Source organism: Pan troglodytes, chromosome 12 (assembly GCF_028858775.2).
Source record: "Pan troglodytes isolate AG18354 chromosome 12, NHGRI_mPanTro3-v2.0_pri, whole genome shotgun sequence".
NCBI lineage: Eukaryota > Metazoa > Chordata > Mammalia > Primates > Hominidae > Pan > Pan troglodytes.
In genome coordinates, this window is record NC_072410.2 from 27,478,490 (window position 1) to 27,622,668 (window position 144,179).

At 37.8% G+C, this 144,179-nt stretch overlaps 3 protein-coding genes and 4 pseudogenes across 3 annotated transcripts in view; 3 read left to right on the forward strand and 4 right to left on the reverse strand.

Annotated features, from left to right (window-relative positions):
* Positions 1-7,798, reverse strand: part of TRIM43 (tripartite motif containing 43) — a 7,800-nt gene extending 2 nt beyond the window's left edge. Inside the window, exons 1-7 of the mRNA XM_016948937.4 lie at positions 7,616-7,798; positions 5,330-5,744; positions 4,623-4,718; positions 3,335-3,565; positions 2,411-2,433; positions 1,785-1,882; positions 1-680 (exon numbers count right to left, since the gene is read on the reverse strand). The exon at positions 1-680 is cut by the window's left edge and continues 2 nt beyond it. Of these exons, the coding sequence (XP_016804426.2) occupies positions 199-680; positions 1,785-1,882; positions 2,411-2,433; positions 3,335-3,565; positions 4,623-4,718; positions 5,330-5,740 (1,341 nt within the window). The 5' untranslated portion in view covers positions 5,741-5,744; positions 7,616-7,798 and the 3' untranslated portion in view covers positions 1-198. The remainder of the gene's footprint in view (positions 681-1,784; positions 1,883-2,410; positions 2,434-3,334; positions 3,566-4,622; positions 4,719-5,329; positions 5,745-7,615) is intronic.
* Positions 7,799-18,951: 11,153 nt separating this feature from the next.
* LOC100612999 (tripartite motif-containing protein 51-like) lies at positions 18,952-24,879 on the reverse strand (annotated as a pseudogene).
* Positions 24,880-29,655: 4,776 nt separating this feature from the next.
* LOC134807778 (tripartite motif-containing protein 51-like) lies at positions 29,656-50,982 on the forward strand (annotated as a pseudogene).
* Positions 50,983-66,342: 15,360 nt separating this feature from the next.
* LOC104005075 (ankyrin repeat domain-containing protein 33B-like) lies at positions 66,343-68,482 on the reverse strand (annotated as a pseudogene).
* Positions 68,483-73,588: 5,106 nt separating this feature from the next.
* On the reverse strand, positions 73,589-78,929 carry LOC470435 (tripartite motif-containing protein 64C-like; annotated as a pseudogene).
* A 30,425-nt stretch (positions 78,930-109,354) lies between these two features.
* LOC739911 (tripartite motif-containing protein 43) lies at positions 109,355-117,180 on the forward strand. Its single transcript, XM_001141597.7, has 7 exons — positions 109,355-109,537; positions 111,419-111,833; positions 112,451-112,546; positions 113,606-113,836; positions 114,735-114,757; positions 115,286-115,383; positions 116,494-117,180. The coding sequence occupies exons 2-7, from the start codon at positions 111,423-111,425 to the stop codon at positions 116,973-116,975; spliced, it is 1,341 nt and encodes a 446-aa protein (XP_001141597.4). The 5' UTR covers positions 109,355-109,537; positions 111,419-111,422; the 3' UTR covers positions 116,976-117,180.
* Positions 117,181-141,401: 24,221 nt separating this feature from the next.
* Positions 141,402-142,832, forward strand: LOC129140704 (putative upstream-binding factor 1-like protein 6). The gene has a single exon (XM_054677467.1). The coding sequence runs from the start codon at positions 141,528-141,530 to the stop codon at positions 142,716-142,718; it is 1,191 nt and encodes a 396-aa protein (XP_054533442.1). The 5' UTR covers positions 141,402-141,527; the 3' UTR covers positions 142,719-142,832.
* Positions 142,833-144,179: the final 1,347 nt, after the last annotated feature.

A 144,179-nucleotide genomic window follows, 5' to 3' on the forward strand; every position in this document is an offset into this window, starting at 1 on the left:
TAATGGGCCATAAGAGATTATTTTAATTGTAAGAAAATGTACAAAAAGTTTTGCCTTTTACAAATTTTCTATTTAATAGCAATAAAATGAAGTGACACTAAAGTACCAAAAAGCCTGAACAGTATGATTTCTTTGTATCAACAGTGAAGAGCTCCCTTGTATATGGAGTTCCCAAACAGTAAGTTTTCTTAATCCTGATCATCTGTGGCCAGTGTAAAAGAAAGGCCTGACAGGAAAAGTTAAGGAGCCAGCTGGGTAACTCCATATGAGGGAACTCTTGGTGACATTCAAAAAACTCACACTTCCACTTTCAAAATCAAGAAACACACCAACCCGGCCCAGAGGTTTCTCTATATAGTGAGGAAACACTGGGGAGGTGGTCAAGAGATTGAAATGATTATCCACCTTCAGACACAAAAGAAGAAATATGTCCTCAGAGTTAACCACTGGGCTATTCTTCCTTATCTGGGAGTCATTACAGACTCCCAGAGCCCAGTCACAAGAGTTGTCCACATCCAGCTCCCAGTAGTGTTTCCCAAAGGAGAAGACCCTGGCTCCCCATGCAGCAAAATAGTCAGATCTGTCAGAATTCAAAGGTCCACGTCTAAACATCCAACTTCTCACATCCTCAAAGAGCCTGATATTGTGATTGGTTACTTCAAAATGGAAGGAAATGTCCACTGTAGAAAAAAGAGAATGTTCCAGTGAAAATCAGTTTATAAATTCTTATGTTCAGATAAGAAAGAGATTCTCACTAGAAAACACAGGTCAAGATTAGAAAGAAACTTCTGTCTGGAAAAATGTTGGAATCAAAGGGTGTTAGGAGATCTGCACAAGTAAATGGCTAAACTAGGATGATCACAATTTCCATAAACTCAAAAACTATAAAGGGGAGGAAGGTCATGTCTATGTCTCGTTAGCGACCTTTCATAACAACTGAGAAACTGGAAGCTCCTGCACTGCAGCCAAGTCCATAGCCATAAAATTAACCTTCATTGTCTCTTCTCCGTCAGGGCAGAGCAGGAGGCTTTGGACAGGAGATGAGGTGGGCAGCCATTCTTAGTCCCAAATAAAAAAGTTATCACTTTCCAGAAATATTATGATCTGCCACTTAAGCTAGCAAATTCATACTTAAAGAGAAAATCTGAATCTGCCTTCTGAAAAGTGCTGATTCCTTGCAAAAATTATCTGACTTTCATGCCAGATTCAGGCACAGACTTCTTTTATTCTGCTGGATTTGTCACGATCTATCCTGGAGTTCTATCTAAGACCTCATCAACCACCAAATCATGTTCCTATTGTTTACAGATTCTCGGTTTTTGCATTGTTATATGTTACTCATGTATGCTTTAGTTGATTAAAAACATGGTTAAAATTATAAATTCTATGAAACTTCACCTAAAATGTATTTTTAAAAATTGTCACTCAAATCAGTCGTTAACTGCACTGAATTTGAAATTGAAATGTCCTGAATTCAGTTCTGTATACTTCATGTAATAATTGTATACATGAAATTGTATCAGAGAATGGTTCCTAAAGTCCTAAAGAGCCCTTCTGCATGTTTTATTTTTCTAAGAAATTTGTTATATGGCTGATTCCTATTACATTTCACCAGCTTTTATTTCGTTTTGTCTGTTTGATGATAGTGAAACTATAAATATAAATACCTATTCACAGGCTATTCTCTTCTTCTAGATGAAAGATCATTACACTGGGAAAGCTGCCCATAGAAAACCATAATTGAAGGCATTGCATGTGGATCCCACCAACAGGGCCACACTCACCTCGGAAGCGGTTGAGCCTGTACACCAGTCCAGTGATGGGTCCTGCAGTGAGCTCTGGATTCACAGGCTGGGGCATGTGCAGCAGCACGGACTCACTCCTGCAAGGAAGTAGGTTGAGTTGGTTAACTTCCTGATGTCTGTGTTTAAGAAACAGATTCCAACAGAAAATGCTTCATTCAAACCCACTTCTGATACCGTAATGTACCTCCACAACGCTAGGATGGGTTTGTGGCTCTTAGGGAATCTTTCTAACTATTCACTCCATTTCTAACCTACTGCCACTGAAAGATAAATGCCTCTCTCCCTATCTGCCACCAAATAGTTTATCTCTAATTATGATTCTGAATCGCAAAAAGAGGCAACTGTATTCTAGCAACCTCTGCATTGCACTCTTCAAAACATAAACCCCTGAGTCACATGGGAAAGTAAGAAAAGATTAATGTCTGATAAAAGGCATAGATGACATTCATCATACCACATAAACACATGACTACACACACAAACACACACAATCACACTGACACATTATGGTGTTAGTAAATTATGTTTTCACTTTGTTGGAAACAGCTTGATGTTTTTCATAGCATGCCTTGTGCTCCAGTTTGCACTGATGGCCAAAAACATACCTTGCCACGATGTCTCCCAAATCCTGTAGAGAGAGAGAGAAAGAAAAAAAAATGACTTCTTTAGAAAGTTGTTATTCTTGTTGGGTGAGGTGGTTCACACCTGTAATCCCAGCACTTTGGGAGGCCAAGGTGGGTGGAACACCTGAGGTCAAGAGTTCCAGACTAGCCTGGACAACATGGCAAATCCCCATCTCTACTAAAAATACACACACACACACAAAAATAGTGGGGCGTGGTGGTTCATGCCTTTAGTCCCAGCTACTAGGGAGGCTGAGGCAGGAGAATTGCTTGAACCAAGGAGGCAGAAGTTGCAGTGAGCTGAGATTGGGCCTTTGGACTTCATTCTGGGTGACAGAAGAAGACTCTGTCTCAAAATAAACACACAAAAAAGTTGTTATTCTGCCTATCTGGTCTTTAGGTTTTCAAAACTTTAGAATTACCACATACTATCACTGCAACTCTTTTAAAATGTGTTCTTATCTCTAACAATTATACCAGTAAGACCTATTGACAACATGAATTTCTGATAAATTAAGGACCCTAAATTTGAGTGAGAGAGAAAGGTGTGAGTAGTGACTGCGCATTGCTGCAGGTGTCTACAATGTGGTCTTTTTCAGGGCTAGTCCCCAAAGTGTAATGTGGCTCAAATCAAGCATGAAATTTTTTCTTCCAGAGTTTTAATGAAATGTGCTGGAGGAGGAAGCTTGTGGTAGAAAATGTTGTATGGAAATCTAGTTGCACAATTCCATAAAGCTTTATTTCCATGATTAGGGTAGGAGTTATAGTTTATCTCTATAACCGGTGGGAATGACTCTCACCGTCAGTGCAGGAGATGAGGAAATAATGTCTTTGGTACCCAATGGAAGGCAAAGATGTAAAGGTCAGCTAACACAAAGTGTCTCAAGGGGCATCCTCCGTTCTTACCTGGAGCAGCTCCACATCTGGTTTATGACACATTTCCATTAGTTCCTGATACATTTCTTTCAAGTGTTTACTCTTTTGATCCATTTTGACCCAACTTCTCTGGAGTTGCTGAAAAATCTCTTGGTATTCCTTGTTCAGTCTCTCTAAATGTTGTTTTTCTTCCTTATGGAGAACCGGATGCAGCTTCCTATACTCATTCCTGATCATCTGTGCCCGTAAAACCACATCGCCCTGTAGGGATATGAATTTTGTAGGTTATATACCCAGGCCCACTTCCACCTCACAGAGCCCACAACTTCATCCTCCTCATTCCTTCTTTTATTTTCCATCCTTTACAAACAGGATGATGAGTTAAGCCAGACCTTCCTTCAAAATTTATGTAATTCATCAATTCCCAAACACCTGCAAAAAAGCCCTTTAGGTTTAAATGTTTAAATCAAATCGGAAATACAATTAGAAAACAACTAAAATTTATGGTTGATTGTTACATTGTCATGGATAATACACATAATCTTTGTTATTCAGTTAGGTTGTTGTTTCAAATCTCTGTACTTCACAGCCTGAACAATCACTCTTAGTAGAAATGTTTTTAGTATATTATAATCAGGATCAGAAGCCATCACACAAAAAGATCTTAGTAAAAAATTTAAACCCCATCTCTCAAACCGACTACCTCTTTTCTGTCTCCTGTCTTTCTTCTGTCAAATCCATAGACTCTGTATTGCACTGCCATTCTAAGAACATTAATCCCCATTCCATTGTGTTTCTCTTCTCAACAATGACATATTTATCCTCTCACTGCCCCAGTCATTTTTTATCCCTTCTCCTCAGCTTTTCCTCATGTGGCATTTTCTCCTACTCGGACTGGCATCGTGTGGGTCCTTTGCTAGCAGATTTCACCAGCACAGGCACATTTCTTAAATTACTGTTCCCACCCGATTTCTTCCCCCTGGACAATACTATATTCACCAATAAATGCCTTATTTCTCAATTATATACTATTTAATCAATATTTCATAATTCATTTTATACAGAAAACTGTCTGAAATACTTATTAATTTTAAGCACATACTTGCCCTTCAGAATTTATATTTATTTTTTACTTATCTGAAAAGCATTTACAGAAAACCTGAACAATCGTTATGTTGAACAGTCTGGTTGTTTTCCAGCCTATGAATAAACACATGACAAAATCTGGCATATGAGAATTTCAACTCAATTGCTAATATAAATGTTGTCGGCATGCCTGTCTCAAGCTGGTCAGGAGGACTCACGGTCTCATACTTACCCTCCAGAGGAAGGCTGTTCTTCTCTCCTCATATAGATTTCTCTGATTTTCTTGAATCTTTTTCCATAAAATCCTCATTTGCTTTAAGAGTTTCTCCTGCAAAAGAATTAAAGGTTGAACAGAAAGTCAAATACCAAAGATTCCACCATCTGAGTGGTATAAGCAGGCAAGGGATCTAATATATAAATACATTAGTGAGAGGAGAAAAAAACAAAATTTTTCATTGCTCATCCTTAATTGATATTTTTCAGTTTGAGGTTTCAGAATGTAGAACAGTTTAGGGAACTGACGAGTGAAGATTTCCTGTAACCCAGCTAAATTAGTTCAGGGAAACATCCTGCTTTAGAATCCACTATGCTAGCCCGATTTTGTAGTGTGCTATTACCATACTCATCTGTCCAGTAATATTAAATATATTTCCAAAATACCTTTCTTTGCACTGGTAGTTTTGGTAGCTTTTCAATGTCATTAGCATTGAACTGTAGAGTCAATAATAATGACATTTACTTAATCAGTCTCTTTTTGGTTGCAAGCTCCATGAAGGAAGGTAGAGTTGCACGTTTTATTCAAAATGTCATCATTGGTACCTAGAACAGCACCTGGCACTCAGTAAAGAATGGAGTAATCACCGTGATTCTCATCATCCTTCTAATCTCTTTAACTCTGCCACCCTCCAGCTTTCAGGTGATCACAGAGCTATCTCTTACCCGGTGTTCCTCAGCTGCCTCTTCGATGGGATAGTGTTTGTGAGCCCTGTGCTCCTGAGAGTTGGAGCACAGCAAGCAGAGGAGACCCTTGTCCATGTCACAGAACATCTTCTTTGTTTCCCTGTGGGTCCCACATATTTGTTTCTCAGAGCTCAGGAATTGCCAGAGACTGGCTTTTCTGGCAATGGTCACTAAATTCTTCAGAAGAATATTGGTTTTGAAGTCCATTTTCGGTGATGGTTCCCTGCATGCAGGGCAGTTTGCAGGACTTTGGGCTTCCTCCCAGGAAAGGCAGAGACAGGGCCTACAGAAGCTGTGCCCACAGCAGATGGTGACAGGGTCTACGAGGTAGTTCAAACAGATGACACAGGTGAGTTCCTTCTGGAAGGCATGTGAGAAGTCTGAGTCCATTTTCCTAAGGAAAGAAAACCACAGGAATTTAATCTTCTACCCTGGAGAGACAAAGTTTGAATCAGATCATGATCGAATAATATCCTTTCTTTCTAAAGAAGTATAGGTTTTAATTTGCAATGACAGAAATAGGAAAAATAGAAAACTAAGGCACAAAGAGACATCAATCTCTATAAAAAGTGACTGTTCTCCAATCAACACATGACCAGCTTTCCAAACTCTACTTTCTTGCATGGAAGAATGTCGGATTTTTTGAGGTGTTAGTATCCACCAAATTGCTTGGGCTTCAAGGGTTTCATCAACCTGTAAACTCAAGGTTTGAGTCTTGAACGGTCTAAAAATCAGTAACACTCTTCATTGCCAGTGATTGGTTTAGAGAAGGAAAGCTAACTAAGCTCTTCTACTCTCATTATTTTATTTAACTATAACAACCATCCATAATGACTTTTCCAGAAGGACATTGCTTGAAAATGTTAGAGCAGAACTCATACTTTGACCCAAATCAGAAAAAGCCAGCCTTTACTCTCCAAGGAAAAACAGTCAAATCAAGGTAAGTTACCTCTCCAAGGTAAAGCTAAGAATCATTGTTTTTCTAGGCTGCTATGTTAATTTAATCAACAAAAACTTTCTGGCATGTTTCCTGTTCCTGGACAGTCTGTTAATTTGGGGATATACTAGTTAATATTACAACATCCTTAAAAGACAGACAATTCAATTTACAAAAAGATAATGATAATTGAAGCATTATCATTACTCTTTCACACAGTCAGGAAAAGAGTAAGTATCATGCAATAACAGGCACTAGAGGCTGGGCACGGTGGCTCACCCCTGTAATCCGAGCACTTTGGGAGGCCGAGGTGGCTGAGGCTGGCAGATCACGATGTCACGAGATCAAGACCATCCTGGCGAACATGGTGAATCCCTAACTCTACTAAAAAATACAAAAAATTAGCCGGGAGTGGTGGAGGACGCCTGTAGTCCCAGCTACTCTGAAGGCGGGGCCTGGAGAATGGCGTGAACCCGGGGGGCGGAGCTTGCAGTGAGCCGAGATAGTGCCACAGCACTCCAGTCTGGGTAACAGCGCAGGACTCTGTCTCCCCCCCAAAACAAAAACAAAAACAAAAACGAGGCACTAGACAGTAAGTCAGCGTTTTAAATGTATGTTTTGCTAAAATACAAATAAAAATAAAAACCAAGCCAGGGAAGGTGACTCAAGCCTGTAATCCCAGCATTTTGGGAGGCCGAGTCAGGCAGGTTTTTTGAGCTCAGGAACTCTAGACTGGTGACACGGCAAAGTGTCTAGATCATCCTGTCTCTAAAAATGCTTATATAAATTTAAAAAAAAAAAAAAAAAAAAAAGGCCGGGCGCGGTGGCTCAGGCCTGTAATCCCAACACTTTCAGAGGCCGAGGTGAACGGATCACAAGATCAAGAGATGGAGACCATCCTGGCCAACATAATGAAACCCCGTCTCTGCTAAAAAAAATACAAAAATTAGCTGGGCGTGGTGGCAGGCGGCTATATTTCCAGCTACTCTGGAGGCCGAGGCTGAAGAATCGTTTGAACCTGGAAGGCGGAGGTTGCAGTGAGCCAAGAGCGCCGCTGCACTCCAGCCTGGCAATAGAGCGTGATTCCATCTCAAAATAAATAAATAAACAAATAAATAAATAGCTGAACATGGTGGCCCATGTTTAATCCATAAACCTATGGATTATGTTTAAAATAATTTTAAAAAAGAAATGGAGCCTTTTTAAAACTCGGAAAATGAGATCATTCCATCTAAAAATAATCTAAGTTTGCAGATAAATTAAAGTCCCCAAATTTTGTTTGGTTTGTAACCTAATAGTAGATCCTACTCTGGAAATTGTGTACTTACCTCAGAAATATATCTATGTTCTCACCAAAGCTTGCCGTCGAATCAGATGAATTCAGCTCAGGGATGAGAGTCTCACAGTGCAGTGCTGGTAGCTTTCGGAATTCCCCAAAGCCAGTTGCAAAGCTACTCTGTGGGCTCTGGAGAAGAATGAGCTTGGCTCCTGAAGTGTCGGTTTATAAATCTCTGAAGACCACACCCCTTTCTTCCAATTGGTTGCATTTCACAGGGCGTAGGTGGGTGTTAACATAGATGATTAAGTTTCTTCAAAACAGAAGTTTTACGTTTATTTATTTATTTATTTTTTTGAAAGGAGTCTGGCTCTGTCCCTGGCTAGGTTTTTTCTTGCATTTTTAGTAGAGAGGGGGTTTGATATAATTGATATAATAGGAATTGCAAATAGAGAAGCCCACACAAGCTAACCAAATTAATTCTAGTTTATTGGATAAATGGCATGATATGTATTCTAGTTCAAATTTGAAGGTTGGTATAAACCTTTTCAGACACTGGAGATGAGACATTTCACCAAGATTGGGTGTGAGGAAGAGGAAAGAAATAGAATAGTATATAAAATAGTATATAGAGTAAAAATATAGTAAAAGGAAAAATCAATCTGCCTAATATAGTGTATGGCTAAATGTGTTTTAACATTTAGGCGAATCAGACATGGAAAAATCCTAAAAGGGAGATTAATAGAGGAGATAATTGACTCAGTAAGAACTGTGAAGAAGCATCTCGGGAAGAGAAACTAGAAGTCTTTATATAGGTTTTGATTTAAAGAGGGAGAGAGAATAGGAACATTGAAAAAGATAGACAGAAAGAAATAACAAATATTCAAGACTCCTTGCAAGAGTGAGGCAGAAAGTTTATAGATTGCTTGATTACACCCAGCATATAATTATTTGAAGTTTTCTGTTGAGAGTGAGAGTATGTAATCCTTTTAACCAAATGTCTCCGCAGAACTATGTGTCATTAAGTAAGGTGATAATCAATATTCAATATCAAAAGATGCGTCTATTTCTCGATGAGGAGAAGCAACTGCATCTGCAGGCACTGGAAAGAGAAGCAAAAGGGCTTTTACAACAACTACAAGACAGTCAAGTGAGAATGACCCAACATTTAGAAAGGATGAAAGACATGTACAGAGAGCTGTGGGAGACGTGCCACATGCCTGACGTGGAGCTGCTCCAGGTGAGGAGGGAGGGTCCATCCCCAAAGAAAGGAAGCCTTTGCTGGACAATGCTGCCAGGACATGCAAATGTCACCTGCATATGTCACTGCTCTCAGCTTAGTGACACATGCTGTCTGACTCCCACATTACATTTGTCCAGTTTTTCAGAAAAAAGCTACAAAAGAAGCTTATTAGAGGGGAATATTCCCTGTGGTCAGTGTTTGATAAAGGGGAATATAAAATTACATCCACTCAAAGATTCCAAAAAAGCTTGCTTGTTCATGGTTAGGATAAAAATTACATTTCACCTATGTTATTACTATTTGGAAAAGTTCCTCCCTCTTAGAAGGAGGAGACACATATATGATATATATATTATATATATATATGGTACATATATATGTATACACACATATACATATATATATACCCCCCCACACACACATATCTATGGTGTTGAATATATAATATCACCTAAGCCAGTGGTGTGCAATCTTTTGGCTTCCCTGGGCCTCATTAGAAAAAGCATTGTCTTGGGCCACACATGAAATACACTAAGATTAACTATAGCTGATGAGCTTTGATAAAATGACAAACAAAAATCTCATCATGTTTCAAGAAAGGTTAGGAATTTGTGTTGGGCCACATTCAAAGCCGTCCTTGGCCATATGTGGCCCACGGACCGTGGGTTGGGCAAGCTTGTTCTAAGGTATGAACTTCAAATACTACAAAAATTTTTTAGGCATATTATTGGTTCTTTCCTGGAGCAGCTCCACATCTAGTTTATGGCACATTTTTATCAGCTCCTTATAGATTTTTCTTAGGTTATTTTTTTTTTCTGAACCATTTTGTCTTTTTGCTTTTCTTAAGTTGCTGTAAAATCTTTCTGTCATCATCTGTAAGTTTCTCTAAATGCTGTTTTACTTCTCATGGGGAACTGAATGCAGCTTCCTCTACTCAGCTCTAGTCATCTCTGCCCGTAGCTACACATGGCACTCCGGGGACCTGGATTTCCTAGATGACATGTTTACTCTGAATTCATCCTCCTCCACTTATACCTCTTCTGTTCACTTTGACTCGTTTTCTTTTCTTTATCTCTTTCATCCTTTCTTTATAATAAAGATCAGGGTCTCACTATGTTGATGGCCAGGCTGGTTGGAAACTCCTGGTCTCAAGTGGTCTTCCCAAATTATTGGGATTACAGACATGAACCACCGAGCCTAGCCTGACTCATGTATTCTACCAATAAGCTAAGTACATAAACTCGTGTCTTCCCACTTGACAGAACCATGAAATAAATCATTCCTGTCTTCCTTTCATTTATTTGTATTGTTTCTTAATAATACTGACAGCCAAATTCATTCTTTCCTCAAACCACTTTCATTCATTATATGACTTCCTAAAACACCTGAAGAAAGGTTATTATTGATCGTTTCTTCAATATATATCCATTGATATCTAAAAGCCTACATGAGAGCCATTGGAATTTATGGTTGATTCACAAATAATTTTTTGCAGTGTTATGATCTCTGTGTTTTTAAATTAGTTTTTAGTACCAGGTCTTCCTACTCCATAGCCTGACCACTCTCCCTGAGCAGTAATCAATGCTGCATTGTACCCTCAGGATTGGAAGCCATGAGAAAAATCTTCCTCAAATCCTACCAAGATGATTTCCATTCAAGTGATAAGTGGATACATTTCTAGCATGTCTGTCTGAGGCTAAATCTGAGGGAAAAGGCCTAATACTTGCAATCCACTGGTTGGTTTTCCTGCTTTCCTCATTTAAATTTCTTTGGTTTTCTTGAATTTTTGCCCACAAACATCTCATTTGCTTCATAATCTTCTCCTGTAAAAGAACTATGAATGTGAACATCAGAGAAGCAAATCATTTTAGGTTTCAGACCCCCAATGGTAAAGAAATCAAGGGATGAGATATGAAAGAGATTTGGGAAGATCTCGGACTGTAGAACCACAACGTGTAACGCAACAAGTTTAATAGGAAAATCATAGGCAGGGCTAATTTACAGATAATGTGGCACCTTGCATCAGAATTGGAATCTACTGACACCATGCCCTTCTAATTCTAACGTGTTTTATTCTATTATTTCCAGTGTTGGTAAATAGGTTTCTTATAGAAAAGACTTTTTAACTTGTAGTTTGGATAGCCAGAAACTCTTCTGATATTGAGCTCTTTACAGTGCCTTGAACACTGCATCAAGTAGTCAAATTATTACAATGATTATTAACTTCATCACTCCCTCAGTGAAATGTAAGCTCCAGGAAGGAAAGTACACTCAGATTATATGTAGTATTTTATCATTGATACCTAGGCACTACACGACATCCAGTACAGAACAGATTAATCGTCATGCTCTTCATCTTCCCCTAATCTCTTTACCTGTGCCATCCTCCAGCTTTCAAAGTGCTCTCAGAGCCATCGCTTACCCAGTGTTCCTTAGCTGCCCCTCACAGTGTGTGTGAGCCCCATGCTCCTGAGAGTTCCAGCACAGCAAATGAATCAGGCTCTTTTTCCACCTCTCCAAATATCTTCTTTGTCTCCCTGTGGATCCCACACATTTGTTCATTAGGGCTCAGGAATTGCCAGAGACTGGCTTTTCTGGCAATGGACACTAGATTCTTCAGAAGAATATTGGTTTTGAAGTCCTCCTGCTGTGACAGTTCCCAGCATGTGGGCAGCAGGTAGGAATTTTGGTTTCTTCCTAGGAAAGGCAGAGACAGGGCCTACAGAAGCTGGGGCTGCAGCCTGTGGCGATGGGGTCTACACATTAGTTCAGACAGAAGAGGCAGATGGGTTCTTTCTGGAAGGCTTGTGTGATGTCTGAGACCATTTTCCTGAAGGAAGGAAATTAGGAAAGGTATGATTCAAACTTCTTCATCTTATGCCCTGAGAAACAAAGACCAAAGCAAAATTTGACTCAGGTTGTGACTCAATGATACACTTCTGTCTAGAGTAGAATAGGCTTTATTTTGCATAAGACAAAAATAGAACCTGAGGCACAAAGAGAGCTCTCAGATCTGTAGGTAAAATTGTCAGATGCATGCATAACTCACAGGGCACTACATCCTACCCTTTTCTTTTGTATAGAAAAATGAACCTCAGAGAGGCCAGAAATGGTGGCTCACACCTATAATCCCAGCACTTTGGGATGCCAAGGCTGGTAGATCAGGTTGGAGACCAGCCCGACCAATATGGGGAAACCCCATCTCTACTAAAAATACAAAAACCAGCCAGGAGTAGTGGCACACGCCTGTAATCCCAGTCACTCAGGGGACTGGGCAGAAGAATCACTTGAACCCTGAGGTTGCAGTCAACTGAGATTGAGCCACTGCTCTTCAGCCTGGGCAATAAAACAATACCTGTCACAAAAGGAAAGAAAAAGAAGGAAGGACGGAAGGAAGGAGAAAAGAAAAGAAAAGAAAGAAAAGGAGAAAAGAAACCTCCATTTTGTTGAGTTTTGACTTTACTCCAAAAAGCTTGAGGTTTAAGAGTATGAAATTGGGACCAATTTACACCATAGATGATGGGTCCTGAATATTCTGAAAACCATTCTTAATGCTCATTGTGATTGGTTTAGGAAAGATCGATTTAGTACAAAAGAAAAAAGTGATTGGTTTAGGAAACTGTATTTCACTGAGATTTTACTCTCATTATTTCATTTTGATGTCGTAATTTTCTCCTTTAAAGTATTTCGAAAATTCTCAATTACAAGCCACCACTGCAAAATAATTTCTAAATAAATAAGCAATATTTATTTACTGAACATTTGGTGAAATTTCATCAGATCAGATTTCACCCAAAATTTGATCAGATTTCACCCAAAAATGCTAAAGAGGCATTTAGTATATTCTAAAACACAATACTACCCTCAAATTATTCAACGTATTACCTAAATTGTATATTATAGAATATTTTGTCTTGTGCATATATTTATGTGCCACCTTTAGAATTGAAGGTAATACATTTATGCACAACATATGGAATAAAATATTCTCAATAAAATTTAGGATATACAACAAGTATAAAATTGCAAGATATCTGAAAACTATTTTCTGAGTTCTTAGAATACATAGGAACAACTAATGAATACATAAATGATACAAGTAAAATTAATCTTCACTGTAGTTCACAAGTATGTAGGAAGACAGGATAACAAAATAAGAGTAAAAACATTTTTACTAATTAAGCAAATGACATCATTTCATAGAAACAATCTCAGTTTGTTGAAAAATTCAACGTAGGGCAGTCTGTTTTGGATTGGAAAAGTAGCAGGAACTCCTCCTCTGTTAGCTGTGTTCTCACCCTAGAAATATACTTATGGTCTCACTGATACTTGCTGTAGAAGTAATAATATAAAGTCTGATCAGGGATCAGGGCCTCACCATATAGCGGTAGTAGCTTTCAGACATCTTCACAGCCAGTTCCAAAGCCACTCTGTGTGTCCCAGAGAAGAATGAGCTTGGCTCCTTGTACCTCTTTATCTTGAATCTCTGAAAAATCACACTCATTTTGAAAAGGCTGTACATTTCTTGGAGTTTAGGATAGCCGTTAGGGTTCTTGATTAGATTTCACCAGAAGAGAGGAAATGATTGATTCGACACCTTGGCTAATCTCCATAAACACACTTTAAACTTCCTCTCATCAAGAACCACTGAGTTTACAACAAATGAACCCTCAAATACCAAATTTGTGGATAATTTTTGGAGTACTTGAATATTTTACTCATCAAAAGATGGGAAAGAGGATACCATCAATTTATGATTTTAATAAATGTCTTCAGAAGTCTGGAATATTTTTTCTCCTTTTCCTTTTTTTTTTCTTATGTTTTTGGAAATGTTTTGCCTGAAATTGGCTTTAATTCTAATAGTCACTGAAGTAGACTGGAAATGCACTTTGCTGTTGCTTTTAAGACTTGATCTCTGGTTTTAATGTATTAATGTATTACTGTCAATTCATATATTTATATTTTCTGGCTCTGTAGCCCAGGCTGGAGTGTGGTGGTGGAATCACAGCTCACTGCAGCCTTAAACTGCTGGGCTCAAGTGATCGTTTTGCCTCATTATCTCAAAGAGCTGAAATTACCGATGTGAGCCACTGCACCCGGCCTATTAATTTATGTTTTTAATAAAAGCATAAGAATTATCCTTATTATAAATTAAGAAATAGAATATCTTTAAGAAAATATTTTTAAGGAAATATAATATCTTTAAGGAAAAATGAAATCTCCAGTAGCTATAGACTCCTATGAAAACCACCGTTACCAATAGCAATTTTGTGTATGTCTATATAACACATACATATGTAAATATATATAACATATACATGAATTTTTTCACATTCGGCAGTCATTGAAGAATAAAAATTATAATTTATATTAATAAAAAGTGAAATAAGTAAAATTTGCTGTTTAGTGAACACTTTGCTTAGCAACTTAAATGAAGCTGCAGAAAATGTGAATTGGATAATAGATGTAAAGAGATGTCATGAGGGCTTCACAGATGGACAAATAGAGGTAAACTAGGAGAGTAATAGTGACATATGGAGGATGAGAGTATCACGTATGTCCTTCATAAACAGCATCATGTGTGATTGACTGTAGCACAAAGGGGAACTAAGTAGAGAAGATGAGGAGAGTACATATTCAAGGATATAATGTTTGATAATTTTTTCATAGTAAACAAATACATTATTGAATTCAGGAAGCCAAACAATCCCCATTTTGGATGTGTAAAACATAAATTTACTTTGTTTTGAATGTGCAAAACAATATATTTTGGCTGATTTTTAGTATTTCTCTGTCTTTGGTGGCTGATTCACTATGATATTTTAAGTTTGAAACCACCACCAAAGATGAAGAATCTCTTAAAAGCAGCCAAAATAAACTGTTTCATTGTGAGGGAACACTTAACAGAATGACAACAGACTGCTCCACAATCATAAATCATAAATGTAAGTATAAGACGGTGGACTAATATTTGTAAAGTGTCAAAAAATGTAACTGCCAATATGGAGATGAATGTGAATTGGAAATATCTTTTATATAGGAGGATAAAATGACTCTTGTCATATAAGTATAATAAAAAAGGGACTTTATATCCTACTAAGGGCTTCTAGAACAGTACGCATAAGATCTACTTGAAAGATAATTCCAACACCTCTGCCACATTGAATCTGGCTTTATTTATTGCTTAGTCTCTTAACAGTGTTTCCTTTATGTATCTTTTCTGTTTCTATACATGTCTGGTAAGTTTTACCCAAAAAGTGAACTATGTAGAGTAGACTAATGTAGAAAGCAAAACCCACATGTGTTCCCTTTTACTAGGCTGTATGTGTGTGTTTTGGGGGAGGTTGAATCAATCTAGTCAGGAGTTGATTTGGTTTTGGGACTTTTTCCTCTTAGAGTTATTTCCAGGGCACCATAAGTTTCACGCTCATCTAGCATTACTTTGTGTTTCAGGTTGGACTGGTTCAGCAGCATTTCTTAATATCTGCTGTATCCTCACATTTAAGTTTCCTTCCAAATTCTGTTCAGTCCCCCAGAAGACACTGCTTTGACCTGTTACTCAACAATCGTGAGCCTAGTTGGGGGTGGAGATGAGGATGGAGAAGCATTCTCTGTCATTCTGATGAAGCTCAGTCATAGGTTGACACTGTTTCTGGGTCTGCATGGTTGGAATCCTTTTTTTTTTTTTTTTTTTTTTTTTGACGGTGTCTCGCTCTGTTGCCCAGGCTGGGGTGCAGTGGCATGATCTCCGCTTACTGCAAACGCCATCTCCCGGATTCATGCCATTCTCCTGTCTCAGCCTCCCAAGTTAGCTAGAACTACAGGCACCAGCCACCATGACCAGTTAATTTTTTTTTTTTAATATTTTTAGTAGAGACTAAAGCCAAGATGGTCTCGATCTCCAGACCTGGTGATCCGCCCACCTCAGCCTCCCAAAGTGCTGGGATTATAGGCGTCAGCCACCATGCCTGGCTGGAACCTTCTTAGTGATCCTGTCCCACCTTCAGATGTAGGTCTAAATCCTCCACATATTTTTTTTTCCTCTTTTTTCTTTTCCCGTTTCCAAAGTTCAATTAGTTTTACCAATGTCCCAAGGGCAATGACATTCCTTATCTTTTCCTTTGTAATTTAAGATTGTGTTACACAGGAGAGATGAGGAGGTAATTACAGGTCTTTAAATGTAATATTCTGTGAATCTCTTCACAGACTGTAAAAAAATGTATGTGGCACATATACACCATGGAATAATATGCAGCCATAAAAAAGGATGAGTTCATATTTTTTTTGCAGGTACGTGGATAAAGCTGGAAGCCCTCATTCTCAGCAAACTAACACAAGAACAGAAAATCAAACACTGCATGTTCTCACTCACAAGTGGGAGTTGAAAAATGAGAACACATGGATACAGGGAGGGGAATATCACACACCGGGGCCTGTCGGGGGGTGGGGAGCCAGGGGAGGGACAGCATTAGGATAAATACCTAATGTAAATGACGGGTTGACGGGTACAGCAAACCTCCATGGCACATGTATACCTATGTAAAAACCCTGCACATTCTGCTCATGTACCCCAGAACCTAAAGTATAATAACAAAAAAGCATGGTTTATGTCTTAATGTTGATTGATATTAACTTATCATAAAAGAAATTATATATATACACATTTGAAAAATTAGGCATAAAATTGAATTTATCTATTTCAAACTTCTTTTCTTACATGTTACAATATTAAACAATACATATATCATTCTCTTCTTCAAGAAAAAACTCATAGTTCCTCTCCTTCATTGCAATGCTGCCTGGATCTTATCCTGGTTATTTTTACGTTTCCTAACCATTACCTTCCTAAAATATTATTCAACATTCTAACTTCTAATACTAATTAATGGAGTTTGCAATTTATATAAATAAAACACTGTAATATAACATTTGTGTGTTTCAATTCTTTTTCTTAAACTTCTTTCTTAAACTTGGGATTCATTAATTTGTTGCATTTTGGTGTTATTCTCTTTGTTTTATAGAATTATTTTGTATGATGAGATCACAATTTATTTAGCAATTCTACTGTTGATGAATATTTATTTTGTCTCCAATTTGGAGCTACTATGAAAATTGATGCAAAGATCAACATTATGTTTATCTCAAAATATACATAGGCAGTCAGTGGAATATATTTTAGAATTAGAGTATCTAGCCAATAAGGAATGCTCGTAGTCAGTTTGCCAAAAAATATTTCAGTTTATACCCCTCCAGTCATGAATAACTTTCATTGATTCTTTCTTTTTTTATGTACTTTTAGTTTTAGGGTACATGACAACGTGCAGTTTTGTTACATATGTATACATGTGCCATGTTGGTGTGCTGCACCCATTAACTAGTCATTTAACATTAGGTATATCTCCTAATGCCATCCCTCCCCACTTCCCCACCCCACAACAGGCCCCGGTGTGTGATGTTCCCCTTCCTGTGTCCTTGTGTTCTCATTTTTCAATTTCCACCTATGAGTGAGAACATGCAGTGTTTGGTTTTTTTCCCTTGTGATAGTTTGCTGAGAATGTTGGTTTCCAGCTTCATCCATGTCCCTACAAAGGACATGAACTCATCCTTTTTTATGGCTGCATAGTATTCCATGGTGTATATGTGCCACATTCTGTTAATCCAGTCTATCATTGTTGGACATTTGGGTTGGTTCCAAGTCTTCGCTAGTGCGAATAGTGCCACAATAAACATATGTGTGCATGTGTCTTTATAGCAGCATGATTTATAATCCTTTGGGTATATACCCAGTAATGGGATGGCTGAGTCAAATGATATTTCTAGTTCTAGATCCCTGAGGAATCGCCACACTGACTTCCACAATGGTTGAACTAGTTTACAGTCTCACCAACAGTGTAAAAAGTTTTCCTATTTCTCCACATCCTCTCCAGCACCTGTTGTTTCCTGACTTTTTAATGATCGCCATTCTAACTGGCATGAGATGGTATCTCCTTGTGCTTTTGATTTGCGTTTCTCTGATGGCCAGTGATGATGAGCATTTTTTCATGTGTCTTTTGGCTGCATAAATGTCTTCTTTTGAGAAGTGTCTGTTCATATCCTTTGCCCACATGTTGATGGGGTTATTACGTGTATTTAAATTTTGCTAATTTTTATGAAGGCCTGTAGTTCAACTTGTGGATTAATTTTTATAATTCTGAGTACTAATAAAAGTAATCCCTTTTTCATATTTGGCCAGTTATTTATGCCTCCAATTTTATGAAGTGCCTGTTCAAATATTTTACCCAATTTTATATCGGGTTCATTTTCTTTTATTTATGACATTCATTAATCACATGTATTGCATTTTGTTTCATATAAGTTGGGATAAATATTTTTCTCCACTCTTGGTTTCCATTTTAATTCTTGGATGGTATATTTTGAAACACAGAAGTCATTATTTTTGATATAAACTAACTAAATTTTCCTTCTTAATTGTTACTTTTTTGTCCAGGTTAAGAAATCTTTCTCTATGAGAATATTTTATTATGTTCCCTTCACCTTCACAACATGAATCCATGTGGAAATGAACTCTGTATGTTTTGAGATAGGGGTCAGTATTCAGTCATTTCCATTTGAATATTTAATTGATCCAGCATTGTCCTGATCACCTTGTAAATTTCACTTTAGAACAGCACTCTTAATAATGCATGAGCATTTGTGTATAAGATGAGATTTACAAAGATAAGCACAGCATAGGAGGTCAAATAAGATTACCTCAAGGTATGGATTCAGAAATAAAACACATGGATAAGTATAATATTGTTAGATGAAGAGAAAGAAAATATTTCCAGGTTACCATTGAGTCTTTTTACTCCAAGTTTTTTGAAGAAGCACAAGATTCCTACTTTCTTCCGTTGATTTTATCTTCATTTAGACACCTCTGTCATCTCTGATTTCACTTTGTGACATTCAGAAATAATGAAAAACCAGAGAATATATTCTATGCCATGCATCATGGGTAATGATTTTCCAAAAATGATTAAACAAAGAACCAATACACATGGTTTTAGTTTTTTCACCATATTTAATAGAAACCGTATTAATGAGTTGTGATGACATTAGAAGGCAACTAAACACATTAAATATAACTTATTTGTCCTCTTTGATGAGGCACAAAAAAGAGGACTTCCTGGGATAAAGGGGTTTACACAGCATGTGGACACATTACCAATTTGTCTCTGGTCAGAGGTGACTACAGTGAAAGATAGGCCCGAGAAGAGGTGAGAAGGAGCAATTATGGATGGTGTATATAAGGGAACTTTGATCAACATCAACAATGCTCATGGTTCTACCTTCACAATCCAGGAATAATCCTCCTCGGCTGCTAGGCCTTGGAACATATAGCACCACATGTGGGGTGTGGTAAAGAGCCTGCAGTGAACGTCCTCCTTAACACATCCAAGAAGAAAGAGTCCCTCCTCTCCATCTATCTTGTCATTCTGTCTCTTCTCTTTCCAATAATTGTTACAGACACCAAAAGCCCAATTCCAAGAGTCCCCCACATGAACCTCCCAATAATATTTGCCAGATGTGAAAGTCTGAGCGCTCGACTCAGGAAAACATTCAGATGTTGCCATGATGCGGGGACCATCTTGAGGGTCACATCCAACATTCATGCTTCTTAAGTCTCCACACAGGAAGATATATGACTATTGGCTCTTTCAGGATGCAGAGTAATATCAACTGCAAATTTTTTTTAAAAAAGTATGGACACATGTAAATAATAAAAGTTAAAATTCTTGAGGGAAAAATTGTTCTACCAAGTATCTACTTTACCAAGGAATTTGAAGTTACAAGAACAGGATAATTTTGATTATAACATTTAATAAAGGACAAGGAAGATTAATATTCTCTACAGGAAAAACAAAATCCTAAAAACAGACATTGAAAATTTGGAAACTCAAAAATTGAGAGTCAAATATAAGACCAGCCTGTTTTAATCCAATTTCCAATGTGAAAGTGAGATATTATATGCCCTGACTGCCCTTTAGCTATCAAGGTCATTATTATTAAAATATTTCTTGTTCTTAAATACTAGTGATATAACTTTGGCAAGAATGGGAAGAGTTTCACTTACTCAAGCACTACTCTAGATAACTGGATAAAAGTCCATATGTCCAAATTATAAGTGATAACTTAAGGCAGATTTCTGCAAAATCTTTTACCGGTCACTCTGTGGACTTCCCTGCTAGCTCTAGACAGAAACTGAATTTTAGATTTTACACATAACTCTGCATGTTGTAACTAAACTGATATTATCATTTCTATTTTTACATAGTATTAAGTAAAATTTTTACATTATATCAATAATATATATTTATTGTAAGAAAATACAAATACTCCAACAAATTGTGGTGAACTCTATTTCCCAGATAACTGTTTTTAACAATTCAAATAAAATACTGTAAAGAAATGTACAATTTTTATGTAACATTGGATTATTAAACTTCCATCTCACCATTAGTACACTTACTCAATTTTTTATTTCTTATGTCATTCCTTTTACCCAATATATAACTCAATACATGTGAGCCCAGAACATAATTGTTTTTCACTATGTTTTACCCTTCAAGTTATAAACTGGAGTATAAATAGAAACACAGATATAAAAGGGTTGCGTTGTCATATTGTTCACTTCCTTCTGAAATGAAAAAAGGATTTGATGAAGGGTAAAATATTATGCTCATGATTCTAACAAGAAGTAATTCATTGTAGAAATTCTGCCAATGGGCTGACACTCACCTCTGAATCCATTGAGACTGTCCAGCAGTCCAGTGATGGGCCCTGCACTGAGCTCTGGATTCACAGGCTTGGGCACTTGCAGCAGCAGGGACTCACCCCTGCAAGGAGAAAGATGCAGTTACTACATCTACAGAAAAAGAAAAAACACACACACACATAAAAATCACTACATTTATTCAAAAGACATTTCATGAGAATCCCTTTAACCCACACATTTGCTAATTCCAAAATTATCATTTTGTTTTTCAAATTCATTATTATTCACAGTTCCTGGTTTTCAGGCATGATGGAAAAGTCTATCTGAGTGAGAATTCAATCTGATCTTTCTTCTTATTGCTCCAAATTAGTAAGGATCATTAGTCTTAAGGCTAGGAGAATATTCAAAAATGAAATTCTGGTTCCAGAACTCACCAGGCTTCCCTGAAATCACTGTCTGGGAAAGTGGGGTTATTTGAAGGCTGCTGTATTCGTTGCTTCCTTTTCAAGGCCAGGGTGTTGAAACTTGATCCAGGCAGGGGGATCTGCCTTTTATAGCTCAGGTTCTCTGGAGGCCTACACAGTTCTAACATTCTGACAGTTTGTTTCATCTGTTTTTCAGAATTATATATTTAAATATAAACAAGAAATCATCAACACTTTTCACTGCTAAGATACTTTCAAACACTTTTCTCTCTGGCTTCCCCTGGTTGGCTTTGTAGCCATGTAGAAAATGTAACATTTTCTCCTTCAAATATGCAGGCTTTTGAGCAACAAAAAGGAAATTAGGAATAGAGATGTTCACTTTCTTTATTCTTTCATTTATTTATTTTTTGTTTTTATGGTTTTGCAGAACTTTCATTGAACTGCCTAATAAAATAACTAAGTATGGTAACAAAATAGATGACTACATGGGGTGGGGGATGGATAAAGTACAACCAGGATAAAGTAGTATCAATATCTGAATCAATTATGCCTTCAATATCAAAGTTCCTGCTTGATATTTGTGGAAACTGAACAAATATCTACTAAAATATTGGTACACTCTCACCTGTGTAATATGTCTCCAAAAGCCTATAAAAAGATAAAGGCTTAGTGTTTTCCACAAGATGCATCTTCCACTAAGTTCAGTGTGAGATTTGGAGGCAGTTTCTGAAGATATTATTTCCCTACCATTGTCCCTCCTGGAAAGCATTTTCTCTTTCTTTTCTTGTGAAAATCCCAGTCTATCATATTGTCATGAATTAATGTTCTGATAAAGTCTAAGTTTTGAAGACATTCTCTTTATAAGTGAAGGGAGAGGAGGCCCACAGAGTCTACGCTCTGCTGTAACCATAGAAATGCTACTCAGTCATCTTCCCTAAGCCCTGTTGCCAAAATGAGTGGACCCCAAAATAATACTAGTGTGATCCTAGATTTTCCAACTTCTCCATCGTGCCATGCATCCAAATTAATCTAAACGCCAACGAATCACTTCTCATTTTATGCGCTTTCAAAAATCCTAAATATGCCATTGACTTTTGATGGTAAATATTTTGGGGGGCTGTTACCTTGACCATCCCACAAAGTTTTGTTGCTGGTGGATAAAGTAGGAGGGACCTTAGGTCTGGCAGAATCACTAGGAGAGGCTATACCCTCCCATCAAAGCAGCATTAGTTATAGAAATGTGTTTTTGGAAACAAATCATGGAAGTAAAAGGGGAGATGGATTTCAGGAGAGAGGAAAAACACCCATGCATGTGAATGTTCAACATCCCGATACCCCATGGTCAGTCCGTACCTGGAGTAGCTCCACATCTGCTTTATGGCACATTTTCTTCAGCTCCTAATACATTCCTCTTAAAATCTCCCTCGCATGTTCCATTCTGGCTTTGCTGTCATTGAGTTGCTGAAAAATGTCCTTGCCCTGCTTTTGCAGCCTCTCCAAGTGATGTTGCTCTTCTTCATGGAGAAATGCAGGCATCTTCTGATATTCAGCTCTGATTACTTCTATCCTTAAACTCACATAATCCTGCAGTGACAATTGGTCAAAATAGAAATGTTGTATCCATCTTCTTTTGAATTTCACTGATTCCTCTTAGCATCCTGAATATCCAATAGTTTAGCCCTCAGTCTTGTCAGTTCTCAGATTCCACAAAATGTTATTCATCTCCTTTTTTCTGCGTTAATAACAACATAGTTGTTTCAGTTATGTTTACTTGATTAATGATAAAATGTTTTCTAAGATAGTTATATAAAAATGGATTTCTCTCTTCCAATCCACATTTATACAAAGAAAACACAGTTTTTGCTTAAGAATTAAACTATTGAGCTATATTGACTAGATAGAAAACCATTATTTCTATTTTGGAGGATTGGGACAAGTTATGTAAACCCATTATATGAGAAATGATGAAATGACCTCATACTAGCGTTGTCAGCTCAATGCATTTCACCCAGCATAACATAGTCTAATATGGTTTCATTTATTCTCTTCCAACCTCACCCTAATCTGCAGCATGGGCTGCTTTGTGGTTCCTCAACATCCCAAATAAATGCAAATGCAATATTACTGCACGTGCTGTTTTCTATACCTAGAATTCTTTTCATATATATATTTCTCATATATATACTCATATATATATTCTTCATATATATGTATATATGGATATATATGAGGAATATATATGTGTATCTGTGTGATATGTGTATGTGTGTATTTCACATATCTGCATGATGGCCATTTGCTTCTCTCATTTCCATTGCAAGATTTGTATGTTTTCTTCCTTCTTTACTACTTAATTTTCTAAGTTGATATTTGACATAGACTAGGTACTCATAAAATATTTTCAATGAATTCATATTAGAATGAATTAATGAATTAATATTAGATATCATACCCTCAAGAGAAATATCTACAAAGAGAAAACATTTCTAGAATTCTTCTCAAGTCCTTAGAGTGCTCCTTATATTAAATACTAGTTGCCATATTTCTTGCATATTTATGTCTTCATCAAGACAAGTCTACCTTTCTCACTTTTCCCATTATGCATTATGATTTATTCAATATTAATTAGTTCAGATACTTAATTTCATGCTTTCCCTAAATTTGCATTGTTGCTCCTTCTGTCTGAAATTTGATTCACATTTCAAATATACTTGCCCACCAGGATTCAAATTCATGCTGACTCAGCTTCAGAAGTTTCACCTAAAATTTCCATGACTGCCAAATAACTCTTGTGCCCAGGATTTATTCAGGCAGCCCATGGGGTGCAGTGTGAAATGGCCCAGTTTCTTGTGTTTGTTGGTGTATTGCTATAGGTTTGTATGGAAACAGATGAGCATGCTTGGGTAACATCTGTGGTTTGGTTAGAAATCCTATCAAAGAATCACAATACCTTACATAAAAAATAGGCTATTTTTTTCTCAACTGTTTTTTCCTTTTTTATTGAATTCCAGATACATTATGGGTTGAGATCAAGTTCCTATTTTGAGTCACCCATTTGCCCAGTGCAAGTTCCTAGAGAAGGTAGAGTATTACAAGGCTAACCTTCTAGCATCTGGTTCTGGTGGTTTTCATGTTCAGGTTTCTGTGATTTTCACAAGCTTTTCCCCATAAAGACTGCATTTTCTTTAGGAGCTTCTCCTGCAAAAGAGCCAGGAATTGGAGCACCAATGAAGACAATAAAGTATCATTCACACTCTGATATATGAAGGGGCCCAGAATGAGACACAAATCAGCCTATAGGAAATAGTGTTTCCTTTGTTTCTCTTCATGTTTGTCAAATCTGAGAGGTTTGAAGCCAAGGAAGCTCATAACAGAGATGTTTAAAGGGACACAGAGATGGCATCATCCAATCTCCAAGAAAATAGACCCACAGGAATTTCATGTGTCCTTTGGAGAAATAGATCTTCAGAGGCATCAGTTACCCAGTGTTCCTCAGCAGCCCACTCAATGGGACAGTGTCTGTGATCCCGGTGCTCCTGAGAGCTGGAGCAGAGCAAACAGAGCAGACTCTTGTCCACTTCACAGAACATCTTCTTTGTCTCCCTGTGAGTGCCACACATTTGCTCTTCAGAGCTCAGGAATAGCCAGAGACTGGCTTTTCTGGCAAGGGAAGCCATCTTCTTCAGTCAAATGTTAGTTTTGAGGTTTCTCTGCTGTGTTGTCTTTATGCATTCAAAGCACTGAGTAACAACTGGGATGTCTTGCCAGTTGAGGTAGAAACAGGGCCTGCAAAAGCTGTGCCCACAGTCTATGGTGACCGGGTCTATGAAGTAGTTCATGCAGATGGGGCAGCTGAGTTCCCTCTGGAAGACTTGCGAGATTCCAGAATTCATGTTTCTGAAGAAGGAAGAGCAACATGTCATTTTGGGGTCTGGGTTGGTGAAAATCTGTGTACATGTGGTGATATGTGATAGCTATATTTTCTTCTCGACAGTGCCGATTAAAGCAGAACAAACTATTTCCTCTGTAACAAAAATAAAAAAATTCATACACAAGGAGAGCCTTCAGGCTTTATAGCAGACATTACTGACTAGATGACTCACAACCCCTTCTATTCGTAGTTCCGGCCCATAACATAAAGCAAATCTGTTCAAGAACCTATTCCCTAGATGTCGATATGAAACTCAGGTTTTAGTCTTAAGTTGTCTAGAATAAATCAAGGTTGTCCCTATTTCTGTTTCAAGTAACTACTGAATGACTATGGAAGAGAAGTACAAAACCTACATTGGCTAAAAAAATATGAGAAGATGGACAGAGGGCACTATGATGTGTTTTTAGAGAGGGACCCAGAAGCCCATCTCTTTAAAATAAAAATCAACCCTGCAAGAAAACCAATTAACCAGATAAACAAAAAACAGCAATTAAACCAGTTTAGGTTCACTAGTAGAGAAAATACATAATGAAAGATATTGGGTTTATTTTTCTTACGGATTACATTAACTTCTTCCTTTGGCTACTCAAACTCTGAACTGACATATAGTCAATTTTTTAAAAACTGAAACATGTATAATTACATTACTATGGTATTATGGTTAATTTTAGGTGTCAACTTGACTGGATTAAGTAAAACATGGAGAGTTAGTGAAACATTATTTCTGGGTGAGTCTGTGAAGGTGTTTCCAGAGAGACATGTGAGTTGGTGAGCTGAGCGGGGAACAGCAGCCCTCAATGTGGGTGGACACCATCCAATCAGCTGGGAGCTCAGACCGAAGAAAAAGGGCAGAGAGAAGGCAATTTCTTCTCTCTCTCTCTCTGCTGAAGCTGATTCTAACTCAGTCACGATATTGGTATCTCCAGGACACTAGCTTAATGGCAGGCAATATTCAACTTCTCAGACTCCATAATCAAGGGAACCAATTCCCCTAGTAGACTTCCTCTCCTGTATAGTCATGTGTAGAGTGAGGACAGATAGATGATTGGAGAAATGCATTCAGCAGTTTTGTTATTGTTTGAACATCGTAGATTATACTTACAAAAACCTAGATGGTATAGCCTACTACACACCTATGGTATACAGTATAGCATATTGTTCCTAGGCTACAAACCTGTACAGCATGTCCTGTATGGTATACTGTAGGCAATTATAACACAATGGTAAGTATTCTCTCTCTCTCTCTTTGTGTGTGTGTGTGTGTATATATATATATACACATATATACATATATATGTGTATACATATATATATATGTGTGTATATATATATGTATACCCCCTATTGTTCTGTCTCTCTGGAGAACCCTGACCAATATAAACTGTAATCTTTGCTTTGGCAGTTTGAAGTCCTTTACCTTACTCTCTTTTACTAAACACTGCTGAATTTAAGTGCCAAAAGTGAAAATTTAAGAATTGCAAATATTTTTCAGAGGTCATCTGAGCCGTTTCCAGAAATTTTTCATAGTTTCTTCTGACATAAGCTTCAATTAAAATGACAACTAGTATCATGTATCAAATCATGCCTTATACATTTATCTGTTCAACAATTGTGTTTTGATTTCTAAGCTAGGGTATTTTGGAGAGCCTTCTCATTTCCTTTAGTATCACCATTTTATCTCATCATTGCCTTAGTAATTTAAAATCATGTCTAAAAGCTTAACGTTATGAAAGCACAACATTTGCAGTATTCAGTAATTGTCTCTTTTTACTTAATTCAGTGTACCAACATTAGTACATGCAGTGCACACACATATGTTTTAATGTGAATTCCATATATTCACGATGCATACAAATCTATTGCAGCAAATATTAGATATTTAAAATTTTTCAAAAATATATTGAACACTTATGGAATACACAAAATAACAACAATTAATAACCTCGTGTCATAAAATGAATAGTAATAATATGAGTTACAAATAATATAATTAAGTAGGTTTAAGACAGATATTTTTATCACTGTAATTTATTATTTGGTAAAGGAAGGGAGAAATAATTTTCTCCATATAAGTTGCACTCATCCCAGGATTCTATGAATGTTTCCTGCAGTTATTCTTCCAAAAAAAATTCTGTTAAGTACTCCTCAAGATCAGGAGCTCATCCACTGCAGAGTTGACTTTCAGAGGTCACCTGAATGCAGGTAACTCTAAGTGCTGTTTTTCTCCTCTGGAGAAAAATGAGCTTGTCTCTTCTACATCCTTTTATATGAATCTTTGAAGACCATACTCACCTCTTCAGGGATATTTAAGGTATTAAGAAAGGTGGAAACAGAGATGATTAGGTTTATGCAATATTTAGTACACACCTTTTCATCACTGATTAAATTAGCATCACACTTTGATTGTAAAAACCACTGCCTGAATGAAGCATATCTATCATCGATCTTTTCAAGGTAAACGTATGCTAGAAATTAACTAAGATTCAATTAATACTGTTTCTTGAGTTTCTTCCAAGGCACAGGCATTCCTCTAAGTGCACACGTATTTATTTATTTGTTAATTCTAGAGAAAATTTCTCCCTCTGGAGTGCAGTGGCACAATCTTAGCTCACTGCAGCCTTGAATTCCAGGGCTCAAGTAATCCTCCCACTTCAGCTTTCAAAGTAATGATTAGAGGCTTATGCCATCGCACCTAGTTAATTTTTTTATTTACTTTTTTCTTAAAGACAGGATATGGCTATATTGCCTAGTCTAGTCTCTAACTCCTGGCTTCAAATTATCATCTGACTTCAGCCTCCCAAAATGCTGGGAATACGGGGTGAGCCATAAATGCTCCTTTAATACAGCTACAGGGTATTCTCAGAGAAGGCAAACAGGAAGTAATATTTCCTTTTTTGTTTTTTATCACTCTAAGATAATTCACTAATTAACCAAATAACCCCAAATAATAATTTAGAATGTCTTATTGGGTCCCAGGAGATGACCGTGTGCCTCAGGATTTGAGATATACAATAAATGATGAGCTAAAACAGAACATGTTGAATTTAAGGGACTATGAAACATCCAGCTGATGATGATGTGAGATGATACATTACCTACATGATGAGATGAAATGAGCTGAATGATGTAGGCATTGGCATGTAGCTTTAGGCTAATATTGATCTCCTGCATTTCTGAATCTTTGTAACTGTACTTACTTGCAGTAAATGGCTTAGTGTTATTATTTTAGTTAATTCTTTGCTGAAATCTTCATGTAGGTTCAACACTTTCTGAAAAAAAATCATCACAAATTGGAACACATTTCTTGTTCATGTCTTCCAACCACAAATTTAATGCCTATTTTTCATTTTAATTAGGCAGTTTTGGTAGAGTTGAAAAATAAATTAGTTTTACAAAAATATTCTTTATTATTTTTCTGCTATTTTGCCTTTTTTTGTTGCAATGCAATTTAAAAACCATTTGCAAACTAAATATTAAAATGAAGAAAAAAGTAATAATCAAAGAAGCTGACATGGGAACAGTTAATAGCCTGGAAAAAGTTAGGTGTCAAAAAATGTTTTCAGTTATTGAACCCAGCTCATCCTTTTAACCATTAACCTTTCAGCAAGAATTGTTTTTTTTTAAAGATATGTTTTTACAGCACTAGAAAACTTTAATTTTAATTGAAAGGGAACTAAGGGATTTGGGAGAGTAAGAATAATAGAATGCCCTACTTTCCCACATATTAGGCAGCAGATGTGATTTTCATTAACCTCTTCACATAGGCAAATTTGTAGCCCCCAGCTTTGACACAAACCATTTTGAGGCAAGAAACTCAATACCAGAAGGCAGGACAACAACAGCTTAGCTTACTGGACAGGTTTCCATGAATTTCTAACTGAACATGCATATAGATGCACAACAATTGAGAGAAGTGGGAGACTTTATTTGGATAGAACATGGAGTAAACACATTCATGTCACATGTAAGTCCTATGATAGAATGGCATTCTGAATGTGACTCTCCAACAATGAGTTAAAATTCAGCCCAAGAAGAAGTGGCACTTACAGGTACACAATGTGATGAGAGATTGAAAATTTGAATTCCTCCCTAGAAGACCTGTCTCTTGGTCAAGAGATGCTTTTTTTTTCCACTTGTGAAAAAATTTTAATTTAATTTCTGGGATACATGTGCAAAACGTGCAGGTTTTTTACATAGGTATACATGTGCCATGGTGGTTTACTGCACCTATCAACCCATCATCTAAGTTTTTAGCCCCACATGCATTTGCTATTTGTCCTAATGCTCTCCCTCCCCTTGTCCCTCATGCTCTGACAGGACCCAGAGTGTGTTGTTCCCCTCCCTGTGTCCCTGTGTTCTCATTGTTCAACTCCCATTTATGAATGAGGACATGCAGTGTTTGGTTGGTTTTTTGTTCCTGTGTTAGTTTGCTGAGGTTGATGGCTTCCAGCCTCATCCATGTTCCTGCAAAAGACATGATCTCATTCTTTTTTATAGCGGCATAATATTCCATGGTGTATATGTACCACATTTTCTTTATCCAGTCTTTCATTGATGGCCATTTGGGTTGGATCCATTTCTTTGCTGTTGTAAACAGTGCTGCAATAAACATACACGTGCATGTGTCTTTATAGTAAATAGTTTATATTCCTTTGGGTATATACCCAGTAATGTGATTGCTGGGTCAAATGGTGTTTCTGGTTCTATATCCTTGAAGAATCACCACACTGTCTTCGACATGGTTGAACTAATTTACATTCCCACCAACAGTGTAAAAGTTTTTCTATTTCTCCACAGCCTCACCAGCGTCTAATGTTTTTCACAGACACCTTCTCATACTTATGAAGCCAGTGCAAGAAAATAAACTGAGACTCACCTACAAATATCTAAATGTTTAAAATGTGTAACTCTAGCTAACAAACTGTCAATAAATACCTTTTATCTTCCTTGTTTGATAAATATTATATACCTTCATTACGACGTTTAAGGCTGGGCTGGAATTTAGAATTGTCAGACTGATATAGGACCAACAGGTTGCACAGTAAAAGGCTGCTGTAAAGTAACATCAATCACACTGAGATAGCAGAGATGCAAGGGAGAACAAGTTTAATGATCACAGGGTGCTGAATGCGGAGATTGGAGGAGACCCTCAAATCCATCTCTTCAAAGAGTTCTGGGCTGGGATTTTTAAGGAGATTGTGAAATGTGAAAAGCTGGAAAATTAGGGTTGTTGATTATTTGGAGCAAGAGGGATGGACTCCTTAGGATGTGGAGACTGGATTATTTGGTGAGTCCATTGCTTATGGGCTCTTTCAGACAAGCAGAGTCTGTAGTTTCACCAGTCTGCAGAATAGGACAATTAAGAGGAACTATAATCTAGGGTCTACATGACTCTAGCACAATAGGCAATGACTATCAAAAAGCAGGTCAGAGAGCATGCTGACATAATGATTAATGCTGAAACTTTTGCAAGCTTGTTTTATTTACATTTCTCTCTATATATTCTTGCATGATTCATTTCATAAATTTTAAAAACATGGTTTCAAGACCTTAGCATGCATGGGGTAATGTATGTTTATCTGCTCTGGTAAAAAAATATATATATATATACAGAGAAAACTGGAAAGCTCCTGGTTCAGACATGGAATTTGGAATTTAGAATCTCAAGAGAAACTATAGGAGCAAGAAAACCTCACAGATGTCCCTTCCAGCAATGTTAGAGGGGTCTGGAGGAGTTATTGCATAATTCTCTACTGTGTTGGTCCCAGAGCAAGAGCCAGACTTTTTCCCTTTGCTCCTTATTTCTGAGGCTAAGAGTTTGCTCTGTCTAGTGAGCAGTAAGAGCTTCCCCTTGCAACTTCTCATCTCCAATTTCCTTCTTCCAGGTTTCCCTTGGCTTCTTCTCCCCCATTTGGATGACTGTATTCACTGGTGTTGGAGAGTCAGGAGATTTCTGGGACTTGCAGCTTTTAAAAGTTTATTCCTCTCTCTTCTTCCACTATGCACCTGCATCCAACTATCTGCTCAGCTGCATCTTTCCCATAGAGATTATTCCTCCTAAGTCTCAGCCTTCTGCCCCCAGAGTGAAACCTCCTGTCCTGTCTCTGAATGGCTCCATTCTGGAAAACTCCCAGATCTCAGAGAAACACAGCAACGTGATAGACACCTTGTGGTGGAATAGTCCAGCTTTACCTATGTACAAAGTGAGGCATCCTAGAAGGTGAGGCTCCCTCCTTTTCCTTCACTCTTCTTAGCATTTTGCACCTCCAGCTCTTCGGTGTTATTGTCTCATTCCACTGACCCACACTATTCTTTGTGAAACCAAGGCACTTTTCTAAAAACTTCTGTGCACAGATTTGAGCTGCTTCTTCAAAGTCCATAGATTGGGTCTCTCAGATTGTTTGAAAGATATCCAGTTCAATTGTAATCAGAAGGGGGTTTCTCAAAGTTTTAGGGTAGCATCCCTTCATACTCCATAAGTACTGGACTTAATGTGCTTGTGGTGGAAAGTTCTCCATCCTAATTATTTTCTCAAGTAGAAATAAATTTTGATTTACCTGAATACAACTTCCTACCTCTGGTCTGATACAGGGGTTCTCTGGACGGATGCTTCCTAGTGTTTCTCTCTTATATCCCTGAGAGGGGTTGGGGAATGCCATGCAGAGAATTATGTGAAGGGGTGGCCTGCCCCTCCACACCTGTGGGTGTTTCTAGTCGGGTGGGACGAGAGATTGAGAAAAGAAATAAGACAGAGAGACAAAGTATATAGAAACAACAGTGGGTCCAGGGGACCGGTGCTCAGCATACCAAGGACCTGCACCGGCACCAGTCTCTGAGTTCCCTCAGTTTTTATTGATTATTATCTTCATTATTTCAGCAAAAAGGAATGTAGCAGGAGGGCAGGGTGATAATAAGGACAAAAACATGTGAGCAATAGAATCTACATCATAATTAAGTTTAAGGGAAGGTACTATGACTGGATGTGCACATAGGCCAGATTTATGTTTCTCTCCACCCAAACATCTCAGCAGAGTAAAGAATAACAAGGCAGCATTGCTGCAAACATGTCTCGCCTCCCACCATAGGGCGGTTTTTCTCTTATCTCAGAATTAAACAAATGTACAATCAGGTTTTATACCGAGACATTCAGTTCCCAGGGGCAGGCAGGAGACAGTGGCCTTCCTCTATCTCAACTGCAAGAGGCTTTCCTCTTTTACTAATCCACGTCAGCACAGACCCTTTACGGGTGTTGGGCTGGGGGATGGTCAGGTCTTTCTCATCCCACGAGGCCATATTTCAGACTATCACATAGGGAGAAACCTTGGACAATACCCAGCTTTCAAGGGCAGAGGTCCCTGCGGCTTTCCGCTGTGCATTGTGCCCCTGGTTTATTGAGACTAGAGAATGGCGATGACTTTTACCAAGTATACTGCTTGTAAACATTTTGTTAACAAGGCACGTCCTGCACAGCCCTAGATCCCTTAAACCTTGATTTCATACAACACATGTTTTTGTGAGCTCCAGGTTGGGTCAAAGTGGCTGGGGCAAAGCTGCAAATTAACAACATCTCAGCAAAGCGATTATTTAAAGTACAGGTCTTTTTCCAAATGGAGTCTCTTATGTCTTTCCTTTCTACATAGACACAGTAACAGTCTGATCTCTCTTTCTTTTCCCTACATTTATGTATCCCACTGTTAAGAGAAAAATTTTAGGCTGCCTTATCTGGAGTGTGAGAGGTAAGGAAAATCTCCCTTCTGAAGTGGGCATCAAAGTTGTTCTTACATTGAATTTTTGCATTAAAATACAAAAATAAATCGATACAAGAAATAAAATGTTTTCTACAGTTACAATATGTATGTAAAGCCAACATCAGGCAAAATATTTCCAAAGATTCCAAGATATTGGCTAAAATTATTAACTGATAAAATATTTTTCTTTTTTAAAATTTAAAAAATTCTTTTATATAAAAAGTCATCATTTGGAAGTTTATTGTTGAAAAATTTATGATTCTTAATGAGATGATATTTGAGGAGTTTTTTTAAGATTTGCCAAGGTAAATCAATCTTTTGAAGAAACCTAATTATCCATCGTTACACCGATCTGAAGACTCCTGAAATGCCATAACTTGAAAGATATGGTTGTGGCCTTCAAAGTTTCAATAAAAAGACACTCAAGGAACCAGGCTTACTCTTCTCTATAATAGTCAGTCTTCACTTGGCTGCAGAGACTTGTGAGAGCTAACACTGCTACACTATGAGGTCCTGATCCCTAAACTGATGTCATGTTACTTCTACAGCAAGCATTGGTAAGACCATAGGTATGTTCCTCAGGTGAGTTCACAATTTACAGAAGCGAAGTTTCTACTATGTGAAGCTGAACAAACATAATTTAATTTACACATCAGCAAACTGAGATTGTTTTTACGAAATAATGTTCACTTAGTTGGTAAAAATGACTCAATTTCTATATCCTATTTATAAATTATTTTGTCATGTCATTTCACTATGTATTTTTGAATTAATATAATGATTTTTTGTCTATTGTTTTTTATATTTTTGGTTGTTCATATGTACGGTAAGGACTCAACAGCATTTGCCAGTTATCTTATAATTCTCTTTTGTACATCCTATAAATTATTTAGTAACATTTTATTCTATAAATAGGTCTCACATGTATTACATACTACTTTATAGGTGGTTTTGCTTCTGAGTCTGTTGGCTACAATCAAGTGTAGTAAAAGTGGTGCATTCATATATACATAAAAGAGAAACTATTCTCAATACACAAGTAAATAATGCATGAAATAATTAGGAAAATATTCTTTCTGATTGTGGTAATTTTTTCTCTTCAGAAGCTTCTGATGATGGACCAATTCTAAAAAAGTCAGGAAATCTTTAGGCCTGCAAAAAAGTGATGCTGGTAATTATCAGAAATCCTCAGGAATGACAGTGCCATTTGTGCTAACCTCCTGTAGAAATGAGGACCACAATATTTACTTTTGTAAAATAAATGTTTATTACATGATCATTACTTTTTATTTCACAATAGAAACTGGTTCTTACCAGTTTTAAAGGACTTGAAGCATATTGCTGTGTTCAATTATTTAATTATTGGTGTGTTTCAATGCAGGGATGTAGATGATAAAGATATGACAGATTCAACAGCTTATTATATTTATATATAAAGAGGCTGGTTGAAACATGATTCAATTTTACAAAGTTTACTATAATTCTTTTAAGAAAATGTTATTTCAGGCTTAGAGGTCCGTGGTAGCCTTGCTGTATAGGTAAAGTGTGTGTCATGGGGATTTGGTGTACAGATTATTTAGTCACCCAGGTAATAAATATAGTACACAATAATTTTGTTTGTTTGTTTGTTCATTTTTGTCTTCTTCCTTCCACACTCCAGCTTCAAGTAGGCCCTCATGTCTTCTACTCTTTTTGTGTCCATTTGTTCTCATTGTTTAGTTCCCACTTATAAGTGAGAACATATGGTATTTGGTCCTCTGTTCCTACATTAGTTTGCTTATGATGACGATCTCCAGCTTTATTCATGTTGCTGCAAAAGACATGATATCATTTTTTATGGCTTTATTGTATTTCATGTTGTATATGTACCACATTTTCTTTATCCAGTCTACTGTTTATGGGCATTTAGGTTGATTCCATGCCTTTGCTATTGAAAATAGTGCTGTAGTAAACAGAGGTGTGTGGGTGTCTTTATGTTAGAACAAATTGTATTCCTTTGGGTATATACCCAATAATAGAATTTCTGAGTCTAATGGCAATTATGTTTTAAGTATTTTGAAAAATGTACACTACTTTCCATAAAGGCTGAACTAATTTATACTTCCTTCAGCAGTATGTAAGTGTTTCCCTTTCTTCATGCTCTTGTCAGCATCTGTTATTTTTGACTTTTTAATAATGGCCATTCTCATTGGTGTGAGATGGCATCTCATTGTGGTTTTGATTTGCATTTCCCTAATGATTAGTGATGTTGAACATTTTTTTCATATGTTTGTTTGCTGCATTTTTTTTTTATAATGTACTTAGAAGCTGATTTTGGGTGGGGACCTGTTTAAAATGACAACAGATATCAAAGGAGAAATTTGATTTTGTTAATATGTCTTGTATATACAATGTACTCATGCATTTTTATCAATGGGTTGCAAGGAAGGCATTTTCTAGATCATGAGTGAGAGACAGAATAGAGATCATTGGCATTCTCCATATGGCTACGTTTTATCAATTTGTTTATTCTTATTGAAACTTTCACCTGGTTATAAGGATAATGTATTAAACATCATATTTTCAAGTTGATGGTGCCTAGAACAGTAAATATACCCAAATATAATTTTCGATTAAATTACCATAGTTGTTTAGAAAGCAATGGTTTCTTGGTTAGCTGATTTAAATTTTGATCAAAGGCTACACCAGTTTCTCATAGGGTAATGTTGGAGATGTACTCAAGAGGGGAGGGTTATGACAATTAGATGAAATAATAAGATTAAATCTCAGGGTGGCAGAGGTAAAGAGATTAAAAGGAAGATGAGGTTCATAATGATGAGCACTCCATTTTCTACTGAATGCCTAATTTGTACCATGCAGTATTCTAAGCATGGAAGATAAATCCGTGAATAAAATACATAAATGTACTTGCATTTATGAGTTTTGAATACCAATGGGAGAGTGATAAAGTCAATTGATTAAAGTTTTACTTATACATAACTTTGCTAACATCAAGATACAGTCTAAATTTTCAGAGAGCCACTGGCTAAGAAAACATTATGGAAAAAGAGGCTTTTACATTGGAAAAATTTAGTACCTTAAACAAATATATAGTATACTGGAATTAGCAAAAAAGAAGTGTTCATAGAAGATGCTTATGAAGATGCTATATAGAATCATTATTTGTCTGTTTTCTCCTGTAAATGATTATATTACACATGGTCTACAGTCTGAAATAATCTTAAATAGACTATTATAGAGAGTAAGCAGGCAAACATGATCCTTCTACTCTCCCTAAAGTACTTTCATTCAGTATTTCTGACCCCTGTCCATCAGTTAAGTTCTGAAATCCATAATGCTTGTTTTCTGATACTCACATTCATAGTTATTTTACCCCACAGAAGAAGCTATTAAATGATATGACATATTTATGGACAAAAAATCCAATGAAATAAAAAAACCTAAATGAGGAGTATAGAATAACCAAAGAGTGGATGATAAGTATGAGACTGTTATTTCCATCAGAACCTTTTCAACACAGACGTGCTATAATCTTGTCTATCTGTTTTGTTAATCTTTTCAAAATTTCTGCCCATTAAGAATGTGATCTGAAATTATCATGGTTTATGACATTCTGTAAATGAGTAGAACAATAGTAAAAATGTAAAGATAATAAAACTTTTTAATGTAGGGTCACATTCTTATTATTTCTAGACTCTAATGTATCAGAACTCTAAAAAATTTTCAAAAAAAGTTCAAAAAGTGGTAAGTCGAAGGCACATACAGGGATTTTGAGAAATTTGGTAACCCTTAAGGTGTTCAGGCAAAATTTCTCAATAGACTGAAAATAATGCTGATTTCAGAGAGACAAACAGATGTTAAATGTCCACAGGTATTTCAGGTAAAATTTTGTTTGTGAGATAAATTCTAGGAATTAAAGAGCATGTAATTGGGTATTGCAAGCATTTTACACTGAACAGTACAATGATCCCTTGGGGATACCAAAAGTTATGAACAGCAATTTCAAAAATGTGCCTGTGGTGATGAAAACTGATAGCACAGGAGCTAGACAATAGTATGGGCTTACGTAGGAGAAAACAGAACATGTTGCAAATCTGAAAAAAGGAGGAACACAAGCTTGAGGGAAAAATAAAATTACAGAAGAATATACAGATTATGACATTTCTATAGTTTCAAAATAAGCAAAACTGCAGAAATATACACTATATTATTGAGGGCCAGAAGCACAGGTAGGAAGTGATAAAGTAAGCAAGCATGTGGCTCTCAATAAACTGCCTAGCAGCTGTTGCTCTGGGAAGGAGCACAGTGGACAAAGAAAGAGGCACACATTGGGCCTGGGAGTGAAAGGCAGTATTTTATCTTTTAACATGTAGAGGACACAGGCCATTGCTAACTTGTTTTTCTTTATAATGTGAACATATTCCATTAGCACTTTTGAATTTGTTAAATAAAATAAAAATAATAAATGTCAACAACACTTTAGATAAACACAATAAATCACATAGACCAATAGTGCTCCCAGACAGTTGGAGCTCCCTCTCTTCTTCTGGGTTTTGCAGATGTTGGGAAACAGATGTTGTGTGGCTTCACAGAAATGGCGTTCTAGGGGGTAGGGTTTGGGAAAACAGGGTGAATGCTTTCTTCAACTTTTCACAGAGCAGGAGCATAAGACAAGAGTAGAGGGCCCTGGAACATCAGGGTCTGGAGACAGAGTGATGCTGTTAGTTCCAGTGGAAATTCTGCTATGAGCCACATGGTCACGGGTTCTTTCAAGAGAGCAGTAGTCAAGCAGGGCATGTGCACAGTGCTTCAAAGCTATTTTTGCTCTAGACAAAAATTCAGCAAACTACAATGGCTAGACTGAAGTAATTAGCTTCTATCCACCTCACTTTCCAATTACTTATTTAAAAAACTTTCCTCCTGTACTGGCTTCAGAGGCTTTGACTACAGTATTTTCTCTGGGATATCCACTGCACCACGGATTGGACCTTCCTGAAGTCCCAGTCACTCACCATAGCCCAGTGCTTGGCTATGCTCAGGGCCAAGGCCAAGGGTTCCTCTGTCCATCATACAGGATAAATGAGTGACTGGCAGTGACAGTAGAGAGGGAAGGTGGCTGGCACTATAGAAGTTTGAAGGCTATGGCTTTTTTTCTTCAAAGGCATAATACCTGGAGACAAAGGCTTTGGGTACTTGGGGTGCAGTGGGGATGAAGACCAGTGATTCGAGGTTTTTATGGCATTAGACAGCACTCAGGAAACACAGGGATGGACAGTGCCTAAAGGAATCAGGAAACCAGACCAGGTCTTGTGGCTTGTGCCTGTAATCCCAGCACTTTGAGAAGCTGAGATTTGAGACCAGCCTGGGCAACCTAGCGAAACTCCATCTCTATAAAAAATAAAAATATAATTTAGCTGGGCATGGTGACACATGCCTGTGGTCCCAGCAATTCAGGAATCTGAGTTGGAAAGATCACTTGAACCTGGGAGGCAGAGGTTGCAGTGAGCTGAAATTGCACCACTGTACTCCAGTGAGACCCTGTCTCAAAAAAAAAAAAAAGAAAAAAGAAAAAAAAGAAAACTTTTGTCCAATAGGACTGAGCAGTGTCTGGCAGTTTTGGTTGGAGACATTTGAAACACTGGACTAGCAATTAGGAGGAGGACCAAATTTCAGAAAGGTTGCCTGGCTCAGTTTTGCACTTAGCAGCAACCCACGAGGGCTTACCTTTCCACCTGGTACTGCCTCCCACAGGACAGTGATGAGGGGCATTCATCCCACACCTAACCTTTAGTGTGGTCCACACTCTTAACAGTGCTACAGGCCTCATCTCTAGAAACTCTTATGGGAACCCCCAAACCAATAGCTACTGGCTTACATAATTTATTCAGAAAAAAAATCTGGCAAAGGCCAATATTGATAACTTTAACAGCTGACACAAAATGGATCAATTCATTGAAAGATACATGCTACCAAAACAGATGGAAGATAAAAGTTGATAAAATGAATAGCTGGTCTATGTTTAGAAAAAAAATGAATCCGTAATTTAAAAATTCCCCACAGACTTGTTTTGTGCAAAGATGAAGTGACAGAACTAGGATTTACTCTGCTATCATATGTAAAACAAAAACCAAAGGGCAAAAATACAATACGAAAGAACAATTTTCAGACATTGGAGTCACAATAGGGGTCACAAGAGATTGAACCCTGAGAGAGAAAAAAACAGACAAAGGAAGCCTAATGATAGCCCCAGTGTACTAACTGAAGACTTCTGAATGTCAGCACTTAGTGCTGTAGAAGGAATGTACGTGGAGTCAATAGGTCTCTCTAAGTTGAAGAGACAGACTTGGACATTTGGAAAGATCAAGGTGACTGCAGTTTCCATGACTGAGTACTGGTTGAGGGTAGAGCTGCACGGAGAGACAGAACCAGAGATCTGTAGAGATGTCCATAGCTGGATTCAGCCACTGAGTGCAGATCAGTCAATGCCTGTGAGGAACATATTCAAGGAGACCAAGAAAAGAACCAGCCCAAAGGAGCAGAGAGAATACGGGCAGTTCACACAAGGCCAGTTGATGTTCTCCTCATCCAGAGGAGTGGGAAAAAGTTGATAGAAGAGGTTGATGTTCCCGTAATCCACAGTGGGAAATTCTCACACTGCAGGGGGTATCTGGTGGAGTACTTAAAAGGGTATTGCTTTACTGGTGAGAAAAATCTAGCACAAATTAGAGACATCTGAGACAGACACACAATAATAGTGGGAGACCTCAACACCTCCCTGACTGCATTAGACTGACCATCACTGTGGAAGACTAAAGAAAGGCTGGAATTTAATTCAACACCTGACCAATAGAACCTAATAGACATCTACAAAATACTTCACCCAACAACCACAGAATATATATTCTTTTCATATGCATGCAAACGTATTCTAAGATGAACCACATGCTTGATCATAAAGCAAGTCTCAATAAACTCAAGAAAATTGAAATCATACCAAGCACACTCTTGTAACACAGTGCAATAAAAATATATAGATCTCTAAAAACTATACAAATACATGGAAAATAATAAACTTGCTCCTAAATAATTCTTATGTGAACCATAAAATTAAGGCAGATATCAAAAGTTCTTTGAAATTAATAAAAATAGAGACACAACTTACCAAAATCTTTGAGATGCCACTAACACAGTGTTAAGAGGAAATTTTATAGCACTATATGTCTTCCTCAAGAAGTCAGAAGAATCTCAAATTAATAATTTAACAATGCACTCAGAGAAACTAAAAAAACAAAAAGCAAAAAAAAAAAAAAAGATATATATAGAGAAAACCCAAACCAACAGCAAAGCTAGTAGAAGAAAAGAAATAACTAGTATCAGAGAAGAACTGGATGAAATTGAGATGCAAAATTCAGACAAAAGATTAATGACACTAAAAGTTGGCTGTTTGAAGGAATAATCAAGATTGATAGACCACTAGAGAGATTAAAAAAAGAAGAAAAGATACAAATAAGCACAATAAGAAATGTCAATGATGACATTACAACCAATATCACAGAAATACAAAAGATTCTTACAGACTTCTATGAATACCTCTATTCACAAAAAACAGAAAATCTAGAAGAAATGGACAAATTCCTGGAAAGACACAACCTGTCATAAATGAACCAGGAAGAAAGTAAAAATATCAACACACCAAGAAGTAAAAAAATAAACAGACCAATAACAAGTTCCAAAAATAAATCAGTAATAAAAAAAACCTAGCAACCAAAAAAAAAAAAAAAAAAAAAGAAACTATCATAGACCAGATGGATCCACAGCCAAATTCTACCAGACATACAGAAGAACTGGTGCCAATACTACTGAAACTATTCCAAAAAATTGAGAACGAGGGACTTCTCAACTGAAAGCAATGTTATAATTATTATACAAAGATAACCTGAGAGGATTTAGTGTCAGAAGATATAATATCTACAAGAAATATACATAGAAGTTCTTTAGACAAAAGCATATGAGGCCAGAAAGAAAGACACTTGGATCTACGCAAAAAAAAAAAAAAAAAAAAGAAAACCAGAAAATCAATAAAGGAAGACTTAGCCTGAAAGGGAAAGGATGAATACATACCAGACAAAGGCTAACCTAAAGAATGCTGCAGTAGCTACATTAACTTTAGATAAGGTAGACTTAGGGAAAAGAAATATCATTAAGGACTGAGAAAATATTACATACTTATCACAGTTTAATTTTCTGAAAGTAGATACAAATCCTAAGTATATATGCATAAAGCAAGAGTTTCATAATGCACAAGGCAAAACATGTACAATGTCTATTGTTCATGAATTTTGATTCTGTTATCCTAGTTTTTCTCTGTTTTTACTTAGAGGCTTGGAAATAGTGCGAAATTATACTGCACCTCTATATCTTTTCTGAATTCCCAGGTGAAAATTTTAGAATTGTGTAAACAAAGGATGCCTCTAAACTGTATCTCAGTGGGTTTAGTGGTTTTCATGAGCTGTGTGAAACAGAAGACCAGATCAAAAATATTTTTACATTTTAAAAGTTTTACTGCACTTTCTATTAATTGCCTTTGCATTCAAGGATCTCCTATCATTATGTACAAATATATAGTGTTTGCATATATATATATGTATGTATGTATACACACACACAATCAAAAACACTATTTTTTTAAAAAACATTCTGGTACTTTGAGTCAAAGTTGAGACCAAATTCTAGCAAGGTTATAGGTTTTTATGTGCATTGCAGAGAAATGTCATTAATTGTATTTTTATTTATTTAATGTAATATATCTTGTTTTATAATATACGTTAAATGTTTTTGTTTGAATTAAATAAAGGAGAAATATGGATGATAAAAGAAAGGAGAAGATGAAGGTGAAAATTAACCTGACATTTTCTGTGAATCTACTGTGCAATAGGTACTTTATCAGCATTGTCTAACTTTTACGTATATCTAATCTCACTGTAATTTGATTCCCAGTTCATGAATGTATAGATGAGGAACAGAAAAGCAAAGAGATCATTATTTTAACCAATAATATTTTATTGTAATAGCAAACTCAGAAGTTTATTCTGTATTTGTCAGTATTTGTGCTTTTTAAACCAAATAATACCACCTTTAACTTGAGTGTCATGAAGTCAAGAACTGTACCATTCATCTCTGTATCCTACACAAGGAGGGCTAGTCTTAAAAAAGAGTAGGCCCGGCGCGGTGGCTCACGCCTGTAATCCCAGCACTTTGGGAAGCCGAGGCGGGCGGATCACGAGGTCAGGAGATGGAGACCATCCTGGCTAACACGGTGAAACCCTCTCTCTACTAAAAAAATACAAAAAATTAGCCGGCCTTGGTGGCGGTCGCCTGTAGTCCCAGCTACTCCAGAGGCTGAGGCAGGAGAATGGCGTGAACCCGGGAGACAGAGGTTGCAGTGAGCCGAGATCGCGCCACGGCACTTCTGCGCTTCAGCCTGGGCGACAGAGCGAGACTCCGTCTCAAAAAAAAAAAAAAAAAAAAAAAAGTAGGTGCTGAATACATTTTAAAACATTTTATTTAAAATCACTAGCAAAGCTCCAATTGAATTTGAACATCTCACAATCTAGCCTGGGCTATAGGCCTATCACTTAGTGGCAAATGTCACCTACAGTATCTTCTGATTTGGAAGTAAAAAAGAATCAGATCTTTAAAATTAATTTTGTAAACTTAATGTTAAGAAGAGAAACAGGGACATACTATGCAACAGCATTTTCCAAATAAATTCAACCCATCAGCCATGTAGAATTCATATAAGAATACTTAAATCCCCAGATTCTATAAGAAAATGAAAGCATATATTTACACCTATCATACTACTGAAACTGTCTACAAGATCCTAAGGCAATACAAGAATCACTAATTTTTTAATGTCCCATATGCCTTCTGCATTACTTTCCTTATTTTTATTAAGCAAAAACTCAAAATAAGCCTTAATAAAAATTTGTTTAAAAAAACGTGGAAACACATTTTAGAGTCTGCACTATATAGATATAAAATACATAATGGAAATATAAAATTACATATATAAGTAAAACTTTTGAAAATCTGTCTTAAATTAAAAATATTTTGATTTCTCTTAATTATCAAAATATTTATAAATCAATTTTTGAATAAAATTTATCTTTCACTAAACTGCCTTCTCTGCTTATTTTGTGATTAACAACCAGAAAAGCTGATGAAAATTTAACTATCAAGAAAATTTATTAAAATTCATTGAGCTTTGGAGGCTGTATGACACCCTTCACAGAGCTCGTATTTATGACATCATGTTGAGAGGCTGTGTCACATTCACTGTGCTAATGGAGTAGAGAGGCAGGGAACATCATTGAGATAATATTCGGACAATAGGGTGATTTGTAAATTGTTGCCAAGGGCAAGCATTCTCAAGGAAGGAGCAGGATTTACAAGTAGGATAAATTCTGAGTTTTTGACACTCCTAAATTTTTCCAGAAGAAAATGTGATGGAGATGTCAATGAGACAATTACTTTGTGATCTGAAGTTCTGTAGATATACATAGATTGGGGTATCAGTTTAAGACTCATTAACATAACAATGATAGATAAAAAATGTGACACATTATGAGTTCAAGCTGGAAAGGTGTGTAGACTAAGAAGAGAAGGTACAAAATGTGAGAAAGAGAAAGCAACAAAGGAGATTGAGAAGGCCAATTTGGGAAAAAAATGGTACTTAAAGAAAAAGAATGCCCGATGAATGTGAGCCAATTAATAAATGTGTGAAATACAAAAAAACAAATAACTCTACAATCTTATTTCACCATTTTAGCTTACTAGCTCCTTGAAAATTCAGCTCAAGCATCACTGTTAAAAAGGGACACCTGGCTTTTTTTGTCTTTCATAATAGCACATTCTAGCACGTGGATGACTGCTTGTATATTTAACACTAATTTTTCCCCCAATTTTCTGCAAAGTGATAGAGAGCAAATATTAATCCAGTCCATTCTCTGTGTCTGGGACAGTTCTGTGAGAGATTTTTCTCTTTGGTTCTTTTCCCTTATCTTCATTTCCTTTCAATACTTTAGGGAACAGAGTGAGATAAGTCTTTGGGCTTTAATTAAATATCTAATATCTTCTTCGGAGCCCCTCTCAGGTTTTATTACCCTGCGGGAAGAAACAATACAAATTTTGACCACAAAATATGAAAAATAAGAGGTATCACATTTAATGAGTACAATTGAAGCAATACATAATTATATACTGATATAAGAATGGTTGAAAGAATTGCATGAACTTTAGTCATATTTTCAATACAGCAAAGTCAATTGGTTTTATTTTTGAAATGTGACAAGGGCTTAATATTTGGTAACTCGTTAACTCAATTCCTCATAGTAGCATAATTAAGTGTGATGGTTAATTTTATGTATCAGCTTGAATTGATCTCTGTAAAGTAGGCTTCCCTTCCCAGTGTGGGATGTGCATTATCAAACCCATTTAGGGCCTGAATAGAACAAAGCACAGATGGCAGAGGACACGGACACTTGCAGTATGTGTGATTCTGTATTTCTGAGCAGAAAAAAGAAAAGTTGCTTTCCTTCAGATTAATGAGAGGAATTTCACCCTATTTGCCATGTCCCTTGTATAATTAATTTACGGTTAACAATATAAATGGAAAATTGCCTATTCTGTAATTGAAATTTATGTTTGCCTTTCATATGCTCCATTTTTAATATCAGTATCTCCACACCCCACCCAAGCCTGCATTGTGCCAGATTTCACATGAACCTATCTTAAATAGAGCTGAATAAGACAAAACACCAGGCCCTTCACTCAAGAAGCTTAATATAACAGAAAGGTCCTGGAGACAGAGAGTAAAAAGTTAAAGTGGAAGGAGAAATGGCTAAAAGGGAAAGAACATTCATTCTATAGTGACCTTAGTACGACCACTTTCTAAGTGCAGCCAGATGTTCATGGCTAAAGGTACAGTTGAGAAGTTGAAGATACAATAAAACAAGCCCAAGAGCTCCTCCAGACATACGTCCAGCTATTGTCTTTATATGGGGGATCTTGAACCTGTAATAAAAAACTAATTTTATAGATTCTTCAAGATCTGTGCATGAGAATGAATTCTTTCTAGTGAACCACTCTGCTTCTCCTTTTAAATAACAAGGATTTAATGAGAATTTTAAAACATTTTTCATTTTATTTGGTTAACTATTCCTCACATTTAAGCCTCAGTAAAAGTTTTTCTTCCTCCAGAAAGTCCCTGCAAAATGCCTGACATTTACTAGAACTTGAAAACATAGCAGATCTGGTGACTACTATTTGTTTTAACAATTATTTTTTGTTCAAAGTTATGCCTCTTGTACATGTTTCCTCAGATCACTCTCTAAATTCTCATAACTCTTTCACTAGTCTTTTTAGGATAATCTTCTATTCTAAGTATCACATAAGTAAAATTGCATTATGAATAAATATAATATTAAATAAAACCACATCTTTGCTGGGTGTGGTGGCTCACACCTGTAATCACGGCACTTTGGGAGGCCTAGACAGGTGGATCACTTGAGGTCAGAAGTTCGAGACCAGCCTGGCCAACACAGTGAAACTTCGTCTCTATTTAAAATACAAAAATTCACAGGGCACACTGGAGCACACCTGTAATCCCTATTACTCAGGAGGCTGAGACAGGAGAATCATTTGAACTCGGGAGGCAAGGATTGCAGTGAGCAGAGATCATGCCGCTGCACTCTAGCCTGTGCGACAACTGAGTGGGACTGTCTCAAAAATAAATAAATAAATAAATAAAACTACATCTTGAATGGAGAATAAATAAGGAGTGTAACATAGGGCCTTTGGGGGAAAATATGCATTAGAAGGGAAAGAGGACAGCCTTAAGATGACAGTGGAAGGTGAAGTCCTGTGAATGAGATTCTGAATATCTGAGAAGAATATTTTTGAGAACTATTTTTAATTTTCAGTAAAGAAAGGCGTAGCCTTTGAATGACATTAAAAATTTACTAGAAGAGTGACACATAATAGAGATAAAATCACATAAGTAACAAAAGTCTCCAAACATCAATTAAAGTGTTCTAAAGTATTGGAGCATAATCAAAGTCCATATTTGGAAAAGAGGAGAGAATGAATAATAGCTCATATATTAAACTTTATTATGTGAAAAATACTTTTATAAAATTCTTCCATAAGAAATATAGCTATGAATTAAAACTTACAAAAGAATAAAGCATTAAAATAAATTGTGAAAAAATTTAAGAGGATTAATTTGAAAATTATTTAATTTTAATGTCAAAAATCAAAGTTATTTCATCAGTGTCCTAAGAAAACTAAAATAAAAACAAACTTAATAATGTAAAACAAAGAATAACTAAGAAAAAAAGTAACATTCACATAGAAAAGTAAAAAAAGACAAAAAAAATGAAGAACTAAATAATTCCATACATTGTGTTCCAGATCAAAATTTACCCTCAAATTGTTCAGGAATGAAAAGTAGTCTTAAACTTCTGAATATTTTGTAAGTGATGATTATAAAAAATAAATATAAGATGTATTCTAACTCAGAAAAAGGGGAAATTACATAAAATTGACATTAGAAAAAAAGATGTGGAATATTCAGAATCCAGTCTAGGAAGGAAAAAATTCTGTCTTTCCAATTCTAAAAGTTAGGATGATGTGTATAAAGCAGTAGAAATGAAAATACAGTTGAGTTTTTGTTGTTATGTGGCCCTTTTATGAGCCAGAATTTTTTTCAAACTGTAGTCAGTTAAAGGGTGGCCCCTGAAAATATATTTCTAAGTCCTAACCTCTGATATCTGTGAATATGACCTTTTGAAAATAGGATCTTTGCAGATGTAATTAACTTGATGATTTCCCAATGTGATCAATCTGGATTTAGGATGGGACCTAATTCCAATGACTGGATAGAAGAAATTAAAGGAAGGTCTGAGACACATAGCCATGTGGCGACAGAGGCAGAGACAGAGTTCACTGGAGCTATGCTGCCACAAGCTGATGAAAGCCAAAGGTGGCCGTCAGCCAACAGAGCTAGCAGAGAGGCAGGAGGTGGATTTCCCCTCAGAATCCTCAGAGGGAACCAATTCTGTCAACATCTTGATTTTAAACTTCAGACTTTGAGAACAGTGAGAGAGTGAATTATTGTTTTATTTGTGATAGTTTATCACAGCAGCCCCAGGAAACTAATATGCAAATGGTTTTACACTATTTTAATTTTTTCTTCAAAACTCATTAGGTCGTTTTATGCTTGCTGTTCCATTACTTAGATGATGGAATCTGGGGCCAGGCATGCTTACTCCTGTAATCCCAGCACTTTGGGAAGCCAAGGCAAGAGAGTGGTTTGAGCTACAGAGTTCAAGACTAGCCTGGGCAACAAAGTGAGATCCCCAGCTCTACAAAAAAAAAAAAAAAAAAAAAAAAAGGAACTAGGAAAACTAAGAATTTATATAAGGCCAAGCACAGTGACTCATGCCTGCAATTCCAACATTTTTGGAGACTGAAGCTGGAAGATTGCTTGAGCTCAGGAGTTCAAGACCAGCCTGGGATGTTTAAGAGAGACTTCTCTATTAAAAAAAAAAAATTAGCCAGGCATAGTTGTACATGCCTGTAGTCCCAGCTCCTCTGGAAGCTGAGGTGAGAGGGTGACTTGAGCTCCGGAGGTCGAGACTGCAGTGAGCCTTGAGTGCACCGCTGCACTCCAGCCTTGGTGACAGAGCAAGACCCTGTCTCAAAAATAAATAAATAAATACATAAACAAATAAAAAGTTCACATAGTTTCACAAAGTAACACAAGTAATAACAAAATATCAAAAATAACAAGATGCTATAAAAAGAACATTCAAACAACAAAATAGATTGTGTCAATTCAAAATACCACTATAAAGTAATAACTTTAGTGGAATATTAGGAAAATAAAAAAGGCTATTGAGCACTTTGAAAACTTTGCAGATAACCAAGGCTGCAACCTGAAGTTCCAGACAACATAGCACTTCTCATATTCTACAAGAAAGATTTCCAATTAAATTTTAGATATCATGCTGTACATAAAACTGTATAATATCTAGGACTTTCCCTCCAGAAGTTCACAATTTGTATAAACAAAGAATGAAAAATAAAAGAAATGCTTACCTGCAGACTCTGTAAGTCTCCACCTCCTCTCTTGTCTGCTCTGGGTGGCCTAAGGATATGCTTGCCTTGGGAAGGTGCAAGCACTGTGAGCTCAAGAGTGGGGAGCCTCTTTCCCTGGTAAGGGGAGGGCACCATTGGGATCACTGGTGCCATCTCCTGCAATGGATCTTCTGATGTTGGGTCGAAGAGAACTTCAGGAGTTGATTTCCCTGGGCGCGTGGAGCGGGATCCTTCCTTAGCTATCTGTCCCTTTGCTCCTAGTATTGCTGCTGCCTGCCCTCTTAGCCACTCTGGGGGGTCTAGCACCAGCTGTCACCAAGTGTCTATGTATGGGAACTGGTCTAGGTATCCTTTACCAGTTACCTTGTGCCACACCTTAGAAACAAGGGACCTGTCCAGGCTTCCTTCTGATGGCCAACCCACTATTAAAGTGAGTGTACACCATGTTTGTACATCATGTGGTATTATTTGTAACAACTTAGAAAAATATTACAGCTAATATCAAAGTGGGTGTACACCCTGTGATGTTATTTGTTATATACTAGGTAGATATTACTCCTAATATCACAGTGAGTGTACACCATGTGTGTACACACTGTGAAATTATTGGTAATACCCTAGGAAGATATTACTCCTAATATCACAGTGGGTGTACACCCTGTGATATTATTTGTAATAAATTAGGGAGATATGACTCCTAATATTACAGTGGGTGTACACTCTGTGATATTATTTGTAATGTCCTAGGAAGTTATTACTCCTAATATCAGTGTGGGTGTAGACCATGTGTATACACTCTGTGATATAATTCGTAATATCCCAGATATTTCTCCTAATATCACAGTGGGTGTATACTCTGTGATATTTTTCATAATATCCTAGAGAGATATTTCTCCCAATATCATAGTTGGTGTACACCCTGTGATATTACTTGTTATATACTAGGTAGATATTACTCCTAATATCACAGTGGGTGTACATCCTGTGATATTATTTGTAATAACCTAGGGAGATATGACTCCTAATATTACAGTGGGTGTACACTCAGTGATATTATTCATAATGTCCTAGGAAGATATTACTCCTAATATCAAAGTGGGTGTACACCCTGTGTGTACACTCTGTGATATAATTTGTAATATCCCAGAGAGATATTTCTGCTAATGTCACACTGGGTTTACACTCTGTGATATTATTCGTAATATCCTAGAGAGATATTGCTCCCAATATCTCAGTGGATGTACATTCTGTGGTATTATTCGTAATATCCTAGAGTGATATTACCTCTAATATCTCACTGGCTATACACCCTGTGATATTATTCATAATATCCTAGGGAGATATTATTTCTAATGTTACAGTGCCTGTGCACCGCGTGTGAACACTCTGTGATGTTATTCGTAATATACTAGGGAGATATTACTCTAAATGTCCCAGTGGGTGTACACCATGTGTGTACACACTGAGATGTTACTTCTAATATCCTAGAGAGAAATTACGCCTAATGTTACAGTGGGCGTACACCATGTGTGTACATACTGAGATGTTACTTGTAATATCCTAGAGAGAAATTACGCCTAACATTACAGTGGGCGTACACCATGTGTTTGTATTCTGTGATGCTATTCGTAATATCTTAAAAAGTTATTATTCCTAGTGCCACAGTGGGTGTATACCATGTGTGTACACTCTGTGATGTTATTCGTAATATCCTAGGGAGTAGTTCTCATAACATCACAGTGGGTGTACATCACATATGTTCACACTGTGCTGTTATTGGTTATATCCTGGGTAGATATTACTCCTAATGTCACAGGGGTGCACACCATGGGTGTACATTCTGTGATGTTATTCATAATATCCTAGGGAGATATCCTCCTTATTTCATAGTGGGTGTACAGTCTGTGATATTATTTGTAATATCCTTGGAAGGTGTTACTCCTGTTATCACAGTGGGTGGACACCCTGTGATAGTATTTGTAATAACCTAGGGAGATATTGCTGCATACCCTGTGATATTACTTGTAACATTTTAAGGAGCTATTTCTCCTAAAGTCAGAGTGGGTGTACAGCCAGTAATATTCTTCCTAATATCACAGTGGGTGTACATCATGTGTGATATTTTTTCTAATATCCGGGGGGGGGTTAATATTGCTTCCAATATCACAGAAGATGTACACCCCCCTGTGATATTGTTCCTAATTTCCAGGGAAGGAGAGGATGACATTATTCCCGATATCACTGACGGTGTACCACCCCTGCCGTGATATTGTTCTTAATATCCAGGAGTGGAGAGAATGATATTATTCCCAATATCACAGGGGGTGTACACCACTCCTGTTTGATATTGTTGGTAATATTCCAGGAGTTAGAGCATGAAATTACCTCCAATATCACGGGGTGTGTAAACACCCCGTGATATTGTTCCTAATGGCCTGTGAAAGAGAAAATATTGCTCCCATTATCACAGGAAGTGTTCACCCCTGACAATATTGTTTTCTAATATCCAGGGAAGGAGAGTATGATACTACTCCCAAGGTTGAAGGGGGTGTACACATTTTTTGTGATATTGTGTCTAATATCCAACAACTTTTCCCTAAAGAATTCTAATTTCTCTTATTTACATGTGTCTATAAATTTTTATTTATTTTTTGTAGTTGATTTTTCCCTTCAGCCTGAAAGAGCCAAAGTCATATCTTCCTGTATGGAGATTTGAGAAGCCTGAATGTTGGATGTGACCCTCAAGATGATCCCCGTATCACTGCAAAATCGGAATGTTTTCTCATATGGGGCGCTCACACTTTCACATCTGGCAAATACTATTGGGAGGTTCATGTGGGGGAATCTTGGAATTGGGCTTTTGGTGTCTGTAACAATTATTGGAAAGAGAAGAGACAGAATGACAAGATAGATGGAGAGGAGGGACTCTTTCTTCTTGGATGTGTTAAGGAGGACGTTCACTGCAGTCTCTTTACCACACCCCACATGTGGTGCTATATGTTCCAAGACCTAGCAGCCGAGTAGGATTATTCCTGGATTGTGAAGGTAGAACCATGAGCATTGTTGATGTTGATCAAAGTTCCCTTATATACACCATCCATAATTGCGCCTTCTCACCTCTTCTCGGGCCTATCTTTTGCTGTAGTCACTTCTGACCAGAGACAAATCAGAAATGTGTCCACATGCTGTGGGAACCCCTTTATCCCAGGAAGCCCTCTTTTTTGTGCCTCGTCAAAGAGGACAAACAAGTTACATTTAACTTCTTTAGTTGCCTTCTAATGTCATCACAACTCATTAATAGGGTTTCTATTAAATATGGTGAAAACACTATAACCATGTGTATTGGTTCTTTGTTTAATCATTTTTGGAAAATCATTACCCATGATGCATGGCATAGAATATATTCTCTGGTTTTTCATTATTTCTGAATGTCACAAAGTGAAATCAGAGATGACAGAGGTGTCTAAATGAAGTTAAAATCAATGGAAGAAAATAGGGATCTTGTGCTTCATGAAAAAACTTGGAGTAAAAAGACTCAGTGGTAACTTGGAAATATTTTCTTTCTCTTCATCTAACAATATTATACTTATCCATGTGTTTTATTTATGAATCTATACTTTGAGTTAATCTTATTTGACCTCCTATGCTGTGCTTATCTTTGTAAATCTCATCTTATATACAAATGCTCATGCCTTATTAGAGTGCTGTTCTACAGTGAAATTTACAAGGTGATCAGGACAATGCTGGATCAATTAAATATTCAAATGGACATAAATGCTCACCCCTACCTCAAACCATACACAGTTCATTTCAACATGGATTCATGGTCTGAAGGTGATGAGAACACAATAAAATATTCTCAAAGAGAAAGATTTCCTAACCAGGACAAAAAAGTAACAATTAAGAAGGAAAATTTAGTTAGTTTATATCAAAAATGATTCTGTGTTTCAAAATATACCATCCAAGAATTAAAATGCAAACCGAGTGGAGAAAAATATTTATCCCGACATATATGCAATAAAATATAATACATGTGATTAATGATTGTAATAAATAAAAGAAAGTGAACCCAATATAAAATTGGGTAAAATATTTGAACAGGCACTTCATAAAATTGGAGCCATAAATAACTAATAACTGGCCAAATATGAAAAAGGGATTACTTTTATTAGTCCTCAGAATAGTAAAAATTAATCCGTAAATTGAACTGCAGGCCTCCATAAAAGTTAGTAAAATTTAAAGACACATACAATTGTGTGTTGTGAAAGATAAAGAATCAATGAAAGTTATTCATGGCTGGAGGGATATAAACTGAAAGAGCTTTTGGCAAACTGACTATGAGTATTCCTTATGCGCTAGATATTCTAATTCTAAAATATATTCCACAGATTACCTATGTGTATTTCAAGATAAACACAATGTTGATCATTGCATCAATTTTTATAGTAGCTCCAAATTGGAGACATAATAAATATTCATCAATAGTAGAATTGCTAAATAAATTGTGATCTCATCATACAAAAGAATTCTATAAAACAAAGATAATAACAATGAAATGTAACAAATTAATGAATCTCAAAGAGAAGTTTAAGAAGAAGAATTGAAATACACAAATGTTATATTACAGTGTTTTATTTAGATAAATTTCAAACTCCATTAATTAATATTAGAAGTTAGAATATTGAATATTTTGGAAGGCAATCGTTAGGAAACTTAAAAATTAACCAGGATAAGATACAGGAAGCATTGCATTCAAGGAGAGAAACTGTAATTATTTTTCATGAATAAGAGAATTAAATATTTTTAAAAAATATTTTAACATGTAAAATAAAGAGTTTGACATAGATGAATTTGATGTTATGCCTAATTTTTCAAATGCATATATATATAAATAATTTAATTTATGATAAGTTAACATCATCATGAAGACATAAAACTTTTTTTATTATTATAGTTTAAGTTCTGGGGTACACGTGCAGAATGTTCAGGTTTTTTACATAGGTATACACGTGCCATGGTGGTTTGCTGCACCCATCAACCCATCATCTACATTAGGTATTTAACCCAGTGCTATCCCTCCCCTGTCCCCCCACCCCGTGACAGGCCCTGGTGTGTGATGTTCCCCTCCCTGTGTCCATGTGATCTCATTGTTCAACTACCACTTATGAGTGAGAACATGAGGTGTTTTGTTTTCTGTTCTTGTGTTAGTTTGCTGAGAATGATGGTTTACAGCTTCATCCATGTCCCTGCAAAGGACATGAACTCATCCTTTCTTACGGCTGCGTAGTATTCCATGGTGTATATGTGCCACATACATTTGTTTTACAGTCTGTGAAGAGATTCAGTGAATATCACATTTGAAGACCTGTATTTACCTCCCCGTCTCTCCCGTGTAACAAAACCTAAAACTACAAAGGAAAAGATAAGGAATATCATTGCCCTTGGGACACTGGTAAAACTAATTGAACTTTGGAAAGGGGAAAACAAAAAGGAGGAAAAAAATATGTGGAGGATTTAGATGTACACCTGAAGTTTGGACAGGATCATTAAGAAGGTTCCAGCCATGAAGACCCAGAAACAGTGTCAACCTGTGACTGAGCTTCATCAGAATGACAGAGTATGCTTCTCCATCCTCATCCCCACTCCCAACTAGGCTAACAATTGTTGAGTAACAGGTCAAAGCAGTGTCTTCTGGGGGACTGAACGGAATTTGAAGGGAAACTTAAAGGTGAGGATACAGCAGATACTGAGAAAAGCTGCTGAACCAGTCCAATCCAAAACACAAAGTAATGCTAGATGAGCAGGAAACCTATGGTGCACTGAAATTAACTCTAAGAGGAACAAGACCCAAAACCAAATCAACTCCTGACTAGATTGATTCAACCTTCTCCCTCAAAACACACACATTCAGCCTAGTAAAAGGGAACACATGTTGGTTTTGCTTTCTATATTAGTCTACTCTACACAGTTCACTTTTTGAGTAAAACTTACCAGACATATATAGAAACAGAAAAGATACATAAAGGAAACACTGTTAAGAGACTAAGCAATAAATAAAGCCAGATTCAAACGTGGCAGAGGTGTTGGAATTACCTTTCATGTAGATCTCATAGGTACGGTTTTAGAAGCCCTTAGTAGGGTATAAAGCCTCCTTTTTTTTTTTTATTATACTTATGTGACAAGATCATCCTTTTATCCTCTTATATAAAAAAATTTCTAATCCACATTCATCTCCGTATTGGCAGTTACATTTTTTGACACTTTACAAATATTAGTCCACTGTCTTATTCTTACATTTATGATTGTGGAGCAGTCTGTTGTCATTCTATTATGTGTTCCCTCAAAATGAAACAGTTTATTTTGGCTTCTTTTAAGAGATTCTTCATCTTCAGTAGTGGTTTCAAACTTAAACACATCATCATGAATCAGCCACCAAAGAAGAAAATTACTAAAAATCAGCCAAAATATATTGTTTTGCACATTCAAAACAAAGTAAAGTTATATTTTACACATCCAAAATGGGGATTGGTTGGCTTCCTGAATTCATTTGTTTACTCTGAAAAAATTATCAAACATTATACCCTTGAATATGTTCTCTCCTCATCTTCTCTAGTTAGCTCTACTTTGTGCTACAGCCAATCACACATGATGCTGTTTATAAAGCACATACATGATACTCTCATCCTCCACGTGTCACTCACTCTCCTAGTTTACCTCTGTTTGTCCATCTGTGAAGCCCTCATGACATATCTTTATATCTATTAACCAATTCACACTTTCTGCAGCTTCATTTAAGTTGCTAAACAAAGTTTTCACTAAACAGCAAATTTTACTTATTTCACTTTTTATCAATATAAATTATAATTTTTATTCTTCAATGTCTGCCAAATGTGAAAAAAAATTCATGTATATATTATATATATTTATATATGTATGTGTTATATGGATATACACAAAATTGCTATTGGTAAAGGTGGTTTTCATAGGAGCCTATAATTACTAGAGATTTTATTTTTCCTTAAAGATATTATATTTCCTTAAAGATATTCTATTTCTTAATTTATAATACAGATAATTCTTATGCTTTTATTAAAAACATAAAATAACAGGCTGGGTGCAGTGGCTCACGTCCATAATTTCAGCTCTTTGAGAAAATGAGCCTAGCAGTTTAAGGCTGCAATGAACTGTGATTGTACCACTGCACTCCAGCCTGGGCTACAGAACCAGAATATGTACATATATACATAAATTGACAGTAATGCATTAAAACCTGAAATCAAGTTTTAAAAGCAACAGCAAAGTGCATTTCCAGTCTAGTTCAGTGACTATTAAAATTAAAGCCAACTTCAGGCAAAACATTTCCAAAAACATAAGACAAAAAACAAACACAAAGAAAAAGGAGAAAAAATATTCCAGACTTTTGAAGACATTTATTAAAATCATAAATTGATGGTATCCTCTTTCTCATCTTTTGATGAGTAAAATAAAGTACCCCAAAAATTATCTACAAATTTGGTATTTGAGGGTTCTTTTGTTGTAAACTCAGTGGTTCTTGATGAGAGGAAGTTTAAAGTTTATTTATGGAAATTAGCCAAGGTGTTGAATCAATCATTTTTTCTCCTCTGGTGAAACCTAATCAAGAACCCTAATGGCTATCCCAAACTCCAAGAAACATACAACCTTTTCAAAAGGGCTGTGATTTTTCAGAGATTCAATATAAAGAGGTACAAGGAGCCAAACTAATTCTTCTCTGGGACACACAGAGTGGCTTTGGAACTGGCTGTGAAGATGTCTGAAAGCTACTATCACTATATGGTGAGGCCCTGATCCCTGATCAGACTTTATATTATTACTTCTACTGCAAGTATCAGTGAGACCATAAGTATATTTCTAGGGTGAGAACACAGCTAACAGAGGAGGAGTTCCTGCTACTTTTCCAATCCAAAACAGACTGCGCTATGTTTAATTTTTCAATAAACTGAGCTTGTTTCTATAAGTGATGTCATTTGCTTACTTAGTAAAAATGTTTTTACACTTACTTTGTCATCCTGTCTTCCTACATACTTGTGAACTACAGTGAAGATTAATTTTAGTTGTATCATTTATGCATTCCTTAGTTGTTCCTATGTATTCTAAGAACACAGAAAATAGTTTTCAGATATTTTACAATTTTATACTTGCTGTATATACTAAATTTTATTGAGAATATTTTATTCTATATGTTGTGCATAAATGTAATACCCTCTGTTATAAAGGTGGCACACAAATATATGCGCAAGACAGAATATTCTATAATATACAACTTAGGTAATGCATTGACTAATTTGAGGATAATATTGTTTTAGAGTATACTACATGTCTCTTTAGCATTTCTGGGTGAAATGTGATCAAATTTCAGAATGTTCAGTAAATAAATAATGGTTATATAGAAATTATTTTGCAGTGGTGGATTGTGATTGAGATTCTTCAAAATACTTTAAAGGAGAAAATTATGATATCTAAATGAAACAATGAGAGAAAAATCTCAGTTAAATACCATTTCCTAAACTAATACTTTTTTATTCTTTTGTACAAAATCAATCTTTTCTAAACCAATCACAACGAGCATTAAGAATGGTTTTCAGAGTATTCAGAACCCATCATCTAATGGTATAAATTGGTCCTAATTTCATCCCCTTAAACCTCAAGCTTTTTGGAGTAAAGTCAAAATTCAACAAAACTGAGGATTCTTTTGTTTTCTTCTGTCTTTCTTTCTTTTTCTTTCTTTCTTTCTTTTTCTTTCTTTCTTTCTTTCCTTCTTTCCTCTCTCTCTTTCTCTCCTTCCTTCCCTCCTGCCCTCCTTCCTTCCTTCCATTCTTTCTTTTTCTTTCTTTTATAGGTCTTGCTTTATTGCTCAGGCTGAAGAGAATTGGCTCAATCTCAGCTAACGGCAACATCAGGGTTCAAGCGATTCTCCTGCCCAGTCTCCTGAGTGGCTGGGATTATAGGCATGTGCCACCACTCCTGACTGATTTTTGCATTTTTAGTAGAGACGGGGATTCCCCATATTGGCCAGGGTCATCTCCAACCTGATCTACCAGCCTTGGTATCCCAAAGTGCTGGGATTACAGGTGTGAGTCACCACACCTGGCCTCTCTGAGGTTCATTCTTCTATGCAAAAGAAAAGGGTAGTATGTAGTGCCCTGTGAGTTATGCATGAACCCAACAATTTTACCTACAGATCTGAGAACTCTGTTTGTACCTCAGGTTCTATTTTTGTCTTATACAAAATAAAGCTTATTCTACTCTAGACAGAAGTTTATCATTGAGTTACAACCTGAGTCAAATTTTGCTTTGGTCTTTGTTTCTCCAGGGCATAAGATGAAGAAGTTTGAATGATACCTTTCCTAATTTCCTTCCTTCAGGAAAATGGTCTCAGACATCACACAAGCCTTCCAGAAAGAGCCCATCTGTCTCTTCTGTCTGAACTAACTCGTAGATCCCATCACCACAGGCTGTGTCCCCAGCTTCTGTAGACCCTGTCTCTGCCTTTCCTGGGAAGAAGCCAAAATTCCTACCTGCTGCCCACATTCAGGGAACCATCACAGCAGGAGGACATCAAAACCAATATTCTTCTGAAGAATCTAGTGTGCATTACCAGGAAAGCCAGTCTCTGGCAATTCCTGAGCTCTAATGAACAAATGTGTGGAACCCACAGGGAGACAAAAAGATATTTGAAGAGGTGGACAAGAGCCTGCTTCATTTGCTGTTCTGGGACACTCAGGAGCACCAGGATCACAGACACTGTGAGGGGCAGCTAAGGAACACTGGGTAAGTGATGGCTCTGACAGCACTTTGAAAGCTGGAGGATGGCACAAGTAAAGAGATTAGGGGGAAGTTGAAGAGCATGATGATTAGTCTGTTCTGTACTGGATGTCATGTAGTGCCTAGGTATCAATGATAAAAATTTCAGTGGAATCTGTGAGAATACCTTCCTTCCTTGAACTTACATTTCACTGAAGGAGTGATGAAGTTAATAATCATTATAATAATTTGACTATTTAGTGTAATGTTCAAGGCACTGTAAAGAGCTCAATATCAGGAAGAGTTTCTGGCTATCCAAACTACAAGTTCAAAAGGCTTCTATATAAGAAACCTATGTACCAACACTGGAAATAATAGAATAAAATATGCTAGAATTAGCAAGGCATGGTGTCAGTAGATTCCAATTCTGCTGCAAGATGCCACATTATCTATAAATTAGCCCTGCTTATGATTTTCCTATAAACTTGTTGCATTACATGTTGTGGTTCTACAGTCTGAGATCTTCCCAAATCTTTCATATCTCATCCGTTGATTTCTTTATCACTGGGGGTCTGAAACCCAAAACGATTTACTTCTCTGATGTTCACATTCATAGTTCTTTTACAGGAGAAGATTATGAAGCAAATGAGATCTTTATGGGCAAAAATTCAAGAAAACCAAAGAAATTTAAGTGAGAAAAGCAGGAAACCCAGCCAGTGGATTGTAAGTATTAGGCCTTTTCCCTCAGATTCAACCTCAGACAGACATGCTAGAAATGTATCCACTTATCACTTGAATGGAAATCGTGTTGGTTAGGATTTGAGGAAGATTTTTTCTCATGGCTTCCAATCCTGAGGGTACAATGCAGCATTGATTACTGCTCAGAGAGAGTGGTCAGGCTATGCAGTAGGGAGACTTGGTACTAAAGACTAATTTAAAAACACAGAGATCATAATACTGCAAACAATTATCTGTGAATCAACCATTAATTCCAATGGCTCTCATGTAGGTTTTCCAATATCAAAGGGTATATATTGAAGAAATGATCAATAATAACCTTTCTTCAGGTGTTTCAGGAAGTCATATAATGAATAAAAGTGGTATGAGAAAAGAATGAATTTGGCTTCTAGTATTGTTAAGAAACAATAAAGATAAATGAAAGAAAGGGAGGAATGATTGATTTCATGGTTCTGAGAAGTAGGAAGACACAAATTTATGTACATAGCTTATTGGCAGAATACATGAGTCAGTCTAGGCTTGGTGGCTCAAGTCCATAATCCGTATAACTTGGGAGACCGAAGCAGGAGAATCACTTGAGACCAGGAGTTTCAAACCAGCCTGGCCATCAACATAGTGAGACCCCTAACTTTATTACAAAGAAAAGATGAAAGAGATAAAGAAAAGAGAACCTGAGTTAAAGTGAATAAAGGATGTGTAAGAGGAAGAGGATGAAGTCAGAATAAATATGTCATCTAGGAAATCCAGGTCCCTGCAGTGCTATGTGTAGCTATGGGCAGAGATGACCAGAGCTGAGTAGAGGAAGCTGCATTCAGTTCCCTATGAGAAGTAAAACAACATATAGAGAAACTTACAGAGGATGACAGAAAGATTTTACAACTTAAGAAAAGCAAAAATGCAAAATGGTTCAGAAAAAAAAAAACACCTAAGAAAAATCTATAAGGAGCTGATGAAAATGTGCCATGATCTAGATGTGGAGCTGCTCCAGGAAAGAACCAATAACATGCCTAAAAAATTTTTATATTATTTGAAGTTCATACCTTAGAACAAGCTTGTCCAACCCATGGTCTTTGGGCCACACATGGCCAAGGATGGCTTTGAACATGGCCCAACACAAATTCCTAAACTTTCTTGAAACATGATGAGATTTTTGTTTGTCATTTTATTAAAGCTCTTCAGCTATAGTTAATGTTAGTGTATTTCATGTGTGGCCCAAGACAATGCTTTTTTCTAATGAGGCCCAGGGAAGCCAAAAGATTGCACACCCCTGGCTTAGGTGATATTATTTATTCAACACCATAGATGTGTGTGTGTATATATATGTATATGTGTGTACGCATATATATATGTATATATATAAAATATTTAGCTCCTGCTGCTAAGATGGAGGATCTTTTCCAAATAGAAATAACATAGACAAAATGTAATTCTTTTCCTAACCATGAACAAGCAAGCTTGTGGAATTTTTAAGTGGATATAATTTTCCATTCCCATTTATCAAAATTGGCCACAGAGAATATTACCCTCTAGTAAACTTCTTTTGTAGCTTGCTTTTCAAAAACAGAAAAAAATTAACTTATTTGTGACTATCCCATTTTTGTCTCCAATTTAGCGAAATGGAGAATTTGGGGAAGAAAAACACTTATTTCTTCCTTCTGTTTGTTCTTAATTTATAACATATTATCCTTTAGAAACAAGCCCTGGGAAAGTCCACTTTGTAGACTGTTGATTGCAGCAATGCATGGCCACACATTTCCTTTCCTCTATTCACCACCAGGGCTTTGAATTCATCAAGAGTTTAAAGCCATCCTGTAAATATGTTGTACTGGGATCAACTTTGGAAATGAAAAGGAAAAGGAATTTACAAAGCATTTCAGGGATGGCACTATTCTGTACTTTACCAAACCTAAAGGTTGGGTTGGAAGAGTAGCCCATTTCTGAAGCTTTTCTTGTTTTCTTTGCAGGACTTGGGAGACATATTGACCAAGTAAGTTTGGTCTCAATGCAAACTGGGGTAGCATGAGAGCTATTAAGTGGATCAAGCCATTTCTAACAAAATGAAGACACAACTTATAGAAACTCAATTGTTGGCATATGCATACATATGGGTTCAACTGGCTATAATTTCCTGTTCTCCTTTATGAAAAATTAACCTTTTTCCTCCCTGTGGCTATTGAATAAGTGTGCTTCCAGACTCAATACAGCAGTTTTTGAAGCACAGCTGTTTATGATTGTGGATTTCAAGTCATAAAAATGTTTAGGTGCATGAACTAGTTTTTTCCCAGGTGGTAGGTGAGTGAAGTAAGAAAAGAATATAAGAAAGATTCCCTACAAATGGCTCAATCCTATCTCATGAATGTGGAGATACATTGCTATATCAGGAAAGGGTTTTAAAGGTGAATTTCCATTGAATGATTATTTGTTTTTAAATCCTGTGATGAAATATTTGGTATTAGAAAGCGCAATTGTATTTTCCTCTTTAAAGGAGTGAGTCAGAGCAGTGGCACATGCCCCAGTGTGTGAGCTCAGAGATCAGTGCTCAACCCATCCACTGGACTAATGGACAGATTCCACCACCTCCAGGTGAGTGTCAACCTGCTGAAGTGATAAGCACACAGTGCCCTTCAGGCATGGTCTTTCTTTCTTTGCTTTCTTTTTTTTCTTTCCTTTCTTTCCTTTCTCTTTCATTTTTATTTATTTATTATTTATTTTTTTGTTTTTATTTATTTATTTTTTATTTATTTATTTATTTATTTTTCTGTGGAGTCTTGCTCAGTCCCCCAGGATGGAGCGCAATGGTGCCATCTCGGCTCACTGCAACCTCCGCCTCCCAGGTTCAAGCAATTCTCCTCTCTCAGCCACCCAAGTAGCTGCAATAACATGCACCCACCATCATGCCAGCTAATTTTTTTTTTTTTTGTATTTTTGTAGAGCTGGGGTTTCTCCAAGTTGGCCAGGCTGGTCTTGAACTCCTGACCTTGGGTGATCTGCCTGTCTTGGTCTCCCAAAGTGCTGGGATTACAGGCATGAGCCACTGCTCCTGGCCTCAGGCATGGTTTTCTACAGGCAATTTTTTGTTCTTTATTAATCTTTCACCTTATAAAAGGGAACAGTCTGTAAATAGCATTTATAAGCATACTTAGTAATACAGTCCCTATGATCATAAGGAAACAAATAAATGAAAGCTGGTGTAATGGTAAATGTGATTCAGTCTCCCTTGGGTCTGGGCCTTTTGGGTCTGGGTCCCTCTGTGCGGCCAAGGCAGGTCAGTTGCAGAGAGATGGTCCAGACCTTGCCAAATGGTTTCTATATGAGGCTTCTGGGTCAACACTCCCTTTCAATAAAGACCTGGGCTATGACTCCAGCCGTGTTCTGCGCCACAGTGGGTGGAGTGCTCACAGTGGGTCCTCGGGCCATGGGAGACCCCATTAAATACACTGAACAACATGCCATCAAAGCACTTCCCATCTGACACTGCCCAGGGCCCATAGAAAGCCACGGCAGCATCACAACCTTTGCCAGCACAAAGCCCAGTGTCCTTTCGGTTTATCTGTGTGTATGAGTACCACACTTAGGCTCACCTGTGCACACACTCACACCATAGTGTACACTGTCCACAGTGGCACTGCCTGCTACTTAGGGCTGTGCCTCTTATCAAGTCTTATTTCAGGCTGGCTCAGCATGAGGAAATTATGTATGCAACACTGAGTTTCAACTGAGTCACTGGAAAATTACTCAAATCAATTCAGGTAGTGTGTGTTTTTCTTTTCCCTGTTTCTTTCAAAAACAACCTCCAGAGGAGTTTTTTTAACCACTTATTTAAAATGTTAATGAAGGAACCTGTGAGTGCAGAGGCACAGAAACAAGCAGCTGACTCAAGAGTTATTCCAATGCATAAGCAAGTTCCAAATGCACTGAGAGGCGTGGATGGGAAGATGCAAAGGGCGCCTTAGGAAGAACTGCTTTTCTTGTAAGCCCTTGGCAGCTCCCAGCATGCATGCTGTGATGACATTCACCCCACTGCACTCACCATCATCAATGTGACTGTTGTTTTAGAAGGATCTGTTGTGGTCAGGGTTCCACCTGTCCTTCCCCATACCATGGCGCTCCAGGCAGTTCCAGGCAGGTGCCGGCCAAAAGGGACTGGGGTAGAAACCAAGGACCAGGCCCGTAGAAACAGGGATCCTAGGGGCTTCCAAGGGGGAGCACCGACTGCCAGGTGCGGAATCCACAGAATGACCCACCGGGGAGGCAGAAGGACATGCGCAAATCCCTGGGGAGTGTGTGAGAATTTCCCCAAATACTGTAAAATGGAAAAGTGCTTGCACTTTATCACGTGAAAGACTAATGCTATGTAGGAGCTGACACAGCACGGGAGGACTCTGACCACCTAAGGAACAGTGAGCTGTGTCAGGACAGAAATGAGCAAGCTTGAGTCTCCGGGCACATCTCAGGAAACAGTAATGCAAGGCGCACGTCAGGGCTGTGACTCACTCCTCAGAGCAGGCTTGGGTCCCCAGTGTAAGGATGAACAGACAGCCCTCCCACATCATGTAGTGTGGATGGTGGGGCTGCAGGGCATGTCGTGCTCTTGCCGGTGGGCTGCCAGAGACATGTCAGACCCACTTCTTAGTGAGGGCCCATTCATTTCCTCTCTGGGTTGCATTTCATCATAATCACTCGGTACCCACGATTTTTCCTGACAGCCTGAAACAGCAGGCTTTGCATCCTTTTCAGGCCTGGGGTCTGGCCCTACCCCAGGGGCTTCTGTTTCACCCACAACAGATTCGCCTCCATGCCAGAGACACTGCTGACAGCAGGGAGACAAGCGAAAAGAGGGGTCCAGCACAGCCCTTCTGCATTCATAAATCCTATTTTCCATCCAACATCACGAACTCCTTGTCTCCTGCTCCCAGGAGGAACCTTGGGTCTCAGGAGTGGTCAATGCTGAGATGACAAAGCCATTGCAATTCTGATCTCTATAGTCTTGAGGCCTCTAGTGTTGCCAGGAGGCTGTCAGGAGGAGCTTGAGAAGAAAGAGGCCCACGATGTTTCACAATGTTTATCCCAAGTGGAGCCAAGGGACAGCCTCTGCACACCGAGGTAATTCCAGATGAATTGCTCCACGCTGTTCCCTCCTCCTTTCTGGTGTTTAGTGCTGGCTGACTGTAGAACACTTTATTCACAGAAGCAAGTAGAAAAAAATGTCACTCTTAGTTCACATGTTCCAACGTCAGACTGGGAGTGACCGGTTCTGGAGGGAAGAACCAGGACTGGCTCACTTGTGTTCTCATCAGCCACCTCCACGCACACGGAGGTGGATTTCACTGGTGTCAATACATGCATTCACATCCACGAGAGGCCACTCAGAGGGGCAGAAGCAACTTCACACCCACCATAAAGCCACTTCTGCTGCCAGAGTCCCCAGTCTCCAATCACCGAGAAATTCTCCACCAAGGGGCAAGCTCCAGCCATCTAACTTGTAATCAGTAGCATCAACATTGTCTGAGAAATGTTTATTCTGTCCAGTTTAAGCTTACTTTACACAAACACTAAAAACTAGTAAAATAGATTTTAGCTTTTCCTCTAACTATATTTATATATAAATCCCTGAGAAGGTAGCTGTCAACTTGAAATTCACTATCTACAGCTCCCCGGAAGATCAGACTTCCCAGTCCCACCAGAGCCCCCCATGCAGCTGTCATTTTCTCTCAAGTTGCATACACTGGCCAGGTAAAGGCAGCTTCTACTCAGCAGGCAAGTGGCCCTCTCACCTTCAGATTTGCCAAAGAAATCCGGGTCCTGCCCTACACTTGCTGGCTCGGCAGGCTTTTCAAAATGCAGGTATCTCTGGAGCCGTTTTGTGAACACCAGGAGCATCACTGGACAAGCCCTGTGCTGGCCCCAGGGTACTCTGTGCACCCGGGTAAGGCTGGAACACACTGGGGACAGGGACCCAACATACTCACACGCAAGAGCGTGGGACCTGGGGAAATCGCCAGTTGTTTGCTGTCCTGCCATTGCCGTTCTACACATCCCGGGAGACTATGAGCATGGGTTGTGGTGCCGTAGTGGCTGGGCAGTATCAGAAACATCCATTTTTCACCTGGAAGCAGCAGACACCCAAGGCTCAGGGTAGAAGTGGGGGCTCCATACCATTCCCAGTGCCAACTTCCCATGGCAGAAACAGGAAGGAATGTCTGGCAACCCACCAAGGGTCAGACGCCACATCAGCCTGAGCAGAAGCTGCCTGACACTGGCTGTTCCAATGACAATTAGACGTTCTTGGGAAGGTGGCGCCCTTTGTGGGAGCTCAGGATGGGTGTCCTGGAAGTGCCACTTAAATGGCACTGAGGCCTCTCAAAATCCCTGTGTTAGAGCTGCAGCTCTCCATGTGGGCTGCAGTGCAGTCACCTATGGAGCTTTAGGACAGGCCCAAGGCTCAGTTCCCTGGGCCAGTGCCTCAATAACTTTCGCAGTTGGGGTAGCCGGCTTGGAGAAGCGAGCCTGGGAGACCACGTGGCACTGCCTGGCTGGGTCCTGGGCTGACAGAGGTGAGCGTGGGGCTTGTGGTGACTTGGTAATGCTGTGAATTATGTACGTGTGGCAGGAAGGTGCCACAGTGCTAAGGCCCCGCATCTTGGAAATTCCATAGGGTCCACATGAGGATGAATTAAACACCAAATGCAGTCCTCAAAGGAATAATAAAACAAATACCCACATAAGGGAATCTCTGGAACTGAGTCTGGAAGAGGGGGCTGCCTGGTCCACTCCAGGAGAATTTGCCTAAAACAAGTTTGCTTCTCATTGCATTCTCTTTGCTTCTTCTAAACATCACCTCCTCTAGAGGTTACATTACACCCCATTCCTGTAATTTACATCATTCTGGGCTCCTTACCCTTGTTGCATCCTTTTTTACATTTTAAGGATGCCTAGATTCGATTTACTTAAGAGCATATATGGCTTAATTTTATATTTCTGGTAATCATTTATTACATTTCCCCCATTTTATCAAATGACACGTTTTTCTCATGTCTATTTTAATATGTTAAAGATTTTTGTATACAGTTTATCTAAAACTCCTTGCTTAAAATGAGTTTAATTCTAGCAATACAGACATGCCTATCTCTGCATTGTTTTATAATTTGACGATAAATGTTTTTCCTCAATATATGACTGTATTGGATAATACTTTTTAAAAAGATACAATAAAATCTGATCTCTCTGTCTCACTTGATCATGTGGCTGAACCAGCCAATCCCTCCATCAAATAGAAATATCCGGCATCACTTAATCTAATTAATAAAAACATCCAGCGTGCAGGTGCACCCATGATGAGAAGAAAAGACCAAAGCAAACAGCCCAAAAAGGAGAGAATCCCATGATTTCTGTGTAAACTCCTACAGATATCATAAATATTTATTGCTGGAAACAGTGTTTTAAATAAAAGGTCTTCAGGTAAGTGTATAAAAACTTCCTTGGATACAAGGGACCCTATCACTTGTAAAACTTGGCAAATTGGACAACAATTAAAAATACAAAATTACACAGAAAATATCCTTTAATAAATTGATTTTTTTTAAATTGAGACGGAGTTTGGCTCTTGTTGCCTAGGCTGAAGTGCAATGGCGCCATCTTGGCTCCCTGCCACCTCTGCCTCCAGGATTCAAGCGATTCTCCTGCCTCAGCCTCCCGAGTAGTTGGGATTACAGGCATGTGCCACCACGCCCGGCTAATTTTGTATTTTTAGTAGAGACGGGGTTTCTCCATGTTGGTCAGGCTAGTCTCAAACTCCTAACCTCAGGTGATCCGCCCGCCTCGGCCTCCCAAAGTGCTGGGATTACAGGCGTGAGCCACCGCGCCTGGCCTAATAAATTAATCTTTAAAAAAATCTTAATTGAGGTTCTCTAAAGGGAGCCTTTTAGGGAACATGCCCCCTAGGTGTACTGATTGCTAGGGTGGCTGGTGTGAAGCGAATCGATGTGGCTCCCCCAGCCCCTTTCTGGGAGCATCCTAGAGAGACAGCGTGGAAACGCACGCTGCCCGGTGGTCCCGAGAGCTGCCATGGTGCCCAGCCCCGCGGCCTCACCCAGCCCTCAAACCCCGTGCCAAGCACCCGCGGACTCTCACGTCCTCTTCTTCCAGGGCGGCGGGCGCTTCTCCTGCGCCTTGGCCTGGCGCCTCTTCTCGGCCTCCTCCGCCTCTCGTTTCTCCTCCTTGGCCACCTCGTAAGGCCACTTGGGTATCCGCAGGTGGCCGCTGCCTTTGTGCTGCCCTTCCGCGCCGGCCTTTTGGGCTGGAAGGTGGGCGCGGGCACCTTGCTGAGGCGGACCTGGGCACCACCACGCTGGGCCGCAAGCTGCTCTGCTGCAGGCGCTGCAGGGGCAGGAGGCTGGCCGTCCGCGGGGCGGGGGCGGCGGAGCCCCAGGACCCCGGCAGCCGGGCAGGTGGGAGGCCGGCTCTTGGGGAGGCCTTTGCGGAGCCAGCGGCCGCTAGGCCGAGCCGCTTCTGCTACTCTGCGCCCTCCTCTTCGCCCGCCTCCTGCGCCTGCCTCCCCCCAACCCCCCGCCGCGCCGCCGGAATTTCCTGCGCCGCCAGGATTTCCTGCACCGCCAGCCGCCTCTTCCCCAAGCACAAGGTGCTCTCGGGGCACATAGTCTGGCACGCGAGGGCCCCGGCGGGGCTGTTAGAGGCTCGTGGTCATCCTGACCATGTGGTCCAGGGCGCCCCGGTCCTCTGGGCCCCGCATGGGGCGCGGCGTCAGCGCGGACAGCTCGCAGTCCCTGAGCCTCTGCAGGCAGTTCTTGGAGCCCTCGGGCTTTTGCGCCCTCTCGGGGAGCGGCGGCAGCTCAAGCTGGTACTTTTCCCCCAACAGCTCCCGGCAGGGGCGCTCCAGGAGCCTCTCTGCATGAGGCGGACGTATAAGTGGCCACTCCTCTGGCGACATCCCACGGCGGGGGACCTCGCGTGGACACCCGCCCCTGCTAGCTCAGGGCTCCGATGCGATCCGTTCGACCCTGCATGGCGGCTTTCAACCCGAACGCGTCCCTCCTTCAAGATCAAGACCCTGAACGTAGTTCAACAAGTAGTTGGTGATGATAGCGTGCCCTGACTGGGCCAGGATAGCCTCTTTAGTAAAACAGCCAGGAAAGTCATGAAACAGATGCTCAGATCCTTTCTTCATTTTCACTTTAATTCAGTGATGCCTCTGTGTCTGTCTGACGACATCTCTCCTGGGGTCTGTGATTCTGCTGGTGGTCTTCAGTGCCTACTGAGAAGGGTTCCTGGACATCATCAGGTATGAAAACCTCAAAGCTCTCGGTCCTCAACGTGAGAACCCTGGGCCAGCGGCATCAGCCTCACCAGGAAACCTGTTCTTCTGCTCATTCTTGGGCCCCACCCCAGGCCTATTCAAAGAAAGACTCCAGGGGCAGGGCCTGGCAGCCTGTGTTTCCACCAGATCTGTGTTAAAGCTCAAATGAACCAGCCCACGTGATGCTGACCAGGAAGCACAAGGCTGAGAGCCAGAGTCCAAGGCAACGGTGCCCATGGGGCCAGAGGCAGCTCCTGCCTGTGCAGCTGTATTTAGGGCTGCGTTCCCCTCCCTGTCCTGCCAGTTGACGTCAGTGTGGGGTTACTCAGCTAAGGCCACCACGGTATATCCATAAAGCCGTGGTAGCAGGCGACATTAAGGCTGGTCCAGCCATTGTGGTCAGTCTCCTGCGCCTTCTCAACGCTCACCCCTCACCGCACCAGCGTCCGCAGCAGCCCCACGCCTCCCGGACGCCCTCCTCCGGGACGCTCTCCAAGCCCTCGACGCCGTGCTCCTCCTCGTCCTGGAAAGGGTACAGAGTCGTCCCAGGCTATGCTGCAGGTGTGGGGCCCTGGAACTCTTTGTAGTCAGCGCGGTCCTCCTAGACCTGTGCGCCTAGGAGTGGGGACGGCGGTGGCGGGGTCATGCAGCGCTCCCAGCCACCCTGCGGCCGGGTCCCAGCCAGCAGCACCATGCCAGCGGCCGGAGGCGTGGGCTGGGGGCCGGGGCACCGTCCCGGAAAACTGGGCGCGCGCCAAGGTCCCTGCTTCTCGCTTCCGCGTCCCCAGAGAAGCCGTAGCTCCCGCCCCCAGCCCGGCAGAAACCTCCCTTCTTTACATTATTAAGTTTGTTTTCATTTTAATTTTCTTAGGACATTGATAAAATCACTTTCGGATTTTTGAGATTAAAAATTAAATAATTTTCATCTTTACCCTTTTTAAATTTTTCACACTTTATTTTAATGCTTTTATTCTTTTGTAAATTTTAATTATTGTAATTTATATCTTCAATTATTATGGAAGAATTTTAGAAAAGTCTTTTCACATAATAAAGACCAATTAATGAACTATTATTTATTCTCTCCTCTATCTCAAATACGGACTTTAAACTTTTAGAACACTTTTTGTTTTGAGACTCTTGTTACTTATGTGACATTTTAACTATTCACTCTTCTAGTGAATTTTTAATGTCATTCAAAGGGTACATCTTTCTACACTGAGAATTAAACAAAGTTCTCAAAAATATTCTCAGATAATTTAGAATTTCACCTTCCACTGGCATGTTAAGTATATTCTCCTTCCCTTCTAATGCATATTTTCCCCACACGTCCTCATGTTATACTCCTTATTCACCCTCCATTCAAGAGGTGATTTTATTTATTTATTTATTTATTGAGACAGAGTCTCAGTCTGTCACCGAGGCTAGAGTGCAGTGGCATGATCTCGGTTCACTGCTATCTTTGCCTCCTTGGTTCAAGTGATTATCCTGCCTCAGCCTCCATAGTAGCTGGGATTGCAGGTGTGCACCACCATGCCCCGCTAATTTTTGTATTTTAGGTAAAGACAGAGTTTTACCATGTTGAACAGGCCAGTCTTGAACTCTTGACCTAAAGTGATCCACCTACCTTGGCCTCCAAAAATGCTGAGATTACAAAAACAGCAACTAAACGCTGGAATGATGACTGGGAACTTGTCTAGAATCTCCAGTGATTATCCTCCTTATAACAAGGCAGAAAGCCTTCCTCAGAATTATCTGGACTGACATCACTCATTGTCCAGACCTGTTAACAGACTCCTGCAACAAGTGCTGTGAGTCTCAAATGTGCTCCTTCAATAATGCAGTAGAAGGCCTGAGTTTCCACATAATAGTATCCTTGAATGCCTGGAGACTTAAGGCACAAGAATGTATTGATCCTATGAACTTTATGTTTTGTAAAATTTCAGATTATGTGAGGTGTTTGGACAAATTAAGTTTCAGGGTGATATCCACTATTGAGACAGAAAATTAGTTTAAAGAATTAAGACCTCAAAGTCCAGAATGAGAAAAATTTGTTTTTCTTAGAGCCTCCTTATAACTGTCTTATTTGTTTTATAGATGTAAGTACTAGAGGACAAGCTCTACCTGATATAACTGGCCTAGACATATGCAGATTTATTAATTGTAGAAGAAATAATTATACCTTTCAGGTAAAATGGCTATGCAAAATAATTAGTTGCTGTTTTTGAGACAAGTTCTCACTCTGTCACCCAGGCTGGAGTGCAATAGCACAATCAGAACTCACTGCAGTCTCAAACTCCTAGACTCAAGCAATCCTCCCAACTCAGCCTCCTGAGTAGCTGGGACAACAGGTGCACACCACCACTCAAGGCTAATTTTCTTTTTATTTTTGGTAGAGATAAGGTCTTACTATGTTGCCCAGGCTGATCTCAAACTCCTGGCCTCAAGTGATTTTTCTGCCTTGGCCTCCCAAAGCACTGGGATTATAAGTATGGCCACTGTTACCAGCCTTAGATCATTTTTTTTTAATACAGATAGCTTCCCAACTAAAAATATTTTATTAGAATTCTCTGAATTCAGCAAAGCAATGTTATTACTGACCCAGTCTTCACTTATTTTCAGCTGACATGGAAGAACAAAATTACCTTTATTTTAAAATTTATTTTATTTTATATTTTCAAGGTGCAAAGTATGTTGTTTTGAGACACATATACATAATGAAATGATTACCATAATGAAGAAAATTAACAAATCTATCATATCACTTAGCTGTGCTTCTTTTTTATGATAAGAACACCAAAAATCTAGTCCCTCAGAATATTTCCCAAAAACAATACATTATCAAATATGCCTACAGGTTGTACATCAGATTCACTTATTCTACTACGCCTTTACAACTTTTGCCCTTCATTTACCTATTTCCTTCCCGCCAATGTAACCACCTTTTTTAATGTATTGAACTTTTAAAAATAGATTTCAAATATGAGTGGAACCATGAAGGATTTTTCTCTGTGTGTCTGTCTTATTTCACTTAGGAAACGTGCCATTTACATGCCTCCTAAATTTAGTACAGAAATAGAGCGCTAGTCAAGAATGTGTCTCAGTTTTGTTAGATTTATTTTTTCCAAGTTATCCTCTTTATCAATTTTTACTTTTTGTACTATAGAAGAGTCAAAATTATTGTATTAAAAAATCTGTAACAAGGCTATTGATAAATAACTTCTTTTAGGGATAGAAAACTCAGGAAGTTCAAGATTTCTGGATTAATGATTGACAGTGTTCTTAGTGGTCCCTCTTTGATTTATTTCAATTGTAAGTAATTCTTGGTGATAGTCTAACATAAATTCTGACAGGTGAAGAGAATAAATAAATTAAGTATCTCTAGGAGAATCAATAGAATAAGATTATCTTGGTTAAATGGCTAAGAAAGTATGCTAAATAGACACAAAAACTTTTTCATCTTCCAAAATCAGAGTTAAATAGTAAATAATCGTAAAGTAGCTAATTCTGTCTTTCTGCAAAAGTGAATCTGAGCTAAATTAGAAGAATGTCAGGAATAAATTTTTCCTTGAAAACTAGGAAGAAATAATGTAATTAAATTATGAGGCACTGACTGTTGCATACAGTTTTATGTTGCATAGAGTTTTAGCATCAACAGAAAAGCTTACAAAACAGGTGAAAATCAAAAAGGAGTGCTGGGTTGGAGCCCTAAGGTGAATAATTTTATCATCTCAGATCACTTGGAAAAAGGCAGCGAGTCCAAAAGAAGCTGGTGATAAGCTTTCTCTCTGCTAACCCCTAATGTTCTGCATGAAATATGTGGAGGCAGAAGAGAGACAGTTTATTATAGAGTCTACGTGGTATAGAGCGAAGGAATAAGAACATTTCTGATAAGTATTTTCAAAATTTGAAGAATCATTCCTATATAAATCATTCATTTAAGAGACTAAAATATAAGTAAGATGTTTCTTGCCACATAACCCTCAGCTAGCCAGGCTCTAAAAAGGACAACACTGGACACCTTGACAGTGGTAAAAAGCAGGGTTTACTCACTCTTGAATACTAAGATCTGGTGCTAACCTTAGGCAGCAGCTTGTCTATTTGGTTGAGGTTCAGCTCAAATCTCTTGGGTTATTTTCAGTTGTGCCAGTCATTTAATTTGTTTTCTGAATCAAATAATAAGAATGGATATGGTTTTGAGTGTAAACAGCATTCCCAGATATATCTTACAACTTGGTGTGCCATCTGCCTAATTTTGAACCTATAGGACGGGAATAACTGCATTGTGAAAAATACCAGGTGATTTCCTTAAAGCCAAATACTCTTGTCCCTCCTACTTTTCTTTTGGCTTTCCTGCTGCATGGGACGTGGCAATAAATGGCAGTTTTCTGCACACGGAGATGAAATTCACTTGTTGAGGATGTCAATCTTCTTGACAACTCCTATATTGGTACAAACATGTGAGAGCAATGCACCTTCTGAATCATTTCAAATTTGTGGTCTTTGTTAGAGCAGGTAAGCCGGTGCCCTAGGAGACATAGCTATTACGTTCTATTATAGAATTTTCCATTCTGTATCATCTGGATTCTTATTTAAAATGTAGACTAATTTTGTTCTTTCTACTGCATAAGAAGGTTTATACCACTTTATGCTTAGCAAATAATTAAATTTATATGTCAGTTTAAATAAGGACAGTCTCCATTGTTTTAAGTCCTTTTCCTGTTCCCCATGATCTTATATAGGAAACTTCCTCTTTCCATGGTTTATATTAAAAAACCTAAGACAATTGAAATCAACCCTATAAAAATTATGCTACAATTATTTTAAACCCTAACATAATAGTATTATCTTTGATATGAATCTGAAAATCAATTTATTTCTTATCTTTTGATAGTTATTCATTAGTATGTTCTATCCTATTTTGTTACTTATATTTTGGAAAAGTTTCTTAACGTTAGAATAATATTTATACATATTAACTCCTCTACTTATCCATTTATTCATCTTATTTATTGTGTAATCTATTCTAAAAATTTCACTGGATAATGGTAATATCTTAGCAAAGAAGACAAATACTGCCATTGCTCCCTTGGAATTTTCAATCTGGTAGTAATAAGTATAAGAGTTTTCTGAATATTATAATCTGATATAATATACTCAGAGAAGATGTTATAGCAGAGCAACCCAGCACTGAAAAACTGTTGTATGAGCTGAAATGTGATTAATAACTAAGATGTTGAGAAATAATAAAGTCTGTGAGGTCAACTTAACTTGGTCAGACTTAAAAAGAAAATAAGCACTCTTCTTTATTCTTTATAAGATAAGGTATCCACTACTTCATTTTTCTACCCCAGCCTGGTTCAAATATACAAGTAAGACAAATGGTTTATAGTGTGTACACACAGAGAGTATGAAAACCTACTCTCTGAAAAAGAAATCAGATTAAACAAAACGTATATTGTATGATTTTGTTTATCTGAATGCAAAAACATAAAAAGTAGATTATGTGTTCTGAAGGAATGGGGGAGGGTGAATGGAGAATAAATGTTAATGGGTATTGGGATTCTTCTGGAAGTGATAAAAGTGCACAAGCAGTAGAGAGTTCTGATGGCTACACAAGTGTGATATGCTAACAATCTCTGAATTAAATACATTAGAACATGACTTTCACGGTAAGTGAATGAATCTCAACAAAACTTGTACAAAAAAAGCCATTATTGATGTTCTAGTAAAGATTCCACAATAATTTACTAATTAAAATAACTTAATTAACAAATGTACACATTCAAGTTGGTTATCCAATTTATAACCATAAAGTAATTACATTCCACGAAGTTACAATGAGCTCACAGGCTCTCACACATAGGGTCTTAGGACACCATTTGCCTCATATATGGGATGTCACAATAAATCATCATGAAACCAAATTTTCATGTACAACCAAAGCAAAAGAAAGGCCTCAGAGGGGAAGAGAAGGAGGAAGGAGGAAAACCATAGATAGGAGAACCTTTAGAAATATCAAAAAAACTCACAGATCCATTATCATAATCCAGAGACACCCCAACCCGACCCAGAGGCCTTTGTACATACTGAATTAAAGGTGGAGAGTTGGTGGAGAGACTATAGTGATTGCTCCTCTTTGAGGAAATTTAAAAAAGTGTTTCATCAGAATCAATAGCGATATTGGTATCTGCTGTCCTGGAATCTGAACAGACTCCCAGAATCCAGTTGGAGGAGTGGGTCACATCCACTTCCCAGTAATGCCTGCAGGAGGTGAATGCTTGCGCTCCCCACACAGCAAAGCTCTCCACTCCGTGGGGATCCATGGGTGCACTGCGACGGTCATCTACAAATATCACATGTCTCACATCCTCAGAAAGGCTCATATAGCAAGAAGTCATTTCCATGCTCAGAGCGTTATCCACTGACAAGGAAAAAATATTATATTAGTGAGTGTTATGAGGGACAGAGGCTCTGTGGCCCAATTATTCACTTCATTTGCTCTTCTTCCAACAAAATACAGAAAAAAGGAAGCCAAGAGAGTTCAGACCCATGCATCCATGAAGATAAAATGTTATTACAACTCTACAGCACAAACAATTATGTATTATTCCTTAAATAATAGAGAAAAAATGTGACCATATCACTGGGCGAAGTAATGATTTAATGTCTACATCTGCATAGTTTGTTTCAGGACATATCTAAAATGGTTTTTTTCTTCAATAGAAAACTCTTCTTGTGTTATTTGTCTTTAAGATCATCAACAGGTAGACATCAATTTGCTATGATATGAGTATTGGAATGTATGTTATGCCTGTTATGGACACAAACATCAAAAATTTGGTAGAAATTAACACACGTAAAGTTTTTAAGTTTCTGAAAAGAATACTCTGGCTTTACATTATCTGTTTAGTCCCTGATTCAATCTACTCTGGGTTCCTGCCCTCTGCTACCTAGACCTGCTCTCTAGAATGGGCCTAACATGGTTAAGCCATGTTCACAGATCCCTCACCTTTCAGTTGTTAAGATATGTATCTGATGGCATTAGAATTGTCCTGATTATGGATATTTTAGTCATTTTATTTGTTGATCAAAATGTTCTGATTTTGTAAATAATAAAGATTACTTGTAGAATGCATGTAAATGCACATAGTATAGAAACAATTAAAAACCATTATGCCAAATCTAAGCCTTCAAAATTGAATTAAATTGAATAAACACGAAATACTGATGCCACCAGGAGAACTAGTGTCTTCATAACTACATGATATGAATATTCTTTGTCTTCTTATTCTGCAGATAAACTATGTATCTTGCTTTACATTTTCATCAAGCTGTAAGTCAGGAAATTGAGTTTTGATCATTGTAATATTACTACGCAGGTAGAGAAGATGCACATGTTTTGGAAAAGTATGTGTTACCCACATGTCAAAAACAATAAAACTTAAATGGGAAAATCCTGAGCCAAGGGACCCAATAAGGAAATAATTGGAGGCTGGACTGCCAAGCAGCTGGCTCTTACCTCTGAAGTTGTTGAGCATGTCTAGGACTCCAGTTATGCACCATGAAATGAGCTCTGGGTTCACTGGCTGGGGCTTTTGCATCTGTGCCAAATCACTCCTGCAAAAAATGGCCTCAGTTATATTTCCAGGCCCAGAGCTAGTCACACAGTCATACAAAGATATCATATTTTCATAGAAGATGTTTCCTCAGAATTCTGCCAGTTTTGGTTAACTGGGTGTACATTTTATTCCACACTCTAGGGGCCATAAGGATGTTACTTTTTCTAAATTTTACTGGCGTAAAAATCAGTGTGTCCAGATATGTTATTCTCAGACATTATACAACTTCTGAAGTCATTAAAAGTCATGGGCTGCCTCTGCCCATCACACTCCCTGAGGGTATGCAGAAATTCTGGAAATATTTCAAAGAGCAGAAAACTCAGACAAAAACCTTTGGGACCTCAGCCGGCCGTTGCCACTAATGCTAGTCAGTGTCTAACAGAGAATGTTCACTGAGACAAAAGGCTTTAATCTTTTGTGCAAAACAAAGGAGTCTAATTCCAGCCTGAGCACCCTGCTGCTGAGGGTCCTGAGGCAACCATTTTCCTGAGGTCTTTCCTAGTACTGGGTGTATGGTGATGGAGCAGGCCCGGGTCATTGATGCTTTTAGGAACAAAACCTCCCTCCTCAGCCTATCCTTAGGGAATCTCTGTCCTCCCCTCTGTCTTTTTTTTTTTTTTTTTTAACCTCCCACCCCTCTAGAGTAGAAGACACCTCTATGATTCCTCAGAGTAATTTTGTATTAAGATCTGTGGGGTAGGGCTGGACAGGATGGATGGATTGGGAGAACAAACTTCAGAATGGCAAATGTCTTTATGTATATTTGAATTCATACAAATTTTAAGATGAAAACTTTCCAGACCAGAGAAAAGAAGACCTCAGGCCCTCTTTTGAAACAAAATCAGAAATAGCCACTGAGAATGATGTTAGTACCTCAACATGTGTACATCCCCTTCATTCGCAAGAGAACAAACTTTTCAGAAATAGCATTTTTTAATGTAAACTCACCTTGCCGATACATTTCCCACATCCTGCAAAAAAAAAAGATACTCTTAATTATGTGACTTTTCCTTCTGCATCTTTTCTCATACTCTTGTTTCTTTCTGTTTTAGTGTTTTAATAATGTATATCTTTTTATTCCCGTCTAAGGAATCATTCATGTCTATGTTAATAACAGAACCTCAACTAAACAATGAAAAGCTTCATCATTTTCATAAGAAGAAAGGAGCTCAGCAAGAGACGGTGGAGTAAAGCAAAGATATCTAGGTTTCCAGTGTCATTAATTTCCTAATCTTATTTCCAAAGAAAGTTCTGACCACTCATGACAACTATTAAAACAAAGCAGAGAACCATATGAGAAACAGAGTACATGGACATTGATGAGCAGCTTTTACAAACCTTGCCCAGGCCAGGGAAAACTCTCAATGTCTTCAGCAAATCACTGTTGTATGGGACATCAGAGAGTGAGGAGGAACTAGGACATATACATGGAGTATTACTAACCTTCCTCTTGCCTAGAGTTCTAATGATTTTAGATGATCTCTCTGTGTGGATAGTACTCCAAATTATATTGAAGAGAACTTTGTTATATGTTATCTACTAAAATGGCAAAAATTTCCCAGAGACTACCAAGGTATGCAGTAATAAGTGACTGGACAAATGCAATGGTGGAAGTCAGACAGCATGTGTCACTTAGCTTAGAGCAGTGACATATGAAGGTGACATTTGCATGTCCTGGCAGCATTGTCCAGTAAAGGCTTCCTTTCTTTGGGGATGGACCCTCCCTCCTCACCTGAAGCAGCTCCACGTCAGGCATGTGGCATGTCTCCCACAGCTCTCTGCACATGTCTTTCATCCTTTCTAAATGTTGGGTCATTCTCACTTGACTGTCTTGTAGTTGTTGGAAAAGCTCTTTTGCTTCTCTTTCCAGTTCCTGCAGATGCAGTTGCTCCTACTTATCGAAAAATAGACGCATCTTTTGATATTGAATATTGATTATCACCTTCCTTAATGACACATAGTCCTGCAGAGACATTTGGTTAAAAGGATTACATGTTCTCACTCTCAACAGAAAACTTCAAATAATTATATGCTGGGTGTAATCAAGCAATTTATAAACTTTGTGCCTCACTCTTTCAAAGAGTCTTGAATATTTGCTATATTTTTCTGTCTATTTTTTCCTATTTTTTCAATGTTCCTATTCTCTCTCCCTTTTTAAATCAAAACCTGTATAAAGACTTCTAGTTTCTCTCACTGTGATGCTTCTTCACAGTTCTTGAGTCAATTATTTCCTCTATTAATCTCTGTTTTAGGATTTTTCATGTCTGATTTGCCTAAATGTTAAAAAACATTTAGCCATACACCATATTGTGCAGTTGTTTTTTACTTTTACTATATTTTTACTCTATATACTATTCTATTTCTTTCATCTTCCTCACACTCAATCTTAGTGAAATATTGTCTCACCTGCAGTGTCTGATAAGGTTTATACCAACCTTCAAATTTGAACTAGAATACATATCATGCCGTTTATCCAATATACTAGAATTAATTTGGCTAGCTTGTGTGGGCTTCTCTGTTTGCAATTCCTATTATATCAATTGAAATCACTACATTTTCTTGGGATGAAATCACTATCTTTTAACTGGTAGTTTGAATTTAGCCAAAAAGTGTAAGCCAACATTGTGTTTATTGGCATAAAAACAAAGGAAACATTTTCATTCTTACCACTAATGAATGAAATTTGCTAGTTTCCTGATTTAGATTGTTTTGTGTCTCTTGATTGATTTTCCATAAATAGTCCATTTCCTTTATAAGTTTCTCCTGCAAAAGAGGCAAGAAGCTTAGCAATAATGAAGACAGTATAGTAGATTTCATCCCCTTATCAATAAAAAAGGCTGTTATTGAAAGAAACATAAATTTAAGTTAGAGTGGAGTGGTCAGATTTTTCCATGTTAAACAAATTTGGTTCTAATAATTTGGATGTGAAAAGTGATAGAAACATAGAGAGTTTTAAGGGACCCTTCAGATAATATCATCAATTTTCTGAGAAACTGGCTTTTATATAACCTGACTTTGAAAAGTGTTCTTGGTGCAAACCTCCTTTAGTGAAGTCTCAACACAGCTATGATTAGAATGTCAAATTAGTCAGCAACATTGAAAGGACACATTTATGTGTTATGATTGACATGGAATAATCACCACTTCCACCATCCGCATTCTCATCACCATCATTATCACAGGCCCTCATCATTCTTATTTGGGATTCTACACAATTCAAACTGCCTTAGAGGCATCTTGTACCCTGCATTCCTGAACAGCCCATCCTATTGGGCTGTGGCTGTGAGCCATGTGCTCTGGTGACTTAGAGCAGGGCCCACAGAGCAATCTCTTATCAGCCTCACAGAAGAGCTCCTTAGTCTCCTCATGGAGCACACAGATATTGTCTGAGCTGTTGATATTCTGAGGTCTGGTCTGTCTGGCTAGGAAAGCCAGCTTTTTGAGTGCCACATTGGTGTTGAAGTCGGGCTTCTCTGAGATTTCTCTGCACTCAGGGCAGCGCATTGGTGCTCTGCCTTCTTCCCAGCAGAGGCGGAGGCAGGGCCAGCAAAAGCTGTGTCCAGTCAATGGTGATTGGGTCTATGAAGTAGTTCATGCAAATAGAGCACATGAGCTCATTCTGGAAGGCTTGCGGGGTGTCTGAATCCATGTTTCAGAAAATTAAAAAAAAAAAGTGAGAATTTCTTTCTCTTATTTTTATTTGCCCCAATGAAAAGGAAAAAAAAGCCAGTGGACAATTTTCCTTGTCTACTTGAGCTATGTCCAATATGTCTAATAAGTTAGCTCCAGTACAAACTGAGACATAGTAAATGCAAACATGCTGGATTTATAAAGTTTTCCCTCAATAGCCATTGAAGACTGGGTCCAAGACTCCCTTAGATACTGAGCTTCTAAGATGTTCAAGTCTCTTATTAGTAAATGGTATGGGATTTGCATGTAATCTAAAACTATCCTCCTGAATACTTTATGTCTTGATTACTTTGAATGCCTAATACAATGTAAATGCTGTATAAATACTTGTAATGCCATACTGTTTAGGAACAGCAAGAAGCTTGTTAAAAATATGTACATGATTGGCAGGGCGCGGTCACTCACGCCTGTAATCCCAGCACTTTGGGAGGCCAAGGCGGGCGGATCACAAGGTCAGGAGATCGAGACCATCCTGAATAACACGGTGAAACCCTGTTTCTACTAAAAATTAAAAAAAAATTAGCCAGGCATGGTGGCACATGCCTGTAGTCCCAGCTATCTGGGAGACTGAAGCAGGAGAATCACTTGAACCCAGGAGGCAGAGGTTGCAGTGAGCCGAGATCACGCCACTGCACTCCAGCATGGGTAATAGAGTGAGACTCTGTCAAAAGTACATGTTCAGTACAGCTGCTTTTTTCTTCCTGTAAATATTTTTTATCTGAGATTAGTTGAATCCATGGGTATGAAATTTATGGATATGAACAACCAACTGTGATTCAAATAAGAAAATGAGATGAGAATAAAATACCTCATGGTATTTTATTAAACATTTTGTTAAACAAGTCATGCTCTCAATCATTCCCAGTTACTTAGACAAGCTTAAAGCCTAGGCAGAGGGTAAAAGCTGGGATGATTTCTGAGTCACTTACATAAGCTGATTAACGAAGAAGCACATTCTGAATCTCGTCCGGTCTCTGTCATTCTATCTCTTTTGATGATTCCATGATGATAATATATGAAAGACACTTAGTATCTATGCTATTATTCTATACTCCCTGCCTCCAAACTCACCTATAAAGTTTGCTCAGACAATTATAAATGAAGTAGGTTTTATCTAAGATTGATTAATCAGAGTGGACTGTCAACTCCTAAAATTATCAATCATTAAATTTGTCCCTTTAACTTTAATATCAAACTCTTCTGTTCAATACATTAAACGTAAATAAGATCTATTATTTTTAATTTTTTTTTCTGTTGTTGAGACGCGGTCTCGCTCTGTCACCCAAGCTGGAGTGCAGTGGCGTGATCTCAACTTACTGCAACCTCAGCCTCCCAGGTTCAAGCAATTCTCCTGCCGCAACCTCCCGAATAGTTGGTATTACAGGCGCCTGCCACCACGCCAGGATAATTTTTTTTGTATTTTTAGTAGAGACGGGGTTTCACCATGTTGGCCAGGCTGGTTTCTAACTCTAGACCTCAAGCGATCTGCCTGCCTCGGCCTCTCAAAGTGCTAGGCTGCAAACATGAGCCATTGTGCCCAGCCGATTAAATCTATTTTCAACAGCTTTCAAATCTAGTCTACAAACTGCAAATTTTGAAGAGATAGCAAATAGACGTTTGCAACAATAATTTTCAAAGTAATTCAACATTTTTAACATTTACTTTGGCGTACATTATAACCATTACTACAGGCCCACATTCTAGTGTACATTTTAGGTATTTTATGGGTTCTATCATTTCATGAAACTATGGAAATATATCTTTTCACACCTAAAAAATCTAATAATACAGAATATAGTCACATAAAAACAATCAAATAGCAAGGGAACACAAACCCTATGTTACAAATTGAACATACTTTATATTGATTTTCTGTAAAATCACTAAGACAGTTACTTGTTTGCTTAGAAAAGACCCAAGCATGCTGCCAGGTAAATTTAAAGTGTTTTGAAGAGAAAAGGTGAGCACGATGGGTTTACTGCAAATTTTATACTCACAAGGCTATTGTGAATGGTCTCAGTCTAGAAGCTCTGTAGATATCCAGATTAGAAGTAACTCCTGGTGCTCCAAAGCCTAGCAGCCACAATTCCAGTGGGTCCTCACAGAAGGAGACAGAAATCTCTGGACAAGCATCCTTTTAAAGGGTATGGGCCCACGAAAGACCACACTCACTTCCTGAGATTGATTAGATTGCATGGAAAGGGATAAATTGGCTGATTAGGTTTATAAAGTATTGAAAACCACACCTGAGGGCTCAAAGCTCAACAGACAAGTTTGGAATGAGATGCAAGAAAGTTGACTTAACACAGGTTATTCAAAGAAATATTTTAATTAGCCGGGCGTGGTGGCTCAAGCCTGTAATCCCAGTGCTGTGGGAGGCCCAGGTGGGTGGATCACGAGGTCAGGAGTTCAAGACCAGCCTGGCCAAGATAGTGTAACTCGGTCTGTACTAAAAATACAAAAAAATTAGCCGAGCTCGGTGGCAGGCACTTGTAGTCCCAGCTACTTCGGAGGCTGAGGCATGAGAATCACTTGAACCTGGAAGGCAGAGGTTACAGTGAGCTGAGATAGCGCCACTGCACTCCAGCCTGGGAGACAGAGCGAGACTCTGTCTCAAAAAAAAAAAAAAAAAAAAAGAAATATTTTAAGTATAACAATTATTTCATTAAATATTATCACTTGCTAACTTTTTTGTATTTCTTTTGAGACGGTATCTCCCTCTGTTGCCCAGGCTGTAGTGCAATGGCTCAGTCTCAGCTCACTGCAACCTCTGCCTCTCAAGTTCAAGCGATTCTCCTGCCTCAGCCTCCCAAGTAGTTGGGATTACAGGTGCCCGCCACTAAGCCCAGCTAAGTTTTGTATTTTTAGTAGAGATGGGGTTTCACCATGTTGCTCAGGCTGGTCTCGAACTTCTGACTTCAGTTGATCTGCCCACCTCGGCCTCCCTAAGTGCTGGGATTACAAGTGTGAGCCACTGCACCCCGGGCCACATGCTAACTTTAAAATTTTGTTTCTCACTCTGTTTTAAAATTATAATTGCTTAAGTGCCTAGCCGTTATTTATCTGAATATGTTCAAAGATAACACATTAACTGGGATTACCAACACATCTGTGCTGTGTAACTCTCTTGTTTAAAAAAGTATAACAAGGAACTCAATTGTGTTTCACATAATTGTATATATAATGGTTGATAGAATTAGTTGTATCAGCCTGTTTTTCTTATTTTTACTATTTTATGACTATTTCCTAATGATTGTTTTATATGAAAATAAAATCTGTTTTTATTCATCCACCTTTTTGAATAATTTTAAAACTGATACTTTACATATATGTACATAACTGTCTATAACAATGTTATATATTCATATTTTTAAAATTATATAATAATTATTTACACAATAATAATTAGTATTATTACTTATTTTTGCGATGCACTCTCGCTCTGTCACCCAGGTTGGAGTGCAATGGCATGATCTTGGCTCACTGCAACCTCTGCCTCCCAGGTTCAAGTGATTCTCCTGCCTCAGCCTCCCGAGCAGCTGGGATTACAGGTGTCTGCCACTGTGACCGGCTAATTTTGGTATTTTTAGTAGAGATAAGGTTTCACCAAGTTGGCCAGGCTGGTCTCGAACTCCTGACCTCAGGTGATCTGCCTATCTCGGCCTTCCAAAGTACTGGGATTGCAGGCATGAGCCATGGCACCTGGCTGCTATTTACACAATAACTATGTGCATAATTATCTTTAATAGTGCATGAAAGTTATTTTTAACACAGTTGCCATACTAACAGATTTTGTTGTCATTTACCATGATTTAATAAATCACCAATGTTTACACATAGTTGTATTCATAAATTATCTAATGTTTGGCGATTTAGGTCATTTCTATAAACTTAAAATTAACAAACCTTGCTAGAAGTTGAAAAAGTAAAGATCTATATAAAAGTCACCATTTACATATTAATAGACATTTAAAAAATTATAAAAGACAGCACATCCCAGAAAAAGATGAAGTGGCTGCCTTTTTAATCAGTCCATGGCATTGCAAATTAGTATGTTTTCTGAAGTGTCATTTGATCAGCATTATGCTTCAAAAAATATATCCAATAAAGTTAAGAAAAGATAATCATAGATACATATATGCAGACTTTTCCAGAAATGTTCTTTGAAAACTGCTTCAAACACTTCTTAAAATGTTGCATATTTTCTACCTAAGTGTAGAGAAGAAAGGCTTTCTAGTATTGTCACTTATCAGTCAAAATTCAATTCTACATTTTGTAGACTGCCCTGTATTAGACAGAAATAAACAATAAGCAACTTACGAGATGCATATAAAAGAATAAAAAATAGTTGCAAATTTTAGTGCTAGAAGCTGAAAAAGTTATTATCTATTTTACTACAACTGTGTTATCATTCAGGATAGGTAAGAGAGAAAAAGCAGTATTTCCTTACCTAACCAAAAAATACTCTGTCATTTTGACAATGAGAACACTTGGACACAGGAATGGGGAACATCACACACCGGGGCCTGTTGTGGGGTGGGAGGAGTAGGGAGGGATAGCATTAGGAGATATACCTAATGTAAATGACGAGTTAATGGGTGCAGCACACCAACATGGCACATGTATACATATGTAACAAGCCTGCACATTGTGCACATGTACCCTAGAACCTAAAGTGTAATAAAAAATATATATATAAAAATACTCTGTCATTCAAATGAAAAATCAGACATTTATTGATTACCAATTCTATGCTAAAAACTGTTCTAAGTGCTTCACATGTTCCAGCTTACTTAATTCTTACAACGACCCCATGAGATAAATAATATTTTATACTCATTTGAAGATCAAGAAACGTAAGAATAGGAAACTTTAATAAGTTGCCCATAGGCATACTCTAATTAAGTAGGAGAACTAGGGTTTGGAACCAGGCCATCTGTCTCTGAAAACTGCTTTCCTTTCAGTTACATTAAATATGTTGCCAAAGTATGTTCCTAAGGCACCAAATTACATACAATATTTTGGGGGGATGCTTCTCACATGCTGGCAGAATAGATCAGAAAGTTGAAAAAGCTTTCAAGTATTGTGCAGGTTTTGGTCCTTTTTTTTTTGAATAATAATATGCACACTGTCCTACATCTACCATACTGTCCAACTCTCTATCAATGACATGACAAAAAGCCTGTGAGCATGCTCAGCCACACCCCATAACTAAGGCATTGTGGAAATCCTAGTGTGAAGTGCAGCTCTTCTTTTCAAAACACAGAATGTCTCAGAAGGTCTCATATGTGCGCTACTCTGATTACTCACAAAATGAGTGTCTACTATGGACTCTCCTTACTGGTAGAGATTGGAGCCAAAATTGTAACAAACCTGCAGGTTCTGCACATGTATCCCGAAAATTTAAGTAAAATTTTAAAAAAGTGTAAAAAAAAAAAAAACAAGACTAAGTCCATAAAGAGCTCATGGTCTAGTAGTTCATACAAACGAAAGGACAGTCATCCTAAAAGTCTTCATAAAAGAAATGACACCTAAGCTGAAATCCAAAGGATGAAGGTAGTCTTTTCTTTTCTGATAGTAAAGTCTATGTGACAGCAGTTGTCATGAGAAAAGATTTTGGGACCTGGTATGGTGGCTCATGCCTGTAATCCCAGCACTTTGGGAGGCCTAGGTGGCTTGACTGGTCAGGCGGAGAAGTTCAAGACCAGCCTAGGCAACATGGTGAAACTCCATCTCCACAAAAATATAAAAATTAGACAGGCACAATGGTGCACGCCGGTAATCTCAGCTACTTGGGAGTCTTAGGCTGGACAATTGCCTGAGCCCAGGAGGCAGAGGTTGCATTGAGCCGGGATTGTGCCACTGACTCTGGCCTGGATGACAGAGCGAGACCCTGTCTCACACACAAAAAAAACTGTTAGTTCTGTTCTTTTGCTGGGTTGATGTCCTTGTATTCTATCTAGGCCAGAATGTTTCTGAAATGCAAATGTGCCTACGTTCCTAGCTGCTTAACCTTATTATGGGATTTTGATAAGCTACAAGTAGTTACACTCATCTCGATGTCTTCCAAAATGTACTTCATGTATTTGGTGCTCAATGTATGAATCGTTCTTCCCACAAATGCCTTGGATTCTAGTAAGGGTGAGTTCTTTGTATTTCTTTAACTTGCCACAATCATCCATATTTCTATTATTTTGTATAACATGATTACCTTGTCAGTGGAAATATAAATACGTAAAATTACTTTGAAACACTGTGGCATTGCCAGTAGAATTGACGATCAACAAATTTTATAACCCAGACATTCCAGCTATCAGAAGATACTGTCAGGAAAGAGAATCTATTGAACATTTGCATTAGGAGACGTGTTCACAAAATCAAAATACAAAAATCATTCCAAATGTACAACAGCAGAAAATGAATAAATATATATTTTATTATGCAACGTTTATCCAACTTTGGGTTATCCACTACAAACTCACTCTTGATTGTTTACATAAATAGATCTGGACCCTTTAAATATTTTTTCTTTGCCACGTGTTAAGATGGCAATTTTTGTGAGTAGAAAGCACTGGAGAGAAATTCCAAAAAAGCGCTTCCAATTTGCTTTGGAAATGACACCTCCAGTGTCTGGCCCCGAGGGCATACAGGGATACACCGATGACCAGATTCTGTAGTTCAGGCTGCTGCTGTAGCACGCACTTCCTGAAGTTCATGGTGGCCAGGAGAACTCAGCAGCCGTGAGCTCCTCCTGATACTGTCCTTTGCCATATTTGCAGTGGAGCCCGTCTAGCATGACATTTCTTCATAAACAGCTTTACAAGTGGCCCAGAAGGCAAGTTTCTGGGGAGCTCTGAAGTGTGGATTTAAAGCAAGTTTTTCAAGCGCAACAGCACAGCGACTTCTTTTTTTCTTTTTTTTTTTAAAGAATTCTATTGATGGTATCTAAACAGCTAATGAATGTAGATAGCTAACACGAATAAGAAATATCTGTGCCAGAACATTCTGAATCTTAGTGTGGAAAAAAAAAATACATGTCTTTGTATCACAATTCCCATTTTCAAATGTGAGGAAAGTGCCACAACATAAAATGTTACCAAACAGATGGGCGTTTTTCAAGATGCAAGAGCTCTAAAAGTAATTATATGTATATAATTATATACACCACATACAGGTACACACAAACCCACCAGCAATACCACCACCATTGTCAACTTTCCACATTATTAAAAACAGCAAGGATGTTGAGTATTTTATTATGAAAGCTGAGTCCTTCTTGGTCCTATTTGTTGGCTCTATTTTTTTTCCAGCTTTCTGGTACCTGGGACTTTTCAGAGTCTGGAACAGACAGTGAGCCATTATAGAAAAGTTTAATTAAATTAATATTCATTTTTCATGCTTCTAGTTTTCCTTCACCTTACGTGGAATAGGACTATAGGGTTTTTCATATTAATTTATGAGATGTAGTTAAAAGGAAATATTGGTAATGCATTGGTGTGTCAAACTGTAAACAGTGGTCCATTAGACGTGTTATAGGTTTGTCTTATGTAATATTACATCATATAGAAAGGGCAGCAGTCCTGAGTTTACCACTGTCCTCTCTGTATAATGTTATACATTTTTAAATTTTAGGGATTATCAAGTTTACCTCCCATTTTGCAAGAAAGCAGTTGACATTTAAAGAGGTTAAGTAAATTGTCCAGAGGTCAAGGAGCAAATTATCCACGTTTTCAAATTCTTCCATTCCTGTGTAAGCTTTCCATTTATTCTCAGCTCAGGGAGTGGACCTCATGTTTAAAAAAAGTGATAAAAGTAAGCAAACAAATGGCAACCATCAACAAAAATGACACAATTCCCTCCTTTGGAGTGTCGTGAGGGAGTTATATGTTATAAAATTCATTATTGAAATTTGAGGCATGAAAGTTCATGGTCCAAGTAAACTGGGGGCAGAGACTGGGTTAATGGAAAGGCTATGTAGCCATTAATGGCTCATCCCAAGCATAGCTGACCATGACCTCCACTGTGTGCAGTGGAATCCTGGGAAATTTAAGAGCTACTCTCTAGTACGCCGAGACTTTGTAGGCCCATTCAGAGAACTTAATAAAACAACATGGTTTCAGGTAATGGCAACAAGTTTTGTAGCTCAAATCACCCAAGACATTTAGATATGTATTCCAGGCTGTTAGTTTAATGTTTGCTGTATGTACCATGTAGTCGTTTCTGTTAATTATGTTTCTTAACTAATTTTTAGAAAGAGTACTCTATTTGAATGTTCACAACTGATAGGGAAAAAGGTGGGAATGGGAATGGGAAACTGTACAAATATTTAATGACTCTAAATATTTGGGAGAACTGAGGAAATGTCACATGGATTATGGTGCTAAAAAGGACTGTTATCTAATTGAGTTGTTTGTCCTGATCCATTTCCTGATCCTTATCTTATTGTACTATTCCATCTTCTGCCACTTAAATTCACAGAAACAAAATGCAAGCAAACGTCTTTCTTCTTCCTGCCTTCCCAGACTGATTTAATAAAAATGGCTAGATTTCTAGGAAGCACAGCGACTTCTTAACATTCAGTGAGGCCAAGGGGTGAGGGGACTCTTCATTGGAACTTCCTTATATGTGCTCATCACGTATTATTTAGACTTCTTAGATTCTACTAGACAATATTTCATTGCTCAAATGCTGTTATAAATAATCATTCTTTATATTAACTTTCCCTATTCACATTATTATATGTTTTCTCTGTCTTGATGGACCCTGAATCTTACTTTCATTTGAATAAATGCTCTCTATCTGTCTATCTACTTATCTATCTATCTAAACCCTTAAAGACCGGTGGAAAAAAAATCAAGTACCATAAAAATATACATGGTATGATTTTACTTATAAAAAGTTCAAAACTACCTAAAGCCAAAACGTAAGACATGTTAATAATATAGCCATGTGTGATAAAATTATAAAGAATAACAGAGCAAATAAAGATAAACACAAAATTCAAGAAAGTGAATGAGCACAACTGTCATTAGTGCATGGAGAACCAAAAGATATTGGAAATGTTATTTTCTTAATAAGGTTAGTAGGTTCACAGATATTCATTTCATGACAATTTTTCTCTATACTCGTGTGTTACATTATAGTCTTTTATATAAATAAGATATTTTTGATAAAAAATAATGATTTCTTATGCTATAGAGTGATCACATTTACTAAAAGTGTAATTTAATCGGTGTCCCAACTATTGTGCTGAGATAGTGATCCTCTCAGCCTTGGGAGGCCAGGCAGGGCGTGAGACCTCTGGCTTGGAGCAGTTGTGCATATTCCGCAGTGTGCTCTATGACAAACTGATGTTTTCCCATGTGTGAAGCGTCATGAACACATTAGACTTGATTCTCTGATAATGCCAGATGAGAGTTTCACAATATTTGTCTATTCCCCTTGGATTTAATACTGAGTTTGATTCTTCCACTTCAGAATAACCTTGTATAATTATAAATTTTAATGTTTTATTTTTAATCCATGACAAGAAAATAAAACATATACACAAACATATATATGAACACTCACATAACTTTATATAATATGTAGCTTCATTTCTAATATACTAATTTAAAAATTCATCAATATACCCATCATGATTCTTTCTGAGTGATATATCACACAATTCAATATAGGTTCTCTAAAGAATCCTCATAGGCTACTTGGTTCAAAGCCTCTGAAGCTGCCTGCACTGTGAAGGCAGCAACAGAAATCTTTCTCTTCACTTCTCACCTAGCCTTGCAAGGGTCCACCTTGCTTTTAATTTCAAACAGAGCATTAGAAATTCCTGGAAATGACTCCCCTGAATACTTGCTGTGGCTGCTCGAAGCATAGATGACATGCCTGTTGATAAAACAGTAGGCTGTTTACTAGTTGCCCAAATGATATAGAGGAGAAACATAAGAGCACTCAACAATTCTAACATTGAATATTTCTAATTTAACAATTAGAACAAGCCACTTGTCAACTGAACCTCCACATTCAATCATCTCTAAAGACTCCTCTGGCCGGGTGCGTTGGCTCAAGCCTGTAAGCCCAGCAGTTTGGGAGGTTGAGGTGGGTGGATCATGAGGTCAAGAGTTCAGGACTAGCCTGGACAGCATGGTGAAACCCAGCCTCTACTAAAAATACAAAAAATTAGCCGGGCACGGTGGCATGTTCCTGGAATCCCAGCTACTCAGGAGGCTAAAGCAGGAGAATTGCTTGAACCTGGCAGGCGGAGGTTGCAGTGAGCCGAGATCATGCCACTGCACTTCAGCCTGGGCTCCAGAGCAAGAAGACTCTGTCTCAAAAACAAAACAAAAGAAAACAAAACAAACAAACAAAAACAACCAAACACCAAACAAACAAAAAAACTTAAAGTGGTAAGTGGTTCAGTGCTACAATAGTAACAACGGTATAGTAACCACAGCAATCATGCTCAGTATTAAAGTATTTACTTACAATTTTTCTAATTCTTTAAAATAAACGACGCACAGTTGATATTAGTATTTCACAGAGGAGGAAACTGAGGTCTGAGAAATCAAGTGGCTAAATGATTTGTCTCAAGGCACATTACAAGTAAGTGTTGATTTTTTAATACATTACAATAAATTATAGCACAACTGTGATCATCAAAGTCTTGTTTGTGATTAGCCAACCTTCTATTGTAATTTTTTGTCCTTTTTAAAAAAGTCACACTACCATGTTAGAATATGTAACATAAAACATGAAGAATCATCAAAAACAATTTTGTAATGTTTCACATGACCACAGCAGAAGAATGTTTTATAGAACAGGCTAAGACAGATTATGCAATAGACCTAGGAAAGAAGGACAAACACGGAAGTAAAGAGATAAATAAGGCCAGGAGTGGTGGCTCATGCCTGTAATCCCATAAATTTGGGAAGCTGAGGTAGGAGGATTGCTTGAGGCCTGGAGTTGTAGACCATCCTGGGCAACATAGGGACACTCTGTCTCTACAAATCAAAGTACAAATATTAGTTGGGCATTGTGGCATGTGACTGTAGTCCCAGTGATTTTGGAGGCTGAGGTGGAAAGATTGATCAAGCCCAGGAGTTTGAGGCTGCAGTGAGCTAAGATTGCACCACTGAACTCCAGCGTGGGAGACAGTGTGAGAAGCTGTCTATTAAGAACAACAACATAAGCGAGGGCGATGGGTAAGTTAAAAATATGCTGCCATTGGTCAACCAATCAAACTGTTTAAAACATGCTCTTACTCCCAAACCTGACGCTTTGATATTCCCTGGACAGAAAGATAGAGCCATTTCTGGCTGTCCAATTACCTAACTCCGTCTGCAGTACATATAAGATCAACCTGGGGATAGTCCATGTTTGGCAGAAAAAAATTGCAATAGTCAAGATTTAGGAGAGAAAAAAATCTCTACATATAAAACATGAGAAAAAGAATAAATAAATATATGTTTATTATATAAATTATATAGAGAGAGATTTACTTGGTTTTGTGTATACATAAACAAAAATATATTTAAAATAGGAAAGGGACTAGAATTATACACCTAAGACTATAACCATGATTTTATATTTTTCTGATGGAATTAGGGAGATATTTATTTTCAGTTGTTGCTTTCTTGATCTTAACATTTTCTAAAATAAACATATATTCTTTTAAAATAAGAAACAAAAAGATACTGAAAATAAAGCTATGCAAAAACTATATTATACTGTATGAGAAAATATTATATTTATCATTTACTACATATATTTCGAAATTTTCTATTGGCTTGCAAGAAATCAACTATGATATTTTTCCACCATACAAAAAGAAGAAAAAGTGATATTATAAGTGGGAGTCATTTTTTATTTTCCTATCTATAAAAATGTCTATCTGGTAACCCTAAGTACCAATAAATGCTCATTACAGAAACATCAGTTGATCATTCATAATTCTTAATAATATTGGAATGATAAATGAACATAGTTATAACTTCATGAAAATGTTATTTCTACACACAAAATAAAAATTTCAGAACAAAACTGAACTTAATCAGTCTTCTCTGGGAATTGGTTCCAGGACCCTGATAGATATCAAAATTGGTGCATACTTAAGTCCTGCAGAAAAGACACGTATATATGAAAAGTAGGCCCTCCTCTTCTGTGGAATTAACAAGCTGAAAGTGAGCAAACCACTAAACAAATCAAATTGACCTATCAGAATAATAATCTAGATTTTAGTATAAATTATTTAATATTTCATCTTTTCAAGTGATTTTTCCAAATAATGTAAGTACAGCATTCTCAGAGTCTGATAAGACTTTCCGGATTAACTTGCTCTGCCTCAGTGAGGAAAGGTAGCTGTGTATGTGGAATCTGAAGCCACATCTGACCTCCCTTGGGTTAACTGCCCGTAATATAACTCCCACCATATGCTTAATGCCCTTTGATGTCCTGGTCTTCATCTTGTTAAGACAGTGAAGTAGGCAATAATATAAAACAGAAAATATTTCTGAAAAACATGGCTAAGAGTCCAAATGGAATGTAACAGTTTTGTTTTATTTTGTTTTGTTTTTTAGAAAAACATTCATAATTCTCTTACTTTACATTATTCATTGGTTCTTTATTAGCTACATCTGAGTTTCTCAGATTCAAGCTCATGTAATGAGTATCATTCTTTGGTAAGTTCTAACGTATCAAAGGTAAAGGAAAAATAATTGTTGAGATTTGTTCCATAGAAATAAATTTACTCACTTAAAAGCCTTTTTTCTGGGTTTATGTCCTTCCTACTTTGTAATATTTTTAACAAAATCATTTTCTGTATGCAATACTAATATTTGAAAATATAAGTTTGAAAACAAAAAAAAATTTTGGCAAAATAAAGCTTACCATCATTAAAAATAAAAAGTTGGCCCCCCATATGTGTGGATTTCTGTCCTTCAATACAGTATTTTATTTTATTTTCTTAAGAGATAGAGTCTTGCTCTTTCACCAGGCTGGAGTGCAGTGGCGTGATCATACCTCACTAAAGCCTCAGACTCCTGGGCTCAAGCAATCCTCCTTTCTCACCTTCCTAAGTACCTGGGATTACAGTGAATAATACTGTATTTTCTATCCAACTTTGCTTGCTGATGTGAAATCTACAGATAGAAAGGGCTGACTATATGTATTTTTTTAAAAACTGTGGACCGGGCGCGGTGGCTCACTCCTGTAATCCCAGCATTTTGGGAGGCCGAGGCGGGCGGATCACCTGAGGTCGAGAGTTTGACCAGCCTGACCAACATGGAGAAACCCCATCGCTATTAAAAATACAAAAAATTAGCCGGGCATGGTGGTGCATGCCTCTAATCCCAGCTACTCGGGAGGCTGAGGCAGGAGAATCGCTTGAACCCGGGAGGCAGAGGTTGCAGTGAGCCGAGATTGCGCCATTGCACTCCAGCCTGGGCAACAAGAGTGAAACTCCATCTCAAAAATTAAAAAAAAAAAAAAATTGTTCTTAAGTAGACCCGTGCAATTCAAATCAGTGTTCTTCAAGCATGAAATGCATATTTTAAATTTCTATAATATGCAAATTAAAAACAATAACATACATAGCTACCATATTTTTAAATCTTATAAAATACTATTCTGCTGAGGCTTATGAAAGCACAGAAACAGCTGCATGTGCCAATGGGAAAAATGGTAGTGATTTTTATTTACATTGGAATAATAATTAACTGATAAACCCAGATATACAAATATAGGCAAGACTTTCTTCAACTTAGGTATCCTAGTAATCTACTCACAGAAGTAACATCAACATTAAAATAAGATAATCTACTAATGTTTAGTAAGATGCCTGGCAAATTATAAATATTTGCCAAGTGATAACTAACAATATTCTTACTTTTAAAGCTAAACCTATTAGGAAACCAAAACATGGTGTTTATTTCAGTCTTTCTACAATATCTGGATGCCCACTACGCATCAAACACTTCCTGCTTTCACAGAACTTACATTCCAAATGGAGTGATGGGATTGCTATTGCAATAAGAATGATTCCGTCTAATTGAAATTGTATCAACAAACTCTGAGCAGACGAACAATGAGTCACCGAATTCAATATACCAATTCTGTCACAATGTAGTTAATTAATGAGAAACAATTGTTACATTAAGAAAGTATTAATTATTACATTCATTACTTTATCTCTTACTTTTTTTAAAATTTAGTTTTACTAGCAGTTAGCATTTAGAACTGGCTGATCGCTTCCCATGTGCCAATTACTCTTTCAAATGTTTATACAATACGTGATTTTTAATCTTCAGAGCAATTCTGCAAGTTGGGCAGCGTAGTAGCCCCATTTCACAGATAAGATAACAAAGGGTCAGGAGTTAAATAACTTGCCTATATTCACACTGAAATGGGAGGTCCATATTGTTCTTTCAACTGCACCCTGTTGACAAAATGAAAACAGGAATAACCTATAATAGGAAAACCTCTATAATCTGGATTTCAGCTGTATTCAATATTTATGAATTTAACATCAAGAACTCAGATTTTGTAATAGTGTATGATAAATGAAACCCAGAATGTCTGTTATCCCATAAACAGTTAAGACAATCATATGAAACATAATTTCAATAAAATGCTATGGGTTTCTGAATCAAATTCACAAGGCATTCCTACAAATACAAAAATGGATGTGGCTACACATAGGTAAATGCACACACACACACACACAAACACACACTTCTCTTTCTCTGTATCCTGTGTTAACACCCTGTATTCTTTGATACAGGGGAAAGAAGTCACACAAGAAAAGCAGGATGAAGACATGTCTCTTCCTTAGATTTCAAAGTTTTGGTTGAGAAATTCAACATTCAGCTTAATTGACTTAGTGAGAAATTACTATTATTATGTGCAACGCACTGCTCACATGTTTCAGGAATTGTAAACATCATATAGAGACACAGACTAAATCTTTACTATCATTTGGAGAAAATGAACCAAATATAGAAATACTCAAGGAAGAAAAAGCTGTGTGTCCTTAACAAACCATAATTCAAATGATGAGGCATTTTGTCAGGGAAAGAAAACATCATTTTTCTTTTAAAGATAGAAAATCAGCTTCATGGAATACGCCATGTTTGAAATCTGCTTAAATTTTCATATTCACTGTTGACTTTTTACCCACATAAAAAATTGGAAAGAATTGTAAACAATAAGGAAACAATTCTCCCAATATTTCCCTGAAGATAACACAATTATTATACTAATTAATTAACTCCCTTTAAGTTTTCCTATATTTGTTAAATAAAATTAATGAAGTTATATTTGCAATTTTACATCCTTTCTGCTTGCTTCTTATTTTGTTATAAATATCTTCTTATATTGTATTTCTAATAATCAATTTTTTTTTTGAGATGGAATCTCGCTATGTTGCTCAGGCTAGAGTGCAGTGGCAGGATCTTAGCTCCTGTCAACCTCCACCTCCAGGTCTCAAACCATTCTCCTACCTCAGACTCCCGAGTAGCTGGGATTACAGGTGTCTGCCACTGTGCCTGGCTAGTTTTTTATTTTTGTTTATTTATTTATTTATTTATTTTTTGTATTTTTAGTAGAGACGGGGTTTCGCCATGTTTGCCGGGCCAGTTTCAAACTCCTGACCACAGGTGATCTGCCCGCCTCGCCCTCCCAAAGTGCTGGGATTATAGGCGTGAGTCACTGTGCAAGGCGTCTAATGATCAATTCTAATTATTATAAAATGTTCAAATTGGTGAATATCAACTTATTTAGTAATTTCTCTTAGGAATAGGTTATTTTGAAATACTTGCCATTGTCATTTTAGAACTCAAGTCTTTTTCAAAGCAGTCTTTCTTTTCCAAAATTGAGACTTTTTCTTAAGAAATAATTCAAGAAATGAAAATACTTTGATAAAGTATAGAACTTTGTGACAGCTCTTTGACACTTTAGCAGTACATAACTATCACTTTCAAAAAAGGTTAATATAATTCACAATATTATCAGAAAAGCATGGGGAGCATATGCTTCAGTGTACCAACTAGAGCAATGGGCACTACCAAGGTATAAATTGTTATGCTACTGTGAGCAGCAGAACCATAGTGAAAGGGTTCCATCTAATCATTTCAACATGGAAGCAAACTTTTTATTAGGATTTCTTCCTAATATCAACATATTCAGCTAAAATATTTTTCATTTCCTGGGGAATGATATAAAATATTAATAGCTATGAGAAAACATACTATCACTATGGAATGCAATAATTATTGCATGAGATAAACACAGGGTTTCACAGAAAGATAAAGCCTTTGAGTGTTCACAAAGAAATTCTCAGATTATTTGAATGATATAAAAAAATTTAATAAACTTAGAGTTGACCCTTGAACAAAATGGTGGTTGGGGTGCCGAGATCCCACGAAGTCAGAAATCAGCATGTAATGTTTGACTTCCTCAAAACTTAGCTATCAATAGCCTACTGTTGACTAGAAGCCTTACTGATAATGTTAGCAGTTGATTAATGCATATTTTATATGTTATACTGTATTTTTACAATAAAGATAGCTAAAGGAAAGAAAATGTTATCAAGAAAATCAAAAGAAAATAAATTTACTATTCATTAATGTAATAGTAAATATAATTAGTGGAAGTGGATCATTATAAGGTTTTCACCTTCATCATCTTCATGATGAGTAAGCTGAGAAGGAGGAGAAAGAGGAGGGGTTGTTGTTTCAGGGGAGGCAGAAGCAGAAGAAACTCCAATTATAAGTGACTCACATAGTTCTAACCAGGGTTATTCAAGGATCAACAGTATATGTAAGTCAAAAGTTTTAAAATTATATTATCTTTCATTTTCTAAATAAAATTAAACTACACTACAAAAAAAAATTAATGAGAAATTCCTGAGAATTTCAGGCAGATAAACTGGGGAGGGGGTGTTGGAAACTATATACAAGATCCATCATACTACTGGAATTCTATATAGTTCACATATGTGATTTACACATATATCATGAGAGAGGCAGTGCTTAGAGATGTAGCAGAAAAAGTAGCATAGCGTAGTTGAAGATGGGGCCTAAATTCATGGCTGAATAATCTGTATTGATTATTTATTGATTCAAACATAAAATGAATACTGCTAAGAGAAGTGACGAAATGAAAGTACATATATATTCTGAAAGGAGTACAGATTTCCTGACGGAAAAGTAAAAACAAACAATATATTTTTTTTTGAGACGGAGTCTCACTCTGTCACCCAGGCTGGAGTGTGGTGGCGCGATATGGGCTCACTGCAAGCTCCGCCTCCCGGGTTCACGCCATTCTGCTGCCTCAGCCTCCTGAGTAGCTGGGAGTACAGGCGCCCACCACCGCGCCCAGCTAATTTTTTTGTTTTTTTTTTAGTAGAGACGGGGTTTCACCACCTTAGCCAGAATGGTCTCGATCTCCTGACCTCGTGATCCGCCTGCCTGGGCCTCCCAAAGTGCTGGGATTACAGGTGTGAGCCACCGCTCCCAGCCAAAAACGAACGATATTAAACACACCTCTAAGCACTAAGAAAGAAATCAAATGGCTGTTTGTGAAAGACAGAGAGAGATATCATCAGCTTAATTATTCATATTATAAGTCATCCTGTTTCTTTAAAGGTGATATCTTTAAGGATATTACTTACAATACGTTTTTCTGCAAATTATCAAGTGCCTACTGTGTCTTAATAAGCATTCTAAGCCAATGCAGAAATGAACAAAAGAGATCGATTTTCTGGCACCTAAAGAGCTACTGAGGTTTTGCAGAAATCTGCCTTAAGTTATCACTTATAATTTGGACATATGGACTTTTATCCAGTTATCTAGAGTAGTGCTTGAGTAAGTGAAACTCTTCCCATTCTTGCCAAAGTTATATCACTAGTATTTAAGAACAAGAAATATTTTAATAATAATGACCTTGATAGCTAAAGGGCAGTCAGGGCATATAATATCTCACTTTTACATTGGAAATTGGATTAAAACAGGCTGGTCTTATATTTGACTCTCAATTTTTGAGTTTCCAAATTTTCAATGTCTGTTTTTAGGGTTTTGTTTTTCCTGTAGAGAATATTAATCTTCCTTGTCCTTTATTAAATGTTATAATCAAAATTATCCTGTTCTTGTAACTTCAAATTCCTTGGTAAAGTAGATACTTGGTAGAACAATTTTTCCCTCAAGAATTTTAACTTTTATTATTTACATGTGTCCATACTTTTTAAAAAAAAATTTTGCAGTTGATATTACTCTGCATCCTGAAAGAGCCAATAGTCATATCTTCTTGTATGGAGACTTAAGAAGCATGAATGTTGGATGTGACCCTCAAGATGGTCCCCGCATCATGGCAACATCTGAATGTTTTCCTGAGTCGAGCGCTCAGACTTTCACATCTGGCAAATATTATTGGGAGGTTCATGTGGGGGACTCTTGGAATTGGGCTTTTGGTGTCTGTAACAATTATTGGAAAGAGAAGAGTCAGAATGACAAGATAAATGGAGAGGAGGGACTCTTTCTTCTTGGATGTGTTAAGGAGGACGTTCACTGCAGGCTCTTTACCACACCCCACATGTGGTGCTATTATGTTCCAAGGCCTACCAGCCGAGGAGGATTATTCCTGGATTGTGAAGGTAGAACCATGAGCATTGTTGATGCTGATCAAATTTCCCTTATATACACCATCCATAATTGCGCCTTCTCACCTCTTCTCAGGCCTATCTTTCGCTGTAGTCACCTCTGACCAGAGACAAATTGGTAATGTGTCCACATGCTGTGTAAACCCCTTTATCCCAGGAAGTCCTCTTTTTTGTGCCTCATCAAAGAGGACAAATAAGTTATATTTAATGTGTTTAGTTGCCTTCTAATGTCATCGCAACTCATTAATACGGTTTCTATTAAGTATGGTGAAAAAACTAAAACCATGTGTATTGGTTCTTTGTTTAATCATTTTTGGAAAATCATTACCCATGATGCATGGCATAGAATATATTCTCTGGTTTTTCATTATTTCTGAATGTCACAAAGTGAAATCAGAGATGACAGAGGTGTCTAAATGAAGTTAAAAATCAATGGAAGAAAATAGAGATCTTGTGCTTCATGAAAAAACTTGGAGTAAAAAGAGTCAGTGGTAACTTGGAAATATTTTCTTTCTCTTCATCTAACAATACTATACTTATCCATGTGTTTTATTTCTGAATCCATACCTTGAGGTAATCTTATTTGACCTCCTATGCTGTGCTTATCTTTGTAAATCTCATCTTATACACAAATGCTCATGCATTATTAAGAGTGCTGTTCTACAGTGAAATTTACAAGGTGATCAGGACAATGCTGGATCAATTAAATATTCAAATGGAAATGACTGAATACTGACCCCTATCTCAAACCATACAGAGTTCATTTCCACATGGATTCATGTTGTGAAGGTGAAGGGAACATAATAAAATATTCTCATAGAGAAAGATTTCTTAACCTGGACAAAAAAGTAACAATTAAGAAGGAAAATTTAGTTAGTTTATATCAAAAATAATGACTTCTGTGTTTCAAAATATACCATCCAAGAATTAAAATGGAAACCAAGAGTGGAGAAAAATATTTATCCCAACTTATATGAAACAAAATGCAATACATGTGATTAATGAATGTCATAAATAAAAGAAAATGAACCCGATATAAAATTGGGTAAAATATTTGAAAAGGCACTTCATAAAATTGGAGGCATAAATAACTGGCCAAATATGAAAAAGGGATTACTTTTATTAGTCCTCAGAATTATAAAAATTAATCCACAATTTGAACTACAGGCCTTCATAAAAATTAGCAAAATTTAAATACACATAATAAACAACCCCGTCAACATGTGGGCAAAGGATATGAACAGACGCTTCTCAAAAGAAGACTTTTATGCAGCCAAAAGACACATGAAAAAATGCTGATCATCACTGGCCATCAGAGAAACGCAAATCAAAAGCACAAGGAGATACCATCTCACACCAGTTAGAATGGCGATCATTAAAAAGTCAGGAAACAACAGATGCTGGAGAGAATGTGGAGAAATAGGAACACTTTTACACTGTTGCTGGGACTGTAAACTAGTTCAACCATTGTGGAAGTCAGTGTGGCAATTCCTCAGGGATCTAGAACTAGAAATATCACTTGACCCAGCCATCCCATTACTGAGTATATACCCAAAGGATTATAAATCATGCTGTTATAAAGACACACACACACGTATGTTTATTGCAGCACTATTCACAATAGCAAAGACTTGGAACCCACCCAAATGTCCAACAATGATAGACTGGATTAACAGAATGTGGCACATATACACCATGGAATACTATGCAGCCATAAAAAATGATGAGTTCATGTCCTTTGTAGGGACATGGATGAAGCTGGAAACCATCATTCTCAACAAACTATCACAAGGAAAAAAAACCAAACACTGCATGTTCTCACTCATAGGTGGAAATTGAAAAATGAGAACACAAGGACACAGGAAGGGGAACATCACACACCGGGGCCTGTTGTGGGGTGGGGAAGTGGGGAGGGATACCATTAGGAGATATACCTAATGTTAAATGACTAGTTAATGGGTGCAGCACACCAACATGGCATGTAACAAACCTGCACGTTGTCATGTACCCTAATACTTAAAGTATAAAAAAAAAAAATCAATGTAAGTTATTCATGGCTGGAGGGGTGTAAACTGAAATACTTTTTGGCAAACTGACTATGAGCATTCCTTATTGGCTAGATGCTCTAATTCTAAAATATATTCCACTGATTGCCTATGTACGTTTTGAGATAAACATAATGTTGATCTTTGCATCAATTTTCATAGTAGCTCCAAATTGGAGACAAAATAAATATTCATCAACAGTAGAATTGCTAAATAAATTGTGATCTCATCATACAAAATAATTCTATAAAACAAAGAGAATAACACCAAAATGCAACAAATTAATGAATCTCAAGTTTAAGAAAGAAGTTTAAGAAAAAGAATTGAAACACACAAATGTTATATTACAGTGTTTTATTTATATGAATTGCAAACTCCATTAATTAGTATTAGAAGTTAGAATGTTGAGTAATATTTTAGGAAGGTAATGGTTAGGAAATGTAAAAATAACCAGGATAAGATCCAGGCAGCATTGCAATGAAGGAGAGAAACTATGAGTTTCTTTCATGAAGAAGAGAATTATATATGTATTTTTTAATATTTTAACATGTAAGAAAAGAAGTTTGAAATAGATAAATTCAATTTTATGCCTAATTTTTCAAATGTGTATATATATAATTTCTTTTATGATAAGTTAATATCAATCAACATTAAGACATAAACCATGCTTTTTTGTTATTATACTTTAAGTTCTGGGGTACATGTGCAGAATGTGCAGGTTTTTTACATAGGTATGCGTGTGCCATGGTGGTTTGCTGCACCTGTCAACCCGTCATCTAAATTAGGTATTTATCCTAATGCTATCCCTCCCCTGGCTCCCCACCCCCCGACAGGCCCCGGTGTGTGATACTCCCCTTCCTGTATCCATGTGTTCTCATTTTTCAACTCCCACTTGTGAGTGAGAACATGCAGTGTTTGATTTTCTGTTCTTGTGTTAGTTTGCTGAGAATGAGGGCTTCCAGCTTTATCCACGTCCCTGCAAAAAAACATGAACTCATCCTTTTTTATGACTCCATGGTATTCCATGGTGTATATGTGCCACATACATTTTTTTTACAGTCTGTGAAGAGATTCACAGAATATTACATTTAAAGACCTGTATTTACCTCCTCATCTCTCCTGTGTAACACAATCTTAAATTACAAAGGAAAAGATAAGGAATGTCATTGCCCTTGGGACATTGGTAAAACTAATTGAACTTTGGAAACGGGAAAAGAAAAAAGAGGAAAAGAAATATGTGGAGGATTTAGACCTACATCTGAAGGTGGGACAGGATCATTAAGAAGGTTCTAGCCAGGCGCGGTGGCTGACGCCTATAATCCCAGCACTTTGGGAGGCTGAGGTGGGCGAATCACCAGGTCTGGAGATTGAGACCATCTTGGCTTTAGTCTCTGCTAAAAATATTTTTTAAAAAAATTAACTGGTCATGGTGGCTGGTGCCTGTAGTTCCAGCTAACTTGGGAGGCTGAGGCAGGAGAATGGCGTGAATCCAGGAGGTGGAGTTTGCAGTAAGCCAAGATCATGCCACTGCACTCCAGCCTGGGCAACAGAGTGAGACTCCGTCAAAAAAAAAAACAAAAAAACAAAAAGGATTCCAACCATGCAGACCCAGAAACAGTGTCAACCTATGACTGAGCTTCATCAGAATGACAGAGAATGCTTCTCCATCCTCATCCCCACCCCCATCTAGGCTCACAATTGTTGAGTAACAGGTCAAAGCAGTGTCTTCTGGGGGACTGAACAGAATTTGAAAGGAAACTTAAATGTGAGGATACAGCAGATATTGAGAAAAGCTGCTGAACCAGTCCAACCTGAAACACAAAGTAATGCTAGATAAGCGTGAAACTTATGGTGCCCTGGAAATAACTCCAAGAGGAAAAAGTCCCAAAACCAAATCAACTCCTGACTAGATTGAGTCAACCTCCTCCCCCAAAACACACACATACAGCCTAGTAAAAGGGAACACATGTGGATTTTGCTTTCTACATTAGTCTACTCTACATAGTTCACTTTTTGGGTAAAACTTACCAGACATGTATAGAAACACAAAAGATACATAAAGGAAACACTGTTAAGAGACTAAGCAATAAATAAAGCCAGATTCAATGTGGCAGAGGTGTTGGAATTATCTTTCAAGTAGATCTTATGCGTACTGTTCTAGAAGCCCTTAGTAGGATATAAAGTCCCTTTTTTGTTATACTTATATGACAAGAGTCATTTTATCCTCTTATATAAAAGATATTTCCAATTCACATTCATCTCCATATTGGCAGTTACATTTTTTGACACTTTACAAATATTAGTCCACCGTCTTATACTTACATTTATGATTTATGATTGTGGAGCAGTCTGTTGTCATTCTATTAAGTGTTCCCTCACAATGAAACAGTTTATTTTGGCTGCTTTAAAGAGATTCTTCATCTTTGGTGGTGGTTTCAAACTTAAAATATCATAATGAATCAGCCACCAAAGACAGAGAAATACTAAAAATCAGCCAAAATATGTTGTTTTGCACATTCAAAACAAAGTAAATTTATGTTTTACACATCCAAAATGGGGATTGTTTGGCTTCTTGAATTCAATAATGTATTTGTTTACTCTGAAAAAACTATCAAACATTATATCCTTGAATATGTACTCTCCTCATCTTCTCTACTTAGTTCCCCTTTGTGCTACAGTCAATCACACATGATGCTGTTTATGAAGGACATACGTGATACTCTCATCCTCCATATGTCACTATTACTCTCCTAGTTTACCTCTATTTGTCCATCTGTGAAGCCCTCATGACATTTTTTTACATCTATTATCCAAGTCACATTTTCTGCAGCTTCATTTAAGTTGCTAAGCAAAGCTTTCACTAAACAGCAAATTTTACTTATTTCACTTTTTATTAATATACATTATAATATTTATTCTTCAATGACTGGAAAATGTGGAAAAATTCATGTATATATTATATATATTTACATATGTATGTGTTATATAGACATACACAAAATTGCTATTGGTAACGGTGGTTTTCATAGGAGTCTATAGCTACTGGAGATTTCATTTTTCCTTAAAGATATTATATTTCCTTAAAAATATTTTCTTAAAGATATTCTATTTCTTAATTTATAATAAGGATAATTCTTATGCTTTTATTAAAAACATAAATTAATAGGCCGGGTGCAGTGGCTCACATCGGTAATTTCAGCTCTTTGAGATAATGAGGCAAAATGATCACTTGAGCCCAGCAGTTTAAGGCTGCAGTGAGCTGTGATTCCACCACCACACTCCAGCCTGGGCTACAGAGCCAGAAAATATATATATAATATATGAATTCACAGTAATACATTAATACATTAAAACCAGAGATCAAGTCTTAAAAGCAACAGCAAAGTGCATTTCCAGTCTACTTCAGTGACTATTAGAATTAAAGCCAATTTCAGGCAAAACATTTCCAAAAACATAAGAAAAAAAAAAGAAAAAGGAGAAAAAATATTCCACACTTCTGAAGACATTTATTAAAATAATAAATTGATGGTATCCTCTTTCCCATCTTTTGATGAGTAAAATATTCAAGTACTCCAAAAATTATCCACAAATTTGGTATTTGAGGGTTCATTTGTTGTAAACTCAGTGGTTCTTGATGAGAGGAAGTTTAAAGTGTGTTTATGGAGATTAGCCAAGGTGTCGAATCAATCATTTCCTCTCTTCTGGTGAAATCTAATCAAGAACCCTAACGGCTATCCTAAACTCCAAGAAATGTACAGCCTTTTCAAAATGAGTGTGATTTTTCAGAGATTCAATATAAAGAGGTACAAGGAGCCAAGCTCATTCTTCTCTGGGACACACAGAGTGGCTTTGGAACTGGCTGTGAAGATGTCTGAAAGCTACTACCGCTATATGGTGAGGCCCTGATCCCTGATCAGACTTTATATTATTACTTCTACAGCAAGTATCAGTGAGACCATAAGTATATTTCTAGGGTGAGAACACAGCTAACAGAGGAGGAGTTCCTGCTACTTTTCCAATCCAAAACAGACTGCCCTACGTTGAATTTTTCAACAAACTGAGCTTGTTTCTATGAAATGATGTCATTTGCTTAATTAGTAAAAATGTTTTTACTCTTATCTTGTTATCCTGTCTTCCTACATACTTGTGAACTGCAGTGAAGATTAATTTTACTTGTATCATTTATGTATTCATTAGTTGTTCCTATGTATTCTAAGAACTCAGAAAATAGTTTTCAGATATCTTGCAATTTTATACTTGTATATCCTAAATTTTATTGAGAATATTTTATTCCATATGTTGTGCATAAATGTATTACCTTCAATTCTAAAGGTGGCACATAAATATATGCACAAGACAAAATATTCTATAATATACAACTTAGGTAATACGTTGAATAATTTGAGGGTAGTATTGTGTTTTAGAATATACTAAATGCCTCTTTAGCATTTTTGGGTGAAATCTGATCAAATTTTGGGTGAAATCTGATCTGATGAAATTTCACCAAATGTTCAGTAAATAAATATTGCTTATTTATTTAGAAATTATTTTGCAGTGGTGGCTTGTAATTGAGAATTTTTGAAATACTTTAAAGGAGAAAATTACGACATCAAAATGAAATAATGAGAGTAAAATCTCAGTGAAATACAGTTTCCTAAACCAATCACTTTTTTCTTTTGTACTAAATCGATCTTTCCTAAACCAATCACAATGAGCATTAAGAATGGTTTTCAGAATATTCAGGACCCATCATCTATGGTGTAAATTGGTCCCAATTTCATACTCTTAAACCTCAAGCTTTTTGGAGTAAAGTCAAAACTCAACAAAATGGAGGTTTCTTTTCTCCTTTTCTTTCTTTTCTTTTCTCCTTCCTTCCTTCCTTCCTTCCTTCTTTTTCTTTCTTTTTGTGACAGGTATTGTTTTATTGCTCAGGCTGAAGAGCAGTGGCTCAATCTCAGTTGACTGCAACCTCAGGGTTCAAGTGATTCTTCTGCCCAGTCCCCTGAGTGACTGGGATTACAGGCGTGTGCCACTACTCCTGGCTGGTTTTTGTATTTTTAGTAGAGATGGGGTTTCCCCATATTGGCTGGGCTGGTCTCCAGCCTGATCTACCAGCCTTGGCATCCCAAAGTGCTGGGATTATAGGTGTGAGCCACCATTTCTGGCCTCTCTGAGGTTCATTTTTCTATACAAAAGAAAAGGGTAGGATGTAGTGCCCTGTGAGTTATGCATGCATCTGACAATTTTACCTACAGATCTGAGAGCTCTCTTTGTGCCTCAGGTTCTATTTTTGTCTTATGCAAAATAAAGCCTATTCTACTCTAGACAGAAGTGTATCATTGAGTCACAACCTGAGTCAAATTTTGCTTTGGTCTTTGTTTCTCAGGGCATAAGATGAAGTTTGAATCATACCTTTCCTAATTTCCTTCCTTCAGGAAAATGGTCTCAGACATCACACAAGCCTTCCAGAAAGAACCCATCTGCCTCTTCTGTCTGAACTAATGTGTAGACCCCATCGCCACAGGCTGCAGCCCCAGCTTCTGTAGGCCCTGTCTCTGCCTTTCCTAGGAAGAAACCAAAATTCCTACCTGCTGCCCACATGCTGGGAACTGTCACAGCAGGAGGACTTCAAAACCAATATTCTTCTGAAGAATCTAGTGTCCATTGCCAGAAAAGCCAGTCTCTGGCAATTCCTGAGCCCTAATGAACAAATGTGTGGGATCCACAGGGAGACAAAGAAGATATTTGGAGAGGTGGAAAAAGAGCCTGATTCATTTGCTGTGCTGGAACTCTCAGGAGCATGGGGCTCACACACACTGTGAGGGGCAGCTAAGGAACACTGGGTAAGCGATGGCTCTGAGAGCACTTTGAAAGCTGGAGGATGGCACAGGTAAAGAGATTAGGGGAAGATGAAGAGCATGACGATTAATCTGTTCTGTACTGGATGTCGTGTAGTGCCTAGGTATCAATGATAAAATACTACATATAATCTGAGTGTACTTTCCTTCCTGGGGCTTACATGTCACTGAGGGAGTGATGAAGTTAATAATCATTGTAATAATTTGACTACTTGATGCAGTGTTCAAGGCACTGTAAAGAGCTCAATATCAGAAGAGTTTCTGGCTATCCAAACTACAAGTTAAAAAGTCTTTTCTATAAGAAACCTATTTACCAACACTGGAAATAATAGAATAAAACACGTTAGAATTAGAAGGGCACTGTGTCAGTAGATTCCAATTCTGATGCAAGGTGCCACATTATCTGTAAATTAGCCCTGCCTATGATTTTCCTATTAAACTTGTTGCGTTACACGTTGTGGTTCTACAGTCCGAGATCTTCCCAAATCTCTTTCATATCTCATCCCTTGATTTCTTTACCATTGGGGGTCTGAAACCTAAAATGATTTGCTTCTCTGATGTTCACATTCATAGTTCTTTTACAGGAGAAGATTATGAAGCAAATGAGATGTTTGTGGGCAAAAATTCAAGAAAACCAAAGAAATTTAAATGAGGAAAGCAGGAAAACCAACCAGTGGATTGCAAGTATTAGGCCTTTTCCCTCAGATTTAGCCTCAGACAGACATGCTAGAAATGTATCCACTTATCACTTGAATGGAAATCATCTTGGTAGGATTTGAGGAAGATTTTTCTCATGGCTTCCAATCCTGAGGGTACAATGCAGCATTGATTACTGCTCAGGGAGAGTGGTCAGGCTATGGAGTAGGAAGACCTGGTACTAAAAACTAATTTAAAAACACAGAGATCATAATACTGCAAAAAATTATTTGTGAATCAACCATAAATTCCAATGGCTCTCATGTAGGCTTTTAGATATCAATGGATATATATTGAAGAAACGATCAATAATAACCTTTCTTCAGGTGTTTTAGGAAGTCATATAATGAATGAAAGTGGTTTGAGGAAAGAATGAATTTGGCTGTCAGTATTATTAAGAAACAATACAAATAAATGAAAGGAAGACAGGAATGATTTATTTCATGGTTCTGTCAAGTGGGAAGACACGAGTTTATGTACTTAGCTTATTGGTAGAATACATGAGTCAGGCTAGGCTCGGTGGTTCATGTCTGTAATCCCAATAATTTGGGAAGACCACTTGAGACCAGGAGTTTCCAACCAGCCTGGCCATCAACATAGTGAGACCCTGATCTTTATTATAAAGAAAGGATGAAAGAGATAAAGAAAAGAAAACGAGTCAAAGTGAATAGAAGAGGTATAAGTGGAGGAGGATGAATTCAGAGTAAACATGTCATCTAGGAAATCCAGGTCCCCGGAGTGCCATGTGTAGCTACGGGCAGAGATGACTAGAGCTGAGTAGAGGAAGCTGCATTCAGTTCCCCATGAGAAGTAAAACAGCATTTAGAGAAACTTACAGATGATGACAGAAAGATTTTACAGCAACTTAAGAAAAGCAAAAAGACAAAATGGTTCAGAAAAAAAAAATAACCTAAGAAAAATCTATAAGGAGCTGATAAAAATGTGCCATAAACTAGATGTGGAGCTGCTCCAGGAAAGAACCAATAATATGCCTAAAAAATTTTTGTAGTATTTAAATGTCCAACAATGATAGACTGGATTAAGAAAATGTGGCACATATACACCATGGAATACTATGCAGCCATAAAAAATGATGAGTTCATATCCTTTGTAGGGACATGGATGAAATTGGAAACCATCATTCTCAGTAAACTATAGCAAGAACAAAAAACCAAACACCGCATATTCTCACTCATAGGTGGGAATTGAACAATGAGATCACATGGACACAGGAAGGGGAATATCATACTCTGGGGACTGTGGTGGGGACGGGGGAGGGGGGAGGGATAGCATTGGGAGATATACCTAATGCTAGATGACGAGTTAGTGGGTGCAGTGCACCAGCATGGCACATGTATACATATGTAACTAACCTGCACAATGTGCACATGTACCCTAAAACTTAAAGTATAATAAAAAAAATAAAAATAAAAATGAAGTTCATACCTTAGAACAAGCTTGCCCAACCCACGGTCCGTGGGCCACATATGGCCAAGGACGGCTTTGAATGTGGCCCAACACAAATTCCTAACCTTTCTTGAAACATGATGAGATTTTTGTTTGTCATTTTATCAAAGCTCATCAGCTATAGTTAATCTTAGTGTATTTCATGTGTGGCCCAAGACAATGCTTTTTCTAATGAGGCCCAGGGAAGCCAAAAGATTGCACACCACTGGCTTAGGTGATATTATTTATTCAACACCATAGATATGTGTGTGTGGGGGGGTATATATATGTATATGTGTATATACATATATATGTACCATATATATATAATATATATATCATATATGTGTCTCCTCCTTCTAAGAGGGAGGAACTTTTCCAAATAGTAATAACATAGGTGAAATGTAATTTTTATCCTAACCATGAACAAGCAAGCTTTTTTGGAATCTTTGAGTGGATGTAATTTTATATTCCCCTTTATCAAACACTGACCACAGGGAATATTCCCCTCTAATAAGCTTCTTTTGTAGCTTTTTTCTGAAAAACTGGACAAATGTAATGTGGGAGTCAGACAGCATGTGTCACTAAGCTGAGAGCAGTGACATATGAAGGTGACATTTGCATGTCCTGACAGCATTGTCCAGCAAAGGCTTCCTTTCTTTGGGGATGGACCCTCCCTCCTCACCTGGAGCAGCTCCACGTCAGGCATGTGGCACGTCTCCCACAGCTCTCTGTACATGTCTTTCATCCTTTCTAAATGTTGGGTCATTCTCACTTGACTCTCTTGTAGTTGTTGTAAAAGCCCTTTTGCTTCTCTTTCCAGTGCCTGCAGATGCAGTTGCTTCTCCTCATCGAGAAATAGACGCATCTTTTGATATTGAATATTGATTATCACCTTACTTAATGACACATAGTTCTGCGGAGACATTTGGTTAAAAGGATTACATACTCTCACTCTCAACAGAAAACTTCAAATAATTATATGCTGGGTGTAATCAAGCAATCTATAAACTTTCTGCCTCACTCTTGCAAGGAGTCTTGAATATTTGTTATTTCTTTCTGTCCATCTTTTTCAATGTTCCTATTCTCTCTCCCTCTTTAAATCAAAACCTATATAAAGACTTCTAGTTTCTCTTCCCGAGATGCTTCTTCACAGTTCTTACTGAGTCAATTGTCTACTCTATTAATCTCCCTTTTAGGATTTTTCCATGTCTGATTCGCCTAAATGTTAAAACACATTTAGCCATACACTATATTAGGCAGATTGATTTTTCCTTTTACTGTATTTTTACTCTATATACTATTTTATATACTATTCTATTTCTTTCCTCTTCCTCACACCCAATCTTGGTGAAATGTCTCATCTCCAGTGTCTGAAAAGGTTTATACCAACCTTCAAATTTGAACTAGAATACATATCATGCCATTTATCCAATAAACTAGAATTAATTTGGTTAGCTTGTGTGGGCTTCTCTATTTGCAATTCCTATTATATCAATTATATCAAATCCCCTCTCTACTAAAAATGCAAGAAAAAACCTAGCCAGGGACAGAGCCAGACTCCTTTCAAAAAAATAAATAAATAAATAAACGTAAAACTTCTGTTTTGAAGAAACTTAATCATCTATGTTAACACCCACCTACGCCCTGTGAAATGCAACCAATTGGAAGAAAGGGGTGTGGTCTTCAGAGATTTATAAACCGACACTTCAGGAGCCGAGCTCATTCTTCTCCAGAGCCCACAGAGTAGCTTTGCAACTGGCTTTGGGGACTTCCGAAAGCTACCAGCACTGCACTGTGAGACTCTCATCCCTGAGCTGAATTCATCTGATTCGACGGCAAGCTTTGGTGAGAACATAGATATATTTCTGAGGTAAGTACACAATTTCCAGAGTAGGAGCTACTATTAGGAGCTACAAACCAAAACAAAATTTGGGGACTTATTTATCTGCAAACTTTGATTATTTTTAGATGAAATGATCTCATTTTCTGAGTTTTAAAAACGGCTCCATTTCTTTTTTAAAATTATTTTAAACATAATCCATAGGTTTATGGATTAAACATGGGCCACCATGTTCAGCTATTTATTTATTTGTTTATTTATTTATTTTGAGATGGAATCATGCTCTATTGCCAGGCTGGAGTGCAGCGGCGCTCTTGGCTCACTGCAACCTCCGCCTTCCAGGTTCAAACGATTCTTCAGCCTCGGCCTCCAGAGTAGCTGGAAATATCGCCGCCTGCCACCACGCCCAGCTAATTTTTGTATTTTTTTTTAGTAGAGACGGGATTTCACTATGTTGGCCAGGATGGTCTCCATCTCTTGGTCTTGTGATCTGTTCACCTCGGCCTCTGAAAGTGTTGGGATTACAGGCCTGAGCCACCGCGCCCGGCCTTTTTTTTTTTTTTTTTTTTTAATTTATATAAGCATTTTTAGAGACAGGATGATCTAGACACTTTGCCGTGTCACCAGTCTAGAGTTCCTGAGCTCAAAATACCTGCCTGACCGCCTCCCAAAATGCTGGGATTACAGGCTTGAGTCACCTTCCCTGGCTTGGTTTTTATTTTTATTTGTATTTTAGCAAAACATACATTTAAAACGCTGACTTACTGTCTAGTGCCTCGTTTTTGTTTTTGTTTTTGTTTTGGGGGGGAGACAGAGTCCTGCGCTGTTACCCAGACTGGAGTGCTGTGGCACTATCTCGGCTCACTGCAAGCTCCGCCTGCCGGGTTCACGCCATTCTCCAGCCTCCGCCTCCAGAGTAGCTGGAACTACAGGCGTCCGCCACCACTGTCGGCTAATTTTTTGTATTTTTTAGTAGAGATAGGGATTCACCATGTTAGCCAGGATGGTCTTGAGCTCGTGACATCGTGATCTGCCTGCCTCAGCCGCCTGGGCCTCCCAAAGTGCTCGGATTACAGGCGTGAGCTACCGTGCCGGCCTCTAGTGCCTATTATTGCATGATACTTACTCTTTTCCTGACTGTGTGAAAGAGTAATGATAATGCTTCAATTATCATTATCTTTTTGTAAACTGAATTGTCTGTCTTTTAAGGATGTTGTAATATTAACTAGTATATCCCCAAATTAACAGACTGTCCAGGAACAGGAAACATGCCAGAAAGTTTTTGTTGATTAAATTAACATAGTAGCCTAGAAAAACAATGATTCTTAGCTTTACCTTGGAGAAGTGCCTTACCTTGATTTGACTGTTTTTCCTTGGAGAGTAAAGGCTAGCTTTTTCTGATTTGGGTCAAAGTATGAGTTCTGCTCTAACATTTTCAAGCAATGTCCTTCTGGAAAAGTCTTTATGGATGGTTGTTATAGTTAAATAAAATAATGAGAGTAGAAGAGCTTAGTTAGCTTCCCTTCTTTAAACCAATCACTGGCAATTTAGAGTGTTACTGATTTTCAGACCATTCAAGACTCAAACCTTGAGTTTAGAGGTTGATGAAACCCTTGAAGCCCAAGCAATTTGGTGGATACTAACACCTCAAAAAATCCAACATTCTTCCATGCAAGAAAGTAGAGTTTGGAAAGCTGGTCATGTGTTGATTGGAGAACAGTCACTTTTTCTAGAGATTGATGTCTCTTTGTGCCTTAGTTTTCTGTTTTTCCTATTTCTGTCATTGCAGATTAAAGCCTATACTTCTTTAGAAAGAAAGGATATTATTCGATCACGATCTGATTCAAACTTTGCTTGGATCTTTGTCTCTCCAGGGTAGAAGATTAAATTCCTGTGGTTTTCTTTCCTTAGGAAAATGGACTCAGACTTCTCACATGCCTTCCAGAAGGAACTCACCTGTGTCATCTGTTTGAACTACCTGGTAGACCCTGTCACCATCTGCTGTGGGCACAGCTTCTGTAGGCCCTGTCTCTGCCTTTCCTGGGAGGAAGCCCGAAGTCCTGCAAACTGCCCTGCATGCAGGGAACCATCACCGAAAATGGACTTCAAAACCAATATTCTTCTGAAGAATTTAGTGACCATTGCCAGAAAAGCCAGTCTCTGGCAATTCCTGAGCTCTGAGAAACAAATATGTGGGACCCATAGGGAAACAAAGAAGATGTTCTGTGACATGGACAAGGGTCTCCTCTGCTTGCTGTGCTCCAACTCTCAGGAGCACGGGGCTCACAAACACTATCCCATCGAAGAGGCAGCTGAGGAACACCGGGTAAGAGATAGCTCTGTGATCACCTGAAAGCTGGAGGGTGGCAGAGTTAAAGAGATTAGAAGGATGTTGAGAATCACGGTGATTACTCCATTCTTTACTGAGTGCCAGGTGCTGTTCTAGGTACCAATGATGACATTTTGAATAAAATGTGCAACTCTACCTTCCTTCATGGAGCTTGCACCCAAAAAGAGACTGATTAAGTAAATGTCATTATAATTGACTCTACAGTTCAATGCTAATGACATTGAAAAGCTACCAAAACTACCAGTGCAAAGAAAGGTATTTTGGAAATATATTTAATATTACTGGACAAATGAGTATGGGAGTAGCACACTACAAAATCAGGGGCTAGCATAGTGGGTTCTGAAGCAGGATGTTTCCCTGAACTAATTTAGCTGGGTTACAGGAAATCTTCACTCTTCAGTTCCCTAAACTGTTCTACATTCTGAAACCTCAAACTGAAAAATATCAATTAAGGATGAGCAATGAAAAATTTTGTTTTTTTCTCCTCTCACTAATGTATTTATATATTAGATCCCTTGCCTGCGTATACCACTCAGATTGTGGAATCTTTGGCATTTGACTTTCTGTTGTTCAACCTTGTAATTCTTTTGCAGGAGAAACTCTTAAAGCAAATGAGGATTTTATGGAAAAAGATTCAAGAAAATCAGAGAAATCTATATGAGGAGGGAAGAACAGCCTTCCTCTGGAGGGTAAGTATGAGACCGTGAGTCCTCCTGACCAGCTTGAGACAGGCATGCTGACATTTATATTAGCAACTTGAGTTGAAATTCTCATATGCCAGATTTTGTCATGTGTTTATTCATAGGCTGGAAAACAACCAGACTGTTCAATATAACGATTGTTCAGGTTTTCTGTAAATGCTTTTCAGATAAGTAAAAAATAAATATAAATTCTGAAGGGCAAGTATGTGCTTAAAATTAATAAGTATTTCAGACAGAGTTTTCTGTATAAAATTAATTATGAAATGTTGATTAAATAGTATATTATTGAGAAATAAAGGCATTTATTGGTGAATATGATATTGTCCAGGGGGAAGAAATCGGGTGGGAACAGTAATTTAAGAAATGTGCCTGTGCTGGTGAAATCTGGTAGCAAAGGACCCACACGATGCCAGTCCAAGTAGGAGAAAATACAACATGAGGAAAAGCTGAGGAGAAGGGATAAAAAATGACTGGGGCAGTGAGAGGATAAATATGTCATTATTGAGAAGAGAAACACAATGGAATGGGGATTAATGTTCTTAGAATGGCAGTGCAATACAGAGTCTATGGATTTGACAGAAGAAAGATAGGAGACAGAAAAGAGGTAGTCGGTTTGAGAGATGGGGGTTACATTTTTTACTAAGATCCTTTTTGTGTGATGGCTTCTGATCCTGATTATAATATACTAAAAAAATTTCTACTAAGAGTGATTGTTCAGGCTGTGAAGTACAGAGATTTGAAACAACAACCTAACTGAATAACAAAGATTATGTGTATTATCCATGACAATGTAACAATCAATCATAAATTTTAGTTGTTTTCTAATTGTATTTCCGATTTGATTTAAACATTTAAACCTAAAGGGCTTTTTTGCAGGTGTTTGGGAATTGATGAATTACATAAATTTTGAAGGAAGGTCTTGCTTAACTCATCATCCTGTTTGTAAAGGATGGAAAATAAAAGAAGGAATGAGGAGGATGAAGTTGTGGGCTCTGTGAGGTGGAAGTAAGCCTGGGTATATAACCTACAAAATTCATATCCCTACAGGGCGATGTGGTTTTACGGGCACAGATGATCAGGAATGAGTATAGGAAGCTGCATCCGGTTCTCCATAAGGAAGAAAAACAACATTTAGAGAGACTGAACAAGGAATACCAAGAGATTTTTCAGCAACTCCAGAGAAGTTGGGTCAAAATGGATCAAAAGAGTAAACACTTGAAAGAAATGTATCAGGAACTAATGGAAATGTGTCATAAACCAGATGTGGAGCTGCTCCAGGTAAGAATGGAGGATGCCCCTTGAGACACTTTGTGTTAGCTGACCTTTACATCTTTGCCTTCCATTGGGTACCGAAGACATTATTTCCTCATCTCCTGCACTGACGGTGAGAGTCATTCCCACCGGTTATAGAGATAAACTATAACTCCTACCCTAATCATGGAAATAAAGCTTTATGGAATTGTGCAACTAGATTTCCATACAACATTTTCTACCACAAGCTTCCTCCTCCAGCACATTTCATTAAAACTCTGGAAGAAAAAATTTCATGCTTGATTTGAGCCACATTACACTTTGGGGACTAGCCCTGAAAAAGACCACATTGTAGACAGCTGCAGCAATGCGCAGTCACTACTCACACCTTTCTCTCTCACTCAAATTTAGGGTCCTTAATTTATCAGAAATCCATATTGTCAATAGGTCTTACAGGTATAATTGTTAGAGATGAGAATACATTTTAAAAGAGTGGCAGTAATAGTATACGGTAATTCTAAAGTTTTGAAAACCTAAAGACCAGATAGGCAGAATAGCAACTTTTTTGTGTGTTTATTTTGAGACAGAGTCTTCTTCTGTCACCCAGACTGAAGTCCAATGGCCCAATCTCAGCTCACTGCAACTTCTGCCTCCTTGGTTCAAGCAATTCTCCTGCCTCAGCCTCCCTAGTAGCTGGGACTAAAGGCATGAACCACCACACCCCACTATTTTTGTGTGTGTGTGTATTTTTAGTAGAGACGGGGATTTGCCATGTTGTCCAGGCTAGTCTGGAACTCCTGACCTCAGGTGTTCCACCCACCTTGGCCTCCCAAAGTGCTGGGATTACAGGTGTGAACCACCTCACCCAACAAGAATGACAACTTTCTAAAGAAGTCATTTTTTTTCTCTCTCTCTCTCTCTACAGGATTTGGGAGACATCGTGGCAAGGTATGTTTTTGGCCATCAGTGCAAACTGGAGCACAAGGCATGCTATGAAAAACATCAAGCTGTTTCCAACAAAGTGAAAACATAATTTACTAACACCATAATGTGTCAGTGTGATTGTGTGTGTATGTGTGTGTAGTCATGTGTTTATGTGGTATGATGAATGTCACCTATGCCTTTTATCAGACATTAATCTTTTCTTACTTTCCCATGTGACTCAGGGGTTTATGTTTTGAAGAGTGCAATGCAGAGGTTGCTAGAATACAGTTGCCTCTTTTTGCGATTCAGAATCATAATTAGAGATAAACTATTTGGTGGCAGATAGGGAGAGAGGCATTTATCTTTCAGTGGCAGTAGGTTAGAAATGGAGTGAATAGTTAGAAAGATTCCCTAAGAGCCACAAACCCATCCTAGCGTTGTGGAGGTACATTACGGTATCAGAAGTGGGTTTGAATGAAGCATTTTCTGTTGGAATCCGTTTCTTAAACACAGACATCAGAAAGTTAACCAACTCAACCTACTTCCTTGCAGGAGTGAGTCCGTGCTGCTGCGCATGCCCCAGCCTGTGAATCCAGAGCTCACTGCAGGACCCATCACTGGACTGGTGTACAGGCTCAACCGCTTCCGAGGTGAGTGTGGCCCTGTTGGTGGGATCCACATGCAATGCCTTCAATTATGGTTTTCTATGGGCAGCTTTCCCAGTGTAATGATCTTTCATCTAGAAGAAGAGAATAGCCTGTGAATAGGTATTTATATTTATAGTTTCACTATCATCAAACAGACAAAACGAAATAAAAGCTGGTGAAATGTAATAGGAATCAGCCATATAACAAATTTCTTAGAAAAATAAAACATGCAGAAGGGCTCTTTAGGACTTTAGGAACCATTCTCTGATACAATTTCATGTATATAATTATTACATGAAGTATACAGAACTGAATTCAGGACATTTCAATTTCAAATTCAGTGCAGTTAACGACTGATTTGAGTGACAGCGTTTTTTTTAAAAAAATAGATTTTTAGGTGAAGTTTCATAGCATTTATAATTTTAATCATGTTTTTAATCAATTAAAGCATACATGAGTAACTTATATAACAATGCAAAAACTGAGAATCTGTCAACAATAGGAACATGATTTGGTGGTTGATGAGGTCTTAGATAGAACTCCAGGATAGATCATGACAAATCCAGCAGAATAAAAGAAGTCTGTGCCTGAATCTGGCATGAAAGTCAGATAATTTTTGCAAGGAATCAGCACTTTTCAGAAGGCAGATTCAGATTTTCTCTTTAAGTATGAATTTGCTAGCTTAAGTGGCAGATCATAATATTTCTGGAAAGTGATAACTTTTTTATTTGGGACTAAGAATGGCTGCCCACCTCATCTCCTGTCCAAAGCCTCCTGCTCTGCCCTGACGGAGAAGAGACAATGAAGGTTAATTTTATGGCTATGGACTTGGCTGCAGTGCAGGAGCTTCCAGTTTCTCAGTTGTTATGAAAGGTCGCTAACGAGACATAGACATGACCTTCCTCCCCTTTATAGTTTTTGAGTTTATGGAAATTGTGATCATCCTAGTTTAGCCATTTATTGTGCAGATCTCCTAACACCCTTTGATTCCATTTTTCCAGACAGAAGTTTCTTTCTAATCTTGACCTGTGTTTTCTAGTGAGAATCTCTTTCTTATCTGAACATAAGAATTTATAAACTGATTTTCACTGGAACATTCTCTTTTTTCTACAGTGGACATTTCCTTCCATTTTGAAGTAACCAATCACAATATCAGGCTCTTTGAGGATGTGAGAAGTTGGATGTTTAGACGTGGACCTTTGAATTCTGACAGATCTGACTATTTTGCTGCATGGGGAGCCAGGGTCTTCTCCTTTGGGAAACACTACTGGGAGCTGGATGTGGACAACTCTTGTGACTGGGCTCTGGGAGTCTGTAATGACTCCCAGATAAGGAAGAATAGCCCAGTGGTTAACTCTGAGGACATATTTCTTCTTTTGTGTCTGAAGGTGGATAATCATTTCAATCTCTTGACCACCTCCCCAGTGTTTCCTCACTATATAGAGAAACCTCTGGGCCGGGTTGGTGTGTTTCTTGATTTTGAAAGTGGAAGTGTGAGTTTTTTGAATGTCACCAAGAGTTCCCTCATATGGAGTTACCCAGCTGGCTCCTTAAATTTTCCTGTCAGGCCTTTCTTTTATACTGGCCACAGATGATCAGGATTAAGAAAACTTACTGTTTGGGAACTCCATATACAAGGGAGCTCTTCACTGTTGATACAAAGAAATCATACTGTTCAGGCTTTTTGGTACTTTAGTGTCACTTCATTTTATTGCTATTAAATAGAAAATTTGTAAAAGGCAAAACTTTTTGTACATTTTCTTACAATTAAAATAATCTCTTATGGCCCATTACCTAAAATACGTATTGTGATTTTCAAGTGTTTGTGAATTTATTGGATGGAATTCTGGAAATATGTGGGTGTGTGATTCCAAGTTGATCTCATTCAGGAACAACTTTTGTACATCATGGACAGACGGGGTTTTGTACAATGCACTTGTAAGTGTGAGAGTTCCCTCCTATTAATACAGTAAATTCTACACCTCATCACTTAGGGGGGATAAATTTATTTTACACAGAAGTTTTCACTGAATCTTTGGGCTAGAACAGGAATTTAACAGTCATGCATCCTATGGCAACAAAATACATTCTGAGAAATGCATTGTTAGGCGATTTCATCATTGTGTGAATATCAGAACACACTACAAAAACCTAGATAGTATATTCATCTACAGACATAGGCTAATGGTACAGCCTATTGCTTTTCTGAGAATTTGCTAGCGATGTCTGAGCAAGAACCAAAAGGGTTTAACCCACATTGAATTCTGCAGCTGTTTAATAAAGCAAACAGCATCACCCAGGGAATAATAGACAGATGTGCAGACTGTCTGCTTTAAAATGTGTTTATATTTCCAATTCACACAGACTGTGAATTCTCACTGATAAACTAGAGACCAGACATAACCATCACCTCATGTTACATTGGAAACATATTAGTATCAGGTAAAAAAAGAAAATAAACAAACCAACTAACTAAATTAAACCACAACAAAAAACAAAACAAACAAAACCTAGTTCTGATGAAAACCCAGTTTATAGTGAGTCCATTGAGTCTGTCTAGCCACCAGATGGTCATTTTCATGATCACTGATTAAATAATGGAAACATTCTACTTCCAGTCCAGCAGATGATCCTGGCTGATGTCTGAGGTTCCTTGCTTGGGGCTGTTACCTAGAATATATTCAAACGGCCTTTCCAGGTAGCTCCCTGGGCTTGCTCACAGCATGGTAGATAATTTTCCACACTGAAGAGTCCCGTAGAGTCAGGAGAATTGTATACTACCATTATTCTACAGAGTAAAACATCAGCTGTAGCCACAACCCTACACAAAGTAAAGGGACTAGAACACACACACAGCAGTAGCAGTCTTGAAGTTACATCATAGAAAAACAATGTGGGATGGAATATATATTTTAGCACTCTTTTAGAGAGAGTGGGGGAGGAATATAACCTACTACACCTACTCTTCCTAAGAAGTGGACACTGAGGATCTATATCCAGAGACTGGGGGTCCTGTAAAACATGAGATCCAACGAGCCCCTTATAGAAACACCATTCAAGTTCCAGATTCCTGGAAAAGGGCAATTGACAATTGACCAGGTAAATATTCTTTTGGAAATTTTCTTCAAGATTTGGTACCAACTGGACAATCATTATGAACACAGCACAGCAAAATCACTGAGGAAGATGCGCATGACACTGGAGTTGAGGTGGGGAAGGGGTGGTCCATCTCCTTCAAGATGACCAGGGACAGACACAGTAATTCTACATCAGTGAGATGAAAAAGGTCAGGGCATCCTTGTCAGGAACCGCCTTCTGATGTCTATACGCGGCTGCAAACTATTCATGTAGGCCTTCTGAATGCCTTGTACTTCCCAAGATTTCTTGATGTTAAGAGCCACTGACTGGGGTTCATAGTACGTAGAATACCTTCAGCATAGAGGGTGACAAAGCCTTTCCCTCAAAAGCCAGAAATTCAGAAACCTGTAGCCAAGTCATCCACTGGACCTTACCAGTAAGTGTGGGCTGAAGAGACAGACACTGGCTTTAACCTCAGATAAAAGCTGTTCCATTCTCATTGCCTCGTAGCCTCTCATACTCAGAAGGAAAGGTGAGGCTCAGTCCTGTGACTGTTCATTCTTCCAGACTGTGAAAGTTTTTGATGCTGACTCAGAGAAATGTCCTCTGTTTACTAAAATATAATATCTATTAACATTCTGCTGCAAAGGAGATAGGCCCTGTCTTGTCGCAGTCCTCTCAACCTGTGCCCATATGTTCCACTCCTCTGGCCCTTACTGAACCATGATGCCTGCCAGAATCACTCTGAAATTCTTCTGTCCCTCTGTCAGTCTTCTGGCCCAGTTCTCAGAACGCAGGTCCCTGTCTGTCCGCTTTGCAATGATCTGTCCATGCCCTTCAAATTCACAACATAAGAAGAGTTGATCATTAAAATATCCCAGAATGGGAAATAGGGGTTCCCTGTTCTGTCTGAGACCAGCAATGCAGATGCAGGATTCTAAGGGAGGAGGAGAAAGCAAAAGTTGGTGCCCTTGAAACTGCTCAGTCACATCCTTGTGACATCTAAAAGGGTAAAAGGTATTCAGGGTTAAATAATTGGAACAGAAGGAGGACAGTCAAGTTCAGGCATATATGGAGAAAGAGAGCTTCTGTCAGTGCCTGACACCAAGTAAAACTCTTTCTTTAATGGAATGCACCCATAAATGTGTCAGAAAAATAACCCTTGGTGAGGAAAACCAAAGTTGTAGAGAACAAGGGATAAAGAAGACAGCAAGCAACATTTCCTGCAGATTTCAAAATAATTCTTGAGTGCTTACATTTCCTGGAATTGCCATGAGGCTACTGAGTATTATTACCCACTGTGAAAAAGTCAGCTGAGAGTAATATGGTATCATGGTTAAGAGCAATGTCTTGAAGCTAAATTGCCTGGGTTTGATTCCCAAACTCACTGCTCATAAGCCTCCTTCCCAGAACGAAGTGCCCTTCTCAAAGCCTTGTGTGTGGGTGTGGGGTGTATGGGTGTCTTAGGCATATTTTTATGTAATATAGTAGTTGTATATTCACAGTAATTGTGTGTGTGTGTGTGTGTGTGTGTGTATATATATATATATATGTGCTGGGATTATAGGTGTCAGCCAATGCGTCTGGCTTACTCTCACTTTTAACTATTGTCTTAGAAGCATGCATGATTCAATTTGTTTTTCAATTCACGAATATATCTAATGGTTTAGAGAGTTATTTTTTAACTGAACTGTCATGTTTTGCTGATAATGCATTTATGATATCTTTATTTCTATTCAACCCTCACATAATTTACTTCTTTTTCTTGTCTAGTTGCATTGAAAAGGAGATCAAGCAAGGTGTTGAACACAAGTGATGATAACAGGATTTATATCTCATTCCCATTCCTGGGTAGAAGCTTTCAAATTCTCCATTAAATATGGTACTGGCTCTAAGTTATTACATTCTTATTAGAGAAAGTTCATGGCTATTTGTTTTTGATAGTGCTTTCAAAATCATAAATGACCATTTCATTGTATCAAATATTTTCTTCCTCTTTTTACAGGAACAATGATATGTATTTCATCCTGTTCATGTCGTGATTACTTATTTCATTTTCTGATGTTACATTAGTCAACCTTTCTAGAATAAGCTCCACTTGGAGATGATATGAGTTTATCTCTCACAAGATTCGATTAGCTAGCTAACTTTTTTGAATTGTTGCACCTATATTTATTTTAGAGTCTGTACTGCAATTTGCATTTCTTGTAAGACACTTATCAGGATCGAATATCAAAATTGTATGTTGGAGCTTGGCACAGCAGCTAGAGCCTGTCATCACAGCCCTTTGGGAGGCCAAGACAGGAGGATCACTCGAGCCTAGAAGTTCTGGGCTTCAGTGAGCTATGATCTTGCCATCGCACTTCAGCTTGGGCAACAGAGAGAGAAGCTGTTTACAAAAAGTAAAAGAAAAACACAACAGAAAAGCAAAGTTACAAGTTGGGAAGTATTACTGCTTTCTTCTGTTTTCTAGAAGGGTTTGTCTAAAAGTGTGTGATTTTTTTTCTTAAATGTGAATATTTCACTGAAAAAGATCACCAGGTTTTTCGCTGGGAGAAGTTTTGTTTTTTAAATAATAGGGTAAATTTTTAGCATCTAAATCATATCTTAGATTTGTCTATGGTTTCTTCTGTTGGTTTTTGTCAGATATGTTTTTCAGGGAAATTTCTCATTTCATCTAAATCATCAAGTGTATGAGCATAAAAGTCATCTTAAAATCTTCTTATTAACATATTAATTTGTGGATGACCTAAGTGTTGGCCTATTTATTTTTGATTTGAACTCCTCTTCTCCATTTTTAATTGAATCTCACTAAGAATTTATCAATTTAATTGATCTATTTAAAGAGCCTACTTTTGGTGGGTGTGGTGGCTCACACCTGTAATCCCAGCACTTTGGGAGGCCGAGGTGGGTGGATTATTTGAGGTTAGGAGTTTGAGGCCAGCCCAGCCAACATGGTGAAACCCCAGCTCTACTAAAAATACAAAAATTAGTCAAGCGTGATGGCATGTGCTTGTAATCCCAGCTACTCGGGTGGCTAAGGAAGGAGAATCACTTGAACCTGGGTGGCCGAGGTTGCAAGGAGCCGAGATCGCACCACTGCACTCCAGCCTGGGTGACAGAGCGAGACTCTGTCTCAAACAAACAAACAAAAAGCCTACTTCATTGATTTTATCTACTGTATGCTTTTTAATCAATATTCTACAATTTTTTTTTTTTAGATTTTGGCATGAATTTACTTTTGTTTATCTGGCTCTTTGGGATAGACCTTTATTTCTAAATAACAGATGAATATAATGCTATACATTTTCTTCTTAACATTGTTTTAATTAAATCTCAGAAGTTTTGTTTCTATATATCTTGAATATTATCCCATGAAAAATATATTCATTGCTTTTCTTTAATTCACGCATTTACAGAGACACTGTAAAAGAAAGAGAAGAAAATACTTTTTTAAACCTTTATTTTAAGTATTGCAATACATGCGCAGGTTTGTTACATGGGTAATCTTATGTCATCAGGGTTTGTTGTATAGATTATTTTATCAACCAGGTCTCAAGCCTAGCACCCATTAGTTATTTTTCCTGATCCTCTCCCTCTTCTAACCCCCCACCCTCCTATAGGTCCCAGCGTGTGTTGTTCCCCTCTATGTGTCCACATGTTCTCATCATTTAGCTCCCACTTATAAGTGAGAACATGCACTATTTGGTTTTCTGTTCCTGTGTTAGTTTGCTAAAGATAATAGCCTCCAGCTCCTTCCCTGTCCCTGCAAAAGACATGATCTAATAATTTTTTATGGCTGCATAGTGGGAATACATTTTCTAGTTACATTATAAAACAATAAGAAACAACTGAAATTAATTTTAATAAAAATTGTTAACCAAATATATCCAATATGTTTCGACACGATTAACATTACAAACGTTAGTAAGATATTTTGTATTGTTACTTTTTTGTTTGTCTGTTTTGAGACAGCATCTTCCTCTGTCACCCAGGCTGGCATCAGAGATGGGCATTCCAGCTAACTGCAGCCTCAACACCCTGTGCTCCAGCAATCCTCCCACCTCAGCCTCCCCAGTAGCTGGGACTACAAGTGCTTGCCACAACACCCGGGTAAATTTTTTTTTCTGTAATGATGAGGTTTCACAGTGTTGACCAGGCTGGTCTCAAACTTCTTGAATCATGAAACGTCCCACTGCAGCCTCCCAATGGCTGGTATTACAGGCAGGATCAACTGCACTCTGCTTTCTTACCTTTCGTGCTAAATTTTTGAAATTATGCACTAGAAGATCTGAAGTAAGAGAAGTGTTAAAAAAGATGAAGCCCCCAAATTGCAAGAACCACAGAGAGTAATAAACTGTGGTCCAAGGGTAATCAGACAGATTTAAACTCATATACAGAAAAACCAATCTAAAAAGAAAAGAAACATTGATTATAAAGCAAGATTCTTGACTTTGTGATTGCAGACTTTGTGATTAGCAGTTTTCTATGATGGTAAAATCCAGGTCAGGCCATGAAAGTGGAGGCGGAGATACAATAAAGGAGAAGTTCTTTCAACCAGACCTCACAATCTAGTAGAAGTAACAGACACACTAGTAAAGCAATAATCCCAGTACAACATGGAAACTGACACAAATCTCTATCTATTGGACATATAGAATCAAAGATCAAATCGTTTGCATGAGTCTTGAAGAATGAATGGAAATTTTCCGGGTGAATAAACAGTAACAGTTGTCCAGGTTCAGAAAAATGCCTGCATAAGGGAGAATTTGCTGTCTAAGGTGGTTTTCAATACCTGTGATTCTCGGCAGATGAGCAATGCTTTGATGGTCCAGAAAAATCGAGGGGTTAAAAGTGTATTTGTGGAATGCAACTTTTTATAAATCCAAAAAGTAACTTTAAAAGGAGACTGTGGATGGATTTCTGAATCACAAGTAAGGGAAACTCTGTCAGAGAGGACTTCCAACTGGACAATTTCAAATGAAGAATCCTTAGCTCATTTGAAATACCAAGGTCTTAGAAAAAGAGAACAGACGCCATGGACTGGAGGCGAGAGTTTGAGTTTTAAACAGGGTGGTCAGAAAATGCCTCAATGAAAAATTCATATTGAGACGACGTCTTGAAGAGGAAGGCAAACACAAGTGGGTGTGTGTGTGTTTTGTGTGTGTGTGTGTGCTTAGAGAGAGAAAGAGAGGCAGAGAGAATTCTAGGTGAAGAAAACAACATGTGCAGTAATATTGAGTTTGTGTTTATTTTGAGGGCTGAGGAACCACAAAGAAGTCTATGTTTTATGTTAAAGTCAGTATGAAAAACAATGGAAAGAAATGAGATTAGAGAGACAAAGAAGGCCAGATCATAAATGAAGCCTTATTAGCATAGGTTTTGCTTGGTGAAATGCATTGAGTTGAGCATGCTAGTCTGAGGCTATTTCACACATAATGAATTGAATTAACTTGCCCCAAATTTCAGAAATGAAAATAATTATTCCCTTTCTAGTCAATATAGCTCTAGAGTCTAACTATTAAGCCTGAACTGTCTTACTTTTCTATAAATATGAGTTGGAAATGAGGAATCCAATTTGTTTTTCTTCTCTATGACTATCTTAGAAAAAACACTTTATCACGAATAAAGTGAATATATTTGGTTAGATGCATCTATGTTGGTTGATCTTCATGCAGAAAAGAAAAAAGAGTAAAATTTCGTATAGTCTGAGAATTGGCAAGACTAACAGTGAAAATATGGGATGTTCAAGAGACAAAGAGGAATCAGTGAGATTCAATAGGAGATGAGTACGTCGGTTTTGTTTTTGACTAACCCATTGTTACTGCAGGATTATGTGAATTTAAAGATAGAGGCAATCAGAGCTGAATATCAGAAGATGCCTGCATTTCTCCATGAAGAACAGCAACATCACTTGGAGATGCTTCAAAAGGAGGACGAAGACAATTTTTAGCAACTCCATAAAAGCGATGCCAGAATGGCCCATGAGAGGGAGATTTTAAAAGGAATGTATGAGGAGCTGAAGGAAAAGTCCCATAAACCAGATGTGGAGCTAATCCAGGTACTGACTGACCATGGGGTATCAGGATGTGGAACATTCATGTGCACAGGTGTTTTTCCTCTTTCCTGAAATGCCTTCTTCCCTGTATTTCCACGACTTCTTTCCAGAAACACATTTCCATAACTCATGCTACTTCGTGGGTAGAGTGTAGCCCCTCCCAGGGATTTTACCAGAAAAAAGGTCCCTCTTACTTTATCCACCAGCAACAAAACTGTGTGGAATGGTCAAGGTAACAGCCCTAATAAATATTCCCCATCTACGGTCAATAATATATTTGGCTTTTTGAACATGTATAAAATAGTGAGCAATTCATTTACATTAGGTCAGTTTGGAGACGTGGCAAGACTGGGAGTTTGAGGAATCTAAATATTATTTTTCATCCACTCACTTTGATAATAGGGCCTAGGGAAGATGACTGGATAGGTTCTTCATGGTTACTGCAGAAGATAGACTCTGGGCCTTTTCTCCCTTCACTTGTATAAAGAATGTCTTCAAGACTCTGACTTCACTAGGACATTAATTCATAACAATATGATAGACTAGGTTTTTCATTAGAGAAGAAATATAAAATGCTTTCCAGAAGGGAAAATGGCAGGAAAATAATATTTTCAGAAACTGCCTCCAGATCTCACACTGAACTTAGTGGAAGATTCATCTTGTAGAAAGCACAAACCCTTTCTATTTTTTTTAACAGGTCTTTGGAGACATATTACACAGGTGCATGTGTACCTGGATTTTAGCAGGTGTTCTTTCAGTTTCCACAAATATCAAACAGGATCTACTAAAGGAAAGGCATACATGATCAAGATATTAATATTACTTTTTCCTGGTTCTACTTTCGCTCCCCCACCTTATGTAGTCATCTATTATGTCACCATACTCAGTGATTTTACTGGACAGATGCAAAGAAAGTATTGGGAAAAAAAAAAAGGAGAAAAAGCAAACACCAATACATAAATAAATAAACAAAAGAAGAATGAAAGAAAACAAGCATCTCAATTTCTGATTTTTTTATACCTCCAAATCCTGGATAGGTGAAAGATCAAGTGTTGTTTCCTAGATGGTGGGAAAATCACCAGGGGAAGCAGCAGGAGAGAGAAGGGGAAACTATTTTAGAAGTGAGAAAGTGTTGATGATTTGTTGTTTACATTATATATATATATATATATACACACACACACATATATACACACACATACACATATATATAATCAGTTGATGCTCTGAAAAATAGATTAAACAAACTGTAAAGTGTTAGAAGCCTGTAAGCCTCTAGAGAAGTCTGGCACTAAAGAAGAAGAGCACACTGACAGGCACCAGCAGATGCTGGCAGCCATTAATGGTAGAATGACACGGAAATCAGCTGAGAGCTCTTGGAGGCGAGCCCTGCTGCTGAGACGTTTTACTGCAGGGGAACACCACCTTCCCACTCCATCCCCCTTCTGGCACACCATTTATCTGCTGAAAGCTGCTTTCACCAACCAATAAATCTTGCACTCATTCTCCAAGCCCACATATGATCCGAGTTCTCTGGTACACTCAGGCAACAACCCCAGGATACAGAAAGCCCTCTGTCCTTGCAAAAAGGCAGAGGGTCTAATTGAGCTGGTTAACACCAGCCAGCTGTGGAAAGGTAAGCTAAAAGAGCACAATGAAACACAAGCCCACTGGTGCTTTTCTTTTCTAATAGTATAAAATCTAAAACTTAAAGAAATGTCACTTTTATTTACGACTATACTCCAGGAAATAATAACAATCAGTTAACATAATGTCTAGGACATAATGGAAATGTAACAAATATTTGAATCATTAAATTTAAAAATGCATAAGAGAGATTTGAAAACTTTGATGTTAAAGATAGGAGCATTAATTTAATGGTTTGCGTTTTTTAGGATTTTAGGTTGATGTGAAAACCAATTAAATTCTAGAAGCTTATTTTAAACCTCATCCATTTTTCATTTTTTTAGAAAGATTCCTATGTTTGTTGGGATGCAGGGAGTATAGAGAGTATTAGCACAGAAGCCTAATGTGTGGGTGTGAGATAAAGTCATGGCAGTGATTCATTATTCATTTTATTTATATATATTTGGATAGAGAGATAGACTGAATTTTTAAAATGGAGATAGGGTCTCACTATGTTCCCCAGGCTGAACTCATCCTCCTGGGCTCAAGGGATGCTCCTCCCTCAGCCTATGGAGTAGTCAGGAATATAGGAGCTGGCCACCATGCCTGGCAGTTTGTTTCATTTTAATTTAATTTGAGGTCATCCCCCAGGCCATAAGAGAAGAGATGGGAGAATAGAAGAACAAAATGTAGACATATACTCCCTTCTTTCTATTCTCATTTCACCATCATACAATATCCCCTTGGTTTTTGTTTTAATAATTGTTCTGCCACAGTTAATTACACATTCACTAGTGTGTTTCCACTATCAAATGTACTTCTTCAGTATACTGTGGAAATTAACAAATGCTTGTTAACAGAAAAAAAACAAAATCTGAAGCTTGGTCAACATCACTGTCTTCCATACCTGGGAAGACAGCAGCAAGATTTATTTTAAATAACAAAAAGAACAATGCTTCCACAGTGTGGTAAGGGACCCTAGTAGGTTGCGCCTGCTGGCGCAGGTGGCCTGCTTTTATTCCTTCTCTGGCCACACCCACATCCTGCTGATTGGTCCATTTTGCAGAGAGCTGATTGGTCCATTTTACAGAGTTGATTGGTCTATTTTGACAGAGTGCTGATTGGTGCTTTTACACTCCCTTAGTTAGACAGAAAAGTTCTCAGTGTCCCCACCTGATTAGCTAGACACAGAGCCCTGATTGGTGTGTTTACAAACCTTTAGCTAGACACAGAGTGCTGATTGGTGCGTCTACAATCCTTTAGCTAGACAGAAAAGTTCTCCAAGTCCCCACCCATCCCAGAAGCCCAACTGGCTTCACCTCTCACTGGCACTTGCCGCTGGACTTTGTGGCACCTAGCCCGGGCACTCTGGCATCCCAGAGGGATCTCGTCCCAGACAATCTAGAGGAAAAGAGGGGAAGCGAGAAAGAGACAGAGACCTACTAACGTGGCTAACGATCTCGCGAAAAGGGAACAGGGGTCCCACGCACGGGATTGAGCCTCCTATCAAGCCCAGCAGGCTCCGACGGGCTGCGCTGAGTGCGGGACTTGCCGAACACTCGCTAGCCCGTGAGAGATGCGTGCTGCCCAGGCTCCTGCTGGCGCGTCTCTCTTCACACTTCCCCTTCAGCAGAGGTAGCCAGCTCTGGCCTAGGCCAGCACCAGAGGGGTCCCTCATAGCGCAGCGGCGGGCTGAAGGGCTCCTGGAGCGCGGCCAGAGTAGACACCGAGGCTGAGGAGGCACCCAGAGTGAGCGAGGGCTGCTAGCATGTTGTCATTTCTCAGTGCCACTAAAGAGTTTATTATAATACCTAACACAGAATAAAAAATAAATATCTGCTGTAATATTAAAATATTAATAAAAGTAATATTTACCACTTAATTTACCACTTTCACTCCATCTCATCACTGAATAATCTATAACTTTACTGCAACAACAAGCCCAATCCACCTTCTCTTTCTTTCTCAGGAGATGACTTTGCATCTCATCTTGTCAATAAAATGGGGTTTACGTAATCTTTTACATTTAGGCTCAAAGCCATTTTTTTCATAACCTTAATAGCACCCTTCATCACCGCATTTCAACTGTTTACACAAAAACACAATTTAAAGTTTTTTATGGCTTGGCATGGCAGCTCATGCCTGTGATCCCAGCACTTTGGAAGGTCGTGGCAGGAAGATTGCTTGAGGTTTGAGACCAGCCTAGGCAATACAGCAACACCCCATCGCTACAAAATATATATGTATATATAAGCCATACGTGGTGGCTCACACCTGTAATCTTAGCTACTCACAAGGCTGAGATGGGAGGACCCCTTCAGTCTGGGAGTCTAAGGCTAAAATAAGCTAAGATTGCACCACAGTACTCCAGCCTGGCTGACAGAATGAGAACTCGTCTCAAAAAAAAAAAAAAAAAAAAGTTGTATGTGAATATATGTTTACAAAAATGCCTGCTTTGTTCTAGACATGGATTGTTGTGCTCTGGATATATGAAGTTCTTAATATTCTCCTTACATAAGAATAAAAGAATTAATATAAACAAATATTTTTCTGTAATAAAATTAGGAAATTTTCCCAAAATACGGGTAGCATAATATGATAGAAAATATTAAAGGATAATGTCAAAAAACGTAAGAAGATTAGTGTCAAGATTCACATGTTAATGAAGTGTCAAGATTCACATGCTAATGAACTTTCATTATTTATATATTTGAAACAATTGTATCCTATTTTTATTCTGTAAGGTTGATTGTGAAATTTTCTGAGGATGGCCAACATGTACCAGGAAAATACGAAGATTCTTAGTGATAAGAAAATATAAAAAAGGACTTACAATGATGGAGACTGTCAGGAATTAAACTGACATACATATTAAGCTACTCACTAAGAATAAAATGATTTCCATCTCATTTACTGTAGAAATATACAAAACACACTTACATCATAAAGAGGAATACAGATGATAGACAGTGCATATTTTTATAATAAATTGAGAAACCTATGTTAAAACAAAAAAAGGAAAGAAAATATCTTGGATTATAAACAAGGGATCAATTATGACTAATATGTAAAGAATTTGTATCATCTGTAATTTATTCAGTCTCATAAACCTGAGGGTACATTTCTCACAGATACCCAGTATCAGCAAAAACCTCTCATGGGATCAGTTAGGGCACAGGCTAATTTACTCTGATAAAGATCCCAATTTTAAGTAAATGGGGGCTATTTTTTACATCTACTTATCTAAATAGAGGAGGTAATCAAAAAAACGACTGTTACTTTCAACAACTGGATTTCATCTCTATTTGCAAGAAAGTGAAATTTGTTGCCATCTCCTGTTCAGCGAGAAAACTGAAAAAGCATCCTGAGCAAGAGGACCTGAATGTCAGGAAATGACGTGGTGCTTTCTACAATACTTCTGTTCCCATCCTCTTCCTTCAAGCTTAGGCACGCAGCACACTGAGCTGCCAGATGTATCTGGAAATGCTGAATACACATTAAATGTTTATTTGTATTTCCTTTATTTTATTTATTTTTATTTTATTTTATTTATTTTTTATTTTTATTTTTATTTGCCAGAGACAAGGTCTTGCTATGTTGCCCATGGTGGTCTCGAAGTTGTGAGCTCTAATAACCCTCCTACCTCAATCACCCAAAGCATTGGGATTAGAGGCATGTGCCACCGTGTCTGGCCTTTTCTTTATCTTTTTTTTTTCTTTGATTTAGAAGAAAAAAAAATTCAATGACAGACAGAGCAGAAGAAATACCCAGAGCTTGTGTTCAATGAAAATCAGGTGATCCTTTACTAAAGAGTTGCTTTTAGTTCGAACCGGGAATGAGTATTCAGGAATAAGTAAACTCTGCTTTTCACCACTGTCGAGGTGTCCAGTGTTTCCCCATTCAGCAACTGGCTAACTAAGGATCATATGGCAAGAAGGATCTTATGTGTCTTTTAATCTCTTAAATTGATGGCTAAATCAAGGTGATTATCCAAATTATGAAAATACTTATCAGCAATGCTTCCTTATTCTTTCTGTCTGTACTACCTAGACTGCTTAGTTAACTTTCTCTCTTCTCCTCCTACACATTTTTTGTAGCACTTTACTAGGCAACAGGAAAATTCTATCAACTTCTGAAATTTGTGTCTCTCCAAGTGATCTCACATTGTGGAATTTTACCTTCTGGGCTTTCAACCCAATTTTCCTTTCTGTTTCCACCCAAAGTTCCTGAGCATTCTCTATTGACACTAAAATTTCCATAAGCAGCAGCCATTACACTCTCAATTACCTTGTTACCAATTTTGTTTGTCATTTATTCAAAGAAAATTTTGTAGCTAATCTTATTTAGCTTAGATTTACTTGTACATACAGGTGGTATTAGCCACTAAGGACATTTAAGATATAGGTTGGTAAATTTTCTCAGCCATTAAACCAAAAATTTATTACATTCTTCTGTTTTGATAACTTCTATTATAATTATTCTCACCTGGGACATTCCTACAATTCAGAAATAAAATTAAGGTAAGACACTGGGAACCTTGCCAGTTATATCAGAAACCTAAGATTCCTTCTCACCTCGTGAAGAGGTTATTGATCCACTTGCCTTGTCACATTTTGGGGGGCAGAAGTAAAATTCTTCATAGAAATAAAATTAAAAACTGATGTGGAAACATAGTATGTGTGTAGTTCAAACCAGAGAAGTGATATGAAATTTAAGGAAGAGTATACAAAATGAGAAGAGATCACAGTCTATGATGAAATTCTGGGAAAGCCGTAGCATAAAGATCACATCAAGGAATATGAGCCCAGGAAGGAACTAAGATGTGTTAACCATATACTTAAAAAAAGAAAATTACATGTTGGGAGGCTGAGGCGGGCAGATAACTTGAGGTCAGGAGTTCGAGACAAGCCTGGCCAACATAGTGAAACCCTGTCTCTACCAAAATTACGAAAATTAGCCAGACATGGTGGTGGGCATCTGTAATCCCAGCTACTTCAGACACGGGGCTGGAGACTTGCTTGAACTCAGAAGGTGCAGGCTGCAGTGAGCTGAGATTATGCCACTGCACTTCACCCTGGGTGCCAGAGTACGACTCTGTCTCAAAAGAAAAGAAAAGAAAGGAAAATTGTTTGTGGCAAAATAAAGCAAATGCATAATAGTAGCATACATGGAGTTCTTGTCTTGTGTTCTCAATGTAGCCGGCATAATTTAATTTATCATTTCAACTAACTATAGCTGATGATGCTGCAGACTCAGAGAGGAATGTCTACCCGGGTGTCCTCCCGTGAGCTTTCCTTTGACTCATTGCTAGTAACCAAAAATTCAAGATTATGTAAAATAAAGTTACTGTTATTAGACAATAAAAATTCTACTGCCTTCAAATCAGAAAATGTTATTTCTGTTCTCAGTTCAACTCCTGATGTGTGTGTGTGTGTGTGTGTGTGTGTGTGTGTGTGTGTGTGTGTGTGTGATTTTGGCCAGATTTTCTCATATCTCTTCGGGTTTTCTCATTGTATATTTGAAGATATGAAAAGACAAAATTTTTGCAAATTTAGCTAAATGATCAAATTGGCTTCTATCTGTGATTCAAAAATAAGAAAATATCTCATCCAAAAATAGAGAGTTTCTGTGCTGGGTATGGGACAAGAGCCAGTTTCTGTAAGGTTTCTTGAACAGGAACAAAGAAACAAAATAATACAACAAACGAAATGGTTAACATCAGGTTACTCTTCTTCCATAGATGAAAGAATAGAGGACTTCCTTATCACGCTGGCTAAAGCTGGCCTGTTTTGGCATTTGGCTATTATGCATCCGTCCTGATTTTTTACTAAGTCAGGTAAACAATGTAATTAAAAACTCAGGGATGCAGAACTTTAGCATGAATAGCTGCATTTTGATTTGGTCTGTTGGGGCACAGTCCAAATAAATGGCATTTTTAAAAATTTGAATTAACAGAATGTTTTTACATTTATCTCACATTTCTATAGTATTTTAGGATTTAATTTTCTATCCTTGATATTCATCTGAGGTTTCCTTAAAATGTCTGAGGACAGTCACCTAATACATACTGGAATTTTATACTTCTAACCTTTCTAACTTTTAGGAACACACATGACCTTATTTTATAGGGGGAGCTTAAATTCATTACTTTATTACTTGAAAATTTCAGAAAGAAAATATCTTTCTTTCTGAATTTTCTGGGAAGTAGGCAGAATAATCTGGGAGATAGGCAGAAAATCTAGAGACAACTGAGAGAAGAGGGCAATATAATCACAATGTCGAAAAGAGATCAGTGGCAATTTTTTCTTTTAATCCAATCTTGGAAACAGATCATTTATTCACTCACCCATTCTTTAATCCCAGCCACTTGGAATTCCCTTGTGAGTCTCTTCCCTCACCTGTAGTTTATTTCCAAACATATTAGGGAGACATGAACAGAGAACACTACATTACCTTAATCCTATTAATAAAACAATCACTTTAATAGGAAGGAAGAAGCCTGTAAGAATCAAAAAGGATGATCAAGACAAATTTCTGTGATTTTTTTTTGTAGCATCGTGCATGGAGGATCCACATGGTTTCCACAGAGCTGGAGTCATTCAGGAAAGCTTCTTATATCGAGAGTGGTCCAGAAGAATTCTACCAAAGATTTAAGAAGTGTTTTTCTGCAACTCACATCTTCATAATATGAAGGGTAAAGATTCTCAGAATACAGTTCTTGGATATCTGATTCTTAACAGGTAAGACAGATACTGTCCAAGAGCATTTCCAACAGGATAATATTGAGTAGTGTATCCTTCCATGCACCTGGAAAGCCAGGAATTAGAGAAAAGTATGAAGATGAGAAAGCAGTGTCATCTGCTATTGTTGCAGTGATGGTACAAGCTCCAGCTTACCAAACTATCAGTGGGCAGCACACTGCCATTACTCAGTGAGGAGCTTTAGAACTAACTAGTAATGATACTCTTGGTGCACAGGGACTGCAGAAAAGATAACGGACTAGAGGAGCCACTCTATTGCTGCTGACGTACACAGTGCACTATCTAGAGACCACTGATGGGCAGAGAATGCTAGCAGCCAGTAACCAGGTTGTGGTACCAGCTGTCACAGAAAATGTGCCATCATCCCAGATTGGCATCCTCTATCAGCATTGTGCCTGGAGCTGGTAGGGCATCTTTCCCAGGTCCAACTGCTCAGCTTTTCAAAAGGCAGTGGAGAAGAGAGAGAGGCTGGCCCAAAAAGAAACAATGAAGCATCATGAGAATATTGTAGAAAGTATAAGGAAAATGGGAACAATTTAGAAAAGAAAATGCAGAACTTGGAAAAGCAAACAACTCTTTGATTAAGGACATAAATGCACTTAAGAGGTTTGTTATTGCAAAAAATAAAATAGATTGTGTTTCCATGTATTTGTTGTGTTTATTTGCATGGCAAGTTTCCTGACATTAGCTTTATTGAAAGAGCTATTTGTTCTGAAGAAAAGCAGCAGGAGTATCTCAGATTAGTACTGAAAAGCAAGGATACCATAAGGAAGAGTTTGGACTATAATAGGAGCTTCACTTGAATGCTGAGTTATAAAATCTGGTCAGGTAGTGGTGTGCAAGATGTTCTATAGGCAGAAAGAGGCAACAACTAAGAGAGTAGAATAATTTCCATGGAAAGGAGCCTTGGTTGTTAGTCTAGGATACAAGTAACAGACAGAGAGATGGAAGGAAAAACAATATAGGAACATCTCTAGCCAAATATTTCAGGTATTACCATCTTATCCCTCAAAAGTACTTATCTAGGCCAGGCGCGGTGGCTCACGCCTGTAATCCCAGCACATTGAAAGGCTGAGAGCAGCGGATCACCTGAGGTCATCAGTTCAAGACCAGCCTGGCCAACTGGTGAAACCCCGTCTCTACTAGAAATAAAAATAAAAAATTAGCTGGGCATGTTGGTGGGTGCCTGTAATCTCAGCCAATTGGGAAGCTAAGGCAGGAGAATTGCTTGAACCGAGGTGGCGGAGGTTGCAGTGAGCCGAGATCGTGCCAGGGCACTCCAGCCTGGGGAACAGGGCAAGAGTCCATCTCACAAGCAAACAAACAAACAAACAAACGAAAAACCAACTTGTCTAATGCGGTCCCATCTTCTCCAACCCAGAGTGTGTGAGGTGTGGATTCCTTATTTGGTCCTAAGCATTTGGCTGCATGGCTGAGACAGCTCTTCCTCTCAGTTGTGCTCTATGTTGTTGTTTCTCTGCTGTGATATCAATTGTGGGTGTCAGTTTGAGTGCGGACTTTCATGATTGACACGGGTGGCACTTTGTGGTATGTGTGACGGCAGATCCTCATCAGGACACAGATTCAGAGTTAGTTTCTCAGAAAATGAAGATCTCAGAGGGAAGAGCTGTGCCTAAACTAGCCCCGTAAAATTTGAGAATCAGTCAATTACTCTGCAGAAAAAGAAACACGCCTAAAATTCCACATGGAATTGTCTTCATTGACAAGTTTCTTGCCATTTTTTAGTTTAGAAACTGTACATATGAGTAGGTGACTATGAAGTAATGGCAACAGTAACAACAAGTTGATAGTATTCCTAAATATAGAAAACAGCATTTTGCCTTTGTGGAAATAGAAGAGAGGACATTTGCACAGAGGAGCGCCAAGCACCATCGGATGAGGGATGGGTACCAAGATTGGAAATGGTTACAAGGAAATATATAAATGGCAATAGATAATAACCCCTTTTAATTTAATTTATTTACCAATCCCCCAATTTAGTGAGGTGTACTTTGTATGTAAGATCTAGTTTTGTGATTCTTATTGTTGAAATCAAAGAAAGTAAATGGTTTTGTATCTGAATTGATGAAAACTCCAGCAGTTACAGCTAACTTGAGATTGGTGAAAATATCCAGAACCTGAACTGATTCTGTTAAAGCAGGAGGTCATATTGGAGAGGTCACTATAGACTCTGTATACAATCTGGATGGATGTTTTGGGGTCAAATTTTGTATTTCTCAAAAAGCAAAGTGGCCTCAATTAACATCAGAGGATCTGAACATATCTGCTCTGTTTTTGTCCTGTGTGAGATGTTGTGAAGTGGAACAAGGAAGAAAGAAAGAGCACAGCCATGAGCTACCATGGTAAGTAGCGGCCCTGAAACCAGAGTTCTCCAGCACAGGGCTGGTCCTCAACAATGAAATACTAGCTGATACTGGGTGTCTAATTTGCAAGAAGAAGACCAACATACAAAGAAAGAGCCTTTTTACTAAGCATTAGGGGTTATGACAGAAATAAAATTTTTTCTAGAAATGATGAGACAGAAGCTAACCACCAAAATTACTCATGCAGGGAATATTGCCATAATAACCAACGAATGCATGTTTTACATGTTGGGAAGAGTTTTCTTAGGACTTCTTGATTTTCTTAGGACTAGCACCAGAAAAAAGCAAAAACATCTGGAAAAGACTGAATAAAAATTCCTTTCAAGGCCAGACATAGTGCCTTATGCCTTTAAATCCCAGCACTTTGGGAGGCTGAGGTAGGAGGAAGGCTTGAATCCAGGAGTTCAAGATGAGCCTGGACAACACTGAGATACTCCATTTCTATAAAAATATTTTTTAAAAAAATTATCCAGGCATGGTGGCACACATCTTTGGTTCCAGCTACTTAGGAGGCTGAGGCGGGAGGATCACTTGAGCCCAGGAGTTTGATGCTGCAGTGAACCATGATTGTTCCACTGCATTCCATTCTGGGCAACAGAGCTAGAGCTTTTCTCAACACCAACTAACAAACAAAAAAAGGTATTTTATTTCACTACAATATTTTATTTGTATATATTTACATGTGCACATATATGTGTGTGTGTTGATATATTTTAGAGTAGAAGACAAACTTTAAGTCACTAGATGGATGACAGTTTGAGCTTACATTCCCAAACTGTAGCATGTGTTAGAATTATCCCCAGGGCTTGCTTTCTAGATATTTCTAAACCCCATCATATAAAGCTTATTGTAACTACAGACATCTAAATAATTATTTATGTTAGCTCTATAAGAGATGCATATCTGAGAGTATATTCTTATAGAAGCAAAGATTTCATTTCCAGTAGAAGCTTATGCTCATTAACAAATGGCCATAAAATGTTTTTTTAAAAGATGATAATTTTAAAAATAATATCAGCAAGCTTTTACCATTAAAATCTCCAAGGGGTTTAGTCCTTTTGATATTTTTCTGTACATGTTTTTGTCCAAATCCACCTTTGTCTATTTTTTTAGAAATTTTTCTAAAATAAGTCATATTTATTTATTGTATTTTAAAGCTCAAAATGTATTTAAACATTTTATTAATTTAGGCTCTTTTAAATAATATCTTGTTATTTGATATGTTCAGTTAATTACTAGTTGGTAACTTTAGATATAAAGTTTTTAAATGGCAAAAGTCTATTTTATAAATTATGAAGCCTGAGGTTGTCAAACCCTAATTTGATCAATGCACAATTTATACATGTATCAAAATATTATATTGTATGTCATACATATGTGCAATTTTTATATATTGATTAAAAATAAAAATTTAAAAATTATTCAAATAAGTTGTCATTTAAATAAAGGTTTTTTTGATTAGTTTGAATTTAGTAAAAATGCTTTAAATAAAATCACCTGAATATTTTTTATGCACAGTACCTATTTCATTTCCCTGAGTTTAAAATTAAATCAGCCATAGGTGCCAGACATTGAGGCTCTACTTGTCTTTTTCCAAAACCATCCATCATGGTCATTAGCATTTTGATCTTCAAATCTAAAGACTGGTAGAAATTGATCAGTACTGAAGGGATTTACATGTCGATGAGCCAGGTGAGATGGTAGCAGATCCTAGATTTCAGTGAAGAAAGGGCAGAAATTATCAAAGAATGGAATGATGTATTCAAATATCATATAAAAATACTATCAGATGTGGGAGCAGAAATGAAAATAGACTTGGGGCCCCAGAAAATCAAACATGAATTTGCCACGTGGGTGTTGTTTAATAATCAATGACAAAAGCCAGGCATGGTGGCTCACACCTGTGATTCCAGCACTTTGGGAGGCCAAGGCGGGCGGATCACCAGAGGTCAGGAGTCCGAGACCAGCCTGGCCAACATGGTGAAACCGTGTCTCTACTAAAACTACAAAATCAGCCGGGCCTGGTGGCACATGCCTGTAATCTGAACAACTCGGGAGGCTGAGACAGGAGAATCCCTTGAACCTGGGAGGCAGAGGTTGCGGTGAGCCGAGATCATGCCATTGCACTCCAGCCTGGATGACAGAGGGTGACTCCCTCTCAAAATAAATAAATAAATAAATAAATGACAAGATAAACCAGCACTAACCACAACTAGAGGGTGTTTGTAGAGGGCTATTTACAGAGATTAGAAATTGAGTTGATGTAAACAATGGTGGAAGGGTAAATCCTTTCATTGGTCCTCTGTACTGCAGAAACCTAATAAGGGAGGGGCTTTAAGGATCCTATAATACATTGGCCTCCAAAAAGCAAGGCTTATTATTTATAGAGGCATTTGGAATTTGCTAGACTGTGGAAATCTCAGAGAATAACATCTGCTATCCAGAAAGCCCAGAGGACACCCAACTTCTGAGCCAAATGCATGAATTTTCCTGCAAGCACTGTTCAGACCAGTTATAGAATACTCAGGTGAGTATTTCCTTTAATTTTTTTTCTTTGTGTATAAAAATTGTGAACTTCTGGACGGAAAGTCCTGGATATTTTACAGTTTTATCTATAGCATGACATCTAGAATTTCACTGGAAACATTTATTGTAGAATATGAAAAGTTCTGTGTTGTCTGTAACTTCAGGTTTCATGCAGCCTTGGTTGTCTGCAAAGTTTCCAAAATGCTCAAAGGCACTTTTTTATTTTCCTGATATTCCACTGAAGTTTTTATTTATGTAATGGTATTTTTAATTTACAAAATCTATTTTGTTGTTTGAATGTTCTTTTCAAAGCCTCTTGTTATTTTTTGATATTTTTACTCTATAAAATAGAAAACGTGACTTTGTGAAGGTTATACATTTTTATTTATTATTTTTATTTTTTACTTTTTATGTCACAAAAGTTAAAAAAATCGATAAAAATTAAAAATTAAGAATTCATACAGCTTCACAAAGTCACAGGAGTCCATACATTATGTTTAAGATCAAAACTTACCCTCAAATGGTTCAAGGATAAAAGGATGTCTTAAACTTCTAAGTATTTTACAAGTGATGATGATAAAAAATAAAAAGTAAACAAATAAAAGATGTATTCTAACACAGAAAAGGGGGCAATCACATACAGTTGACAAGGTTAATTTTTTTGAGACAGGTTCTCACTCTGTTGCCTAGTCTGAAGTGCACTGATACAATCAAGGCTCACTGAAGTCTTGCCCTCCTGTGCCCAAGCCATCCTCTCACCTCAGCCTCCAGAGTGGCTGGGACTACAGGCACTACAAGTGTGGGTCTGGCTAAATTTTTGTTTTTCTAGAGATAGGGTCTCTCTATATTGCCCAGGCTGGTCTCAAACTCCTGAGCTCAAGCAATCTTCCCGCTTCAGCCTCCCAAAGTGTTGAAATTACAGGCGTGAGCCACCGTGCCTGGCCCTGTAGAAATTCTTAGTTTTTCCCAGCTTCTTTCTTTCTTTTTTTAAGAGACAGTGGTTTCTCACTTGTTGCCCAGGCTTATCTTGAACTCCTGAGTTCAAATGATCCTCCCATCTTAGGCTCCTAAAGTGCTGGGATTACAGGCATGAGCCTCCACACCTGGTCGCAGTTTCATCATGGAAGTAATAGAACAGCAAGCATAAAATGACCTCATAGAAATTCAAGGAGAAAAATAAGAAATTAATAATAAGTGTAAAACATTTGTGTATTAGTTTGCTGGGGCTGCTGTAATAAACTATCACAGATGAAACAATAATTTGCTGTCTCACATACTGAAAACCTAAAATTTAAAATCAACACGTTGACAGAGTTGGTTCCCATTGGGGATTCTGAGTAGAAATCCAGCCCCTCCCTGTCTGCTGGTTTCTGGTGGCTGATGGGAACATTTAGCTTTCATTGGCTTGTGGCAGCCTAGCTCCAGTGAGCTCTGTCTCTGCCTCTGTCTCCACATGGCTGTCGATGTGTCTCAGATCTTCCTTTGATTTCTTCTATAATGATATGAGTCACTGGACTTAGGTCCCACCCTAAACCCAGACTAATCTCATTAGGAGATTACCAAGGTAATTACATCTGCAAAGATCCTATTTTCAAAAGGTCATATTCACAGGTTTCAGGGGTTAGGACTTAGACACATATTTTGGGGGGCCACACTCTTTAACTGGCAATTTGAAAAAATGTCTGGCTCATAAAAGAGCCACAGAACAACAAAAACACAACTGTATTTTTATTTTCACTGCTTTATACGCATCATCCTAACATTTACAATTGGGAAGACAGTACCTCTTTTCCTAAATTCAGATTCTGAGTATTCCACATCTCTTTTCTAACATCAAGTCTATGTGACTTCCCCTTTTTCTGAGTTAGAATACATCTTATATTTATTTATGTATTTATTTTTTATAATCATCACTTACAATATATTTGGAAGTTTGACATCTTTTTATCCCTGAACCATTTCAGAGTATGTTTTGATCTTAAACACAAAGTATGAAATCAAATATTTTTTAATTTTTTTATTTTCCTTTGTGAATGTTACTTTTTTCTTTATTACTCTCCTGTTATATTATTACGTTTATTTTTAGTTTTTTAGGACACTAATGAACTGACTTTTTTCAGATTTTTGAGGTTAAAAATTCAATAACTCAAGTTTACCCTCTTCTAAGTTTTTCACAGTTTATTTTAATGCTTTTTCATAAATTTTAATTTTTTATTTATATTTTCATTTATTATGAACAATTTTCCAAAAGTCTTTTTCACATAATAAATTTGATATATGGCTATTCTTTATCTTCTACCTCAAATATGGACTTGAATTATTATCCAGTATTTTAAAACATTTTAATCTCTGTATTAAGGAATTTGTGTTTTGAGGCATGTGATATTATAACATTCTTCATACTTCTAGTGAATTTTTAATGTCATTCAAAGGCTACATCCTTCTATACTCTACTGAGAATTAAAAATAGTTCTCAAAAATATTCTCACATATTCTGAAACTCATTCTCAGAATTTCAACCTCCACTGGCATCTTAACTCTGTTCTCTTTCCCTTCTAATGCATATTTTCCCCTGAAGGCCCCATGTTACACTCCTTATGCACCCTCTATTTAAGATCTGGTTTAATTTAATGTTGTATGTATTTGTACACAATTTTACTGAAGTTAGGCTTTGTCTTAGAATAGAAGATTATCCTAAAAAGACTAGTGAAAGAGTTATGAGAATTTGGAGAATTAGTTGGGAAATCATGTCCCAGAGGAATTACTTTAGGCAAAACAAAATTGGTAAAAATAAATAAATAAATAAAATAAGCAGTAGTTATCGGATCTGCCATGTTTTCAAGTTCTATAATGGAAAATGCCAGGTATTTTGGAGGCACTTTCCGGAGGAAGCCAAACTTTCACTGAGGCTTAAAGATGACGAACAGTTAACCAAATAAAATTGAAATGTTTTATAATTGTCATTAAATACTTGATATTTAAAAGGAGAAGCGGTATGGTTCGCTAGAAAGCATTCATTCCCATGCATGGGTCCTGGAGAATCTTTAATTCAGTCTTTTACCACAGGTTCACATTCCCTCATAAAAAGGTAACAGTTGGATGCATGTCTGGAGGAGCTCTTGGGCTTGTCCTGTTGCATCTTTAACTTCTCATCTGCACCTTTAGCTATGGCTATTTGGGCTGTGCTTAGAAAATGGCGATACTCAGGGCACTGTAGAATGAACAGTCTTTCCCGTTTAGGCATTTCTCCTTCCACTTTAACTCTTGACTCTGTCTTCAGGGCATTTCTGTTCTGTTAAGCTTCTTAAGTGATGAGTGGTCTGGTGTTTGCCTTATGCAACTCAATTTAAGATCGGTTCATGCGAGATCTGGCAGAAAGACGGCTGGGGTGGGGTGCAGAGGTATTGAATATTGCGCATGTAGCATATGAAAGGCAAATATGGATTTTCATTCAGAAATGGGCTATATTTTATTTATATCCTTAAGAGTAAATTAATTATACAAGGGATATATGGCAAATAGGGTGTATTTTTTTTCATTAATCCCAATGAAGCAGAGTAACTTTCCTTTCTTTCTCCTCAGAAATACAGAATCATACATACTGCAGGACTTCCAGAAAGAAATCATCCACTGACTCTTAAAAGTAAGGAACTCTGTGTTCTTACTCTGGTGTCTGCATAACCGGGATCTTATAAGTAAGCCAAAGACATCAAAATGGCTTTGCCTAGAAGCCAAGGCCATTGGTCCAACGCAGACATCTTGAGGTTACTGGAATGCATGGAGAATAATCTCCCATCTGATGACAACGGCACGTTCAGCTCAACTCAGTCACACATGGACTGGGGAAAAGTAGCTTTTAAAAACTTTTCTGGTGAAATGTGCAGACTCAAATGGTTAGAGATTTCTTGCAGCTTGAGAAAATTCAGCACTTTGAAAAAATTAGTCCTGGAAGCTAAGAAATGTGTTAAAAATACAAACAAAAGCCAAAAAGGCAGGAACCATCCAGACTTTCCAAAGAGGCCCCTTACTGCTTATATCCGCTTCTTCAAGGAGAATTGGCCCCAGTACTCCCAAATGTACCCTGGGATGAGAAGCCAGGAACTGACCAAAATCCTGTCAAAGAAATACAAGGAGCTCCCAGAGCAGATGAAACAGAAATATATTCAGGATTTCCAGAAGGAAAAGCAAGAATTTGAGGAAAAACTTGTTCGATTCAGGGAAGAGCACCCTGATTTAGACCAGAAGGGCAAGAAATCTGATATCTCCAAGAGGATTCAAACCAAAGTGCAAAAGAAAGTTCAGAAAAATATTGAAGAAGTGACGTCTCTTCCAAAAACGGATCAATTTTTCAAGAAGGTAAAATTTCATGGAGAGCCTCAGAAACCCCCCATGAATGGATACCACAAGTTTCACCAAGATTCCTGGTCAAGTAAGGAGCTGCAACATTTGTCCCTGAGGGAGCGCATGGTAGAGATTGGCAGACGCTGGCAGCGCATCCCGCAGAGCCAGAAGGATCATTACAAGAGCCAGGCTGAGTTGCTGCAGAAGGAATACAAAGTGGAATTGGATCTCTGGCTCAAGACTTTGTCACCTGAAGATTATGCTGCATACAAAGAATCGACCTATGCTAAGGGTAAGAATATGGCGATGATGGGAGGCCCGGCCCCCAGCTTGAGACAAACAGATCCGCAGTCCTCATCAGCAAAGGGTCTGCAAGAAGGGTTTGGGGAGGGGCAGGGGCTCCAGGCTGCAGGAACAGAGGCATCACAGACTATTTGGGTAAACTGTCATGTCTCCATGGAACCAGAAGAGAACAGGAAGAAAGATGGCGACGAGGAAGAAAGCAGTAACTCTTTAGACTGCAGCGGTGGGGAAGACATGGAAGTTGATGTCTCAGGGCAGTGACTCTAGTGCAGCTTCCTCAGAGGACTTCTAACTGGGACTCCACCTGACTCAGACTCTGCCTGACTCAGACTCCAGGGTCAGGCAGAGTTTCTCCGCAAAAGCCCATTCATGCCATCCGTGTCAAGGAAAAGGGACTCTCCTTCTGCCTCTTTTTACTTCTTTGCGCTTTTTTTCTCTTTTCTTCCTTCCCCGCTCTCCTCCTCTACACAAAGTAGGACAGGTTGGAAAGAAGCGACTTGGTGCAGCACCCTCTTACATCAGGATTACAAACCTGGGAGGGACTCTTTGCGGAGAATAAATATAAGTTTGAGCCAATACCAACCTTATCCTTAAAAAACAGACAAATATCATGCCTTTCCCAGTGAATTTTGTGCAATTAAAGCTTCTGGAATGAAGCGATGATTAGGTGTAGGGTACACACTGTATTAGACTGAATATTTCTGAAGCAAGAAGCTTTGCTTTACTCATTTTTGTTCTGCTAAAGGCAGTGAGAAGACACCCATGAGCCTGGGACCCCGACCTTCCCTGTGGAAATGTTTTTCAGGACCCCTGCACTTAGTCTAGGCTTGGGGATATTTGATGAAAGGTGGGGTAGGTGTCTTAAGAAAATTGTTGTACTCTTGATATCTCGCTCCTCCACTCCCTGAAGTAGGGAGTTGGTCACTCGCATGCCTGGGAGTAGGCAGCAATATTTACGTATATATGTCTGACTCTTAGCTTTCATTGAGACTTTTCTTTCTCATTTCCAAAAAAATGAAAATACAAAATAAAAACTTACCTATTTCATTGGAATGAGCTCCTCCACAGAATCCCTTATGACATTGGGTACAGCATCTCTAAGTGCCATCTGCATTTATTCTTGAAGCTCCAAATATTTTCTGCTGATTCAGGTGCAAGTGAATCTCACCTTAAGCACTCAGGATTGAGAGAAAGATGCACAGAAAGACAAATATAGATAAATACACTATTCTGTTTCACTATCTGCTCTATGAATTCATGCACCGATATAACATTGTTTTAATTTTTTTTGGTTTACTAATATGTTTGAAAATCAACCTAAGGTTAGTGCCTTCTCAGTATACCTTTATTCTCTTAAACATTTCTGGCTATTTTCATATTTTGTTCTCATGAATATAAGCATCACAGAAGTAGATGTATACTTTTTATATGAAAACGACTGACTATCATGTGTTTTGTCCCTAGATACCTTAATAAATTTTTATTTAAAAGTTTTTTCTAGGTAAATAAGTTTCAGAAAATAATGAAAATATTCACCATTTTATACCTCTAAATGTATCAGATTAAAGTATCCAGGAGAATGTTAAGCAATAATAAAGTAATATGTTCTTGGCTTGCTTCTGACTTTCAATCTAATGCTTACAGAATTTAAAATCATGAAAATTATGCTGATGTGTACATTTGAAATAAATTATAAAAAGAGAAAATTGCTATTTACTGTTA

Bases quoted from the DNA above. Each gene is read 5' to 3' on its own strand.
- LOC739911 (XM_001141597.7), top strand. From the start codon at position 111,423: ATGGACTCAGACTTCTCACATGCCTTCCAGAAGGAACTCACCTGTGTC. The intron at 113,837-114,734 runs GTAAGAATGGAG...CTCTCTCTACAG, and splicing joins CAGATGTGGAGCTGCTCCAG to GATTTGGGAGACATCGTGGC. The intron at 114,758-115,285 runs GTATGTTTTTGG...ACTTCCTTGCAG, and splicing joins TTGGGAGACATCGTGGCAAG to GAGTGAGTCCGTGCTGCTGC.
- LOC129140704 (XM_054677467.1), top strand. From the start codon at position 141,528: ATGGCTTTGCCTAGAAGCCAAGGCCATTGGTCCAACGCAGACATCTTG.